We start from the raw sequence: 131,853 nt of genomic DNA, 5'->3' as shown, positions 1-131,853 counted from the left end.
ATTAAATTATCACTCACTAAGCGGGACTTCACTACGTCGGACCGTCTCTTCTTTCAGCAAAGCTAATTGATTGTCCAACTGGTCCTAAATACATCTTTGGATCATGTACTGTTTTTATTAGCGAAAAAGTAACTTTTTTTTATTTTTTTTATTGGTTATTTCAGTATCTATACATACATAGACACTACATCAACAGTTTAAAACTATCAGTGGTACGGGCTGCTCTGTCTAATTATTCCCATTCATCACCTATAATAAACTACTACAGTTTTTTTGCCACCATTATTTATGGCCTGTGTCTGTCTGTATCAGTGGTCCTATTCGCGTCTGCATGGCTATACATTCACATTGTATATATTCGGCACAGCTGTTGACCGGCTGCTGTTTATTGCCACTACTGTTTCTAACTTGTTATTACTGTTGGCTATAGTTCCTTATCGCCTATATACTCATGCAGTCGCTACTAATAGAGAGCTCCCTCAGTGAGGGAAACAGTAGTGGCAATAAACAGCAGCCGGTTAACAGCTGTGCCGAATATATACAATGTGAATGTATAGCCATGCAGACGTGAATAGGACCACTGATACAGACAGACACAGGCCATAAAATAATGGTGGCAAAAAAACAGTAGTAGTTTATTATAGTAGGTGATGAATGTGAATAATTAGACAGAGCAGCCCGTACCACTGATAGTTTTAAACTGTCGATGTAGTGTCTATGTATGTATAGATAGTGAAATAACCAATTTTAAAAAATAATAAATAAAAGTAACGTTTTAGCTAATAAAAACAGTACATGATCCAAAGACGTATTTAGGTCCAGTTGGACCATCAATTAGTTTTGCTAAAATAGTAAACGTTGACATGTACTGTGAGGTCATTTGATATCTAGTCTCTTCTTTCACTCTTAGGAGACTCTAAAGCATGGGTGTCAAACATGCGCCCGCAATGAATATCTTTGCGGCCTGCAGTCTAGTATCTCCGAACATGAGCGCGCTGCTATCGGCGCGCTCATGTTCTCTCAGCAGCACAGGGAGAAGGAAGCTGTCCTCCCTCCCCCTGTGCTGCTGCCGCTGCCACCAATGAGAAGAGAGGGGGGGAGGAGGGGCGGGCGCACTGCGCCACCAATGAGGATAGAGGGGGGGGGAGGGGCGGGCGCACTGCGCCACCAATGATAGGACTATTTCCACACAGAGCAGCGCCCAGCGATGTCCCAGCACTCACCATTAGTCCTGGGCTCCGCTCCGTTCGCCCGCAGTGCCCCATTACTGTCTCCTCTCCTGCTCCACATGCTGCTGATTACTATCGGAGCGATGGGAGGAAACATCAGATTCACTAGTGGGCGTTCCTTCTCCCTGCGCTGCGATTGGACAGCGCTACAGCCAGGAAGAAGGAACGCCCACTAGTGAAGCTGATGTCTCCTCCCATCGCTCCGATAGTAATCAGCAGCATGTGGAGCAGGAGAGGAGACAGTAATGGAGCACTGCGGGCGAACGGAGCGGCGCCCAGGACTAATGGTGAGTGCTGGGACATCGCTGGGCGCCGCTCTGTGTGGCCTGATAGTGAAAGTCAGTCTTTAACACAATACAGGAGGCGGGTGCCGGCAGCAGAATCGCATTGCCGGCACCCTGCCGCTGACAGGGAGCTGCGATCAGAGGCAGTTAACCCCTTAGGTGCCGCACCTGAGGGGTTAACTGCTGATCTGCCAGTACCAGCCTCCTGTATAAAGGGGTAATTTATCATTGGTGGTGCAGTGTGCCCCCCGCCCCCTCAACCCCCCATCCCATTAAAATCATTGGTGACACAGTGCGCCAGCCCCTCTCAACCCCCCCAGTATTAAAATCATTGGTGGCAGTGGCCACAGGGACCTCTCCCCTCCCCCTCATTGGTGGTGCAGTGGCAGCTTCTGATCGGAGCCCCAGCTGTGTAAGCCTGGGGCTCCGATCAGTTACCATGGCAGCCAGGACGCTACAGAAGCCCTGGTTGCCATGGTAACATCCCTGATGCTGTGTGCACAAGGCACAGAGCAGCAGGGACAGTGTGAAGTCCTATTCACCCTGATAGAGCTGAATAGGACAAGGGATGAAAGATCCCAGGTTCTCGCCCCTAAGGCTACTTTCACACTTGCGTTCAGAGACGGATCCGCTCATATAATGCAGACGGTGGATCCGTTCAGAACGGATCCGTCTGCATTATATTGTAAAATTTTTTTATTTTTTTTGATGCGGCCCACATAAACTTACATTTTGTTTTTTTGGCCCATGTTAGCCTTTGAGTTTGACATGCTTGCTCTAAAGCATCGATATATGTGAGAACCGAAGCTATATACAGTTGCAAGAAAAAGTATGTGAACCCTTTGGAATGATATGGATTTCTGCACAAATTGGTCATAAAATGTGATCTGATCTTCATCAAGTCACGACAATAGACAATCACAGTCTGCTTAAACTAATAACACACAAAGAATTAAATGTTACCATGTTGTTTTTTTTAAACATTCACAGTGCAGGTGGAAAAAGTATGTGAACCAACAAAAGATGATGGGTCACTCAAAGTACAAAGACACATGTAAAACCAGAGTAATCACAAGATAGCATAATTTTTTTTGAAAATCACATAAACCCCTAGACTAATGACATCTCCAAAAGCTAATTAGAGTGAGGTGTCAGCCAACTGGAGTCCAATCAATGAGATGAGATTGGAGGTGTTGGTTACAGCTGCCCTGCCCTATAAAAGACACACACCAGTTCTAGGTTTGCTTTTCACAAAAAGCATTGCCTGATTTGAATGATGCCTTGCACAAAAGAGCTCTCAGAAGACCTACGATTAAGAATTGTTGACTTGCATAAAGCTGGAAAGGGTTATAAAAGTATCTCCAAAAGCCTTGCTGTTCATCAGTCCACGGTAAGACAAATTGTCTATAAATGGAGAAAGTTCAGCACTGCTGCTACTCTCCCTAGGAGTGGCCGTCCTGTAAAGATGACTGCAAGAGCACAGCGCAGACTGCTCAATGAGGTGAAGAAGAATCCTTGAGTGTCAGCTAAAGACTTACAAAAGTCTCTGGCATATGCTAACATCCCTGTTAGCGAATCTACGATATGTAAAACACTAAACAAGAATGGATTTCATGGGAGGATACCACAGAGGAAGCCACTGCTGTCCAAAAAAAACATTGCTGCACGTTTACAGTTTGCACAAGAGCACCTGGATGTTCCACAGCAGTACTGGCAAAATATTCTGTGGACAGATGAAACCAAAATTGAGTTGTTTGGAAGAAATACACAACACTGTGTGGAGAAAAAGAGGCACAGCACACCAACATCAAAACCTCATCCCAACTGTGAAGTATGGTGGTGGGGGCATCATGGTTTGGGGCTGCTTTGCTGCGTCAGGGCCTGGATGGATTGCTATCATGGAAGGAAAAATGAATTCCCAAGTTTATCAAGACATTTTGCAGGAGAACTTAAGGCCATCTGTCCACCAGCTAAAGCTCAACAGAAGATGGGTGTTGCAACAGGACAACGACCCAAGGCATCAACAACAGAATGGCTTAAACAGAAGAAAATGCTCCTTCTGGAGTGGCCCAGTCAGAGTCCTAACCTCAACCCGATTGAGATGCTGTGGCATGACCTCAAGAAAGCGATTCACACCAGACATCCCAAGAATATTGCTGAACTGAAACAGTTCTGTAAAGAGGAATGGTCAAGAATTACTCCTGACCGTTGTGCACGTCTGATCTGCAACTACAGGAAACGTTTGGTTGAAGTTATTGCTGCCAAAGGAGGTTCAACCAGTTATTAAATCCAAGGGTTCACATACTTTTTCCACCTGCACTGTGAATGTTTACATGGTGTGTTCAATAAAAACATGGTAACATTTAATTCTTTGTGTGTTATTAGTTTAAGCAGACTGTGATTGTCTATTGTTGTGACTTAGATGAAGATCAGATCACATTTTATGACCAATTTGTGCAGAAATCCATATCATTCCAAAGGGTTCACATACTTTTTCTTGCAACTGTATATGAGGAACTATTTCCGAAAGACACTCCTTGTGTACTGAGAATGTGAACTCCACTAAAATTTAAGCTGCACGTTTTTTATTTATTATTATACCTGTTAGTAAATTTGCCAGGCAACCTATATATAGCCCAAAATCTAAGTTCAGGACCCACACCTGACCATATCATGAGAACCAACAAAAGATGATGGGTCACTCAAAGTACAAAGACACATGTAAAACCAGAGTAATCACAAAATAGCATAATTTTTATTGCAAATCATATAAAGACATGATTGACACAAGCCACAACATATTTAAAATATTAAAAACCAAGAGGACCGATGGTGGGCTGTCGGTGTATATTGAAAAAAAGTGCAAGTTCATTAATCGTGGTTGGTCACTAGTAGAGAAGTTGGTTAAACCAAACTACTATGGTTCAATAGTACATAATAACAAAATCCACCTGCAAATATATAAAACAAACACTTGACCAAGTGGGTGATGGTACACACTACAAAAATTGACTAGAGCAGAGAAGCAACAAGATATAGTAGGCACATATCAAATACTGACCAACCAAGCTTGTACAGCGCACATGACCACCACCAGTCCCCCCCCCCCTCCCCAACGCACGTTTCACGTTAGGTTTTTCAAGGGAGTACTGGCTGGTGTGGTGAGGATGGTCTTTTAAATAGATAGAAGGGCTACACCGCGATAGGTTTAGCCTCATTATCTTAGTGCTGCTATTGGGTGGTCTGTCACCCATCCGCTATGTCACACCTGAGCTGAATAAAAGTGCTGAGTGCTCATTACATGGCGCCCAGCACTCCACCATGAACGCCGAGCCTGCGGACCCGCCCAGCCGGTCCGGAGGATCACGCCAGAGTCGCGTGACCATGGTCAAGTGTTTGTTTTATATATTTGGAGATGGATTTTGTTATTATGTACTATTGAACCATAGTAGTTTGGTTTAACCAACTTCTCTACTAGTGACCAACCACTTGAACTTTTTTTCAATATACACCGACAGCCCACCATCGGTCCTCTTGGTTTTTAATATTTTAAATGTTTTGTGGCTTTTGTTAATTGTTTTTTGTGGCTTGTGTCAATCATGTCTTTATGTGATTTTCAATAAAAATTATGCTATTTTGTGATTACTCTGGTTTTACATGTGTCTGTACTTTGAGCGACTAATCATCTTTTGCTGGTTCTCAGTAAATTTGCCAGGCCTGGAGTCCAGGTTTCAGCACTGCCCCTGACACTCCCCCGCTCTGCCCCATCCTGTCCAACTGTCTAAAATAGTCGCAGGTCCCAGCGTGTGTATCCATTTTCTCTCTGTGTATCTGTTTTTAATGGCCATATTGCATTCATCTTTAATGTCCTTTAAAAAAACTGATGCATTTAATTATTTCAAATAGTTTATTAGAAAGTTAAAATTTTAATATTTTTTTTAGTTAAAACTCCAACCCCTGCAGTGCCTTCAGTATATATATTATGCCCCCATAGTGCTCCAGTATAAATAATGCACCACTTTGTGCTCCAGTAGTTATAATAGCCACTAGTATAGATAATGGTCCTTTTTAATGCTCCCCAATTACAGCCAGGTCCATAAATATTGGGACATCGACACAATTCTAACATTTTTGGCTCTATACACAATGGATTTGAATGAAACAAACAAGATGTGCTTTAACTGCAGACTGTCGGCTTTAATTTGAGGGTATTTACATACAAATCAGGTGAACGGTGTAGGAATTACAACAGTTTGCATATGTGCCTCCCACTTTTTAGGGAACCAAAAGTAACAGGACAGAATAATAATCATAAATCAAATTTTCACTTTTTAATACTTGGTTGCAAATCCTTTGCAGTCAATTACAGCCTGAAGTCTGGAACGCATAGACATCACCAGATTCTGGGTTTCATCCCTGGTGATGCTCTGCCAGGCCTCTTCTGCAAATGTCTTCAGTTCCTGCTTGTTCTTGGGGTATTTTCCCTTTAGTTTTGTCTTCAGCAAGTGAAATGCATGCTCAATTGGATTCAGGTCAGGTGATTGACTTGGCCATTGCATAACATTCCACTTCTTTCCCTTAAAAAACTCTTTGGTTGCTTTTGTAGTATGCTTTGGGTCATTGTCCATCTGCACTGTGAAGCGCCGTCCAATGAGTTCTTAAGCATTTGGCTGAATATGAGCAGATAATATTGCCCGAAACACTTCAGAATTCATCCTGCTGCTTTTGTCAGCAGTCCCATCACCAATAAATACAAGAGAACCAGTTCTATTGGCAGCCATACATGCCCATGCCATGACACTACCACCTCCATGCTTCACTGATGAGGTGGTATTCTTAGGATCATGAGCAGTTCCTTTCCTTCTCCATACTCTTCTCTTCCCATCACTCTGGTACAAGTTGATCTTGGTCTCTTCTGTCAGTAGGATGTTGTTCCAGAACTGTGAAGGCTTTTTTAGATGTCATTTGGCAAACTCTAATCTGGCCTTCCTGTTTTTGAGGCTCACCAATGGCTTACATCTTGTGGTGAACCCTCTGTATTCACTCTGGTGAAGTCTTCTCTCGATTGTTGACTTTGACACACATACACCTACCTTCTGGAGAGTGTTCTTGATCTGGCCAACTGTTGTGAAGGGTGTTTTCTTCACCAGGGAAAGAATTCTTCGGTTATCCACCACAGTTGTTTTCCGTGGTCTTCCGAATCTTTTGGTGTTGCTGAGCTCACTGATGCGTTCCTTCTTTTTAAGAATGTTCCAAACAGTTGTTTTGGCCACGCCTAATGTTTTTGCCAACTCTCTGATGGGTTTGTTTAGTTTTTTCAGCCTAATGATGGCTTGCTTCACTGATAGTGACAGCTCTTTGGATCTCATCTTGAGAGTTGACAGCAACAGATTCCATATGCAAATAGCACACTTGAAATTAACTCTGGACCTTTTATCTGCTCATTGTAATTGAGTTAATGAGGGAATAACACACACCCGGCCATGGAACAGCTGAGAAGCCAATTGTCCCATTACTTTTGGTACCTTAAGAAGTGGGAGGCACATATGCAAACTGTTATAATTCCTACACCGTTCACCTGATTTGGATGTAAATACCCTCAAATTAAAGCTGACAGTCTGCAGTTAAAGCACATCTAGTTTGTTTCATTTCAAGTCCATTGTGTTGGTGTATAGAGCCAAAAATGTTAGAATTCTGTCGGTGTCCCAATATTTATGGACCTGACTGTATACTGGCTCCCAAGTTGTGCCGCAGGATAGATATTAGCCCCCAGTTGTGCCCCTATGTATATGCATATAATGACCCCCAGCCTAAAATAGTAACCAAAAATACTGAAAAACACATTATGAAGTCTCCCGATACTGATGACCTATCCTCAGAATATGCCATTAAAGAGGTTTTCTGCAATCATGCACCACAAGGATCATTTTTCATTGAGCCGGTGTAGTACCAGGCTTTACATCTCTCTGCTAAGGCCAGACTTCCGCCTAGCACTGAGCCTGGTGACGTCACTGGCATAGCTGGGTGTGCTGTAGAGCTGCCAGAGGCTGGTTTTGAGGAGGGCATTATGCAAAGTAGGGTGTGGGGCAAGAAATTACTTTGCAGACTCTCACTGACTTGTGGGAGCCATAAGGCAATGTGACAGAAAATGACAGAGGGAGAGATAACGCAGCCAACAATACCAAGCGCATCGGCAGGACCGGAGGATGGTGAAAATGCTGTGAAATCCATACATCTATGAGGAAAGGTGATTGGGAAATTGAGTTAGAATAAATGCAAATCCGGATCACTCCTTTAATATTCGATTAGTGAGGACCAGACACTTCGCACCCCCATCGATCAGCTGGTCCTTGCACCCTCAGGTGATGGAACTGGAACTTTGTTTGAGGCAATTTTGCAGAACGGATGTGGACCCATTCATTTCAATGGGGCCGCAAAAGATGTGGACAGCGCACACTGTGCTGTCCTCATCCGTAGTGCCGTTTCACGGCCCCGCAAAAAAAAGTTGAGCATGTCCTATTCATGTCCGCAATTGCAGACAAGAATAGGCATTTTTTATATGATAGCGACATGTGTGGTCCGCAAAGTGTGGAATGCACAGGGGCTGGTATCCATGGTTTGCAGATCTGCAAAACACTACGGTCGTGTGAATGTAGCCTAAAACCCAGCCAACAGTACAAGAAAAACAAGGAGTATATCACTCAAGACAGACCGTTATACATGTCGGAAGTCTGGTATAAACATGTTCCAAAGCTGGGTGCCTGCTGTTTTACACAGCAGACACCTGGAGGCAATGACAGTGATTGGCAATACTGCCAATCAGATATTTAATCTAAGATTGAGGGAGCCGCTCAGTTGCTGTGGCAGCCTTGGGCACCCCGAAGAATCCAAGGCCTGCCACAGCAATACTGTGACCGTATTGCGGCCCACAAACAGCAGGTCCCTAATATACTGGGAATGGCTGCGTGTGCACCATATCATAGATGCGGACCCATTCACTTGAAGGCAATGGTGACACCTTTATTGCACCAAAGGTCTAATTTGCATGTTAAGAAAATATATCATAACTCGGGAACGGAGCCTCGGATCAACAGAAAAGCAGCATTTTATTCAGGTGAACCACAGTATGTGTCTATGCAACCCGTTTTATAGAGAGGTCATTGGTGACAGATTCCCTTTAAAACCATGTTGAAAGATTTTCAGAGATTGGAAAAAAAGGTGTGCTTTTCTTCCAGTAGTTGTGCTACTCTTGTACATGGTATTGCAGCCTATTCCCATGTAAGTTAGTAAGCCTAGCACAAAGGTCAGCAACCTTCGGCACTCCAGCTGGTGTGAACAACTCCCAGCATGCACAATTGCTCAGCTTTTATCAGAAATCATATAGAAAATAATGGAGCATGTTGGGAGTTGTAGTTTCACAACAGCTGGAGTGCCGCCTGGTCCAGCAGAATCATCACATCATCATAACTTTCTGAATGGCTACGGCTGTCTGCCATTTTCAGTGCCTGGTTCTCAATTTTATGGGAACCTGTTACCACTACTATGCTACCCTTGCTGAGGGCGGCATAGTATATAGTGACAGACCTGCAGATTTGGAGGCGCTGTCACTTCTGTGGTAGAATTCAGTGCATTTACAGTACTGACAGGGTTAACCTCACAGTGCACACCAGCGCTGCGAGGGAGATGAGTCAGAGTGGAACAATCCAGCATTTCGGTATAGCACTGTAGATTACATCAGGAGAGCTGAGAGCCACATATTTATTTATTCTCCTTCTACCTGTTAACAAAGTACCTTCTCACATGAGCGCTAATTTTAAGATGCCATGCACGGATGATTTAAATAGTAATACATAGAGGCACATCACACCACAGAGATATCATACAATTCTGTTTACCAGCAGCCACCACTAGGGGGCGCACACTCATTATACAGTTATCCCACAAGATGGCTGGAGTATAAAATATTTTCTTCTCTTTTGTTCTTCCTGAAGATGAGCGGCACTGGAGCTTCCCTGCAGCCATTCATCACTCCGAATAACCAGAACATGCACATTTTCCAGGCTGATTGCTTTGCGGTTGATAGCTATCCAGTTATATATGGACGCCTTTAGAAATGTCTGTGTGAATTTCCCGCTGATCATCATTTCCATTGCCGTTTACTCTGCCTACAATGCTTTACAGGAAAGAAAACCAAGAGGAAGAGAGCAATCTATGTGTGTCATCGAGCCATGGGCGCTGTCAAGTGCTGTCAGCTCAGTATATGTTTATGGCTAGAAGACACACATGGACAGAACACCAAAGAAATGAAAGTAGCAAACATTCTTAACCCCCCAATGACCAGTCCACAAGATAGGGAATACTGTAAGTATCTGATCAGTGCTTGGCCATTTCCAGTGGGCCAAGAGAAAGTGGCAATGTGCATGCTTCATACAGGAACACAGGACCCTGTTCTTGTGATCAGCGGGGATCCAGTTGGCTGGATATATACAAAAGGTTTGCATTGTGGGAAAACCTTTTAAATGATCAGCTAAGAATGAGTTTAAATCACCGTTTAGCTTTCCATTCTTCTGATCCGTCAGAATAAGAGGAGAAAAAATAAAAAAAATAAAAACAGGATCCTATAAAAACATGGATCCTGTTGCATCAGTTGTCATCCTTTTGAGCCATTTCCGTCCAAGATCCGTTTTTTTAGACTGGAAAGAAAGTCCTACATGCAGATCTGACACAACAGGATCCTTTTTTTTTCCCCTCTCCGACAGATTAGAACAATGGACAGCTAAACGTTGATGTGAACTCACCTAATTTTTTATTTTTTTTATTTGCCTGTCTGCAGCCATTTCAGCAGCCATAACTTTTTTCACTGACAAGGTTGTATGAGGACTTATATTTTATGTAATTAATATTTTTTTGCATCAATATAGATATTTGCCATATTTTTATACTGTTCGTGTTTCAAATTAAATAACCTGTTATGCTACTTTCACACTTTTGTTGTTAATTCTAGTATTGAGATTCGGCAGAGGATCTCAATACAGGAAGTAAAAGGATCCGTTTTGATTTGTCACATCAGGATGCATCCGTTCCATTAGGATGCGGTTGTGTGAAATCAAAACATCTGTCAACTAAATACAATGAAAGTCAATAGGTGACAGATCAATTTTTTTAGGCTTCTAAAAAAAAAAAAAAAAAAAAAAAAAAAAAAATGATCCGTCACCATTGACTTACATTGTTTTCAGTGACGAATCAGTTTTTATGACCAGACACAAAACTGCAGCTTGCAGTGGTTTTGTGTCCGGTCACAAAACAGAATGCTGACAGAACGGAAGGCATCCTGAAAGAATCTCTTTCCATTCAGAATGCATGAGGACTAAGGCCTCTTTCACACTTGCGTTGTCCGGATCCGGCGTGTACTCCACTTGCCGGAATTACACGCCGGATCCGGAAAAACGCAAGTGTACTGAAAGCATTTGAAGACGGATCCGTCTTCAAAATGCGTTCAGTGTTACTATGGCAGCCAGGACGCTATTAATGTCCTGGTTGCCATAGTAGTAGTGGGAAGCGGGGGAGCGTTATACTTAACAGTCCGTGCGGCTCCCGGGGCGCTCCAGAATGATGTCAGAGCGACCCATGCGCATGGATGACGTGTCATGTGATCACGTCATCCATGCGCGTGGGGCGCCCCGACGTCACTCTGGAGCGCCCCGGGAGCCGCACGGACGGTAAGTATACTGGTCCCCCGCTCCCCACTACACTTTACCATGGCTGCCAGGACTTAAGCGTCCCGGCAGCCATGGTAACCATTCAGAAAAAGCTAAACGTCGGATCCGCCAATGCGCCGAAACGATGTTTAGCTTAAGGCTGGATCCAGATCAATGCCTTTCAATGGGCATTAATTCCGGATCCGGCCTTGCGGCAAGTCTTCAGGATTTTTGGCCGGAGCAAAAAGCGCAGCATGCTGAGGTATTTTCTCCGGCCAAAAAACGTTCCGTTCCGGAACTGAAGACATCCTGATGCATCCTGAACGGATTTCACTCCATTCAGAATGCATTAGGATAAAACTGATCAGGATTCTTCCGGCATAGAGCCCAGACGACGGAACTCTATGCCGGAAGAAAAGAACGCAAGTGTGAAAGAGGCCTAAATGGAAATATTTTTTGCTCTGCTGGATCTCAATACCGGAAAACAACAATGCAAGTGTGAAAGTAGCCTGAAATTGTTGTAGACTCAGGAAAGAAAGGAGGTAATCCCTTAAAAAATATACATTCACTATACTGAAAAACTGCTTTATTACAAAACAGTAAATATGCTACAAGCTACATAAAAGTGTACATGTGCTTCTTTATCTAACACATGGAAATCCTAGGTGTAAACATACTTCTGACATAAAAGGAAGTTCTGCTATTCCTTATGTCAAACAGAACAGTGCGATCAGTGTCCACTCTTAGGACTTTTGCTCTTGCACCATGAGGTACAGTTTCACACAACCTTTTGCTGAAGGACACAACTCTTTCCACATTTCTGAGTTTTCAATGGTCAGTAAATCCTGCACAAAAAAAAGAACCATACAATTAAAAACGAAAAACAGTAAAAAAATATTTGTTTTGGACACATTTATCATGAGAAAATACACTAACTGACAAAAATAAATAAATAACACACCAAGGAGTTGTTGGAATCTAATGAAACGTTCTGTTTTTGAATGTAATGTTAATATATGTAAGTGATTACAATATTAGACAGAGAGGATAAGTTTATTAGGAAAAACTGTAAGGAGGAGGTTCTAGTACCCCGGGCCGCCTCTAGCCTGGATAGAAAATTAGATACGGTTAAAGAGTTTGTCCGGTCCCAAAATAAAAATTATTTTTATGTGCTCCCAACACCCCTTCACCATGCATACATATTCCCCCAATACCTGTTTTTCATGTCTGAGCTTCTATTTCCCCCTGGAAGACATCACATTATGCTGGCAGAGCTGCTTACTTTCTCCCCTTCTTGTTTTGTTGAATACATAAACTTTATTGATACACAAGCCTGGCTGCACTGCACAGAGATGAGTCACAGGCTGGCCACGCCCCCCACACTGCTCTGCCTGCAGCAGCTACTCCATCTATAACTCCTGTGTCTATCTTTCTACACCCAGCTATGAATCTGCTTCTCACCCAGTGTCTAAATCCCATCACTGACTGTCCACAGGCTCTGCCCTCACTATCTCCATAGTGTAATAAACAGCTGGAATCGGCCAACACATCCAAACACATCTGTATCTAATCCTAACATGTATGTGTGATACTTCCAGCTGAAGTGTGTATCTTAATACAGCCTGCCGAGCTGTGTATCTAAATCCTTATGCACACTACCATATCCATTTTGCGGTCTGCGAGACGCAGATCCACTAAATAAGGATACTGTCCGTGTGTGACCCGCACATTTCTTTTTTTTTTTTTTTTTTTTTTTTTTTTTTTGCAGTGTGCTTTCCACATCCATATATCAGTACAGCAAAAGATAGAACATTTCTTATTCTGGTCCTCATAATGCAGATCTAAAACCCATAGAACTCAATGGCTCTGGAAAAAAAAAATGCACATCTCACACAGGCAGTAAACTTATTTAGCAGATCTGCTACTTGGAAAAAGCAGAACGGATATGGTCCTGTTCATGAGGCCTAATCCTATCTTTTTTGGTCCTGACTGCTGAAGGGTTTATCTTGGGCCATCATGTGTGATACACTTGAGACAAGACCATGATCAGCATGGGAAATACGGTCTGCGTGTTGCCACATCTCCCAGGCCAACCGCACTCTCCTGACCGAACTGACGATATGACAGTAATGTATGATACAGCCAGTCTCTTATCTGGTCGGGAAGCCGAGGTTGGCCTGGAAATTGTTGCTGACACATGGACTGAGGCATGGATTTCTGGTCCAATCACAGTAGCCACAACAGTGACATTCACAGTGCCTTATGTGCCATCCACAATGCCCCGAGTGACATCCAGTGACATCCACAGTGCCCCAAGTGCCATCCACTGTTCCCCAGTGACATCCATTGCCCCCATGTGCCTCAATAGTGCTCCCATTGCCATCCACAGTGCCCCATGTGCCATCCACACTGCCCCATGTGCCATCCACACTGCCCCAATGTGTCATCCACAGTGCTCCCATGTGCCATCTACATTGAGGAACTGTGGATGGCACATTGGGGCAGTGACATCCAGTGCCCCCATGTGCCATCAACAGTGCTCCCATTGCCATCCACAGTGCCCCATTTGCCATATTATGCCCCAATTTTAGGTTTAGCCCGGAGAACCCCTTTAAGCATGGATGCATACAGGTTCTCTATGATATCCTGCTGCACATTTTCCCACAGATATTGCAGCTGGGCCTGTAGATCATGCACATTCATAGATTGCTGAAGCTGACATCCCAGCTGGTCCCATAAATGCTCAATTGGTGATAAATCAGGTGAATGGGCAGGCCAAGGAAGTGTTACAATCTGCAGAGACATTCCTGAGAAACCCTTACTATGCGTGGGTGAGCATTATCCTGCTAAAAAATTCTAGTTGGCTGTTAACATGTGGCTGCAGGATGTCCTGCACTTCTGGCTGAGCTGTTAGTGTCCCTTGTAACACTACTAGGGGTGACCGAATGTGATATGCGATGGCTCCTCAGATCACCACACCAATAGTTGGGGCAGTGTGTCGCTCCACAGCAAAGGTAGGGCTGAAGCTCTCACCATAAGGTCTTCATACTGGAACCTGACCATCGTTGGATTTGTCAATAAAGATGATTCCAGTCCATAGCTGTCCAGGTTTCTCGTTAACGCCACCACTGAAAACAAATGCGTTGGTGGCTGGCTGTCAATGGCAATACACGTAATGGGTGCCATGACACCAACATTTTTAATGCTTAGAGAGAGGGGTGTGTAATGAAGGTGCCATCTGTGTCTAGATGGAGAAAAGTAAAACGGTGGAAGCTGCTCATGCTCTACTGGTGGTCTGTCTGGGCCATCTGGAGTCATCTCAGTCCAATGATGTTCCCCTCTCAGTCTGTCAACTGGGCAGAATGTCTTTGAATAGAGGCATGTCTAACGGTCCATGATCTTTACCAAGAGATACACTACCCAAAAGTAGCCTCAGAGCCTGAGGGCAGCGGGGGAAGCACTTTTTTATGCCCTCTTCTAGCAACACCCAGTGTCTAATGAGACAACACCTGCAATCATTTACATATCTGCCTGGTGAGTTTTTCAGCAATCCAACATTTCTATCTGGATGCGTTATTTTTTTTGTCAATGAGTGTAAATAATAAGAACAATGAGCTATAATTGAATAAACAATCAATAACTATACATACTGTATGTACTAAAGGAACATTAGCTAACAGAGCTTGAACTCATTGTCATGTTCCTCATACCACTTGTGAATTTTTGCATGTGGCAAGCCATATTATACTGTTGACAGAAGCCACGCCATTAGGATATATGGTTGCCTTAAAGGGGGTATTTGGTCTACAATAATACTTAGGTAGGTGGCATGTGCAAATGTAGCATCCACATGAATGGCAGGACCCAGGGCATCCTGGTGCTTTCCTCATTCATGACTTATCAGACTAAGCCACTTTTCTCCATTACTCATGGTACAGTTCTGATGCTAACCTGCCCACTAGGGTTTTAGTGGTGGACAAGGTTCAGCATGGGTAGTATGACTATGATGCACTGTGTTCTGACACCTTCCTGTTATAGCCAGCATTATAGGGGGTGGCCACATCATCCTAGCTAAATGAGCTGGAAACAGCACTATGATTAACTTAATAATATACTGTTATAAGCCGATCAGCATTGTTTCTCTTACTCGTGGTGACTGCCCTGGTCTGAACATGGACGCTGATGGAGGGGCACATGACCAGACTGGTCCACGAGCAGACCTGTTGTTTTGGAGACGCTCTGACTAAGTTGTCTAGCCATCACCATTTTCCCTTTGTCAAAGTTGCCCAGATCCTTACATTTGTCCATTTTCCTGCCTCCAACACATCAACTTCAAGACCAACTATTCACTGGCTGCCTAATATATCCCACCCCTTGAGAGTTGTGTGAAATGGTGCAACCACCACATGAATGTCAGAAGGCCAAGTAGTGGCTGAAATTTAGCCAAAAGTCGAAAGTGCATGCAGTTATTTGAAGAAGACTGAAATACATGTTTGATGCTATGTATAGTATAGTAACTTAAATACATTTAACCATGAAACAATCCAACATTTACCTCTTTTTCAAGAAAAATAATTTCTGTCGATTCGTGTGCTTCTGGGCCCCCCTGCAAGTACCTCTCCTTCACATCTTCTGAGGTCAGACTACATCTGAGAACAAGCAGCATCAAATTAATTAATTGCCAATGATAAAAGACTGGATTATCAATATTAACTGCATCCAAACTGCTCACTTGACATAAAATTCAGCACTAGGTCGTCCTGCGCTGGTGTGATTACAAGCAATGCCCAAGAGAAGAGGTTCGCTAAGGGTAGACAGGGGCAAATTAACCTGAAAAAAACCAAAAGCATATACAGTTAGAAAATATTCAAACAATTCCTTAGATTCATAAGCTTCAGTTGCTGCCAACTAGGACCGTGAATGCTACATACTGACACCTTATGGTCACTGCATATACTGCAGATGTGGTCTTTGAACATGGAAACCACAAAATGCTATACATGTAGCACTTCCACCAAATACTCTTAGGTCAAAGTGAAGTGGTTAGGGGTGTATTCACATGGTGCGGTTATGCCGTTCTGCAAAAACTGTACACATTTTTTCATGAGTATCATCTGTGTTTGCCATGTAACTGCAGTGAAAATGCATGAACGATTACAGTATGGTTTTACTATGCGGCAGAACATAAGGCACAACATAATACAGCCAATGGAAAAAATATATATAATTGTAAGGAAGAGATGACAGAACTTAGAATTGCCATGTCCAGAGTTTGCGCCCAGTGACATTAGAATATAATATGCAGGCTTGTACAGCTGGTAGAAGAAGACCCTCACCTCATCCCGTATCTCAGCCAGAATGGATGAAAACAGCTCTCTAATGACTAGTTCTGGTTTTAACACTTCCAAACTCAGCTCTTCCTCTGGAACATTGGGAGCAACCACCTAAAACAGTATAGAAAAACGAAGTTAAAACTTTGTCCCAAAGAAGTGGTCACATATAAAAATGACTACCTATTGTAGACCAGGACCACCACCACTGTCCTAAAAAGCCAGGGCACACTCCCCTCTTACCTCACTTGTTACATTATCATAATTTCCCAATTCATTTTTACATTTACTATACCTTAGGTTCAGGGTGTCCTCCTGGTACATCGAGCAGACCTGGTGCCTCTCCCACTCTATGGCTTCTTCTCAGTATGACAAAGCGTCCATCTTTACATTGCAAAGCAGCTCCTACACCAAGTGGTTGTGCCAGATAGGCCTGAGTGTCCCCAAACTCTTGTCCTCCCCTTTCCTGTAGGGCATGTGCTTCTCCTGACCAGTTGGTTCCCAGGAAGTCTCTGTAACATGTTAGCGCCAGATGTAGGGTAAGCCCCCCACCTTCATCCAGGGTAGTTTCATTTTCTCCTCTCTCCTCTCCACCATCACTCTTGGTGCTTTCTTTATTTCCCTTCTCCTTATTCTGCTCAGCTGCGAGTTTATCTGTTGTTCCAACATCTCCTTCAGGCAAGACTGAATGAAGCCTGAATTTTGCTCCATTAAATACCCATGGTTGTTTTCGCTGACGTTCTTCCCAGTCCAAGAGGATCCGTTCTTCTAATTGGGGTGGAAGACGACATCGCTGATACAGTGGAGAGAGCTGAACGTGAACTTTCCGTTGAGGAATGCCCAGAGGTGTAGGACTGCAGTACAAGATGGAGATCTCAGGATCCATGAAGTTTGCAGAGAGAACATGAAACTGAAGTCACTCCCAAGAAGTCAAAATCTTATCCAAATGTCCCTGTTTCTCACTTTCCCCAAGATTGAAAAAAGCCTAAAAGTACAAAAATACCATAAAACCTACATTAGCATCTATTTATACTGTTTAACTGCAGAAGCTGTGTGATAAAATGATAATCAGTGCCCATGTACATTAACCCCTTAAGGACCAGCACCATACATGTAAGGCAGGGTTGATCAGGCGGGTGCAGGAACTGCGTCGGGCCGATCAGCGGCACGGACCCGGAAGTCACTGACAGCCGAGCCCCTGCTGAAAACACAGATGCTGGCGTATTACCCCTTGTATGCCGCGGTCAAAGCTGTCCACGGGATGCAGAGGGTATGGGCGCTGCAGTGGCGGGGAACGGTGGCAAAGAAGGCAAGCCTGATGCCTTTCATAGGCATCGGGGCTTGCCTTCTACGGAAGCCTGTGAGATCCAGCCCTTAGGCTGGGTCTCACAGGCAGGCTGTCAGCATACAAGCTGAAATGCAATGTATTACTTACCAGGCATAATATAGTGAGGAGATCTCATCTCTCCCCTCTCGCACTTGTCATAGACACCCCAGGAATGTCACCTTTCAGGTGTAGCTGCCTCACCTGGTGACACCTCACAGCATGCTTGGTGGAATCTCTCAGGAGAGGCTGAGTAAACACAGGGGTTTTTTGCACTGACTTCAGTATATGTATTTCATTCCAAATTCCGTAAACCTGAGTTTACATCCTCGTTTACTGAAATCCACTGAATGTGAAAATCACTAGCGACCACGTATGGAGATGGGCGGCTTTACATATGCATTGTAATTGGGGAGTGTGACAAATCCAGGCTGTGTTTCGCCAACGCTGGTAAATGCAGTCTATTGTGGGTGCGAGGGAACGCACTGTGTGTATGTCTCTGTTTATCCTCCCATCCCCACCTATTTGTTAAACTAATCAGCCCATTGCACCGCACAACAATGATTTTACTACTGAGAGAAAAACATGCGATTTATACTAAAATAAGCGTGCGGATTCCAAATATGAATTCGGAATTTGCCTGGCACGTCTAGACTTTAACCCCTTTAAGGAACCTGGGATTTTCTATTTTTGCGTTTTCGTTTTTCACTCCCCGCCTTCCCATAATCCTAACTTTTTTATTTTTCCATTCACATAGCCTGATGAGGGCTTATTTTTTGCGGGACAAGTTGTACTTTCTAATGGCACCATTTACAGTTGCTTACCATGTAGTAGGAAGCGGGAAAAAAATTCCAAATAGGATATAATTGGGAAAAAACACAATTCTGATAAAAGGTTTTTATTTTATTTTTTACGCTGTAAAAATTGACCCGTTATCTTCATTCTCCAGGTCAGTACGGTGACGAAACCACACTTGTATAATTATAAATTTTTCTTGTGTTTTAATACTGAAAAAAAAATTAAAACCTTTGAAGATATTTTTTTTTTAACCATATTCTGACTTTTTTAGTTGTCTACACGGCTGTTTGGGGGCTCATTTTTGCGGGACAATCTGTTATTTTCAGTGATACCAATTTGAAGTGTGTGCGACTTTTTGATCTCTTTTTATTAAAAAAATTATTGGGTAGTTGAAGTGACAAAAAATGGCAATGTCACGGCTGAGGATGGGGGAAACCCTCAGCCGTGCGATGCCAGGTGGTGTAGTGGCTACTCGCCCATGAGAACAGGATAGGGAGCAGGTCACCTCCTACAGCGTCCCTACCCTGACCCTAACTCCTAACCTGCATGGGCCGACCTTTAAGGTAGGAGGACCCATGCGCAGGAACCTCGGAGCCCTATCTTACCCTCCGCAGATCCCTGCGCTAGGAGCTGGGTAAGACGACCTACTCCTCCTTGGCACGGAGGAGCAGGAGTCTCAATGGCCAAGCTGTTGGGAAAAGGGGAACACTAACAGACTAATGGAAATGGCAGGCGAACTAAGTAGTTCCACCAACCTGCCACAGCCTTGCTGACTGGATCCCTCAAGAGACAGGAGACCAGAACCATTAGCTGCACCAAAACATAGAAAGCTCCCAACAGAACAACACACAACCTCACCAACAAAAAGACATCAACAAGAACTATAATTTTCTTTATGACCATAGGGGTGGCTCTCACAGGCAGGTCAAATACACAGGAGGCTGCTCCAGCTAGCAGGGCTGAAGCAACCTACTGAACCATGCAAAACACTCAGGCTTTATAGGCCAAGAAGCCACACCCCCAGTCAGACACACCCAGTGACATCACTCACACACTGGGAAGGGAGTTAACCCTTCCAGCACCACAGAAGGGAAAGTCACAGACAGGGGAAGTGTCCAACAGATCACACTGTGGCTGTTGCCGCTGGCAACGACATGGGTGGCAGGCGTCCAGATAGACAGCCCGAAGGCCAGGACACTGCCACCACATGTACAACATACCAGACGCTGCCACGGACAGCCAAAGTGAAAGGAAGATGTCCGTGCACACCAGACATACAAACAAAGTGCATCCACACACGCACCCAACTCCCCGGGAACCGCACACAAAGCTGTTGTCCGCGGCAACCGCACTGAGGCCAACTACATTATGCCTCAGCTGCGGTTGACACAACAACCACAACCGCGGGCAACTGTATGCGGCTCCCAAGGAGTCACGACCATAACCGTGGCCGTGACAGGCAAATTGTCTGTTTTAAATTTTTTCCCCCCGTTACTCCATTTGCCGTAATCCATTAATATTGTTATATTTGAATAGTATGGTCATTTTTCGCACGCAGTGATGCCCATGATGTTTATTTATTTTTTTATTAAGTATTTTTATTATAAGGAAAGGGGGATGATTTGAAGTTTTATTTTTTATATTTGCAAAAACTATTTTTTTTTAGTCACCTTGGGTGCCAATAACTGGCAATCATTAGATTGACTATTGTGTTCATTGATGTCTATATAGACACCATTGAACACTTCTTTTGCACTCAATACAATACTGCCCCCTAGTGGCCTGTATTGGTATAGTCATCTAATAGGCACCGAAGCCTGCTTGAGGCTTCAGCCTATTAGATCAATGTAACAGGTTCCCCGATCTCAGCCGGGGAATGCTGTTACCGGACCGGAAGTGCGTGACTTCCGCTTCCGGACTGCGCAGATGCCGTGGTCACATTTGACCACGGCATCTGAACGGCAAAATGTATGCATACATGTGCCGTGGGTCTCTGCTATTTAAAACGTGCGAGTAGGCACCATGTTTGGGGACCGGGCTTCTGCCGTACAAGTATGGCGCAGGTCCTTAAAGTGTTAAGTTATACATGCAAAGCCTATTCAGTTATAATAATAATATAATAATTAATATATTGGAGATATTCCTCTGGACGCAGATGCTCTTCCGAAGTCAGCGTTCATCACTCCATTCGGCCTGTACCAGTTTTTGGTCATGCCGTTTAGAATGAAGAATGCTCCAGTGACGTTCCAGAGGATGGTAGATCGGCTCCTCGATGGTCTCCATATCATGATATGTACAGCGGCGCCGAGGGATCTCACTGCACTTACTATTATCCCTGGGCGCCGCTCCGTTCTCCAGTATCTTCGAGGACTTGGTTATACTGGGCGAAGACTTCGGGGACTTGGTAATACTAGGCGGAGACTTCCCTTGTTCTCCTGGGCGTCTCCTTCTCCCAGGCTGTAGCACTGGCCAATCGCAGAGCTCACAGCCTGGGAGAAGGAGACGCCCAGGAGAACAAGGGCAGTCTCTGCCCAGTATAACCAAATCCCAAAGTCTCTGCCCAGTATAACCAAGTCCCCAAAGTCTCTGCCCAGTATAAAATTTTTTGCCAGATGAAAAGTCCCTACAAATCCCGGAGGCGGGTTCTGGCGGGGCGCTGAGATTAGCGGCAGTTAACCTCTCAGGTGCCGCACCCGCCTCCTGTATTAAATGTTAATTATATTATCATTGGTGGCGCAGTGCACCCTCCCCCCCAGAATTAAAAATCATTGGTGGCGCAGTGCGCCCTCTCCCTTCAACCCCCCCCCCCCCCCCCCCGAATATTAAAATCATTGGTGACAGTGGCAGTTCTGATCGGAACCTCAGCAGTGTAATCCTGGGGCTTCGATCGGTAACTATGGCAGCCAGGGCGCTACTGAAGCCCTGGCTGCCATAGTCGGCTCCCTGCTGCTGTGTGTACTATGCACAGGGCAGCAAGGAGAGTATAAGATCCTCTTCGCCCTAATAGAGCTCTATTAGGATGATTAGGACAAGGAATTAAAAGATCCCATGTTCTGGCCCTAAGGGGGAAAATTGTTATTAAATAAAAAGTTTTAAAAAAAAAAATTAAAAAAATTGATAAAATTTTTATATAAAATCACCCCCTTTCCCAATTTTACATATGAAATATATAAACAATAAACATATCACCACGGCTGAAAAGTCCAAACTATTAAAATATATTTTTTAAATGTCCTATGTGGTGAGCGCCGTAACATAAAAATAAAAAAATTATAAAAATGCACGATTCACCGTTTTTTGTAGTCACCTTGTCTCCCCAAAAAATAGGATCAGACTGTTCTATTATGGGCAGGACGTTCCATAAAATGCAGAATGCACGCAGCTTTCTGTGGTGTTTATTTTTTTCACATGGTATCAAGTAAGGTTGTTGCGGGTATCGAAATTTCGATACCCAATCGATACTTTTGTCCCGGTATCGATACGATACCGGGATTTCAATTTTTTTTAATACTGGCCTGCGCTGCTGCGCAGTCTAGTATCTCTGTACATGAGCACGCTCATGTTCCTTCAACAGCACAGGGGAGAAGGAAGCAGTCTCTCCCTCCCCCTGTGCAGCTGCCACCAATGGGGAGAGAGGGGCAAAGGAGGGGAGGGCGCCACCAATGATAGGACAACCTTTTTTATGGGTTCGGACTTAGTTAAATTACCAGGCTACATAGAGCGGCACCCAGGGATCTCCCTGCACTTACTATTATTCCTGAGCGCCGCTCCGTTCGCCTGCTGTGCCCCAGTTACAGTCTCCTGCTCCGTATGCCAATTACTACTTTTTACTGCTGCCAGTACCCGCCTCCTGTATTCGCTGGGGGGAGCAGGAGGAGGAGGCGTTCTCCCGTTTGAAGTCGGCCCTATGTGGGTCCCCAATTCTGGTGACGTCCGTCTTCAAGCAGGAGTTTGTAGTTCAAACAGATGTCTCGGGAGTAGGACTAGGGGCTGTGCTTTCCCAGAAGCTCAATGGGGAAGAGCACCCCGTGGTTTTCCTAAGCCGCAAGCTTACCCCAGCAGAAACCTGGTATAGCATCGTGGAGAGAGAGTGCCTCGCCATCAAGTGGGCACTCAGGTCTCTCAGATATTACCTCTTAGGGAGAAGGTTCCGTCTGGTGACCGATCACTCCCCTCTCCAGTGGATGAGTCGAGCTAAGGAGGGGAGCGCTCAGGTCACCAGGTGGTTCTTGTCCCTCCAGAACTTTAAGTTCACTGTTGAACACAGGGCCGGACGCTTACAGGGGAACACAGATGCCCTGTCCCGGGTACACTGCTGTGCATGTGTTCACCCCCTCAGGCTTGAACAGTATGTTTAAGCCCTCAGGGGTGAACAAAGGAAGGGGGGGGGGGATATGTAGAAGAGTCCCCGGGATAGTAATGGACGGACGATACGTGCCACCAGAGGTCCTGGCCTCGGTGGAGTAAGAACCAGATCATTGCGGTTACAGCGGGTAGCCTAGAAGCCTGCAGGACCAGTGTGGTCTGTCCAGAAACAAGGCGATTCAAACCTGCTGTTTATTTGCTATGGAAGGACTTTTGTTCTATGCACTATGTGGATATGCACCTGTGTGGTCTGCACATTGCTGGTTATGCCTTTAGTGTGAATAAAGTCACAGTGTATCACAAACACTGTCTGTGATTGCCTCAATACTGCTGCCGCTACCGCAGCCTACCACGAGCACATCCCCACACCCCTAATAGAACAGTACTATCCTTGTCCGTAATGTGGACAATAACATTGTTTCATTATTTAGCGGAAACGGAATGTACACGGAGTAACTTCCGGGGTTTCTACAGACACATTAAAATGAATGATTTTGCATGTGGTCCGCAAAAAAAAAAAAAAAAAAAAAAAAAAAAAAAAAACCACACAAAAAGAAAAAAAAAACTGTGTGCATGAGTCCCAAGTTAAGTCATCGATATCTGATCAGTGGGGATCTGATTCCCGCTACCCTTGCCCTTCAGCTGTCTAGGCCATGGCGCTCCAGTGAGCCGAGGCCTCCTCACATCTAACCAAGCACGGTGGCTGTGCGCAGTAATACGGCCCAGGCTCATTCACTTGAGTGAGCTGCGCTTAGGCAATGTGACCGATAAACATGACCGCACTGGCCGAGGGTTAGACGCCACAGATACTGATGACCTATCCTGAGTATTAGCATATTTTACCTGTAACACATAACTATAGGGGTGGCACTGACCTGCAGAATCCAGGTATCATTACTGCCCAGTGCATGCCCTGAAACAATGGAGTAACTCCCAGTAATTTGTACAGAATAATAAATGGCCCCTTAAGAAATACAGATTGTCCTGCAGTAACCAAGCTCTTGTGCGGCTATGCAGGTGAAGGAATACGCCCCTATGGCTTTTGGGCAAAAACTAAAATAAAGAAATGGAAAATGGCCGGGCGAGATGGGGTTAAACTGAAGTTATAGCCCTAACAGGGTCTTAACCACCTCCAGCTTCTCCTACATTGCACTTAAAGGGGAAGTCCACGTGTGAGGACTGCAGCTCTGCACAGGGCCAGCTCTTTATATCAATGTCGCGGGCAGAGAAAGGTGCTGAATATGGCAGCACCGTAATGAAGGCGGTCGCCCGGACCTTCCAGCCGCCAGTGTAAACTCCCATAGGAGCAGCACGGATCACCGCCACGTCTAATATCGCTACGTACGTGCCCCCGTACCTAGAGCGCCCGTTACCTGAGTCCCCGCTCGGTGCCGCCTCCTCCGCTCCCATTTGATAGCGTGACTGGCCACTAAGTAACATGCCAGCCAATCAGAACTCATCTATGGTTAGCGCATGCGCTGCGCGTCGAAGGTGACATATGTGAAGACGGTAAGTAGGATTGGTTTGTGAACCCCCTAAAGTGCAGATGGTTTACCCCATGCTTGTGTAACTGTTAATGAAGGGGCAGTGAAGCCGTACGTCTTTGTAGGGAGAGCTGTGTCTGTAGTGCCGGCTGTCCTCTCCGTCCCCTGGCTTGTTTTACTCTGTGAGTGGACGACAACAAACCTGTTATGACACAGTGCTGGAGACAAACATGGCAAACCTGTGTCAGCAGCGTCCTCCCTCCGTGTGCACACAGCCTTCAGTATGCGAAGTCATCAGCCACTGGGCACATACCAGTAATCCAGGACACTGCACACCTACAGCTTACTCTGTGGCCATTGGCAGAGGCTTGACTCACTACCCGCAGCTAGGAAGCAGGCTCAGAAATGTCCACACCCCGAGGACTGGACGGCCATCCTCAGGATTGATTGGACTCCCCTCCCCCACTACAGCTGTGTGCCTCCACTGTCCATAATGTTTCAGGTCCTGAGAAACTGGCTGTAGACCTGTTTATGGGCTCTGTGAACATAGTACGGCCATGATTGCAATTAGAGATGAGCGAATTTGCGCTTATGAAATTCGTTCACACTTTGGTGGTAAAAGGTGACTTGCATTATGGATTCCGTTACCACGGACCATGACGCAATTCTATGACGGAATGCATATCGGAATGTCTTTAGAGGCATTCCGTTATTCGTTCCGTCATAACAGAAGTCTATGGGCTGCAAAATGGATCCGTCCCGTTTCCGTTATGAAATTTGCTCATCTTTAATTGTAATGGGCCTGGTCTGTAACATGGGAGATAAGCGGCAGAGAGAGATGTCTGGCGGCTCCTCTACCCCCCTCCCCCGATTGGAATAAACATGCCATCTCCCTGTATAGGGGGGAGTAGCTCATGGCCGGCAGCAGTCTAAAAGTGTATGGGCAGCCTCAAAACCATGCACAATAATTGCGTAATTAAAGGTTTAGTTTGCAAGGTTATTCTTTATGTTTTATTTTTAACACAAGACTCAGGATGGTTTAAAAAAAACAAAAAAAAAAGCAATACTCACCTCATCGATCCCCACAGCTCCCCTCCAATTCCCAGGTCTCCACTTACCTCTCTTTCCTGCTCACGGGAAATGAACAATTAGCCAATCACTGACTGCGGCGCGTCTACTCTGCGGTCAATGATTGGCTGAGCAGTCAATTCCTATATGTTCAGAGGAAGGAGAGAGAAACGTCAGAATGGAAGCTCAGGGGCATCGGTGAGGTGAGTATTGCTTCTTTTATTTTATTTAACCCACAGTGAGTCTTTTATTTCAAATAAAAGAAAATTACCTTCCAAACTACACCTTGTTTAACCCATTCTGAGCCTTTTACTAAAATAAAAAAAATGACCTTCTGGGTGACACCGTTAAGACCTTACAAGGCCATATTTCAGAATTTTTTTACAGTCGTTAAGGGGCTTGAATGACAGTTTGTTGGGCCTGTTCTCTACCTCCATGTGCCTCTGTTTTTATCAGTTGGCTTAGGTCCCTTTCACACGAGCGTGATTTCAGCGTGGGTGCCATGCGTGACGTGAACGCATAGCACCCGCACTGAATCCTGACCCATTCATTTCAATGGGTCTGTGTACATGAGCGTTGTTTTTCACGCATCACTTATGCGTTGCGTGAAAATCGCAGCATGCTCTATATTCTGCGTTTTTCACGTAACGCAGGCCCCATAGAAATGAATGGGGTTGCGTGAAAATCGCAAGCAAGTGCGGATGTGGTGCGATTTTCACGCGTGATTTTTCCGCGCGAGGGCAAAACATTGTAATGCGTTTTGCACTCGCGTGAGAAAAATCGCGCATGTTTGGTACCCAAACCCGAACTTCTTCACAGAAGTTCGGGCTTGGGATTGATGTTCTGAAGATTGTATTATTTTCCCTTATAACATGGTTATAAGGGAAAATAATAGCATTCTGACTACAGAATGCATAGTATAATAGTGCTGGAAGGGTTAAAAAAAAAAAAAAAAAAGTTAACTCACCTTATCCTCTTGATCGCGTAGTTCCCGGTTGGTCTCTTCTTTAGCTGTGGGCTAAATGACCTGTGGTGATGTCAGATCACATGCTCCAATCACATGGTCATCACCATGGTGATGGAGCATGTGATCTGACATCATCAAAGGTCCTTTAGCCCACAGCTAAAGAAGAGACCGACCGGGAACTACGCGATCAAGAGGAGAAGGTGAGTTAACTTTTTTATATTTTTTTTAACCCTTCCAGCACTATTATACTATGCATTCTGTAGTCAGAATGCTATTATTTTCCCTTATAACCATGTTATAAGGGAAAATAATACAATCTTCAGAACATCAATCCCAAGCCCGAACTTCTGTGAAGAAGTTCGGGTTTGAGTACCAAACATGCGCGATTTTTCTCACGCGAGTGCAAAACGCATTACAATGTTTTGCCCTCGCGCGGAAAAATCGCGCATTTTCCCGCAACGCACCCGCCTCTTATCCGGGCAAAAAACATGACGCCCGTGTGAAAGAGGCCTTACAGGGAAGAAGATTCATACGCAGATTGTATGCTAGTATAACCTGGCCTTGTTTCCCACAGTATCCAGTCACAGCTCCGTTTTTATTTCTTAAACTTCTCTGGAAAAAATAAAAGCTGAGCTGTGATTAGTTACTATGGAAGGGGGCGCTCCCTGGAGGCCTTCACCACAAACAAAAAAAGGTTAAAACACTTCTGTGTTAGAAGAAAGGCTAAATAATTGGTTGTGCCGTCAGTAGACTTCTTCTTTGTAGCAGAGGCGTCCTTGCAGTTTTCATGTATGTGGTCTACAAGCACATCCCCCTCCCGCGCTGTTTGATCATTTATGTTGTATTTCTAAGCAGAGAACGGGAAAATGGCACAAGCAGGATTCCCCACATAGTGGCGGCATGTTTAATTGCCGACCTTCGCATTTTACCATACATTGAAGTGGCGGCCAAAAAATTCCCTCCCATTTGTAGATAATTACACGGGTATTTGATTTAGAACTATAGAGATGATAGTATTGAGTGATAATTACATCCTGCGTCCCAGTGCTGAAGGCAAACCGTGACCCGATACTGACTAGTACATGAGCTCGTTATTGCTGCATTTATTACAGCACATAGATATTTACCTTACGTAGAGCGGAGGCCACAGCGCCCCGGTGGGCATAGCGGCTGTGCTTGGTATTCCATTCCCTTCAATAGGACTGAGCTGTGCCTTGGCCACGTGACCAATGAACGTGACATCACAGGCCTAGGAAGAGGCAGCAGCATGTCTCTTCAAACAGCTGATCAGTGGGGGTGCTGGGAGTCAGGCCTCCACCGATCAGATATTGATGACATATCTTCAGTGTAAAGAAGAAGGAGTCCTCTGATCTCAACATCATCCAGTCTGGGATTACATGAAGAGACAGAAGGATTTGAGCAAGACTACAACCATAGAAGATCTGTGATTAGTTGTACAAGAAGTTTGGAAGAACCTCCCTGCAAAAGTCCTTCAAAAACTGTGCGCAAGTGTACCGAGAAGGATTGATTGAGAACTGGAGGCAGAGGACGGTCACACCAAATATTGATTTGATTTAGATTTCTCTTTTTACACTTTGCATTTTGTGAATTGATAAAAATAAACCATTAACACTTTTATTTTTGAAAGCATTTTTACTTTGCAGCATTTGTTTCACACCTGCCTTTTTTCCATCACTGTGTATGCCTATAGACTTCAATACTCGAAGCTATACCAATTGAGTGAGCTTTTGGCATAAGCCTGCACAGTATACATTACGGTACCATAGCCTGAACTGCATTGAAAAATACTCGGTATACGTTCTTTGTGTAGTCAGTGACGGACACATGCAATATGTGGCCATACAGCTGCGTATATGAGGGGGCATATATTCAGCAGACCTTTTCACACAGTCAGCACCCAGTTTGCTGTGTGTCCCTCAGGTGGCGCCCTCTGCTGCCCATGTATTGACTTGGGGGTGATATTGTAGTGTCATTTATTACATTGTTGAACATGAGCTCTGATTTAACACTCACCATACTGTCTCTTGACAGGGATTAACATGACTCATGATGTTATGGCGTGGCCTGTGTAAAGAAGGACTCCAACTATGTCTGCAACAGGCTCATCGCTGTGCTGGAACATATTTACGGTGAGGCGGTTTGTCACGCGGCCCACAGTGACGGACGTTGTGTGCAGTAATACCACTCCTCTCTCATAGCTTCTCCTACCTACCTGAACCTTTTACATGTACTACAGTATTTTTAACATCAGTACTTTGTCTTTAGTAATCTCGTGCTGCAAGGCTATGAAATCCTTTTATGTGTCCACATTATAGATGATAGTCATGTGGTTATGACACCTAGAATACAGGCCAATCAACCCATTTTTAGGAATTATGGTATAAGCTTTAATCATTATAAGATTGTATCAGTTGCAGTGGAAAGAAATTGGTCATCTTTACATGTTAGCCCTTCTTCACTGATTCAGCATTTCATGCTCCAATACTCCCCCTTGCCCTGTGCTGCATCGCGCAGGTCAAGGGCTTTGTCTTTACCTCCAGTGATGTACGTGTTCTCAGAATAGCTATGCTAGGTGGAGGCTTCCGCCTAGCAGTAAGCCCGGTGATGTCACTGGCACTAATGGGCAGTCTTTAGCGCTGCCCTAGCCTGTAAAACAGCCTAGGGTAGTGCTACAGACCATCCATTAGTGCCAGTGACGTCACCGGGAACACTGCTAGGTGGGAGCCTCAGCCTAGCAGTGTGAGAATGTTAACAAAACAGCTCTTGCCATGCGCTACAGAGGATCAGAGAACGGATCAGACAGAGTATCGTTACAAATGGAAGCCATAACTTCAAATGTGAACATATTGGCTGGCCTACACAATAGGAAGAGTACACTTTGCCAGCACCACCTGTGTACAATAGGATCCAGGTGTTGGGACTGAGCTACTGACATTGGACATGGTAGATAAATGTTAGGGTGCTGCCACACATTCAGGATTTTTGGTGCAGTTTTTAAAGGGGTTGTCTCATCACACACAATGGGGGTGTATCGCTCTGTTCCTAATATAAGACAATGGGGGCATATCCTAGCGATATATCCCCATTGTCTGAGATTAGACAACCCCTTTAAGCCATAATCAGGGGTGGATCATAAAAGGAGAGGTAGTATTAAAGTGGTTCTGCACTTTGTTTAAACTGATGATCTATCCTCTGGATAGATCATCAGCTTCTGATCGGCGGGGGTCCGACACCCGGGACCCCCGCCGATCAGCTGTCTGAGAAGGCAGCGGCGCTCCAGCAGCGCCGCGGCCTTCTCACTGTTTACCGCTGGACCAGTGACGTCACGACTAGTATCACTGGCCTTGCCATTCAAGTGAACGGAGCTTAGCCGCTCCCAGGCCACTGATACTAGTCCTGACGTCATTGGGCCAGCGGTAAACAGTGAGAAGGCCGCGGCACTCCTGCAGCACCGCTGCCTTCCTAAACAGCTAATCGGCGGGGGTCCTGGGTGTCAGACCCCCGCCGATCAGAAGCTGATGAACTATCCAGAGGATAGATCATCAGTTTAAACAAAGTGCAGAACCCCTTTTAGGACAGATACTACTGCTTTCAGTATTTTTTGTATTCACTCCTGATTTGGGCTTTAAGAACTGCATCAAAGACCAGCAGGGGGCACCATAACAAGTAGGTAGCAAATATCAGGACAAAGGAGCATTTATTTAAATTACTTAAATTGAAAAGGGATGTTTCGTGTGATGTAAACAACATATTGAATATATAATCGCAGGACAAAACCTTCTAACTGATTAAAATTTTGTGTCCTTATATATTCTGTATACTAATCACTACTCGGGAATAAAAAAAACCCTCATTAAACGTGATTCTGGACATTAGGCCTCAACAACTATATCTGCACGTATATAAGTGAATGTGAAACGACCTGTCATTCATTCATTTGCCTCCTATATAAAGAAACGTATTGCTTTACTTCAGTCCCTGCCTGCAGAAATGTGCTATTACATTTCCTTGCCACACACATTGAGAGGGGCATTAAGGTTAATTACTCTGCCAAGAAGCGGCCCTATTGCCATGTTATTGAACTCTGGGAGGAAACAGAGATGCCAAAGGCAGTAAACACTGCGGATTTAAAGTCTTCCAGATGTTGGCCATTTTGATATTGAACCCATGACCCCAGTGTTACACAGTCTCATTGCTACACATTGCACTATTGTGCTGCCTTCCAAATAATTGTTCAGATCCCATCTAATCCTTAAATTGCTTGGTCACCAGATTTCTTGAGTGATGTAAGTGGTAACTTTTCTCTACCGAGCACCCTGAGGCCTTACTACTTCCTCAGCCAGGTTGTCATCTCGCTGTTGTCTCTAATACTTTGCTGCATATTGGCTTGGTACATATGAATTAGGGTTGTCATGATACCAACATTTTGATTAGATTGCAATACCATAAAAAATTATTGCGATATTTGATACCATTCGATACCACACGAAAGAAAAATAAAACGCAAAAAAAAAAACGTGTGCAATCCACATTTTTCAGAGCTTTCGGCACATAATAGAACAGTCCTATCTTATTTTTGGGGGGACAAGGTGACAAAAAAATGGGGAATTGTGTGTTGTTCAGTTTTCTTCCTGTTACAGCATTCACTGCATAGGAGATATTGTTTAATATTTTAATAGTTCTGACTTTGTTTGGACGCAGCAATACCTAATATGTTTATTTTTTTATTATTCATATATTTTTCTATGTAAAATTTGGGAAGGGGGTGATTTAAACTTTTAATATTTTGGTGGCTTTATTTTTACTTTTTATTTAATAACTATTAGCCCCCTTTGTGCACACAGCAGCAGAGAGCTGACTATGGATGTCTTCAGTATCGTCCAGGCTGTTATGATACCCGATGAAATTACCCGAGCCGGCTCCATGCGAGGTGGGTGCCGGCTGTATCATACAGCTGGAACCAGTACACAATGACTGGGAATGGCGATAACGCTGAACCCAGTCATTTAAGCCCTTAGGTGCCGAAATCTTAGGGGTTAGATCAGGGCTTGACAAATTTCCTTGGAATCTAGGAGCCAGCTAAAAAAGTTAGGAGCCAGGCGGAACCGCGTCATTAAGCCCCCAGTAGATGCCCCCATAGTGCTCCTTCCCCTCTTCTCCATAGTGTCCCCATAATGTACCAGTATATAGGGCCCCCATAGTGCCCCATAGTGCTTCCCCTCTTCTCCATAGTGCCCCCCCATATTGTGCCAGTATATAGGGCCCCCATAGTGCTTTCCCCTCTTCTCCATAGTGCCCCCCCATATTGTGCCAGTATATAGGGACCCTACCCCCCTTCTTGCCACAGTACACTATAAATAATAAAAACAATAAACTCATATACTTACCTTATGCTGCTGTCAGTGATGCGATGCAGGACTCTTCCGGCCTGTGTCCCTCACTGTACGGCTCAGGCCTCTGATAGGCTACTCTCCCCTGCTCCTCCGCACCATTCATCTGTATCGCTGCCATGAGGACGGCGATACAGATGAATATGGAGATGAGTGCTTCCACAATGGAGGCGCTCATCTCCACTCCTGCTGCCTCCGGACAAAACGGGGCCCCCTCCAGCGCTCCGCACCCATCGCCCGGGCACCTTTGAAAATAGGCTGACAAATACCCAAGTGCCAGGACCGAATTCCTGATCGCCATGGCGACCTGGCGCCTGGGATTTGTCGAGCCCTGGGTTAGATGATGGGGTTTGACGGGATTGCTGTTCCCCATCATTGCGGCTGTATGATACATCCAACACCCGCTGCGTGTGGAGCGGGCTCATCGTAGCAGCCCACTCCATACATTTGCATTTAGGGGTTTATTATTTTTATTGGTGGCGCAGTGGCAGCTTCAGAGCACCCTCCCCTTAATGTTTTAATTGGTGGCAGTGGCGGCCGTGTCACAATGGGGAGGGAGGGATTCCCTCCTTCTCCATGGTGCTGCTGATGAGAATGTGGTATATGGCGCGCACCACATTCTCTATGGAGAAGAGATACCAAGCAGTGTAGCCGAGTATTGAGAAAAAGCTAATCCCAGTATCGTATCGATGCGGGTGAAAAAGTATCGTTTGGGTATCGAAAGTTTGATACTCGGAGCAACCCTAGTATAAATATCTCAAAGATGATCAAGAGAAATGAGAGGCCAATAGAGCTAAATTTCAAGTGACATAGCAAAGGGTCTGAATACTTGTGTCCATGAAAATGTACTTATTCCTTTTTAATAAATAAGGGCTCTTTCACACCTGCGTTTTTGTCTTCCGGCATAGAGTTCCGTCGTCGGGGCTCTATGCCGGAAGAATCCTGATCAGTTTTATCCTAATGCATTCTGAATGGAGTGAAATCCGTTCAGGATGCATCAGGATGTCTTCAGTTCCGGAACGGAAAGTTTTTTGGCCGGAGAAAATACCGCAGCATGCTGCGCTTTTAGCTCCGGCCAAAAATCCTGAAGGCCGGATCCGGAATGAATGCCCATTGAAAGGCATTGATCCGGATCCGGCCTTAAGCTAAACGTCGTTTCGGCGCATTGCCGGATCCGACGTTTAGCTATATTTAGAGTGGTTACCATGGCTGCCGGGACGCTAAAGTCCTGGCAGCCATGATAAAGTGTAGCGGGGAGCAGTATACTTACCATCCGTGCGGCTCCCGGGGCGCTCCAGAGTGACGTCAGGGCCCCCTACGCACATGGATTACGTGATCGCATGGCACGTCATCCATGGGCATGGGGCGCTCTGACGTCACTCTGGAGCGCCCCGGGAGCCGCGCGGACTGTAAGTATACTGCTCCCCCGCTCCCCGCTCCTACTATGGCAACCAGGACTTTAATAGCGTCCTGGGTGCCATAGTAACACTGAAAGCATTTTGAAGACGGATCCGTCTTCAAATGCTTTCAGTACACTTGCGTTTTTCCGGATCCGGCGTGTAATTCCGGCAAGTGGAGTACACGCCGGATCCGGACAACGCAAGTGTGAAAGAGGCCTTAGCAAAAATTTGTAAAATGCTGTTTTCACTTTCTCATCATGGGGTATTTAGTGCAGATTTTAGCACAAGACCACAACATAACAAAATGTCAAAAAAGTGAAAGGGTCTGAAGATTTTCCGAATGCACTGTAAGTAGCATCAACAATAGATAAAGTAATGAAGGAGGATGCTGCTCTTTGTAAAGTGTGTGGGAGAATCAGCACTTAATACATTCTGGGAATTCCTTTCAGGGTTTTCCTCCCCCAGGTTTTCTGAGTGATATCTGTAAGGTAAAATATGTAAGATGTAAACCAATAGATACTCCATATTTTACCCAGCATAATCTAGAACAGACATGTCAGAAAAGTGTAAATGCCCAGCTGTTACATATGGACAGGTGGCTAATAGTGTTGATCGAGCACCAAAGTGCTCGGGTCGAACTGCTAGGGTGCTCTACCGAGCACAATGGAAGTCAATGGGAGAACCCGAGCATTAAACCAGGCCCCCCCTGTTCTGAAGAGGGGAGGGTGTCTGGTTCATAAGAAAAGGTCAGAAATTTATGGAAATACCACCAAAATGGTTCGGGAACAGCATGGGGAGGATGTCTGGATGCATCTTAGACTCCCAGGTCGCTGCTGGGAACGATGTTGTCTGAGTAGTACGCCACTTTTACAGACTGACAATAATATGCACAAAACCGAAGATAAAATAGATTTTAGAGAAAAAATTGTTAGGAAACATTCTTTCCTGTATATTTACTTGTATATAAAGTGCAAGTGGCATTCCGATACAACCTGTATATCGCATAATGGAGGGCCTCAATCACATTGTGGTACAATTGTTCAGGTAGTGGGACTCCTACACTCATAAAGCCTATGCACTAAGTGAAAGGGCTTCCACTTTCATGAAGTGAAAGGGCTTCCAAAAATTACAAGGAACCGACACTCCAATACACCCTTTATTACACATAAAGGAAGGCATCATACACCCTTGAAAAATTATGATTGATGGCCTGCTGCTGACCCTCTAAAACAATAGGCACGAGGGCCTACTGCTGATCTGACCATCTAAAACATTAGGGGTGAGGGTCTGCTGCTGAGCGGACCCTCTAAAAGATTGTAGGTGAGGGCCTGCTGGTGAGCTGACCCTCTAAAAGATTGTAGGTACGGGCCTGCTGGTGAGCTGACCCTGTAAAACATTATGGTTGAGGGCCTGCTGGTGATCTGACCCTCAAAAACATTATAGGAGAGGGCTTGCAGGTGAGCTGGCCCTCTAAAAGATTGTAGGAGAGGGCCTGCTGGTGAGATCACACCCTAAAACACTATATGTGAGGGCCTGCAGGTGAGCCGACCCTCTACAACATTAGGATCAAGGGCAGACTAATAAGCATGTTGATATGATGAAAGAGGAGGAGGACGAGAAAAGGAAGATAGAACCATATACCCTTTTTTGTGGTGGAAGGAGTGCATGGGAATACAGTGTATTCAGTACATTATAAAAACACATTTAAAGTGCCTTTATGTTCAGCCGCTTTCCTCTGGTGGAGCAGAGAAGTCAGGGGCAATCCAGGCCTTGTTCATTTTAATAAATAAACATAACAGTATGCTTTATAACTACCTGCCTTTTAAAATATGCTAATGAGCCTCTAGGTGCTACTGGGGCGTTGCTTCAGCACCTAGAGGCTCGGTCTACTCACCCTTTGGCACGCCCAGGTCCCGTTGATTGACTGTCGAGTTCTTCTCATCGTCGTGTAAATCCCGCACCTGCGCCGCACTGTTTGGTATTCGGCGCAGGTGCAGTGCGCGAAGGACGCGCTCCTGATGCCGGCTTCCTTCGGCGCATGCGCAGTAAGTAAACCGGCAGCAGGAGCGCATCCTTCACTCACTGCGCCTGTGCCAAATACTAAACGGGATGGCGCAGGCACAGGATTTGCTTGACGATGTGAAGAATTCGACAGTCAATCAATGGGACCTGGGCGTGCCAAAGGGTGAGTAGACCGAGCCTCTAGGTGTTGAAGCAACGCCCCAGTAGCACCTAGAGGCTCATTAGCATATTTTAAAAGTCTTTATTTTAAAGAACGGCGGCAGGCAGGGAGTTATAAAGCATACTGTTATGTACTACTGACATTAGCACATCGCTAATGTCAGTCAGCTACATAACGTTGATGACAGAAACCCTTTAAGCACGGCCTGTTGACGCTTCCCCACTGCAGTGTTACACTGCTTCCAGCTACCGACTGATGGCTGAGTGATGCTGCAAGAAGATAATTCTGAGGTGGAAGTGGAGGAGGAGGTGGAGGAGGAGAAGTGGGGGTTGGAGCCACTAACATAGGTGGTGGCTGAAATCCTGATCGAATTAGGGCCCGCAATCCTTGGTGTCAGTAGCACCTGTGCCATCCCAGGGTATGACTCGCTCCCAGCCTCCACAACGTTCACCCAGTGTGCTGTGAGGGAAATGTAGCGTCCCTGGCCAAAAGCATTTGTCCATGTGGCCGTAGTTAAGTGGACCTTCCCAGTAACTGCGTTGGTCAGGGCACGGATGATGTTACGGGACACATGTGAGGTGTAAGGCGGGCACGGCACACAGTGAAAAATATTGGCGGCTGGGGACTGCGTAATGAGGGACGGCCGCTGACATCAGGCTGCGGAAGGCCTCAGTGTCCACTAGCCTAAATGGCAACATTTCCAGGGCCAGTAATTTGGAAAGTTGCGCATTTAGTGCTATGGCCTGTGGGTAGGTGGCTGGGTATTTGCGCTTCCATTCAAATGCCTGGGGTAAGGATTTTTGTACGCTGCACTGGGACACGGAAGTGGATGTGGTCGCTGATGGTGCTTGCGAAGGTCCAGGTGCAGGGCGGGAGGCATCCAGGCCTGCGCCTTCGACAGGGGATTGGCCAGCACGTAACACAGGGGAAGAGGGGGCAGTGGTGTGACCCGCAGACACAGATTGTGGACCCAGGCGTTCGGCCCACCTTTTACGGTGCTTTGATGCCATGTGGCGGATCATGCTGGTGGTGGTGAGGTTGCTAGTGTTCACGCCCCTGCTCATTTTTGTATGGCACAGGTTGCATATTACAATTCTTTTGTCATCTGCACTTTCCTCAAAAAAGCGCCAGACTGTGGAACACCTACCCCTTGGCAAGGGAGATTTCTGAAAGGGTGTGCTCCGAGGAACAGTTTTGAGCCTTTTGCCACCCCACTGCCTCTTCCAGCTTGTTGCGGTGCTGCGGATCCCTCCCCCTCTGTACTCCTGTCCTCGCTTGGCTTGCCACCTTCCTAGGTTGGGTCAGTGACTTCATCGTCCACCACCTCCACTTCCACTTCCTCACTCTGCTCATCCTCCTGACTTGTTGACCTAACAACAACCTCAGTTATTCACAACTGTCTCTCATCCTCATCATTAACCTCTTGAGACACTAATTGCCGTTAACTTTTTGGCAACTGTGTCTCATCATCATCATCATCATCATCCACCTCGTGAAACACTAATTGCCATTCCCCACCGTCATCTTCTTGTGACTGTGGATGCTCAAGAGTTTGGGAATCAGGGCACAAGATCTCATGTCCCTCTTCAAGCGGGCTTGTTGAGAGGCCCAAATGAAGGAATGGTGCTGAAAAGAGCTCCTTGGAATGTCCGAGTGTGGGATCACTAGTTTGGCAAGACTCTCCGTGGTGGGAGGAAGGAGGATCAGGGTGAGGATTGTGTTGACCAGACTCTTGGCTACTGAGACTGGACTTGGTGGAAGACAGGGTGGTTCTTAACCAACTGGACGCATTATCTGCTGCAATCCAACTGACCATCTGGTTGCACTGGTCTGACTTTGAGAGCGTTGTCCTGCGCCGCCCTGCAAACTGGGACATGAAGCTAGGTATCGTGAATGATTGTTTTTCTCGTGCTCTGGCAGCAGGCACAGTTTTAACACTGCCAGGGCCGCGGCCTCTGCATGCACCATCAGCATCACGGCCACTTTCCTGTTCCTTACTGCTCGCCTTCTTCATGTTAAAAGTTATACTGTATATGCTTGAAAATGACAGGGAAGTCACAGGTATTTTGGATGTGGAAACATTACACAGGAGATGTACCCCAGGTAATGTCACTGTCTGCAGCGGACATCGTCTATGTAAAAAGTACACTGGATGTCACTGATATTTTTTTGGATGTGCACACGTTACACACGACCTAACTATTGCACTCTATTTAGCGCAGGATGTGCTAAAAATACATATTGCTGCGGCACACAACAGTCCTTAAAAGGACTTTTTGGTCTGTAAAGTTTTAGCAATTTAGTGCAGGTTGCGCTAAAAATATATATTGCTGCTGCCACACACAACAATAGTCCTTAAAAGGACTTTTGGTTCTCTGACAAGTTTTTCTATAGAAAAAAAGAAAATTTCACTCCCTACACTATCTTTCCCTTCTTCAGCACAGCTCTCCCTGACTAACACTGAGCCGAACACGTGTCATTAGGTGCTATATAGCACCCGATGACGCATTCCGGCTAGCCAATCACTGTAATGCCAGTAACCAACATTGCTACTGCATTACAGTGAAGTAGCAGTTAACAAACGTGTGGGGAGGAGACTCGAGCATGAATACCGCCATGTGCCCAGCATCGAGATGCTCGAGCCGAATTGGTGTTCGGCCGAGCATGCTCGATCAACATTAGTGGCTAACTTTTTGGCACGTAAACCACCATTCTGTATCCTAGCATATACATATCTTTGAATCAAGCATGTCATATTACAACTGGCCTATTTGAGCTGTTCTCCCAAGGTAATGACCAAACTCAACCAGTCTGTGCGGCGCTTCGAACAGATTAATGCAACTTCAGTGAATCCTGCATGTGATGCTCTTTACAGGGGTCGTCTGACTGATTTCAGTAGCCTCTAAATGTACTAAAATAATAAAAGAACATATACTTACCACCTAGTCCCCTGCAGTTTACAGCACCGCCACTCTGGTCTTCGCAGCTTGGACTTGTTTACTTGACTGCAACAATGAAGTACCGCATGTCACCACTGCAGCCATCTACTGACCTCAGTATATGCTACGAGGCCAGTGATTGTCTGCAGCGGTCATGTGCAGTATACAGCTACATCACCACTGCAACTGTGAAAACACAGACGGCAGCTGCAGCGCTGGAGATGGTGGGGAATTAAGTGGGGAGTATATGTTATTTTATTATTTATAACATTTCAAGGGGTTGGCCACTTTCTGGTTACTGTTGACCAATGCTGTTGTGAGATGACTATATGGCACTTACTAATATAGCCTTTGTTGAAAATCTGCATCATTTTCTATATTTAATAAGGTATACCGCCTTTTTTTACAGAGTCTTTTGTTCTGTCCACACAAAGGTCCTGTCCATAAGATGGCTGCTGATGGAAGGTCATGTGACCAGGCAAATCATTTCCATGCAATGCCTCCTCCTTTCAAATACACTGCACCTGCAACGCCCAACAGAACAAGTGTTGATGGCAGGTGCAGTGTGTTTGAATGGAGGAGACATCTCATGGAGATGATTTGCCTGGTCATGTGACCCTCCATCAGCAGCCATCTTATGGACATGACCTCTGTGTGGACAGCACAAAAGACTTTGTAAACCAGGAGGCATACTTTTTATAAAATACTGAAAATAGTGCCGAATTTCAACAAAGGCTATATTAGTAAGTGCCACATAGTCATCTCACAATAGCCAGAAAGTGGCCAACCCCTTTAAGGAATTTGGGCACTTTTGAAATGGTTCTGACAACCTCTTTCTATGTTTTTGTTTTTTACTCCCTGCCTTCTGGAAGCTATAACTTTTTTATTTTTTTATTTTTTCATTCATGTAGCCAAATCAGGGCTTGTTTTTTGTGGGACAAGTTGAACTCTCTAATGGCATCACCTAATATTCCATATCATATAGTGGGAAAGTGGAAAAAAATAAAAGTTAGTTTTTATGGTGTTTCCTATTGACATGTTAATTTCATTCTGCAAGTTATGAAGATTACAGCAATCACACATTTAAAAAAAACAAAAACTTAGAATATGGCAATGCAAAGACATTTTTTCCAAACATCTGTAACATTAAGTCTACGCATCTGTGTAAGGGCTCATATTATGAGGGGAGAGCTTTAGTAGCATTTTGGAGTATGTGTGAATTTTTTATAACTTTTTATTTTTTATTTTTTGGAAGGTGAAGCACTCAAAATATATGATCCTGCAGTCTCATTGTGGGTGAACCTTTCGGTCACGGACAGTATCCCACTCCTGGTAAATAACCTCTCAGATGCCAATGTCAAAGTTGACCACAGCATCTGTGGGGTTGAAAGTCCGTAATTGGATTTTGCCACTGGGTGTCTGCTGTGTAACACACTCAACTTCTGAGCAGTTGCCATCTTTAATGACTCAACATCTGCTCCATAGAAACAGAGCAGGACTCCATAGGAACATGGTGAATCTCCCATAGACTGCAATGGTAATTCATTGCAGTCTATGGGATCTAACAACCGCAAGTAAAATCTTTTTTTTCCCAAAGCTTTTTTTTTTCAGTATTAATCCACAAGAAAACCTATATAAATGTGGCTCTTACCCAGAGAATAAAGGGACCTGGTATGCTTTACTGCATAGGGAACACTATAAAAACAAAACCCATAAAACAGTGAAAAAATTGCATTTTACATCCAATTCCCCCGATTTGGATTTTTTTTCAGCTTCCCACTACATAGTATGCAGTATTAAATGGGGGTGTTAGAAAGTGCAATTTTTCCAGAAAAAAGCAAGCCTTCATACAGCTATGTCAATTGTAAAATAAAAAAGTTATGGTTCCGAGAAGGCAGGGAGTGAAAAACGTAAGAATGGAAAATAGCCTGGTTGAGAAAGGGTTAAACAATGTGAAAATATGTAATTTTCTCATAATACATTTCCTTATCTTCTCTATAATGGTAATTTTGCTTACATGTGATCACGTTTCAGTGTATGTTTTCTATTACAAAGACCTAAAAAAAAAACATATCAGTGTTGTAGTTTTGAATTGAAAAATCTTGCCGCAGCTTTCCTTTTTTTTATGACTTTATATGTATGTGTGTGTGATATATATATGGTTTTTTTACTCCACTTCCTTTCCTAAGTGATTCTGTGAGTTTTAAAAAAAATGGTAGTTGATAAATTTGGAGTGAAATTTATTAACTTAGCTAACAAAGCCCATTTCTCACTCTCCTTTGAAAACTGGGGTCAGTGGTGAGAAATATGCAAAAAAGTCACAATTTTTTTGCACAAGTGAGGGCTCTTTCACACGAGCGTGTGCAGACCGGAAATCATGCTCCGTGTGAAGCCGTGATCCTCCGTTCTTGACACTGCTGGTCTTGCAGGAGCGCACAGCATTATACTGATTTATAATGTTATGTGTCTCTACATGATCGTAATGACAGCTTTATGTCAATATGGCCCTGTAGAAGTAAGGTCATGCAGAGGCACATAACATTATAAATCAGTATAATGCTGTGCGCTCCTGCAAGACCAGAATGGAGGATCACGTGATTTCCGGACTGCACACGCTCCTGTGAAAGAGACTTAAGCCCAAAAAGTAAGAATTGTGCAGTGCAAGGCTTGATAAATTTCTGTATAAATTTTTAATTTTTTTTATATTAATTATGGTTTAGGCCAAGTTTGAAGGACCATTACCAAGTCCTAGGTGTTGGGAAAAAGGCCACAGGAGAGGAAATTAAGAATGCCTTTTTCACCTTGTCAAAGAAGGTATGTTTTATGCGCTGTCATGCTGTTCCTGGCATGCTAAACCTTTCCCCCTTTTTGAGGTGATCCAAATATTGAGGATGCATTCAGATTGGGACTCCAATTCCTGGCACCTCTAATCAGCTGACAAGTGGGACATTGGCACTCTATCAAGCTCTGTGTGTCTTTCATAGATTACTAGGCACAGAACCATACATTTGGGTAGTAATTGTGAATTAGGGTCCTTTCACACGTCCTGTTTTTTTTCATCCTGAAAAAACGGTCCGTTTTTTGCGGATCCGTTGTTCCTGAAAATGTTTCCGTATGTCATCCGTTTTTTGCGGATCCGCAAAAAACGGAAACATGTATACATTTCAATAATCAAATAAAGTTGTTTGGATTTCTTTGAAAAAAAATTGAAAAAAAAAAAAAAAAAAAGAATTTGTTATGTGTTTCCAGGAACGGAATCCGCAAAAAACGGATGACATACGGAATGACATCCGAATGTCATCCGTTTTTTGCGGATCCATTGACTTTGTATTGTACCAGGATCCGATTTTTCAGGACAAGAATAGGACATGTTTTATATTTAAACGGACATGCGGAACGGAACAACGGAAACGGACAGCACACATTGTGCTGTCCGATTTTTTCCAGGACCCATTGAAAATGAATGGGTCCAGATCTGGTCCTGATCTGTTCCTGAAAAAACGGAACAGATCAGGAAAGAAAAAACGGACGTGTGAATGGACCCTAATGCTGAGTTCCTGAACCAGGCACAGCTACTACCAAACGTACCGTTCTGTGCCTGATAACCATTGAAGAGAACACTGCCCCTCCAGTCAGCTGATCAGCGGAGGTGTCAAGAGTGGGACCACCACCCATCTGATGTTGGATCAGCTTTTATTGCTGTCAATATTCACTTAACAATGACTTGAGTGTTAATGAAGTGAGAGCTGATGTACTTTTTGACTACTAACCCCCTCTCACACCATGCTGTAAATGTACAGCACAGGAAACATTGCATCAACGCACCATGCCATACGTTTACATCATGGAGATGACAGTGGCTCAGGAACTAAGCTGACACCCTACAATAACAGCTGAGATCAGCTGACACCCTGCTTCAACAGCCAGAATTGGTGCTGTTCAGCAATCAGTAGTGTCTGCAATATCTACGTAGTTCACAGAGAGAGGATTTTACCTCTTTGCCCCAACAGTCTCCCCGCAACGCAATCACTGGGTCTCGATAGTTGCCATGGCAGTCAGGGGCCTTCCAAAAGCCTCCATACCAGACATGTACAGAAGCCTGCCAAGCTCAAGAGATCCGATTGTTTTATGTTTAAGTTCCCCAAGTGGAAGTGAAAAGTGAAGTAAAAATAATAAATATATATATATATACAGTACAGACCAAAAGTTTGGACACACCTTCTCATTCAAAGAGTTTTGACTATGAAAATTGTAGATTCACACTGAAGGCATCAACACTATGAATTAACACATGTGGAATTATATACATAACAAAAAAAGTGTGAAACAACTGAAAATATGTCATATTCTAGGTTCTTCAAAGTAGCCACCTTTTGCTTTGATTACTGCTTTGCACACCCTTGGCATTCTCTTGATGAGCTTCAAGAGGTAGTCACCTGAAATGGTTTTCACTTCACAGGTGTGCCCTGTCATTTTTAATAAGTGGGATTTCTTGCCTTATAAATGGGGTTGGGACCATCAGTTGCGTTGTGGAGAAGTCAGGTGGATACACAGCTGATAGTCCTACTGAATAGACTGTTAGAATTTGTATTATGGCAAGAAAAAAGCAGCTAAGTATAGAAAAACGAGTGGCCTTCATTACTTTAAGAAATGAAGGTCAGTCAGTCCAAAAAATTGGGAAAACTTTGAAAGTGTCCCCAAGTGCAGTCACAAAAACCATCAAGCGCTACAAAGAAACTGACTCGCATGCGGACCGCCCCAGGAAAGAAAGACCAAGAGTCACCTCTGCTGCGGAGGATAAGTTCATCCGAGTCACCAGCCTCAGAAATCGCAGGTTAACAGCAGCTCAGATTAGAGACCAGGTCAATGCCACACAGAGTTCTAGCAGCAGACACATCTCTAGAACAACTGTTAAGAGGAGACTGTGTGAATCAGGCCTTCAAGGTAGAATATCTGCTAGGAAACCACTGCTAAGGACAGGCAACAAGCAGAAGAGACTTGTTTGGGCTAAAGAACACAAGGAATGGACATTAGACCAGTGGAAATCTGTGCTTTGGTCTGATGAGTCCAAATTTTAGATCTTTGGTTCCAACCACTGTGTCTTTGTGCGACGCTGAAAAGGTGAACAGATGGACTCTACATGCCTGGTTCCCACCGTGAAGCATGGAGGAGGAGGTGTGATGGTGTGGAGGTGCTTTGTTGGTGACACTGTTGGGGATTTATTCAAAATTGAAGGCATACTGAACCAGCATGGCTACCACAGCATCTTGCAGCGGCATGCTATTCCATCCGGTTTGCGTTTTGTTGGACCAACATTTTATTTTTCAACAGGACAATGAACCCAAACACACCTCCAGGCTGTGTAAGGGCTATTTGACCATGAAGGAGAGTGATGGGGTGCTGCACCAGATGACCTGGCCTCCACAGTCACCGGACCTGAACCCAATCGAGATGGTTTGGGGTGAGCTGGACTGCAGAGTGAAGGCAAAAGGGCCAACAAGTGCTAAGCATCTCTGGGAACTCCTTCAAGACTGTTGGAAGACCATTTCAGGTGACTGCCTCTTGAAGCTCATCAAGAGAATGCCAAGAGTGTGCAAAGCAGTAATCAAAGCAAAAGGTGGCTACTTTGAAGAACCTAGAATATGACATATTTTCAGTTGTTTCACACTTTTTTGTTATGTATATAATTCCACATGTGTTAATTTATAGTTTTGAGGCCTTCAGTGTGAATCTACAATTTTCATAGTCATGAAAATAAAGAAAACTCTTTGAATGAGAAGGTGTGTCCAAACTTTTGGTCTGTACTGTGTATATATATATATATATGATTTTATGATGAAATAGTAGTAAAGCATGATTTACCGTATTTTTCATCTGATAAGACGCACCCTGCCCCCCCCTAAAATGGGGGGAAAACGCAAGTGCGTCTTAAGGTACTTTCACACTTGCGGTAGTGGAATCTGGCAGGCAGTTCCGTCGCCGGAACTGCCTGCCGGATCCGTCAAAACGTATGCCAACTGATGGCATTTGTAGGCTGATCAGGATCCTAATCCATCTTACATCCGTCTTTCCGGTGTCATCCGGAAGGAGAGACCCGGCATTGCGGCATTTTGAATGCCGGATCCGGCACTAATACATTCCTTTGGCAAGTGTTCCGAATTTTTGGCCAGAGATAAAACCGTAGCATGCTGCGGTATTATCTCCGACTTGAACAGTTAAAAAGACTGAACTGAAGACACCCTGATGTATCCTGAACAGATTGCCCTCCATTCAGAATGCATGTGGATAAAACTGGTCAGTTATTTTCCGGTATAGAGCCCCTAAGACGGAACTCTATGCCGGAAAAGAAAAACTAGTGTGAAAGTACCCTTATGGGGTGAATACAGGGCAAAGAAATATAAAATGCGCAGCGCATTGATTATGCTCGGTACATCGCAGGCTGCGCTGAATAGGAACAGCAGCGATGTATCAGACATAGCTGAAGAGAGAGAGCCCGGCGGGCGCAGCATGTGCTTGCTGATGGGGACCGCCCGCGGTGTGCACAGGGTGGTAGGGAAAGGTCTGCTGCGGTGGGCACTGGGTGGTAGAGACCGGCCGGCCCTGTCTGGTTCTGGTTGATAGGGACCGTCCGGCAGATTTCCAGTGAGAACGTTGGTAGGAACGCGGGTGCAGGCAGATGAGGGGCGGAGCAGTCTTTCCTGCTACACATGCCTGCTCTGCCTCAAAGTATTCACACTGCCTGCTCCTGTGTGAATACTGATGAGAGGCTAGGGGGCTGATGATAAGAGGCACGGGGACAGATGTAAGGTCTGAATGGGGGTCTCATTTTCTGAGGTCTGATTGGGGGTCGTTCACTTTGGGGTCTGAGCTGAGATCTGATTGGGGGTCTGATCTAAGGTCTTATTGGGGTCTTATTAGTATTGGGGGGTCTGATTGGGGCTGTCAGCTGAGGTCTTATTAATATTGGGGGTCTTATTGCTGGTCTGACCTTAGGTCTAATGAAAAATAATTTTTCTTATTGTCCTCCTCTAAAACTTATATGCCGGTGTGTCTTATAGGGTGAAAAATATGGTAAGTAAAATAATGGTGAAGCACATATTTTAAAAATATACAATTTAATTCATTGAAAATAAATCAGATAAAAATAATAAAAAATAACATGATAACCTTAAAATTTTTAGCACAATAAAAAATCAATTTGAATATCAGCTTCAGGGCCTGTAGCATACTTCTGGACTGGAACTGACTTATTGTGATAAGCGCATTTTTTTTAATTGTAATTACGTTTTTATGGTATTAATGTTATTTCATGTTGTTTTTATCTGATTTTTCCAATTAATTAAATTGTATATTTTTTAAATATATGCTGGGAGCACTTCATCATCATTTTACATCTAAACTCTTTTTCCATCTGTAAGCACCAGATAGGTGCCCTAGCTCAGCATATTATTTCTTACGTATATCAATTTTTGATCAGGTGAGCTGTTCATTGTATTTGTTAAAGCTTGATATAAAGATATATACATTTAGTATTGCCATATTTGTATTGACAAGCAGACTAAATTTATCATATTGTATATACCACACAGTGAGCCCTATAAAAAATAAAAAACACTAACAGAATTACTATTTTTGCCCACCCCACCTCCCCAAAAAATGAAAAAAAAAAAAAGTGATTAAAAAGTCTTATGTACCCCCAAATGGTACCAATACAAACAACAGCCTGCCCCGTAAAAAAACAAGCCCTCACACAGCTACGTTGATGGAAAAAAAAAAAATGTAATGGAGATGCAGAATGCAACAGATTTTTTATAAAAAAGTTATTTTTATGATGCAAAAGTAGTAAAACATGAAAAAATATATAAATTTGGTATCACTATGATATTATCAACCCGCTGAATAAAGTTCTCATATATACTGCACGGGGAACATCATTAAAAAAATGTTTTAAAGCGCTTGGAATTGGAATTTTTACTCACTTCACCTTACTAAAAAGCAATCAAAAAGCCAAATGTACCCAAAAAGTGTACCAATAAGGCTACTTTCACACTTGCATTTTTTGCGGATCCGTTATGGATCAGCAAAAATGCTTCTGTTACAATAATACAACCACATGCATCCGTCATGAACGGATCCGGTTGTATTATGTCTTCTATAGCCATGACGCCTTGAACACTATTAAAAGTCAATGGGGGACGGATCTGTTTTCTATTGTGCCAGATTGTGTCATAGAAAAGGATTTGTCCCTATTGACTTACATTATGTGCCAGGACCGATCCGTTTGGCTCTGCTTCGTCAGGCGGGCTGCAAAACACAGCAGGCAGCAGAGAATGGGGTCCTGTGAGGATCGGAGATTACGTGTGGGGATGTATCTGGAAAGCAGGTCAGAGATGTAAGGAGGAGACGGGTTGTGGGCGGCCTTATGTGGTATTTTAAACTGAATTCACTGGGTAATGGGGAGCCATTGAAGGGATTGGCAGAAGGGAAACGAGGGGGAAGGTGGATTAACCGGACAGCGGATTTGAGGATAGATTCGAGGGGGGGTGAGAGTGCTAGATGGGTGGCCACAGAAAGGGTTAACAAACTTCCTAAATGCCGTTTTGAATACTTTGAGGGGTACATTATTTAAAGTGGATGATTTATAGAGGTTTCTAATATATAGGCCTCTCAAAGCCACTTGAGAACTGAATTGGTCCCTACAAAAATAGGATTTGGAAATTTTCTTGAAGATTTATAAAATTACTTCTAAATTTATAAGCCAGCATAAAACTTTTTATATTGTATGACTTAAAAGCATACATTTTCAAATCATGAAAGTTGCTAATTTGTTCCGATTTTTCTTTAAATTTCTGATTTTCTTTTAGACAAAAACTCAAAACATGGCAATCCAAATGTACCGCTGACATAAAGTACAATATGTCACGAAAAAACATTGTCAGAATCACTTGGATATGTAGAAGCCTTCCAAAGTTCTTACCACATAAAGTGTCGTATGTCATGTTTGAAAAATGGGCTTCATCCTTAAAGGGGTGTTCCGAGATTTTAATACTTATGACCTATCCTTGCAGCTTCTATATTATGTACAGCGCTGTGCTTGGTAAGCTGAGAGAAGGCCACGGCAGTCTGACACCCACAATCAGATACAATCAGATACTGATCAGTATTAAAATCTCAGAAAACCCTTTTAAGGCCAAAATAGTCTTCGTCCTTGGGGTTAATAGGATAGGTTGCTTATGGGTAGCAGAATGCTAGGACTCCACCTATCTCATCAGTGAGTCCATTTATAGTCCTGTTCGCTAGAGTCGGTGGCACATGCCTAGGCTTTGTGTAATTTAATATCAGTTACAGAGAATATTGTAGTGAGTAAGTTGTGTTTATTTTTTTTTACTATTTCCTTATTAAGATTTTTGACATAAACTACAAGAAGGGTACAACAGTTCCCATGACTAGAAATAACAGGAGTCCATCTTCATTGGTACGAGCAGACATATCAGGTCAACACAAATAAAGATAACCTAATCGGAGGTTACAACAAACCGACAATTAGCTTAGTCACTCAGTCATTACACCGTGCAGTCTACATCTGCTTCTAGCTGTAATACAAACCAGCACCTCGGTTGTAGTTGTGGAAGCGAGACGATGAAGTTGTTAGCATTGAAAGAGTTAATAAAATGGCAGTGGCTACTGTGACCTTATCATGTAACATGATCTGTAGTGATAAGTGAATTAGGAAGACCTTTTCTTCCATTAGTTTATATACATCCCCCATCATTCCTTTAGAAAGAATTCTGTTTTTCTACAAGCTTCCCTTGTCAGAAGCTCTGATCAGTTTTCATCCAAACCTCCTAGAAATGCACAGTCTGTTCAGCTCCGCTTGATGCTGCAGATCAGGACTTAATATTACACATCATAGACATTTTACAGGGGTCCATTAACCCATGTTATTAACTCAACATGCACTAATAGGACCTTACCTTAAAGAGGACCTGTCACCACTCCTGCAATGCTTCTTGCATTCCCTATGTAATAACAACTCTGGAACATCTTTTCATATACCGCTGCGTTATGCTGTTCCTCTGTTATTCCTGCTAGAAGGTTATGAATATAATTCCAACAGTCTGCAATAAAGGTCCATCTGGGTGTCCCCAGTTGGGTGTGTATCTCTGCACAGTCTGACACTATCCAGTCGGTGCTGCCAGTGGCAGACTGTGTAAGGACATGCCCCCAATCGGTACCATATCTGCATATTCATTCAAAAACTTCTGGTAGTAGAAGAACAGCACAACTTAAGAGTTATAAGAAAAAATGCCCCAAAATTGTTATTAAATGGGGAATGCAAGTAGTTAAAGGAGAAGTGACCAGGGGTGTAGCTATAGGGTTCGCAGCAGTCGCAATTGCACCTGGGCCCTCAAGCCAGGGGGCCCACAGGGCTTCCTAGCCAGTGGCGCGCCACCAACTCTGTATCGCCATCCTCAGATCAGCAATATAATTAGATGCTGCAGCAAGGCATGTATAGGAGGAGGAGGTAGCGTAATCTAAGACTTAACGTTTAATAGATATACAGTTTAAAAAAGACAGACATAACACAAAATATCAAAAAAGTGTGCATACCACAAACGTGTCACAAACACCAATGTACATAATCACAATAGGAGGCCACATTAATATGGTAAAACCCATGTGAAAAAGGTAACACTATACTCCAAATCAGGTATGCGTTCCACAGAAAAATAAATATATAAACGGGAACAGTCTTGCCAGTGGGTGACGGTCATCTGGGTATGATGGCGAAGTCCCAGAAGACAGTGTTACCTATGGAACAGGGTCCCAGGAACTAAATAGGAGTGTAGTTTCCAGTAGCATGGGGACTGTTTGTTCATGACACTAGTCAATAAGGACATACTCCTTCCCATGCTAGCCCCTGATCCCCTGATGAGTCTGGGGCTTTAACCTTTAGACGAAACGCGTAGGGTTCTTACGCACCGCAGTGAATTTGTCACTGTGTACCTGCAGTTAGGGTTGTCCAGGGAATTCCACACTCCTATTCAGTTCCCTGACATGCGGCCCCTGACCAGGGTTCTTTAGGGACAGTTCGCCTTATCTGGGACCCTGTTCCATAGGTAACACTGTCTTCTGGGACTTCGCCATTATACCCAGATGACCGTCACCCACTGGTAAGACTGTTCCCGTTTATATATTTATTTTTCTGTGGAACGCATACCTGATTTGGAGTATAGTGTTACCTTTTTCACATGGGTTTTACCATATTAATGTGGCCTCCTATTGTGAGGTAGATTACACTACCTCCTCCTCCTATATATTTCAGTACCGTGGTAGCTGGCGAGCGTTATTCATTTACTCTCGCCGGTTGGGCAACTTTACTTATTTGCAGCAAGGCATGGGAACAATGTCTCTCTGCCCCACCGTTACCTCTGATAGGCTTCAGGCCTGGCGTCTGTAGCCTATCAGAGGCCGGCACAAGCTGCATGATGACATCATCATCGCGCCACATAAGCCAGAAGAGACCTGCCCCGTATCGCTGGCAGCTGCATGGATGTAAGTATTTCAGTTTATTGTTTTTTTTTTTTTTGGCATCATGCTTCTAGGACACCCTGGGGGGAGCACTATGGGGCATCTACTGGGGGCATTAAATATGGGCATGTTATAGTAGCACACATAAGAGGGCATGTTCTTGTACTGGCTCACTTTATGTGGGGGCACTATGGGGATGCTGTCTCTACTCGAAGCATTAAGAGGGGGCTTTTTTTGCACTGGCATGCATTATAAGAGGGCATTCGTAAGGAGAATTATTACTACATGATTACTAGTGTGGGCAAAATTGGGGCATTATTACTATTGGGACACAGTTAACACTAAGGGCACTCTGGAAGATTATTATTTGGTAGGGCTTTGGGGAGCACTATTACTGTGGAGGCTCCCTGGCACAGTATCAGCTTAGCACAATTATTTTTGGGGACATTACATTTGCAACACAATTAGTGTCAGGGACACTTTTTGCTGGGCGCAGTTATTTTTTAGGGCGCTGTCTGCCAATAATTATTGAAGGGGGCGCTATCTGCATGCTACTAGTATTTTCAGGAGTATTGTCTTTTTCTGCAGTATAGTATTGTGGGTGTCAGGATGGGGTGTTCAGAAGTGGGAGAATGATGGAAAAGTTCGAAACTAAGATGTCTATTTGTCAAACTCTTCAGAAACAAAAAATTGCAGAAAGAAATCATCATAACTGTCTGGTCTGAAAGGATTTTCTAACTGATGACCTATCCTCTGGATAGATCATCAGTATCTGATGACACCCGCTGTTCAGCTGTTTGAGAAGGCAGTGGCGCTCTCTTTGCTTTTACTAGGCCGAGTGTCCCATGGCCTAGGAGCAGCTCAGCCCCATAGAAGTGAGTGGGGCTGAGCTGTGATACCAAGCCCAGCCGCTATACAATGTACGGAGCTGTGCTTGGTGATTTGAGAGAAAGCCTTCTCAAAACAGCTGATCTGCAGGGGTTTCAGGTGTCGGACCTCCACCAATTAGTATGAAAATCTCAGAAAACCCTTTTAACCTGTTTATGACCACTGTACGGCTATATACATAGGTGGTCAGGACTTTAAATATGGTGCCTGCCCACAAGCCAGATGTCTGCTGTTTTAAACTGACGGAACTGTTCATAACCTAACCAACCATGGTCCAGGTTCTTACTTTCATAAAACATGAGTGGTTAATGTAATGTACTTGAGAAAATGTCTTTGTATTGAAATAGGACAGTAAGTCATACATTTCCTTGTTCCCTAAAGCTTTCTCCCTTCTTATCTCAGTGCCATCCCGACAGTGACCCCTCAAACCCTCTTCTGCACTCCCAGTTTGTGCGTCTGAATGATGCTTACAGAGTATTAAGCAAGCATTCTTCCCGCGCAGAATATGACCAGGTATTGGAAGCAATACAGAGAGAAAAGTGGAGTTCAGCAGGCCGCAGCCCTTATACATCTTATAGCAAAAGCTACAAGTGGAACCATTCTTATCAGACAGAGCAGGGACCATATACCAGGTAACAACCTTAAGTGTGTGCTCGTTTCTTGTGGGAGACCTTCAGATGTCTTCAGGTTTCTCCTATGTGGCTGTTTAATTGTAAGGGGGCCAAATGCTACTGCTTTACTTGTCGCCCTGTTTCTACAGCGAGTGCAGAATTATTAGGCAAGTTGTATTTTTGAGGATTAATTTTATTATTGAACAACAACCATGTTCTCAATGAACCCCAAAAACTCATTAATATCAAAGCTGAATATTTTTGGAAGTAGTTTTTAGTTTGTTTTTAGTTTTAGCTATTTTAGGGGGATATCTGTGTGTGCAGGTGACTATTACTGTGCATAATTATTAGGCAACTTAACAAAAAACAAATATATACCCATTTCAATTATTTATTTTTACCAGTGAAACCAATATAACATCTCAACATTCACAAATATACATTTCTGACATTCAAAAACAAAACAAAAACAAATCAGTGACCAATATAGCCACCTTTCTTTGCAAGGACACTCAAAAGCATGCCATCCATGGATTCTGTCAGTGTTTTGATCTGTTCACCATCAACATTGCGTGCAGCAGCAACCACAGCCTCCCAGACACTGTTCAGAGAGGTGTACTGTTTTCCCTTCTTGTAAATCTCACATTTGATGATGGACCACAGGTTCTCAATGGGGTTCAGATCAGGTGAACAAGGAGGCCATGTCATTAGATTTTCTTCTTTTTTTATACCCTTTCTTGCCAGCCACGCTGTGGAGTACTTGGACGCGTGTGATGGAGCATTGTCCTGCATGAAAATCATGTTTTTCTTGAAGGATGCAGACTTCTTCCTGTACCACTGCTTGAAGAAGGTGTCTTCCAGAAACTGGCAGTAGGATTGGGAGTTGAGCTTGACTCCATCTCAACCCGAAAAGGCCCCACAAGCTCATCTTTGATGATACCAGCCCAAACCAGTACTCCACCTCCACCTTGCTGGCGTCTGAGTCGGACTGGAGCTCTCTGCCCTTTACCAATCCAGCCACGGGCCCATCCATCTGGGCCATCAAGACTCACTCTCATTTCATCAGTCCATAAAACCTTAGAAAAATCAGTCTTGAGATATTTCTTGGCCCAGTCTTGACGTTTCAGCTTGTGTGTCTTGTTCAGTGGTGGTCGTCTTTCAGCCTTTCTTACCTTGGCCATGTCTCTGAGTATTGCACACCTTGTGCTTTTGGGCACTCCAGTGATGTTGCAGCTCTGAAATATGGCCAAACTGGTGGCAAGTGGCATCTTGGCAGCTGCACGCTTGACTTTTCTCAGTTCATGGGCAGTTATTTTGCGCCTTGGTTTTTCCACACGCTTCTTGCGACCCTGTTGACTATTTTGAATGAAACGCTTGATTGTTCGATGATCACGCTTCAGAAGCTTGGCAATTTTAAGAGTGCTGCATCCCTGCAGGATATCTCACTATTTTTGACTTTTCTGAGCCTGTCAAGTCCTTCTTTTGACCCATTTTGCCAAAGGAAAGGAAGTTGCCTAATAATTATGCACACCTGATATAGGGTGTTGATGTCATTAGACCACACCCCTTCTCATTACAGAGATGCACATCACCTAATATGCTTAATTGGTAGTAGGCTTTCGAGCCTATACAGCTTGGAGTAAGACAACATGCAGAAAGAGGATGATGTGGTCAAAATACTAATTTGCCTAATAATTCTGCACTCCCTGTATACTTCTATACTTTCTCTTTCTTCTTACATTGTGCTTTACTTCACTTCCCATTCTACCTCTCTTATCTCCAAAATGCCTTGATATCAGGAAATTCCTTCCTTTGGTAATATTGATGCATAGGGGCAGAGGGAGGAATGCAGTGTATTGAGGTTACAAAGAAGTCATTAACATTTGTGTCAAACCCTTCCCCAGGCTAGGTTCATCTCGATTAGTGGCCTCTGTCTCAGGTATTTTGTCCAATAAAATGGCTGCCTCCCTGATAGAAACCCCACGTACCCCTATAGTCAGGTGTGAACGTAGCCTTCCCCTTTTTGTACTTGTTTTATTTACTCCATGGTGCTTATGATTGTCTTTGTATCCCAATCAGGTCTACATCGGAAGATCATGAACGCTACTGGTCAGAATTTCCTCCAAAAAGTGACTGGGAAGAGTCTGCAAAACAGCGTGCGCAGAGAAATACTATAATAGTTATATATTGCTTCTTAGTCGCAGGACTAAGTATATTTGTACATTGGGAGCTTTTTAGGTAATTGCACTTAATCACTTTTAGTTTCATTTCAGATTTGTAATTGTCTTTTCATTTTATGACATCCTATTCACAAGTTAATGGAATTGCAATATTTGGATAGTAATGTCAATCCCTCTTTTGTAAGCCCTAAAACATAAGGGATGCAGGGAGTTTGGAAACTAATTTGATAAAGTACGATATAGCAAGTATACCCGGTCTGTGTTCAAGGTGCTCTGTTTTTAGATGATTCGCCCTATCATCAAAAAAATTGTATTGAAATGTATAAAGTAAAAGCAGGCACTCACCATCTGGTCTAAATAATAAAATGTCGTATTTAATAGGTAGTAGTATTTGATAAGTAATATAATAAAATATTATAATAAAATAAAATTACATTTATTGATTGTTGCTGCTATATATAACGTGTATTGGAGGATATAAGTATATAGTAGGGTGACGGGTATACCTATTCCCTAGCATTGCTAGAGCTGCTGGATGTACTTAATAACATGATTTAGTGGAAAACAAAAGTTATTGCGTGATTCTTATAGAATTATGAACAAATATATAGATATATAAAAACATTAGTACAACATATGCAAAATTGTGCTAAAAAAATATAGTCCCAAAAAAGCTGTGTAGGAAATATCAAAAAGTTGGCAGTACCGCTTGTTATATTTGCAATTAAAAATGTGATTTGCCAAGTAGGTTATTATGTCATATAACTGGAGTCTCCCTGCAGACTGGGTGATATTAGTGGGGCTGGCGTCTGGGGCATCCCCCCTCTTACCTCACCGTCCATTCGGTGGTCAGCAGACCTGGCTCCTCTGTCTGTGCACCTATATAAATAGGTAAGCCGTGTCGCAACCTCCAAGATGCCCGGTACGTTGCAGACTCCGGACTATGTGATGCATGGACCTCAGCGTCCCACGTGATCCTACGATGCAGTCTCCAGACTATGCCATGCGCAGACCTCGAGGTCCCACGTGATCCGGCAAATAAGCGCTGTCATGTGATATTGCTCGTGATACAGAGAAAGTCAGGTGATGACGTTTCAGTGATTCTGCAGGATCTTTCAAGGGCTCAGTCCTTTTAATAAAAATCCAAAATACAATAGATAATGTCGTTGGATATCTTGTATAAAGTTTTAGGTGGGTAGTTCTCTATTCCGAAACAGCCAGACGCTATTCGAGGTAACAACCTCTTCCTCAGTGACCGAAGCCACTGAGGAAGAGGTTGTTACCTCGAAACGTGTCTGGCTGTTTTGGAATAGAGAACTACCCACCTAAAACTTTATATAAGATATCCAACAACATTATCTATTGTACGGACGGTGAGGTAAAAGGCTGTGCATTAGGGGGACGCCCCAGACGCCAGCCCCACTAATATCACCCCGTCTCCAGGGAGATTCCAGTTATATGACATAATAACCAACTTATGTCTGGCAAATCACATTTTTGATTGCAAATATAACAAGCGGTACTGACAACTTTTTGATATTTCCTACACAGCTTTTTTCGGACTATATTTTTTTAGCACAATTTTGCATATGTTGTGCTAATATTTTTATATTTTTATTTTTATATCTATATATTTGTTCATAATTCTATAAGAATCACGCAATAACTTTTGTTTTCCACTAAATCACGTTATTAAGTGCATCCAGCAGCTGTAGCAACGCTAGGGAATAGGTATACCCATCACCCTACTATATACTTATATCCTCCAATACACGTTATATATAGCAGCAACAATCAATAAATGTAATTAGCTAGGGGTTCATATTTTATTTTATTATATTACTACCCATTAAATACGACATTTTATTATTTAGACCACATGGTGAGTGCCTTTTTTTACTTTATACATTTTAATTTGATAAAGTAATTCCCTCGATATGAAAACATGTTGGATACCAGACAATGTTCGCCTCTCCTCAGGCATAACCCAGTTTGAAGTGCAGACTTGGCATTTTTAGAGAGAGTTATTAGTGGCAGCCACCTTTGACATCCAGTTTGGCTGTTATGGACAACTGTTCCACTTCTGTTTATAATGGAGCCATGACAGCTATAGTTTTCAAACAGATACTGAAGGAACCATTTGACTTACATAATAAGGTCTGTTAGGTCTGATATTTTGGCCAGCAAGAATATTGCTGCAGGCTGCAAAAAATTATTACTGCAAACCCTGACGACTGGCAAAAATACTAGTATGTAGAGAACTTAAAGGGGTTGACCACTTTGTTATTTATAGATCACTTACAGGTTTTCTGTGCTGACCTGTTATCTTGAGTAAGGTTCCACCATATTGTTTCTGCCCTGCTGCTGTTGGATGGGGCTGCCGCTCCTGTATGCAGTGCTTGTGCACTGTTTGGCAGCGCTGGCCCCTCCAAATGACATCATTCATAATGGATCCAGTCCTAACCCCTGTCCTGCCGGCTGTGTTCTCCAGTATGTAGGGAGGATGGGACACTAGAGACATGAAAATGTTCCACTGCGCAGATGTGAAACTTGGAGTCTGCAATGGTATAACATTTTCATGCCTCTAGTGTCCCATCCTCCCTACATACTGGAGCTTAGACACTGCCACTCGAGCAGAGAATGCCAGAGGGCAAGCTCCAGTCTGTAGGCAGCAGAGAGGACGGGGCACTAGGGGCATGAAAATGTTCTACTATGCAGACACGAGACTCAGGACATGGGGTCTGCACCATAAAACAGATAAGGGGAATGTGCACAGCCAGCAGGACCTGGGTTGGGACTGGAACCATTTTGAATTACGTCATTTAGAGGGGCCAGCGCTGCCAAGGCAAGGCAATGTATACAGGAAAAAAAGATGAAAATACAATTTTCAGTCTTTATTTGGCTTCATGTAAAAATGAATCTCTATAAGGAAAGCGATAAATGCATTTCAATCTAACAGATGTTAATCATTGTATAAGTTAGATACAGGCATACTGGATTTATATATCAAAATAAGGCACGGCTCACTCAATCAGGTTGGAGCTCCAATATGACTGGTGTGGGTCGTGCCTTATTTTGATATATAAAGCCAGTATACCTGTATCTAACTTATACCATAATTAAGATCTGTTAGATCAAAACGCGTTGGTTGCGTTACCATGCATTTTTACATGAAGCCAAATAAAGATTGAAGATTTTATTTTCTTCTCAGTGCTGGACAGCTATCTTTTTTTCCTGGATTACTTGCGGACTGGACTGGGTCCCTGCACAAGAGATCACATGGGCAGTGCTGGCTTGACTGGCTTCTGCCTTGACAGCAGGGCAGAAACACTATGGTGGAAATTTACTCAAGATAACAGAAGCTGACACAGAAAACCTGTAAGTAATCTGTAACTCTGACAAATATGCCAACCCCTTGTGGTGGCATTCCATTTTTTAAAGGGGTTTGTTTTTCCATAACAGCATACTGATAGGATATGCAAGAGAAAGAAGATCAGGAGTTACACTGGAGTAGGGAGCTGTCAGGGGCACTGCAGACTCTGTATCAAGTACTCCAAACAGAGAAAGTGATCACAGGAGCTTTCAGTAGCCTATTGGTTTGATTCAAGTGGCTTTATACCCCAATCTAAGATTAATATGTCAGCTTTGTGACTATATTTGTTATAAGTGAGAAAATGCACATTGTTTAATGTTTTTATGCCTTTTTATAGCACATTTAGAGAGATTCGCCGTAAGGAAATGGACGAAGAACAGATGAGGATTTTGAAATTTTACAATGAAAGGAAAGAGGCTGCCAGGTGAGTTCCCACATCGCACACCAGGGCACACCTGGAAAGTGTGACTACAATTATTAAGAAAATACAATTTCCAAGAAATGCTCATAGACATGTTTTAGATATGTTCTAAAACATAAAAATGTGGATGAATCTTCCTAAAAAAAGTTTATTTGTCAAATAATTAATATTATTTTTCAGTGTCTTGTTTTGGAGTGCACTGGAGAAAAAGCTGGACAGGGTACAGGTCCTATTAGATGGAACATTTATCATATGAATTTTCGTATAATTGTTAGAATTTGAGAAATTATCACAACATGTAATAGTGCAGTGATAAACAAAAAGCTAAATCCATGGATTCTCTGGATCAGACACATCTGCCTGACTGAAACCTTATTGCTGCTAGTCGCCGCCATGTCCCCTTGTCTAATAAAAAATCTGCCAGTTGTTAGCAGTGTAAATGCTCTAGGGGCGAACAAGCAACAATAACAAGCATACGGCAAAAATATTTATCACTTTGTGTAACTGAATGTCTTTTGAACACAAACAACTTGCGAAATCGCTGCCTGCTGCTCTTTAAAGGGGTTATCCAAACTCTATAATGCCCCCTCTAATGCCCGGGGCTCCTCACACAAGGGTGGGCTTAGTCAATAGCAGGCCGCGACGAGGACGAGCCTTCCTGCCTGGATGCAGTGTGTTACACATGGTGCCATATGAGCAATAAAACAACCTAACATATAAAGAAATAATGACAATCACTGAAAATGGCCACGGTCCTTTATTAAGGGTTACATAAAATATTAATCATAAAATCGCCAATAAATACTCATTTAATAAATTAATTAATAACCAATAAACCATCAGTAAGTCCACAATTGTCCCCTCAGCAAAGCTGGGTGACTAACCCCCCTCTAATTCTGGACCGTGACTTGTAAAAAGGGGTAGGACAGGCGGGGCGATGTCATCTTTCTTCCAGGTTTAGCGACAGACAAGGCTCCAGACCTGCCAATCACCTTCTTAACCACTTCAGCCCCGCTAGCTGAAACCCCCTTCATGACCAGGCCACTTTTTACACTTCGGCACTACACTACTTTCACCGTTTATCGCTCGGTCATGCAACTTACCACCCAAATGAATTTTACCTCCTTTTCTTCTCACTAATAGAGCTTTCATTTGGTGGTATTTCATTGCTGCTGACATTTTTACTTTTTTTGTTATTTATCAAAATGTAACGATTTTTTTGCAAAAAAATGACATTTTTCACTTTCAGCTGTAAAATTTTGCAAAAAAAAAGACATCCATATATAAATTTTTCACCAAATTTATTGTTCTACATGTCTTTGATAAAAAAAAATGTTTGGGCAAAAAAACAATGGTTTGGGTAAAAGTTATAGCGTTTACAAACTATGGTACAAAAATGTGAATTTCCGCTTTTTGAAACAGCTCTGACTTTCTGAGCACCTGTCATGTTTCCTGAGGTTCTACCATGCCCAAACAGTAGAAAAACCCCACAAGTGACCCCATTTCGGAAAGAAGACACCCTAAGGTATTCGCTGATGGGCATAGTGAGTTCATAGAACTTTTTATTTTTTGTCACAAGTTAGCGGAAAATGATGATTTTTTTTTTTTTTTCCTTACAAAGTCTCATATTCCACTAACTTGCGACAAAAAATTTAAAATTCTAGGAACTCGCAATGCCCCTCACGGAATACCTTGGGGTGTCTTCTTTCCAAAATGGGGTCACTTGTGGCGTAGTTATACTGCCCTGGCAATTTAGGGGCCAATATGTGTGAGAAGTACTTTGCAATCAAAATCTGTAAAAAATGACCGGTGAAATCCGAAAGGTGCACTTTGGAATATGTGCCCCTTTGCCCACCTTGGCTGCAAAAAAGTGTCACACATCTGGTATCGCCGGACTCAGGAGAAGTTGGGCAATGTGTTTTGGGGTGTCATTTTACATATACCCATGATGGGTGAGAGAAATATCTTGGTCAAATGCCAACTTTGTATAAAAAAATGGGAAAAGTTGTCTTTTGACAAGATATTTCTCTCACCCAGCATGGGTATATGTAAAATGACACCCCAAAACACATTGCCCAACTTCTCCTGAGTACGGCGATACCAGATGTGTGACACTTTTTTGCAGCCTAGGTGGGCAAAGGGACCCACATTCCAAAGTGCACCTTTCGGATTTCACCGGTCATTTTTTACAGATTTTGATTGCAAAGTACTTCTCACACATTTGGGCCCCTAAAAAGCCAGGGCAGTATAACTACCCCACAAGTGACCCCATTTTGGAAAGAAGACACCCCAAGGTATTCCGTGAGGGGCATGGCGAGTTCCTAGAATTTTTTATTTTTTGTCACAAGTTAGCGGAAAATGATGATTTTTTTTTTTTTTTTTTTCATACAAAGTCTCATATTCCACTAACTTGCGACAAAAAATAAAAAATTCTAGGAACTCGCCATGCCCCTCACGGAATACCTTGGGGTGTCTTCTTTCCAAAATGGGGTCACTTGTCGGGTAGTTATACTGCCCTGGCAATTTAGGGGCCCAAATGTGTGAGAAGAACTTTGCAATCAAAATCTGTATAAAATGACCGGTGAAATCCGAAAGGTGCACTTTGAAATATGTGCCCCTTTGCCCACCTTGGCTGCAAAAAAGTGTCACACATCTGGTATCGCCGGACTCAGGAGAAGTTGGGCAATGTGTTTTGGGGTGTCATTTTACATATACCCATGCTGGGTGAGAGAAATATCTTGTCAAAAGACAACTTTTCCCATTTTTTTATACAAAGTTGGCATTTGACCAAGATATTTCTCTCACCCAGCATGGGTATATGTAAAATGACACCCCAAAACACATTGCCCAACTTCTCCTGAGTACGGCGATACCAGATGTGTCACACTTTTTTGCAGCCAAGGTGGGCAAAGGGGCCCAAATTCCAAAGTGCACCTTTCGGATTTTGCAGGGCATTTTTTACACATTTTGATTGCAAGGTACTTCTCACACATTTGGGCCCCTAAATTGGCAGGGCAGTATAACTACGCCACAAGTGACCCCATTTTGGAAAGAAGACACCCCAAGGTATCCCGTGAGTGGCATGGCGAGTTCCTAGAATTTTTTATTTTTTGTCACAAGTTAGCGGAAAATGATGATTTTTTTTTTTTCTCTTTTTTCCTTACAAAGTCTCATATTCCACTAACTTACGACAAGAAATAAAAAATTCTAGGAACTCGCCATGCCCCTCACGGAATACCTTGGGGTGTCTTCTTTCCAAAATGGGGTCACTTGTGGGGTAGTTATACTGCCCTGGCAATTTAGGGGCCCATATGTGTGAGAAGTACTTTGCAATCAAAATCTGTAAAAAATGGCCTGCGAAATCCGAAAGGTGCACTTTGGAATATGCGCCCCTTTGCCCACCTAGGCTGCAAAAAAGTGTCACACATCTGGTATCGCCGTACTCAGGAGAAGTTGGGGAATGTGTTTTGGGTTGTCATTTTACATATAACCATGCTGGGTGAGAGAAATATCTTGGCAAAAGACAACTTTTCCCATTTTTTTATACAAAGTTGGCATTTGACCAAGATATTTCTCTCACCCAGCATGGGTATATGTAAAATGACACCCCAAAACACATTCCCCAGCTTCTCCTGAGTACGGCGATACCAGATGTGTGACACTTTTGCGCATCTAGGCTGCAAAAGTGCCCAAATTCCTTTTAGGAGGGCATTTTTAGACATTTGGATCCCAGACTTCTTCTCACGCTTTAGGGCCCCTAAAAAGCCAGGGCAGTATAAATACCCCACATGTGACCCCACTTTGGAAAGAAGACACCCCAAGGTATTCAATGAGGGGCATAGTGAGTTCATAGAAATGTATTTTTTTGGCATAAGTTAGCGGAAATTGATTTTTTTTTAGTTTTTTCTCACAAAGTCTCACTTTCTGCTAACTTAGGACAAAAATTAAAATCTTTCATGGACTCAATATGCCCCTCAGCAAATACCTTGGGGTGTCTTCTTTGCAAAATGGGGTCAGTTGTGGGGTGTTTGTACTGCCCTGGCATTTGAGGGTCTCCGCAATCATTACATGTATGGCCAGCATTAGGAGTTTCTGCTATTCTCCTTATATTGAGCATACAGGTAATGAGATTTTTTTTTCCGTTCAGCCTCTGGGCTGAAAGAAAAAAATGAACGGCACAGATTTCTTCATTCGCATCGATCAATGTGGATGAAAAAATCTCTGCCAAAAAAAAAGGAGGGGAATGGGGTCTGCCAGGACATAGGAGCTCCGCCCAACATCCATACCCACTTAGCTCGTATGCCCTGGCAAACCAGATTTCTCCATTCACATCAATCGATGTGGATGAATAAATCATTGCCGGGATTTTTTTTTTTATATATATATATACAAAGTGCTTGCCAAAGCATAGGAACGCCGCCTCCTCCTCAGCTCGTATGCCTCGGCAAACATATCTGTCACTGCAGAGGAGAAAATCCCGTCTTGCAGCGCCGCATACACCGACTTGCGTGTAATCTGACAGCAGCGCAATGCTTCTGTCAGAATGCACATCGGTGCTGCAGCTAGTTCATCGGTTGGTCCACCTGGAAGGTAAAAAAAGAAAAAAAAAAAAAAAAGAAAAAACCAGGCCGCAACGCAATAATTTTATTAACTTTGGAACAGAATGCATAAACTTTAACTTTTTGAACTAAACATTAACATTTTGCTTACTGGTGTTTTTTTTTTTTTGTTTTTTTACCTTTATAGAACAAACCTCTCCTCCCCCATGGGTCAATGTGCAAAGCGCAAATCGCCCAAAGATGTGGCGAAGTGCGTTATGCACTTTGTCCCATGTGAAAGGAGACGTTTGCAGCAGCTGTGTGAGTGAATGGGCCCTAATAGCCCTGTGTGCCTATCCTGGTGAGATGTGATCCCTATGCTAGGTGTACCTGTGTGTGGTACTTTCGGAAACAATCCCCTAAGCATAGGGCAGGGTGGTCAGGACAGTCAGGACAGAAATACCGGGTGTCACGCCTTATTCCACTCCTGCTACAGACACGACATCTTTTTCGGGGTGACGGTTGGGTTGAGGTACCAGCAACGACATTGGGGAAATGTCGCTCGTGTAGACGGCTAACTACACTGGTGGATGGGGCCACGGAACCTTCTGGATACAGGAGGTTCTCAATGATCTCTTCCTGAAATTTGAGGAAGGATCCAGTTCTCCCAGCCTTACTGTAGAGAACAAAACTATTATACAGCGCCAATTGAATCAAATATACAGACACCTTCTTATACCAGCGTCTGGTTCTGCGGGAAACTAAATACGGAGACAACATCTGGTCATTGAAGTCCACCCCTCCCATGTGGAGGTTATAGTCGTGGACTGAGAGGGGCTTTTCAATGACACGGGTTGCTCGCTCAATTTGTATTGTCGTGTCTGCGTGAATGGAGGAGAGCATGTAAACGTCACGCTTGTCTCTCCATTTCACCGCGAGCAGTTCTTCGTTACACAGTGCGGCCCTCTGCCCCCTTGCAAGACGGGTGCTAACGAGCCGTTGGGGGAAGCCCGCGCGACTAGTTCGCGCGGTACCACAGGCGCCAATCCGTTCTAGAAACAAATGCCTAAAGAGGGCCACACTTGTGTAAAAATTGTCCACATAAAGATGGTACCCCTTGCCGAATAAGGGTGACACCAAGTCCCAAACTATCTTCCCACTGCTCCCCAGGTAGTCAGGGCAACCGACCGGCTCCAGGGTCTGATCTTTTCCCTCATAGACACGAAATTTGTGGGTATAGCCTGTGGCCCTTTCACAGAGCTTATACAATTTGACCCCATACCGGGCGCGCTTGCTTGGGATGTATTGTTTGAAGCCAAGGCGCCCGGTAAAATGTATTAGGGACTCGTCTACGCAGATGTTTTGCTCAGGGGTATACAAATCTGCAAATTTCTGGTTGAAATGGTCTATGAGGGGCCGAATTTTGTGGAGCCGGTCAAAAGCAGGGTGGCCTCTGGGACGGGAGGCGGTGTTGTCACTAAAGTGCAAGAAACGCAGGATGGTCTCAAATCGTGTCCTGGACATTGCACCAGAGAACATGGGCATGTGATGAATTGGGTTCGTGGACCAATATGACCGCAATTCATGCTTTTTTGTCAGGCCCATGTTGAGGAGGAGGCCCAGAAAAGTTTTAAATTCGGAAACTTGGACTGGTTTCCACCGGAAAGGCTGGGCATAAAAGCTTCCCGGGTTAGCGGTTATAAATTGTGTGGCATACCGGTTTGTCTCTGCCACGACTATGTCTAAGAGCTCCGCAGTCAAGAACAGCTCAAAAAATCCCAGGGCCGAACCGATCTGAGCTGTCTCAACCCGAACTCCAGACAGGGCGGTGAAAGGGGGAACTACAGGTGCGGCTGAAGTTGGGGGCTGCCAATCAGGGTTTGCCAGCACCTCTGGGATTCTAGGGGCTCTACGGGCACGTCTTTGCGGTGGCTGCGACGGGGTCACTACTGCTCGTGCCACCGTACCAGCTTCAACTGCCCTTCTGGTGCTCGCTACTTCACCAGGTTGTACGGCAGTGCTGGTACTAGGTCCAGGAAGGGCTGGGCTGCTGGTGTATGCCTCACCACGTAATCCGACAGCACCAGCCCCACTCTGATGCTCTTGAAGCGGATCCTGCGCAACCTGCGGTCTAGCAACACGGGGCCGGGTACGCCTGGTTCTATCAGGGACCTCAGCCTCCTCGTCCGAACTTTGGGTCAGAGAGCCGCTGCTTTCTACAGGTTCGTATTCTGACCCGCTGGATTCATCAGATGAGGGTTCCCACTCCTCATCCGACTGGGTCAGAAGCCTGTAGGCCTCTTCAGAGGAATACCCCCTGTTTGACATGTGGGCAACTAAATTTAGGGGTATTCCCTGAGACTACCCAGGTAAAAAAAGCAAGCCTGTCTTACAAAGGGGAGGCTAGCGAAGTACCGGAGGCCGCTGCGGTTGATAAAAAATATCAAAAGTGATTTTTTTATCGCCGCAGTGCGTGTAAAGTGGATGTGCAGCGATCAAAAAAAAAATTTTTTTTGTCACTGCGGTGGGGCGGGTGTGGGCGAACGCACGTGTGGGCGACCGATCAGGCCTGATCGGGCAAACACTGCGTTTTGGGTGGAGGGCGAACCTAAAGTGACACTAATACAGTTATAGATCTGACCGTGATCAGTTTTGATCACTTCCAGATACTATAAAAGTACAAATGCTGATTAGCGATACGCTAATCAGCGAATAACGGACTGCGGTGCGGTGGGCTGGGCGCTAACTGATCCCTAACTACCTAACCAAGGGACCTAAACTATACCTAAAACCTAACGGTCAATACCAGTGAAAAAAAAAAGTGACAGTTTGCACTGATCACTTTTTTTCCTTTCACTAGTGATTGACAGGGGCTAGAAGGGGTGATCAAAGGGTTAATAGGGGTTCAGGGGGGTGATCTGGGGCTAAGTATGTACTGTTGGTGTACTCACTGTGAAGCCTGCTCCTCTGCTGGATCCAACCGACGAAAAGAACCAGCAGAGGAGCAGGCAGCCATATATCAGATCATATTTACAAATATGATCTGCTATCTGGCACTGCGATTGGTTTTTTTGAAAATCAGCAACCTGCCAGCCAATGATCGCTGGCTGGCAGGTCCTGACGAAATACTCCTCTATGAAATGCCGGCCCGCGATGCGCATGTGCGGGCCGGCTGCGGCGAAATCTCGCGTCTCGCGAGATGACGCGCCGATGCGTCCAGGAGGAGAAAAGCAACCACCTTCCGGACGCATCGGCGCGTTAGGCGGTCCGGAGGTGGTTAAATAGTTAAATTTTCCACCTCAGGTGTTAGAGCAGCCAATCAGAAAGAGGCAGAAAACAGGTACCCCAGTTACAGGCAGGCAACGATCAACCAATCACAGCTCTTCCTCAAATCACCTCAGATGAGCAGAAAAGTAAATGGCAGAAAACAAGCACAAAAAGGGGGGAAAAATGAAGGGGAAAAGTGACAGAACTACTACTCCCAATATGCTCAATGACAACATGGTCGGACTCCGGCATACGCCTTTGTGCCCACGGTCATTATAATTATTTGTGATAGGTCCTTTCGACCCCACTTTAGATAGTATTTGAGGAAAAAAAGTTAGAAATAAATTAGAGTTAAAAATAAAATTGAACTTTACAGGATGCTTTTTCCCCAGTTTTTCACAGCTATTTTTTCTTAGCTACAGCATTTGAGGTCTGTATGTGCAATCCCCTATCTGTTATCCTGGAAGATCTGCAAAAGAAAGTAAAATATCGCTGCTCTGTCTTCAATTAGTTATATACACAAACCTCATCATCTTCCAAAGTCTCTTGTTCTTCTTCTTATGGTTATATTATGGCCAAGCATGTAGGGTTGGGCGATATACCGGTATCACGATATACCGCGGTATTAAAAAAACGGCGATATGGCGATATCGCCGTTTCCTAAATACCGCGGTATTTTCTGACATCATCAAAGCGGTCAGACCTCTTCTAAACGTGCGTCCGCCCGCCCCTGCACCTTGCATAGCGCTGGGTAATTACTTCCTCTCGCTCCTGGCCTGCCTCCTTCTTGCTCCGCCTCCCTTAGTCAAGTCTCCACCCACCATCTGACGTCGTCATCCACCAGTGCCGGCTCTGTGTGTGGCGAACTGGCGATCCCCTGTGTGAGTACTGGTGTCTCTGGAGAGACTTTTTCTGCGGCTGTCTCACTAGTGTGTGCTCTGTCTGATGACGAAATTATAAACCTACTACTTCCTGCAGCGGCCGCCCTGACTCTCCCTCCTCCTCGCTCCCATAAGACCTTATTATAACGCTCCTTGTGGCCCCCCATACAGTGTAACGCCTCCTTGTGGCCCCCCATACAGTGTAACGCCTCCTTGTGGCCCCCCATACAGTGTAACGCCTCCTTGTGGCCCCCCATACAGTGTAACGCCTCCTTGTGGCCCCCCATACAGTGTAACGCCTCCTTGTGGCCCCCCATACAGTGTAACGCCTCCTTGTGGCCCCCCATACAGTGTAACGCCTCCTTGTGGCCCCCCATACAGTGTAACGCCTCCTTGTGGCCCCCCATACAGTGTAACGCCTCCTTGTGGCCCCCCATACAGTGTAACGCCTCCTTGTGGCCCCCCATACAGTGTAACGACATCTCCCTGTGGCTGCCCCCATACAGTGTAACGACGTCTCCCTGTGGCTGCCCCCATACAGTGTAACAACGTCTCCCTGTGGCTGCCCCCATACAGTGTAACAACGTCTCCCTGTGGCTGCCCCCATACAGTGTAACGTCTCCCTGTGGCTGCCCCCATACAGTATAACGTCTCCCTGTGGCTGCCCCATACAGTGTAACGTCTCCCTGTGGCTGCCCCCATACAGTGTAACGTCTCCCTGTGGCTGCCCCCATACAGTATAACGTCTCCCTGTGGCTGCCCCATACAGTGTAACGTCTCCCTGTGGCTGCCCCCATACAGTGTAACGTCTCCCTGTGGCTGCCCCCATACAGTGTAACGTCTCCCTGTGGCTGCCCCCATACAGTATAACGTCTCCCTGTGGCTGCCCCATACAGTGTAACGTCTCCCTGTGGCTGCCCCCATACAGTGTAACGTCTCCCTGTGGCTGCCCCCATACAGTGTAACGTCTCCCTGTGGCTGCCCCCATACAGTGTAACGTCTCCCTGTGGCTGCCCCCATACAGTGTAACGTCTCCTTGTGGCTGCCCCCATACAGTGTAACGTCTCCTTGTGGCTGCCCCATACAGTATAACGTCTCCTTGTGGCTGCCCCCATACAGTGTAACGTCTCCTTGTGGCTGCCCCCATACAGTGTAACGTCTCCTTGTGGCTGCCCCCATACAGTGTAACGTCTCCTTGTGGCTGCCCCCATACAGTGTAACGTCTCCTTGTGGCTGCCCCCATACAGTGTAACGTCTCCCTGTGGCTGTCCCCATACAGTATAACGCCTTGTGTTTTTTTTTCTTTTAAATGGGCATTTATCGCGATATATATCGTTATCGCGATAACTTTTTTAATATCGTTATCGTCTGAATATTTTTGATATCGTCCAACCCTACAAGCATGTTACTAGTCCTCCATCCCAGAACAATATTACAATTGGCAAAGATTGCTTTTTACTGATATTACGGATATATTATCATAAATCCAAAGAACTGGGTATTTACCAGGGCCATGTAAAAGAGAAACGCATTAGTTGTTAAGGGGATATTTCCACCCTAGACAACTATGGCATATCCACAGTATATATCAGTGGTCAGCAACCTTCGGCACTGCAGCTTCTGTGAAACTACAACTCCCAGCATGCACTCTTACTTATCTGTTTTTGTAATTCCCATAGAAGTGAAAGGAGGATTCTAAGAGTTGTAGTTTCAGAACAGCTGGAGCGACGAAGGTTGCTGATCCCTGGTATATACCATAAATGTCTAATGGATCCATGTCCCAAAGGTGAAACCTGCATCTGTTTCCAAAACAGGCCCTCTGCTGCCCACCAAATTCTTGCAGAGAATGAATGGAAAGGTGGCAGTGCATGCGCCCACAATTAAGCATGCTTAGCTGTTTCCATGACCCCACAGAAGTGAAGGGAGAGAGATATGTAGAGATCCATGGCCACCTCTTCATTCATTTTCCGTCTGGCAGCCACTTCACCAGGCAGTGAGTGACAGCTATCTGTATACACAGTCATAGAGGGACGGCTGTCAGTCACTGATAGGACCGAGTCCTGTTCTACTAAATCTTCTCCCATAAAACTATACATCAATCTGCTAAGCTCCTCCTGCTCTAGAACATGCAGCTCGGACACCATGTTCAACATGTCAGGTTCCCAAGGGCTGTACATCAATATACACGTCCACAGGATGTGCCCGTTATTGTAGTTTAGTTCCATTTTGTTTGCTTCCAATGCTAGACAGCCCCTTTAATCCATAGTTATGTTTTCCCTCACTCAGACAGACACTTCAGTTCACTGCCCGAGCCATGTAGCGAAATATGCTGGTGAAGGCAGAGTGGCTTGGTGGTGTCTGACTCAGTCCCCCCATCGCCCCTTGAGTTACATCCCTCCATAAGTACAGGTTACAGGCTGTGCACACGTCATGGCTAAGGCCAGATTAGATGCAGCGGACTTATGACCACGGACAGAGCATCATCACTTCCAGTCACTAACAGCAGATATGGGAGCCACAGCGCTGGAACAGCGGTACTTTCGAAAGCTAAGGGTGGGTTCACATCTGCGTTCTGGATTCCGTTATGGCTTTACGTTATAACGGAAAATAACGGACTCCATAAGATGGAAGTCAAAACGGAAGCCTTTAGAGGCATTCCGTTTTGATCCGTCTTAATAGAAGTCTATGGGGAATTATAATGGATCTGTCTGGGTCCCATTATGCAAGATGGAAAACAAAGTCCTGATTTTTTTCTGCGTTCTGCATAACGGGACCCAGACGGATCCTTTATGCTTCCCCATAGACTTCTATTAAGACGGAAAGCAAAACGGAATGCCTTTTAAAGGCTTCCATTTTGCATTCTGTCATAATACAAGTCCATGGGCAACATAACGTCCTTCCGTCTTATGGATTCCGTTATTTTCTGTTATAACCATTTTATAACGGAAAGCCATAACGGAATCCAGAACGCAGATGTGAACCCACTCTAAGTGGTTTTGTTTCCTTTTTTACACGGGTTCCTGCCTTTCATTCATTATTTCATTAAAGGGAATCTGTCTCCACAATCTTGGACGTTATCTGCTGTAATACATGCATAGTACTGATAATAAAGAGTCCAGATCACTATTTTTCCAATTTTTTCCCCCATTTTCCCACTGTCAGCATTTAAAGCTGTGCCGAAATACATTGTCAGGTCTGCTGTGCATGCGCACATGAGTCCTCTCTGTTGTGTTAGCATGGCTGTCCGGGCTGTGTATTTCTGTGTAGCTTTGAGCGTTGACAGCGGGAGAATGGGGGGGCAGTAGGAAATAATAGATGGCGTTCTGGACTCCTTATGTGCAGCACTTCTCATGTATTACTGCAGATAATAGTCCAGAATCATGGTGACAGGTTCCCTTTAAAGGGGTTCTCTCACTTCAGCAAATAGCATTTATTAGGTAGAAAAAGTTAATACACGGCACTTACTAATGAGCCGTTACTAATCAGCCTCTCTAGTGGCTGGGACCATGGCAGCTCACATAGGCTGGTGTTTTTTCCTATAGTGTGCAAGCACGACCACCACTGATGCATTGCAGGGTGGTCTGTAACCATGGAAACAAGCAGCGTATAATGTGATGGAAAAATGTATCCAACCAGCAAAGGAAGCAATATGGACAATCACAATACATTAGTAGGTGGCTTGTATTAACTTTCTGCAGATGATAAATGCCACTTGCTGAAGTGAGACAACCCCTTTAAGACTGGACAGCCCCTTCAATTTCCTATGAAATTGACCTTGTGGATGAAAGACATGAACTGATATAAGTGTTAATGATCTCTGTATAACACTGTAGATCGAGATGGAGACAAGTTCATGCAATACAGGTGCATGAACTTTCTGTGTTAACTTTGTACGCCAGTGATGTCATAAATATGAAGGAAAAATTGTGGCATGTATGGGGGTCTTCATCTTTAGAAGTAATGAATGTCTCTGTATACATTGGATCCGACAGTCTTTAAAGCGGTGCTTAGAGGCTGTAATGAGCTCTAATAATCTTGTTAATGAAACCTAATGTATTTCCTATTTGTCTTAATAGTCATTGTTTTAAATGTTATGTGTGTTGTGGACTTTATCTTCATGACAGCCTCGTAGTAATAGTACTTGTGTTTCTTTATGTAGATTGAATGGATTGAGCATGCAGCAGGATATTCTAGTGCAAAGACATGAAGAAAGACTCAGGCAATTATATGGTCAAAAACTTCAAGATCAGACCAAAAAATAAGAGAAAAATGCTGCTCAGAGTTGGTGAACAAAATGAAATCTTTTTCTCATAACGTATCTAACCTTTTTTGTGACAAATATATATTATGATTAAAACACTATAAACATCCAGAACAATAGCTTTCACTTGTAATTGTCTTTGCTGAGTGACTGACCTACTGTATAACACAATCTTCTAGTGTATTTCCCAAAAAGTATGTAATCTTAATGGACTAAAGATAAACTCATGATAAATGTTACCAGGAAACACAATAGTGTAACTTTACCGCTCACCTATATATCGGGTGCTACATCAAATCCAAGAAGAAAACGTAGCACTGAAAAATTACAGGTTTGTATTTGTTCAAAAAGACAACAGCATGTATAATTATATGTGTACTTCATCCATAACTCATAAATTCAGGTGTATGTTAATCTAGAATTATGCACAAATACTATGAAAACAAAAAGCATGTACAAAATATAACATATGCTCCTCTGGATTTCCCTCCCAGAATTCCAGAGGAGCATGTATGGCCTATAAGTCTCCTCACACTGATTAAGGTGCTCTCTCCCTAAGGAGAGTTAGTTCCCCCCTTGCTCGGACACAGGCCTCCTACCCAGTTAAGCCAGTACTCTCTGCTCTGCACTGATGAGGGGCAATCACCCCCAAACAGCTGTCTGCAGATGAGGTGCTGGCTTATTTAATATCTAAGTCATGTCTCAAGGCTTATTTTAAGAGCTGAACATTGACTTATAGGATAGCTGACTTACATCTGGTGGCATTAGAGGCAGAGCTTGTTAAGAGCTCATTTGCATCCCTTCCCTCCTAAATATAACACAAAGCGCATATTACAGAAATACCTATAGGATACTTGGATGTATGCATTCTGTATATCCATCTCCTAGATCGGTGACGGTGAACCTTTTAGAGACCGAGTGCCCAAACTGCAACCAAATACCCACTTATTTATCGCAAAAGTGCCAACACGGCAATGTAACCTGAATACCAATATAGTATATCTTCCATGTACTTTATCATTTAGCTATAATAGCTTAATAGCCTACATTCAGTGTGCTGCCTGTGCTGTTCATAGTGCGTCCTGTGCTGATGAATGGTAGGAAAAGTAAAGGATATTGGTACACCATAGACTTTTTCCAAAGCGCGGGTGCCCACAGAGAGGGCTCTGAGTGCCGCCTCTGGCACCCGTGCCATAGGTTCGCCATCACTGTCCTAGATGGTCTCAATATACTGAAAATATTACTAGAGACAAGATGATGTAAAACAGGAAAATCCTATGTAAGTATCCTGATAGATCTAAGTTTTGTAGATTTCCACGGTCTACCCTGAGTATTCCAGTAAGTCAATAACATAGGGTGCATAGGTACTATAGATGGTTTATAGGTAGTGACTGTGGGATCATCCTGTAAAAGTACTTGCCACATAGCAAACTGCACGTGTAGAGATATAGCGATTACACTGGAAAAAAGAAATCTGCAGACTGGTTTTCAGCTAATTGGGAAAAACAACTTTAAAAGCAGACTGTAATAGCGAGTGAACAAGTTTGCAAGTATGTTTTGATCTCAAGTGTGTTTTCTCTTAGGATAGTCTCACATCTGCGGCACAGCTCTCCGGCTGGCAGTTCCGGCAGAGAATTCGGGAATCTGCGTTTTTTGTCCAGCTAAATCCCGGCATATTTGCTGGGGTGGTGCTGGATCCCATCATAGTCATTGGGTCCTAGTGGGCAGGCAGTACTATCCAGCAATGTGGATCCGGAAAACTCCAGCAGATGTTTTCTGTCAGAAGAGCCTACCATAGAGCTGTGCCGCAGATGTGAAACTAGCCTTAAGATTAAGTGACCTTATATTCAGGGACTATGCAGTCTAAGTCAAAATGGATCCGTCCTGACTTACATTGAAAGTCAATGGGGGACGGATCCGTTTTCATATGCACCATATTGTGTCATTGAAAACTGATCCATACCCATTGACTTACATTGTAAGTCAGGACGGATCCGTTTGGCTCCGCATCGCCAGGCAGACACCAAAACGATGCAAGCAGCCTTTTGGTGTCCGCCTCCAGAGCGGAATAGAGGCAGAACGGAGCCAAACTGATGCATTCTGAATGGATCCTTATCCATTCAGAATGCATTGGGGCTGAACTGATCCGTTTTGGGCGGCTTGTGAGAACTCTGAAGCGGATCGCACAAGCGGACCCAGAAACGCCAGTGTGAAAGTAGCCTTACATTGAAAGTCAATAGGGGACGGATCCGTTTTCAATTGCACCATACTGTGTCAGTGAAAACCGAACCGTCCCCATTGACTTACATTGTAAGTCAGGATGGATCCGTTTGGCTCTGCATCGTCAAGCAGCATTTTGGTGTCCGCCTCAAAAGCAGAACGGAGACCAAACGGAGTCAAACTGATGCATTCTGAACGGATCCTTATCCATTCAGAATGCATTAGGGCTGAACTGATCCGTTTTGGGCCGCTTGTGAGAGCCCTGAAACGGATCTCACAAACGCCCGTGTGAAAGTAGCCTAACAGTTATGTGCTTCATGATTTGAAATGCAGTCCAGTACACATCTTGTACAGTGTATGCAGCCCTAAAACAACCATTGGAGGGTGCATATTAGGCTGCTTTCACACTAGCGTTCGTCGGTCCGCTCGTGAGCTCCGTTTGAAGGAGCTCACGAGCGGACCCGAACGCAGCCGTCCAGCCCTGATGCAGTCTGAATGGAGCGGATCCGCTCAGACTGCATCAGTCTGGCGGCGTTCAGCCTCCGCTCCGCTCGCCTCCGCACGGACAGGCGGACAGCTGAACGCTGCTTGCAGCGTTCGGGTGTCCGCCTGGCCGTGCGGAGGCGTGCGGATCCGTTCAGACTTACAATGTAAGTCAATGGGAACGGATCCGCTTGAAGATGTCACCATATGGCTCAATCTTCAAGCGGATCCGTCCCCCATTGACTTTACATTGAAAGTCTGAACGGATCCGCGCAGGCTACTTGCGAATTTTTTTAAAGTTATTAATGCAGACGGATCCGTACTGAACGGAGCCTCCGTCTGCATTAATATGAGCGGATCCGTTCAGAACGGATCCGCCCGAACGCTAGTGTGAAAGTAGCCTTACTGTGCAAAATGTGAGCAAATTGCACATTTAGAAGCCTGTACCATGCATCTAAATGAGTGAATTGCAACACTGAGATGCTGTGACAATATGGAAAGGAGTTTGCTGCTCACTGTGCAGACACTCACTTGGGTAGATGAGCAGGAAAGTGAGATAGCTAGCTGGGTAACAGAAGGCAGGGTAGAGGGAAGAGTGCCAGGGAGACTAGCCCTGATCTGACACACCACAACAAGCTTGCAAGAATGGCAAATTAGGGGGATGTCAGTTCAGGGACGGCACTGCTGCAGCTGAACACTTCCTCTGCCAGTCAGGGGACTGTCTGCGCCAGCAAAGAGGGGACTAGGAGAGCAGGGCAGGGCAGACAGGTGCTGGTAGTGGGAGATTCAGTCATTAGGGGTATAGATAGGGCAATCTGTCACAAAGACAGAGATTGTTGAACAGTGCGTTGTCTTCCTGCTGTTTTAAGTTTGACATATCACAGATTGGGTAGATCGATTACCAGGAGGGGCTGATGAAAACCCAGCGGTCATGGTGCACATTGGCACCAATGACAAAATTAGAGGTAAGTTCAGGGTCTTTAAAACTGATGACTAGGTGGGTGGGTAATTACATTATAGAAGTGGAAGATAGTGCAGATGGGGACTTGGGGCGAGTTAAAGGGGTTGTACACTTTTTCCAGTGACCTATCTTCAAGGGTCTGATTCCCAGCACCCCCTCCGATCGGCTGTTTAAAGAGAAGGAAGTGCTGTCTTCTCTGGTCGCCGCAGCAATTGCAGTGGTGAGACGGTGTAATTACAACTATGGTTTCCCCGTTCACTTCTATTGGACGGCTCTGTAGTATTGAACAGATGGAGCTGTTGCATATTAGTAAATGGGGGCCATACTTGTAATTAAACCTTCTCACCACTGCAATTACTGTGGCGAACATGTAAACAGAGCAAAGAAGGCAGTGCTGCCTTCTCTTCAAAGAGCTGATCGGCGGGGGTACAGGGAGTTGAACCCCCACCGATCTGATATTGAGGATAGGTCATCAGTAGTAAGAAAAGCAGACAACCCCTTTAGTGGAACTAGGGGTGTAATGGAAGGAGGGACTAAAACAGTTCATGAGGAAAGGTGTAAAATATCGAAAATACTCTTAATTGTGTGTATACTAATGCCAGAACCCTGAATAAGAAAATTGGTGAACTGGAATTAGTGATGTCTATGGAGGACTGTGATATAGTGGAGATAACTGAGACATGGCTGGATGATAGCTATGACTGGGCGGTTAACATACAGGGTGTAAGGGATTGTTTACTTTTAGGGGGTCGCCATCACAGATGACTTCACCAGACAAGGGTAGAATGTCCAAACTCATGTTTTATTCCGGACATTTCAGCAAAACAGATTATGAAGTCGCAGCTTTAACTCATCGCATGTGACAGCCACACAAAATAATAAACGCTTGCCCGTCTAGGCTCTAACTAAACATATGACGTATCTATCTTACTCACCTATTCATCACAGTTCACACACTGTCTCAGGTGCGGCTTTCTCAGCCCAATAGTCCAGCAGCCTCCAGGCTGTAGCAAATACAAGTCTCTTTGGGGGATTGTGGTCCAGCAGTCCTCCCGACTCTGTACTTGTGACCCTTGTGCCGCAGGTGTCACTGCGTCCCCCAAATTACAGGCTGTCACTTAGCCTCGTGGTCCCTCAGCCTAGCCCGGCTGAGACCACACATGCAGAGACTAATAACAGGCCTCTGTTTCCGGATAACACATTCCCCAGAGTGAGACACCCAAGATCCAGTAGCAGGATTAAATGAGCATGCCTTAAGTCCCGGACTGGAACCTGGGGAACAGGCACCCACCCAACACATTGCCTGTTCCCAGTAAAAGCCCGCCCTGAACTAGATGAACCTGCTACACTATCTAAATGGTGTCCCCCAACTATTTTAGTGGACACCTGAACTAAGGCTTTTGGTGACACGCTCCCGGTGCACACAACACCCCTTTTATCTTGCTTCCCCGTGACTTTACTGCACACCTCAATGTTCACATTGCCACAAGGGTTACAGTCTGTTTAGAAAGGATTGTAAAAAACGGAGAGGGGTTTGCCTTTATGTAAAGTCCTATCTAAAACCCACACTCTGGGAAGATATAAGTGGAAGTAATGAACATGTAGAGTCACAATCTGTGGGTTAGACATGGTGTGAACCCACTGTGCCACATGTCCTACCTCCTAAGGGTGTTGTCTAAGTGAACCCATCGTTCTTCACAGTACCCCAAAGGTGGGGATAGACTTTCCAGAGGGGAACATCAGGTCGCTACCTCTTGGGGAGGATTGGCACACAAGGCAGCTGGTTCTGGCAGACCAGGAGGTACCTGAGCAAGGTACCAGAGGTACAGACGTAGTCAGCATGCCAAGTCGTAAACCAGGAGCAACAGTGCAGGACCGAAAGATGAGGCAGAGGCGAAGTCAAACAAGCAGTAGGTCAGGGCAGGCGGCACAGGTACAGGTCAGGCAATCCGGGTTGGCAATAGGAGAGTCAAGGCAAGCAGGCAGGGATCAAACAAGTAGCAGAGCCCAGAAACACAAGCATGAGATAGGAATACAAGCATAGATACCAGCAACATTAGCAGGACACAAGGACCTTGACACTTAAGGAAGTGCTGCAGGGAACAAGCAGCAAGCATGCGGTGGCCAGGGCTGAAAGGAAACTGTGAAGCGGATCCCAGAACAAACAGTACCTACAAGTACAGAGCCCAGGACTGCAGTGGTGAATGGGGAAGCACTGGCAGCAGATCACTGCTGAACACGGTGCCCGGGACTGCAGCGGTAAGCAGGGGAAAGGCGGCGCACAGCAGCTTCTATTACACATGGAAGCAAAAACAATAATAAACTATTTATAGGAGTTTGTTATAGGCCACCTAATTTACCAGAGTCCACAGAAAAACTAAGAGAACTAGATGAGGCGTTAAATCATAACGGGGTCATTATTTTGGGGGATTTGAACTTCCCAGATATAGACTGGGAAACTGAAACCTGAGGCTCTCATAAAGGAAACAGGTTCTTGACAATAACCAAAGATAATTACCGTTCCCAACTGGTTTAGGGACCGACTAGAGCAGGCATGGCCAACCTGTGGCTCTCCAGCTGTTGTAAAACTACAACTCCCACCTTGCCCTGCTGTAGGCTGCTAGCTGTAGGCAGTCTGGGCATGCTGGGAGTTTTAGTTTTGCAACAGCTGGAGAGCCTCAGGTTGGCCATCCCTGGACTAGAGGGACAGCCATACTAGACTTGGTATTAACCAACAGACCTGACAGAACAGATGTGCAGGTTGGGGGACACCTGGGAAATAGTGACCATAAAAAAACCTTCCAATTGTCATTCAAAAGAGTGTTTCTTCAGGTAGGCACAAAAATACTGAACTTCGAACAAGCAAAATTTCATCAGCTTAGAGAACCTATTATCCTCACTAACTGGGACAATGTCCTCAAAAATAGAAATACAGACACAAAATAGGATAATTTTAAAAGCATCCTAAACTTTCATTGTGATAGGTACATGCTGTATGGGAATAAAAGAGTCAGGAATTGGAAAAGAACAATGTAGATAAATAGGAATGTAAAGGGTGCAATAAATAACAAAAAGAAAGCATTTACTAAAACAGGAAGGTAGCGAAGAAGCACTAAAAACACAAAAAACAATATGTGAAAAACAGATAAATGCAGACAATCTGTAGACATAGAGGCTCATAAAAAAAAAGAGAGAGAGAATAATCCTAAAATGTTCTTCGTTAATATAAATGGTAAAACGTGAAAGTGTAGGCCCTTTAAGGAGTTATGAGGGAAGAGTTGTAGAGAGCGATGAGGAGAAAGCTAAGCTATAAAAAAAAAAATCTCCACTGTATTCACTAAGGAAAAGGAAATGTCAGATGAAAATAATAGTAACATTGTAACATAGTTTATAAAGCCAAAAAATACATCTGTCCATCCAGTTCGGCCCTGTGAGATAGAAGCCAATTTTCCCCACTTAAGGGGAAAAAAAAAATCCTTCCCGACTCTAATCAGGCAATCAGAATAATTACTCCCTGGATCAATGCCCCCTCTCTAGTAGCTATAGCCTGTAATATCATTACACTCCAGAAATACATCCAGGCCCCTCTTGAACTCTTTTAGTGAACTCACCATCACCACCTTCTCCGGCAGAGAGTTCCATAGTCTCACTGCTCTTACTGTAAAGAATCCTCTTCTATGTTTGTGTACAAACCTTCTTTTCTCCCGACGCAGAGGATGTCCCCTTGTAACAGTCACAGTCCTGGGGATAAATAGATGATGGTAGAGACTTGAGTGCCCACTTGATAGCCAGGCACTCTCTTTCCACTATACTGTACCTGGTTTCGGCTGGGGTGAGTTTGCGGCTTAGGAAGACAACAGGATGCTCCTCCCCATTGACTTCCTGAGACAGTACAGCACCGAGGCCTACTTCGGAGGCATTCATTTGTACCACGAACTCCCTCTTGAATTCAGGACTTCAAAGCAGCAAAAGCCTCTTCCGTCCGATCATCCCAGCGAACCATCGCGGATTTTCGTCCCTCCAAGGGCGCTGCTACAGTTGCAAAGCGGGGAACAAACCTCATGTAATAGCCCACCATTCCCAGGAATGACTTTATTTGCCTAGTGGTGACAGGTCGGGGTCAATTCCGGATCGCCTCTATTTTGTTCACTTGGGGTTTGATGACTCCGCGCACAGTGACATACCCTGGGTACTTAGTCTCTTCTAACCCTATCGCACACTTTTTGGGGTTAACGGTTAGGCCAGCTTTCCGAAGGGAGTCCACTACAGCCTGCACTTTGGGTATGTGACTTTCCCAGTCGATACTGTGGATGACAATATCGTCCAGGTAAGCCGAAGCGTACCGACGATGTGGACAAAGCTCAATGTCTATTAGTCGCTGGAAAGTGGCGGGGGTGCGTCATGCAGACCAAAGGGTAAGAACATATATTGATACAGCCCCTCAGGCGTGATGAAGGCAGTTTTCTCTTTGGCAGCCTCCGTTAAGGGCACCTGCCAGTACCCTTTTGTGAGGTCCAAAACAGAAAAATACTGGGCTTGTCCTAAACTCTCAATGAGCTCATCCACCCGGGGCATGGGATACGCATCGAATTTGGAAACCTCGTTAAGTTATCGAAAGTCATTGCAAAACCGCGACATCTCGTCCAGCTTTAGTATCAATACTATAGGACTGGCCCACTAACTTTTTGACTCCTCAATGACATCTAGCTGCAACATTAGCTGCACCTCCTCCGATATGGCTTGTCGCCGAGCCTTGGGTACCCGGTAGGGTTTTAATCAGACTTTTCCCTGAGGCTCAGTGACAATGTCATGCTGGATTATGGAAGTGCGTCCAAGGAGGTCCAAAAACACATCCGTGTTCCAACTAACGAACTCCCTGGCCTCCTGAGTCTGTTTAGAGGAGAGGCTGTCAGCCTTTTTTACTGTGGCGCCGGTACCTCTTCTCCTAGAAAACCCGGCCGCGGGCTGTCTTCTGTACAGGTTTCCCTGTCTTTCCACGGTTTGAGTAAATTCACATGGTAAACTTGCTCTGGCTTTCGCTGCCCTGGCTTGTGTACCTTGTAGTTTACATCTCCAATTTTCTCGATTACCTCGTAGGCCCCTGCCGCCTAGCCAGGAACTTACTGTCCACGGTCGGCACCAGAACCAAAACCCGATCACCCGGGTTAAAGATCTGGACCAGAGCCTGCAAATTATAGACCCGACTCTGGGCTTGCTGAGGGGCCTCCATATGCTACCTAACAACACAGAGGCAACACTGTCTCTGTCTGATCTTGCATCTGGGTAACGTACTCAATGAAATTTTTATGTGGAGTGGGTTGTTGTTCCCACACCTCTTTGGCCACGTCCAAGAGACCCCGAGCAGTTCGAAGGGCGGAACCCCATAGAGGCCTGGGATACCTCTTGCACTGCGAACATGAGATAGGGCAGAAGGAGGTCCCAGTCTTTCCTATCTTTAGACACTACCTTTTTCAACATATTTTTTTATGTTTGGTTAAATTGTTCTAGAAACCAGACTCCCTGAGTCCAGCAGAGCCTCCGCTGGAGTGTCTTCTACCTCTACCTGCCACAGGTGGTTTAGAATTTTTGGGGCACCTGCTGCACACAGCTTCCTGGCATATAGCGGTTAGAATCCATGGTTTCCACCTGATGGGGACAGTCTGCTCTTACATGGCCCGGCTCCTGACACTGTCAGCAGACTATCGGAGCCAGGTCCGTAGAGGGTACACCCCGGGTGGGTTTGGTTGGCACAAGTCGCCGGGTCTGGGATGGAGATTTACAGGGTTTGCCCCCCTCCCAGAAGAACCCCCTGTAACAGTCTTAGTAGCCTCATAGCGCTCCACCATGTCCACCATTTCTAGGGCATTGCCAGGAGACACCTGGCCGATCCAGTGCCGGAGGGGGCGTGGCAGAGCCCTTCAGAACATATCAGTCAATAGTCTATCCAGCATAGCCGTGGGACTCAGCACATCAGGCTGTAGCCACTTTTGCAAGAGGTGGAGTAAGTTATAATATTGGGTCCTCACAGGCTCAGCCGGCTTAAACCCCAACACATTCACCCCCAGTCTTTCCAAAATCTCACCCTTTATTTTTTGGTAGTCAGCCGCTTGATTGTACAGCAAGTTGAAATACACCCGCTGGGAATCGGATGCCAGGAATGGAGCGATGACCTCATTTCACTGGTCACGGGGTAGCTTTTCCCTGATGGCCACTTTCTTGTTCATCGCCAGGTAGGTTTCGATGTCATCTGCGGGGGTCATCTTAGGAATCGCTAGATAAATCCCAGCAGACGTACTTGTTTCAAGGTGTGCTTTATTCCATAATATCATAGATATAACAGGACGTGTTTCGGCACGTCCAGCCTTCTTCAACTGCACATTAGTAACTGACAGCATGTTGCATTTATAGGTATAGTCACATGACATCACCAATCAATTCAAACAGGAAATTACATAATTGTAACAACAAAAGATAAGCAGTATAATACCCTTGCGAATACTACAACAGTAATGGATCTTCTACTCATGATCGTATTGCCGTAGTCTGCAAGAAAACATACATAATCAAAATTTAAAAACACATCACTTCATAATCCATATTAAGACCCTTAAGGTGTAAGGTATCAAGGGTGTGTATCCAGAGACATTGCAGAAGGTGAAGGATCGAATTAGTAAACACATATTGACTGCAATACAATCGTGAGTTTCTACAGCTTAGTTTGCTGTTCACTAAAATTCCTAGGTCCTTTTCCATGTCAGTGTTACCCAGTGTTTTACCATTTAGTATGTACTGTGTATAACCTTACATTTGTCAGTGTTAAAACTTATCTGCGACTTCTCTGCCCAAGCCTCCAATCTATCCAGATCCATTTGTAGCAGTGTACTGTACTCTTCTGTGTCAATTTACTTTACACAGTTTAGTGTTATCTGCAAAAATTATCTACATTAATTGCATATTGATACCCAGTACTGTGACAGTGATGAGGGCTCATCCTGTACATCTAGAGAAAAGAAGGTTTCTCCATCAACATACAAGGTGATTCTTTACTTTTTCAAGAGTAGTGAAACTATAGAACTCTTTGCCAGAGGAGGTTGTGATGGCAAATTCGCTAAAAGAGTTCAAGAGGGGCCCGGATGTGTTTCTGGAGTGTAATAGTATTACAGGTTATAATTACTAGAAGATTCTAGATCCAGGGAAATTTTCTGATTGCCTGATTGGAGTCGGAAAGGAATGTATTATATTTTGATGCTTTCCTCTGAATTAACTTTGCAGGATAACAGGCTAAACTGGATGGACATACACTACTCACAAAAAGTAAGGGATATTTTGCTTTCTGGTAAAATGTTTGGAAAATTTAAAAAGTTCACGCTACAGAGATATTATATAATGAAACTAGGGCATTTAAGAACAAGCATGCTATGGTGATTTCCTCATCTAAAACAATTTATGGAAACAAAAGCTAACTACAGTGGTACGTACTGTATGTGTCACCGAGATTCCTGGCCTCAGTGAGGTAAGAGCCGGTAATTTTAAATGTCAGCGGCAGTTAGTGCTGACACTATTTGTTAGTTAGTATGGCTGTAGAGCCGGCTCTTACTGGGAGCAGCCAAAGTGCAGAGTGGGTGGCTTCTCCCCACGCTCCACGCCGGGTTTTGGCTGGGATATAAAAACCCAGCCAGCAGTCTCAGCTGGGTGGATTATCCTCCACTTCACAGTGAAGCTGTGGAGACGCTGTGGTTTTGGGAGCTCTCTGCGCTGAGGTCTGAAGGCCGTGTGTCAGAAGAGCAGGCCACCTTACAGCTTGCAAGTGGACTTTCTGAGGCTGAGCATTCAGCCGGGTGTGAACTGACACCCAGGATACCAGGTGAATGTTATTTCGTTTTTCTGTGTGTGAACAAGCACCAAGCCTGAAAACGGACTGTTATGCGTGTGAATAAACACTGAAGATTGATTTAAAACCTGGTCCATTGCCTCTATATTGTGTCCGCTAATCTGCCTACCAGAGCGAATCCCTACAATTGGTGGCTTGGAGCGGGCAAACGCAGTGAGGCTGGCCTGAAGGCCGAATTTTTTTTTCTTCCCCCCGGGCACGGTGTATGTTTTTTATCAAGCCGGCAAGGCTACGACCCGTATCCCCTGACAAAATGGAGGTGGCCATGAAAGCCCTCGTGGAGGCTAACTTGCAGCAGCAGGAGGCAAACAAGCAGCAGCAGGAAACCAACCAGCTGCTATTACAGCATGTGATGGCATTACAAGCGGCAGGAGCGTCGCAGAACATCCACGATGCTCGGAAAGCTGTTAGTGCGGCGATCCCTAAGATGACCCAATCGGACAGCGTCGAGACGTATCTGGCGGTGTTCGAAAAGGTGGCTGTGCGGGAGAAGTTACCTCGAGACCAATGGGCTGAGGTCATCACTTCGTTCCTGGCGTTGTGACCCGAGCAGATGTTTTTCGAACTACCAGCTGACCAAGTGTACTGAGTCCCACTACCATACTGGACCGCCTGTTGGCGGATGTGTTCTGGAGGGTTTTGCCGTAACCTCTCCAGCACTGGATCGGCCAGGTGTCTCCTGGTAATGCCCTAGAGATGGTCGACCTGGTGGAGCTCTACGAGGACATCAGAAATCTGCAGAGGGGTTCTTTTGGGAGTGGGCCACTTAAACCCCGTACATCTCCACCCAAGGCCCGGCGGCGGGTGCCAGCCAACTCCGCCCGGGACGTACCCCCTGCAGACCCAGCCCTGATGGTCTGCTGGCGATGTCACAAGCCTGGACACATAAGGGCCGACTGTCCCTATTGGGGTAAACCCCTGGACACTAACTTTGGCTACTGACCCTCAATTTATGCCAGGAGGCTGTGTGCATCCAGTAACCCTGGCTGATTTCCGTGACATGGTTGCCATGCTGTTGCCGGTGGTAACGTGTGGTTTGGAATGCTTGTGTGTGCACTTCCCACCTAAGTGGCTTCCTTCCTTTGTCTGGTGTTATGCAAAGAGAAAAAAGTTTTGGAGATGGAATATTCTGCACAAATGTACAGAAAGGGGGGGGGGGGGTGGAATGAATAAGGCACCAAGGGATAACCACAAATTGGTGTGAAAAGAGGACAGGAGTGGGAGGAATGTATATAGGGTGGAGAAAAATAGGCAGCTCCCCCAAAGACCCCCTAGAAAGGAGAGGGATATTCAGTACCAACTAGTGGACTGAGGTTAGAATAAAATTGCTGGTAAGGCGGGTATCTCAGGAGTCCTGATGAAACCCAGGGGGCGCCACATAAACTCCAGTACTAATAATAAAATTGTGCAGTTATAGTGGAATACACTATTGTTATCTTGGTAAAAGGTTGCACTTACTTCACCGGGGAGGAGGGCATAGGATAAAGCTCAAGACACCTATACCTTAACCTCCCCTGCCGAGGTCGCTTCAAATTATGTAGTAGTAACTTCCTGGTCCCCAAAAGGATGACACCGGGGTTCCAATGTATACAGGAAGTCTTTTATTGATCCAACTCGACGCGTTTCGGGAGTAAATCCCTTTTTCAAGAGCATATACATATAACAGAAAAACACAAACTTATATAGGGGGATACAAACACATGATATGGGGTCATCCTCCTTAGGGGAGGGGAACAAAGGCCAAAAAATGGGGTCATTTTCTGTCCATTGTTTTATTCACTAATTATAATTAAAAAAACAATCTGTTCAGAAGATTCTTATTAGCTCTTTATACAGAATGTCTAATTTATTCCTAAATAGACAGTATTTATGCAGTTATCCCCAGAAACCAAAGAAAGGAAGAGGGACCGGAAGTGAACATGCCTTGCGTTCCACCGTGGAACGCAGAGGTTTCCCTGGTCTGTGTAACATTGTAGAGCGCAATGTTGCGCTTAAGACGAATGGAGATGTGCTTCTAAATGTTCATGTGCCGGTGCGCTTCAATTTGTGAGCGCATCGGCTGAGGCTACTATTGGTGCGGGACTTAGCCAGGGAAAGAACGCTCCGATGCGTTCCACTGTGGAACGCATCGGACAGGAAACAACCTGCATCAGCTCCGATGCGCTCCACTGTGGAGCGCATCGGGCAGGGAGCATGGGGGCGGGATCTAGGTGAAAAAGTAAATGGAAAGAATAAGTGTTATACCGGTGCGTTCCACTCTGGAGCGCATCGGTGGATTAAAAGTAGTATTGCTATATGAGTTTATGGACATTATCTATAAAATATACAGATAAATAGTAAATATATTAATTAAATGTAATAAATAAAAACTATAAATAAATAAATAAATCACTTAAAGAATAGATAATGAATAGTTTAGGGATCATAAAAGGGGAGGGGGGGCAAACATCCCAATTGATGTACGCATATGAAATGCACACAAAATACATATAAGAATAAGATATAGAATACCCCAATGTATACATAAATAGATAAACAAACTTTAAGCAGTATAAATTGTTAAAACCACAGACTAATTGATAAAAAGTGAAATATATTAAAATCCATTACAAACGTAATATATGGGGGGGGGGGGATTATATATAAAAACATAGAAAAAGAATTGTTATTAATTAAGTAGACCATCCGTATTACACAGATTATTGTTGATAATTAATAATTACTGTATTCGAGGGATTCATTTAGGCCAAAGGGAGTTAGGGTGTTAAAACGGAAAATCCAATACATCTCCTTCCTGCAAAGTTGTTGGAAGGATTTAGAGACCCATTCAATAGGGATCAGACATAGGAGCAATGCGTCGCCATCGTGTTTTTGTGCAAAATGTCTTGAAACGCTATGTTTATCGTACTTTTTCCGAATATTGGAGCGGTGGGAGTTGAGTCTTTCTCGGATGCTTTGGGTCGTCCGACCTATGTATTGTAGCCCACAGGGACATTCTAGCATGTAGATTACATTTGTGGTGCCACAGTCCATATAACTTGAAATGGGAATTTTTTCTTTCAAGGAGTTGATGGTAACCTCATTTACGCTATCATTCATGGAACGCATCGGAGCTGATGTGATTTACTTCCTGTCCGATGCGTTCCACAGTGGAACGCATCGGAGCGTTCTTTCCCTGGCTAAGTCCCGCACCAATAGTAGCCTCAGCCGATGCGCTCACAAATTGAAGCGCACCGGCACATGAACATTTAGAAGCACATCTCCATTCGTCTTAAGCGCAACATTGCGCTCTACAATGTTACACAGACCAGGGAAACCTCTGTGTTCCACGGTGGAACGCAAGGCATGTTCACTTCCGGTCCCTCTTCCTTTCTTTGGTTTCTGGGGATAACTGCATAAATACTGTCTATTTAGGAATAAATTAGACATTCTGTATAAAGAGCGAATAAGAATCTTCTGAACAGATTGTTTTTTTTATTATAATTAGTGAATGAAACAATGGACAGGAAATGACCCCATTTTTTGGCCTTGTTCCCCTCCCCTAAGGAGGATGACCCCATATCATGTGTTTGTATTCCCCTATATAAGTTTGTGTTTTTCTGTTATATGTATATGCTCTTGAAAAAGGGATTTACTCCCGAAACGCGTCGAGCTGGATCAATAAAAGACTTCCTGTATACATTGGAACCCCCGGTGTCATCCTTTTGGGGACCAGGAAGTTACTACTACATCATTTGAAGCGACCTCGGCAGGGGAGGTTAAGGTATAGGTGTCTTGAGCTTTATCCTATGCCCTCCTCCCCGGTGAAGTAAGTGCGACCTTTTACCAAGATAACAATAGTGTATTCCACTATAACTGCACAATTTTATTAATAGTACTGGAGTTTATGTGTTGCGCCCCCTGGGTTTCATCAGGACTCCTGAGATACCCGGCTCACCAGCAATTTTTGTCTGGTGTTGGAAGGGTCAACTCCCTTCCTAGTGTTTTGTGAACACTGGGTTTATGTGTGTGTGGGTGTGGCTGCTTGGGCTATTTAGCCTCTGCTGGATGCCTGAAGCTCAGTGTTCCTCCAGCCTTGGTGTATGCTTGTTGTTCACTGTTCCTGGCTTTTACAATCTGTCCAGTGAGGGTCATCAATGTCATCCCAGTGTCTCCTTCCCTTCCTTATCATAATGTGTTTCATAAATCTTTGTTGAGATTTGTTGAACCTTGCCACTCACTCCTGTCATGGTGAACGGTAGTTTAGAATTTCAGATTGCCAAGATAATTGACTCTTGAGTACTCCATAGATCTCTTCAGTATCTTGTTCACTGGAAGGGTTATGGACCAGAGGAGAGGATATGGGTGCCGGCATCTGACGTGAATGCCAGTCGTTTGGTGAAAGCTTTTCACAGGTCTCACACAGATAAGGTCGGTCCTGGGTGCCCGGAGGGGGGAGCGGGGGGGGGGGGGGGTACTGTCACGAACGTACCGAGACATACGGACGTCCTGGCAACAGTGAGTGGCAGAAACAAATTTGGTGTGCTCCAAGATATGCTGTTATTCTACTCTATCTCCATACTAAGCTGCTGTACTAATGCATGATACAGTGGTGGGCAGAGCGCTAAATGCTCTGTGGTCGGGACATTGTGTGTTAGCGAGGAAAACTACCCTGAATAGGTGGCACTAGATGGACCTTTTTACCTTTTTTACCAAAGAGCATTGCATGGCATATAATGCCCCCTATGCTAACCTGGCGTCTACACAAGCAGGTCAAAGGCCTTTCATCTAACCAACCAGTGCCCTGTTCTGCACTGACGAGGGGCAGAAATCCAGAAACAGTTGCCTGTGAGTGCGTTTCTCTTTCGTATGGAAAAAATTGAAAAAGTTCTGGTTTGGCTTGTATCACACTTTTTTTTTTTTTGGCCTATAAGACTACACCAACTTGGCAGTCTCCATAAAGAGAACAAATATTTTATCCCAGATCATTTTGGTTCTGCACACATCTCTGCTGCCTCTGCAGGGGAAATGTAGCATTACATGCTGTCCATGTAGCACATGCACAGGCCAGGTCTTCCAGAAAAAGTGATGCTCTCTACTGAGTGTTGGACTCCCCTCCAGGATGCTCATTTGTCCTAACAGTATATATGGAAGGGGTTATCTTCTCTAAGTGAGACAATACTATGTTTATAGTATAACCCTCAATTTGTGGTCTCCTTGTTTATTCATTGTTTTGCACCAGTGTCCTTTTAGTATACCAGTTCTTTTTGTGGTGCTAAGTTGCTGAGAACCTACTATTTACGGTACAAATAAATATGTGAATTATATTTAGCTGATGACCCTTGTTCACATTTCTAAAAACACATAGGAAGCATGCAGAATTTACATATTAAATCCAAGCTGCAGTGTTGTCACGCTTATTGCTGAGTCATCACAGTTTCTGGACTGACTACCAAATTTAATGATAATGAGGCTTTAGGTCTGCTTCACTGAACCTGTGTCAATTTTAATTGTCACAGTCATCGTGCTGAACATAATTATTACACATGACTTGCGTCTGCATGCTCTGCAATGGCAGATCAGCTTCTTTGAGACCCATCTAAATTTTCACCAAAGGAAACTAATCAAGAAATGGTTTAGTAAACAGAAACTTTGAAAAAAATAAATACTCAAGTTAACTGCCTTTTATATGGATACTCTGTAAATAAAGATTCATTATTTTGAAAAACTTCATCAAAACGGTAGCAGTAAATTGGCTTGTCAAAATTTTCATCTGCTTTCAAAGTGCTGTTTTATGACTACGTGTATGGAGTTTTACATTTTTCATAAACATATTGAATTGGATTCAGTTATTGTCCATTTACTTAATTTTCATGGTTTCAGAATTCAGGACCTTTGAAAAACATGTTCAACAGATCTGTCTAAAGCTGACCATACACAGACAAAAAATATGGAAAAAAGAAGTGTCAATTGGGGTGAGAATAAAAGAGTTTGGGACAGGTAAGAAATGCTGGCAGATGGAAAAAGAGACAAAGGGGGAGAAGAGAGTAGAGAGTAGTGGAAAGGGGGTAGAGAAAAACGGGGGGGGGGGAGGAAAAGGGGAGGGAAACGGGGGGTGAAGGTAATAGGGTGACAGAGTTGAAGGAGGAAGTGGGGGGATTTGAGGCGCCAGGGGATACCAAAGAGGAAACCAAGAAAAAAGCCAATAACGAGAGGCTGCTCACACTACAGGACTCTGACTAGCAGGCCGTAACAAGAGAATAGGGTAAATGAAAAGATCAGTGGAGCGCCAGATAGCAAATGGTAATGCGGACGTTCAATCTATGAATTACTAATACCCGAATTGATATTATGATAATAGGGTTAAAATGAGGTGCTACGCGCAGTGTTCTATGCACATACTGAATAAAAACAATATGTAAAAACAATACAATATTATTACTAACACAATATTGCACTCCAATTAATAGAGTGCAACCATATGAGTTTTTACTCACTTCACCAGGGGGGTGGCGCAAGATAAAGCTCAAGACACTTGATGCCATAACCCCCCCCCCCCCCTTGCCGAGATCGCCTGTAGAATGTTAGATATCCTCGCGGTCCTTCGAATAGATGACCCGGTGGACTACAACTATTAAGCAAGGTATCCCTTAATAAATAGGTCAGCTCAACGCGTTTCGTGGTTATTGTAGACCCCTTCCTCAGGAGGTTTGCAAGGGGGGGTGTATGGCATCAAGTGTCTTGAGTTTTATCTTGCGCCATCCCCCCTGGTGAAGTGAGTAAAGACTCATATGGTTGCACGCTTTTAATTGGAGCGCAATATTGTGTTAGTAATAATATATGTATTGTTTTTACATATTGTTTTTATTCAGTATGTGCATAGAACACTGCGCGTAGCACCTAATTTTAACCCTATTATCATAATATCAATTCGGGTATTAGTAATTCATAGATTGAACGTCCGCATTACCATTTGCTATCTGGCGCTCCACTAATCTTTTCATTTACCCTTTATTCAGTATACACATAGGTCAGATGGGGTAGCTGAAGGTCAGTAACCAGGATATGGGCAGAAGTCTGTACATAGGCAGTCAAACAAATACAGGGAGATAGCAAGCTAGACAACCTATTGCTCAGGCACACTTCTACTAGGGAAGGTGCCTTAAGCACCCATAGTTGACCAGCCAGTGACTGATGTTATCTATGATGTGCACTAACCCTTTAAGAACCGGGAGAGTGCATGTGCCCTATGGGCTAAGAGAGGCAAAGCAGGCAACCAATCTGCACCCTGCGTGGAGAGACAGAGCTACCCTGGCAGAGGGGCCCACCAGGAAAAAAGGGACAGTAGGAGACAGGTCTGTGCCACCAGATGTCAGGGGAACGGAACAGGTTTACAGGGTAGTGGTGGCCGCTAGCTGCCGCTGTGACACAGGCACATTGAATGTTGTTCTTGGGAAGATAAGACGCCTGTTAGAAGAGTCTGGCAGTGGCTTACTGCTCTATCCCCTTTCAGGACACATGTATGCTCCTCCAAACCAAGCATACATGTTTAAGGGGCATTAGGATAGATAGATTCAGCCAAAAAAGTGTTCAGCTGAGAGTTACACAAAATCGTTTTTCACTGTTTGTGTACTGTCCCACTAGGTAGGAGTGGGCACTACACAAGGGTCAATTTGGTCACGTGTTACTCCTGCTCACAAGGGACAGTGATGTTATATTTAACTATGCATTTAATGTGTTTTCTGTGTGTTTTTACATTTGTATGGTTCCTCTGTTAGATATTCAGCAGGCCTATTTGGGTGTAGTTAGACATCCCAGACACTAGAGGGAGATAGGGAGCCCCTAGTATAAATGTCCAGGCCCAGACAGGGAGGAGTTAGTCTGTAGTCAGGAGTCTGTGGAGACAGAAGTGAGAAGGCACCAGCCAGCGATATGCTGAGGGCCTCCTCCTGACATGCAGCTAGACAGTCCTGGTTTCTAGTTGCACCAGGAGGCTAGAGAAGGAGTACAGCCTGCCTGGAGACCAGTAATCCAGCTAACATAGATGAAGTCACCCCAGAAGAAGATTCTACCTCCTGGGAGAAACCTGCCGCAACCCAGCAGAGACAGGACACCCAGCTCAGAGAAGTAAGCTGAGAGGCAGAGGTACTTTAATATAAAGCAAGGGTCAATACTGGAGGAAGATTTATATACCAAGGTATCAAGCCAGCAATTAGGCATCTGGGCCTTAGGATCCAGCCAGCTAGAATAGCTGAGGGGATAGTGCAGCATAGTACTGCAAAGCATTAACTGTTTACCCTCCAAGTATCTTGCAAGATTTATACCTGCCATATTGTGAAGTGAACCTGCGGTGCATTTGTGCTATATGGGACTGCATCATTATCAACTGTATCTGCCTGTACAAAGTTGGACTGTTCTTCCAAAGTAAAGTAACGTTTGGTTTGCCATCTGTGTACTCTATTACTACTCCTACAAATCGGTGTGCCACCGTTACAGGCACTGGCATCACGATTCTTAAAGAGACCTTGCCTCAGGCACTCAAAATACCTGTAACATCCAGGGCACCTCATCCACCATCAGGCCTGGTCCCTATTTACAGAGTGTGCCCCAGAGGAACTTGTGTCTACCTCTCCTTCACTGCCGCATGCCTGACCAGGGTTCTCCTCAGAAAAGTGAGTAACCCTCGATTGCCCATAACCGTGACCTCACTATCGCAATACCCTGCAGGTCTGGCGTGCTGCATTTGTTTGTTATTGTGACCGTTGCTGGTTCAACCCTAGAGCATTTATGCTGATAATGAATGGCACATTTCTGATTAGGTGAGAGGATGTGGCGATGACTAATTGCAGTACGCCGCGCTGCAGGGTGAGGCGAATAGTGAGGTCACAGGGTTAGTTACTAACCGAGGGTGGTTGTAGTATTCAGAGTCTTTTGTATACCCTGGGCAGACGTACAGCAGTGATGGAGAGGCTGGCACAGGGGACCTCTGGGTCACTCTCTGTGTATAGGGACCAGGCCTGATGGTAGATGAGGTGCCCTGGATGTTGCAGATGTTTTTAATGTGCCGGTGACAAGATCCCTTTAAATTCGTGACGCCAGTGCTGGTAACGGTGGCACACCGATTTATGATAGGAATAATTGAGGAACACGATGTTGTGGTGAACCAAACTTCCTTTTACTGTAAACAGTTAACTATTTACAGTCTTTTGGTAAAGTTCCATATGTGAGCAGCAGTCACTAGCAAGCTTATACAAATGGCAGGTACAATGTTCTTATACACAACCAAAGATGTTAGGCTAGCGTGTAAGAAAATATGTGTGTACATAAATAGAAATCCTAGAAAGTCACACACATATATAGTTGATAAATCTTTATTAAATAGAAAGATACAATGATAAATACTACATATACAGCGGTTTAATCAATGGTAAAAGGATGCAGGAGGAAAAAGTGACAAGTGCACGGAGCCACCAAACAATCCCAAAACTGGTATGTCAGATAAGTAAGATGGTACATAGGGTAAATTGGGACAAAGTGTTGTCTAAACTGATGTAATAAATGGTTGTAATGCCAATAAGTAATTACACAGAAAGCACAGCGTCCCTATTACGCGACCACACATCACAAAAATAAGAACATAAAGTCGCAATAATGTTGCAGGGAGGTCAGCCTAGTGACAGGTCATACTGCACTGCACTGACTCTTTCCTGTCTGAGCCTGACTATAAATACTAGGGGTTCCCTAGCTCCCTCTACTGTCTAGGAGGAGGAACTACACCCTAATAGGCCTGATACACAGATAACAGGAGAAACACATACAAGCATCATATAAAATACAATGACCAATCACGTGGCCACATTGACCCTTGTGTAGTGCCCACATTTACCTAGTGGGACACTACATAATTGTAATCTTTCAGTCAAGCATATTTGTCTGATCCACAGAATACGAATGATTTATTGCTTGTCGTTTGATCACTTTACGCTATTATATGTGATGATAATTGCTCAGTTCCAAACTATCGGTATATGAAAATTGTAATGATAATCGCTCTAATAGGCCATTGATTCAAGAAAGTGATCCAAAAAGTTTGGAGACCAATACCTTGCACAAACAAGGAAAAGGATACAAAACGATAGCAAAGGCACTGAATGTTCCTAGAGATTTATTTGGAAGTATAGTTTAGTTAAAGGAACACTGGCCGCACAATGTGGCAGGTGGTGAAAAATCCTTGAATGGCTGCAGCAAGATCTGGTGGCAGCATGCACTGAGGTATTAATTTGTGCAGTAAGACCCATGCTAAACACTGAAGGTATCCATGTTTGAACTTCAAGACGTGCACTACTACTGACCCAAAAGGATAAGAATAGTTGACTGCAGTATACCTAAAACCATACAAATACAAACCGGATTCCAAAAAAGTTGGGACACTAAACAAATTGTGAATAAAAACTGAATGCAATGATGTGGCGATGTCAAATGTCAATATTTTATTTGTAATAGAACGTAGATGACAGATCAAACGTCAACAAATCCCCAAAAAGTTGGGACAAGTAGCAATAAGAGGCTGGAAAAAGTAAATTTGCGCAGAAAGATAGTGGAGCAATATCAGAAAGGTGTTACCCAGCGAAAAATTGCAAAGACTTTGCATCTATCATCATCAACTGTGCATAACATCATCTGAAGATTCAGAGAATCTGGAACAATCTCTGTGCGTAAGGGTCAAGGCCGTAAAACCATACTGGATGCCCGTGATCTCCGGGCCCTTAAACGACACTGCACCACAAACATGAATGCTACTGTAAAGGAAATCACAGAATGGGCTCAGGAATACTTCCAGAAACCATTGTCAGTGAACACAATCCACCGTGCCATCCGCCGTTGCCTGCTGAAACTCTACAGTGCAAAGAAGAAGCCATTTCTAAGCAAGACCCACAAGCTCAGGAGCCAGGGATCATTTAAAATAGAGTGTGGCAAAATGGAAGACTGTTCTGTGGTCAGACGAGTCATGATTCGAAGTTCTTTTTGGAAATCTGGGACGCCATGTCATCCGGACCAAAGAGGACAAGGACAACCCAAGTTGTTATCAACGCTCAGTTCAGAAGCCTGCATCTCTGATGGTATGGGGTTGCATGAGTGCGTGTGGCATGGGCAGCTTGCATGTCTGGAAAGGCACCATCAATGCAGAAAAATATATTCAGGTTGTAGAACAACATATGCTCCCATCCAGACGTCATCTCTTTCAGGGAAGACCCTGCATTTTTCAACAAGATAATGCCAGACCACATTCTGCATCAACCACAACATCATGGTTGCGTAGGAGAAGGATCCGGGTACTGAAATGGCCAGTCTGCAGTCCAGATCTTTCACCTATAGAGAACATTTGGCGCATCATAAAGAGGAAGGGGCAACAAAGAAGGCCCAAGACGATTGAACAGTTAGAGCCCTGTATTAGACAAGAATGGGAGAGCATTCCTATTTCTAAACTTGAGAAACTGGTCTCTTCGGTCCCCAGACATCTGTTGAGTGTTGTAAGAAGAAGGGGAGATGCCACACAGTGGTGAAATTGGCCTTGTCCCAACTTTTTGGGGATTTGTTGACACCATGAAATTCTGATTCAACATGTTTTTCCCTTAAAATGGTACATTTTCTCAGTTTAAACTTTTGTTCCGTGATTTATGTTCTATTCAATAACATATTAGAAGTTGGCACCTCCACATCATTGCATTCAGTTTTTATTCACGATTTGTATAGTGTCCCAACTTTTTGGGAATCCGGTTTGTAAGTTATAGAAGTTTTGGGTGTCATTGTCTTCAACAGAACAAAGATCCAAAGCATACCTCAAAGACTACCAAGGCTTGGTTTCAGAAGAAGTCCTGGAAGATTCCAGGGTGGCTGTCACAGTCTTGATTAGAAGCCCATAGAAAATTTTCAGCAGGATTTGACAAAGGTGGTTACAGCATGTAAACCCAGGAATATTTGTGAACTGGTGGCCTTTGCCCATAAGGAATAGGGCAAGATTCCTCAGGAACGCTGCCAGAAGTTGGCATCTGGCTATACATCACATTTTAAGCAGGTTATAACAGTACAAGGGTGCTCTACTAAGTACTAAAAACATTTGTCTTAAAGGGGTGGAATCATTCTGGCACTTCATTTTGTGTTGAATTAAAAAAAAAGCATTAGTTCTACTGAATTAGTCGTGTTAAGCAACTTAAATTGTTCTTGTTTACTTAATAAACCTAATATGCAATGGGATTTGAATAATTTTGATTGCAACTGTATTTCATGTATGGCCAACTATAACAATGAGAAATGTGACAACTATTCTGGCCACATTCATTCTCAGATCCATGGTTTTCCCTTTTTTTAGCCATTTGAGTCTTAGGTAATTTTTATGTTATTTTAAAATATGAATTCGGTGAAACTCGACAGTGCAATTTACATTTTGGGAATTTTGTTCCAATTTAACCAGGGAAGTATTAGGCTCAATATCATAGTATTATTGATTGATGAGTCTATAAATAAATAAATGGTCTGCACTAGGAATACTATTTTGTTTTAGGTATGGTCACTCTTATGGTACCAGTAGATAAACCCATCTCAATGTAAGGTGAATAGTCAAGTACAGAATTTTAGTTTCTGTGAAATAAACTCTTTACATGCAGCAATCATCCCCTCTGCATGGGTGATCGCCCATCCCATACAGGTTCATTGTTCGGGGATAGAAAATTCCTGTTTACACAGGGCGATGCGCTGCCCACAAACAATGAGTTTGGGTCCCGGCCAAAAGATACAGTCATTTGCTTATTTGTCATGTGTTCAGCAGCACCTTCACACAGGAAAATTCTTGGGAGTGAGGCTTCTACGAGTATTCATCCCCAATAATTATCCCAATGATTTTCCATACAAAAGAACCTTTAGTCAGTAGTAAACTCTGATCTTTGGTCCCCTTTATGGCTTCTAAGTAATTAGTTTAGTGAAATACAGAAAATAGTCCTGCTGTCTGGCATTGATGACCCACCCACCATTCACTCTGGTCATGTACATTTATGGCTAATGTGATATTTATGGACTTCAGTGCTGCAGGTGCTGGAGGAAACACCTGTGGGTATGGGTCATAGACCAGAAGTTTTTTTGCAAAAGAAATTGGACACTACTCCTCTTGTCAACTATACAGACACAGAGTACAAGATCTAAGCAGTATTGTACAGTACTACAGGAAGGCAAAGTAGGCAGCACTAAGAAGCTTAGAGACAGCTCGTAGCCACACGTAGCCACTGAACTGGAGAATGCATGCCAGTCAGATATTATACAGCAAATTTTAAAAGTATATCTCACGTTTATTACTTTCTTAATTTATATTCTTAATCTAATGGAAACCAAGCCTTATCTTGTATTTTCTCTCAGTCCAACACTTCTCATAATCATTCTAATGTAATACTTTAAAGAGGACCTTATCCCACTCCTGACATGCCTGTTTTAATAGCTACATGCATCACCCGTGTAATACAAATTCTGGAACATCTATTCTCATGGCTCTAGGTTGTGCCATTCCTTTATTATTTCAAGTAGTTATGAATGAATTGCTAGCAGTCTGCAGTAAGGGTACAGAGGGGTGGTAACCAATGGGGGGGGGGGGGGGTGTACCTGCACAGTCTGACAATGGCAGCACTGATTGGATAGAGTCAGTCTGTGCAGGTACACCCCCCTCAAGTGGTCACCACCCCTCTGCAGACTGCAGACTGCAGACTGCTAGCAATTCATTCATAACTTATAGCAGGAATAATAAAAGAAAGGCACAACATACAGACATAAAAATAGATGTTCCAGAATTGTTATTACATGGGGGATACATGTAGACAAATTGATTGTAGGATAATCACATAATAATTAAGGGGATTTTTTTTTTTTGTTAAAGGAATTCTGTCACCTGGATTTTAGTGACAGAGCTTTTATCATCATCACATCAGTCTGCTTGTTTTGTATTAAAATATACTAGTATTACTACCCTAAGTGTTGTCCTTTGTCTAGAAAATCGCTTGTATTAATATGGTAATTAGCTCGGTAATGAGCGCAAGGGGCTGTCCCTCCGGCCGTTGGAGCCTAGACACGCCCTTCTCCTGGAGCCCAGCACCGTCCACTGCTAATTTATTCACTCCTCATTGCCGGCTGGTGCATATGCAGTGCGTCCTGTGAGGCCGATTCCAGGCGCCGACATGTGTATCCACGGAATGTGTTTGCTGAGCCATAAGCTTGCGCATGGCCCGTGGATACACATGTCAGCGCTTGGATGTTATTATTTACCCTTATAACATGGTTATAAGGGAAAATAATAGAATTCTTAATACAGAATGCTTAGTAAAATGTTGCTTGAGAGGTTAAAATAAACAAAAATAACTCACCTCATCCACTTGATCGCGCAGCCGGCATCGTCTTCTTTCTTCTTCTTTCAGGACCTGCAAAAGGACCTTTGGTGACATAATCGCTCTGACCACTTGGTGATCAGCACAGGTCAGCACAAGATCTATTTTCATTCAGAAGGACCTGCGCTGACGTCACCACGCTCACCACGTGGTGAGCGCGATTACGTCATCAAAAGGTCCTTTTACAGGTCCTCAAAGAAGAAGAAAGAAGATAATGCGGCTGCGCGATCAAGTGGATGAGGCGAGTTAATTTATTTATTTTTTTAACCCCTCAAGCAACATTTTACTAAGCATTCTGTATTAAGAATGCTATTATTTTCCTTTATAACCATGTTATAAGGGAAAATAATGCAGTAAATTGACTTTAATCAATTTTCTAACATCATCTCCTAGCAACCATGCGTGAAAATCGCATTGCATCTGCACTTGCGGAATTCTCGCCCGTGTGAAAGGGGCCTTAAGGTCTATTAATCCTATCATCCATCTTTTATCAACAGAGGTTAGGTACAAGGGAGGGGGTTTCTTGGAGGATGTTCCACTTGTTCCCTGTGCTCAGATCTCATACTAAACTGTACAGGAAGATCCCATGATGTGTATGCCTTAGAAGTCTAATTCTTTTTATACTGATAGTATATAAGGTTGTAAAAAATCATTTTGAGGGTTGCATCAGTATATTTATGGTGTCTTTTTGCTGCCCATCCATATTTTCAGAGGAGATGAAAGGAGCTGGATAAAGCTAAGGCACTCCCAGTGTGGACAGAAGTCTTGGACTGAGTTGTAGATACCTAAACCCCAATGATAGTGTATCACAAACATAATGCATGGCTTAACGCCTATTATTTGCTGGTGATGATGATAGCATACCAGTATTCATATGTCAACAGAGGTAATTTGCTAGCACTTGCAAAGGAATATGATAGTAACATCTGTATTGTGCTGAGGTGATACAGTTACAGAATTATAAAAAGACCTGAGTACATGTGGCAGAATTTCAAGTGTGAAAGAACATAACCTGACTAGAACGTGGGAAGACATGACCAGGATCAACTTTAAGAAAGAGACTTGGCAACAAAGTCCTCTCCCGAGCAGTATGAGGCATCATGTTTATTGTTGAGCGGTATTAATGTTTCACTACTCTGTTATTCCCTGGCTGTTTGAATAGCTGGAGAAGGCCTCCTCCCCCAACGTGGTAGTGACGCACCTGCGTTGAGCAATGTATGTAAACCTGGATTTCACATGAACAAGTTGTGTGGCAAAATAATGAGAAAACACAATTTGTCATCTTCCTTTCATTGTATCAGCTTCCTCCATATCCTCTATGTGGCAATGTCACAGGACGCCCAGCATTGCCCTACTGCACAGCTGTTTACTGGGAAATCTGGCATAGCATCTTTTAACAAACAATACTAAGGAAACTGACCTCAAGATCTACAAAAAAAGTTATTACTTTTAGTAAGGCTACTTTCACACTGGGGTTTCTGGTTCCACTTGTGAGATCCGTTTCAGGGCTCTCACAAGTGGCCCAAAACGGATCAGTTCAGCCCCAATGCATTCTGAATGGATAAGCATCTGTTCAGAATGCATCAGTTTGCTTCCGTTCAGCCTCCATTCCGCTCTGGAGACGGACACCAAAACGCTGCTTGTTCATGATAATGCAAACTGATCCGTTTTGACTTACACTGAAAGTCAATGGAGGCGGATCCGTTTTCAATTGCACCATATTGTGTCAGTGAAAACGGATCCGTCCCCATTGACTTACATTGTAAGTCAGGACGGATCTGTTTGACTCCGCATCATCAGGCTGACATCAAAACACTGCAAGCAGCGTTTTGGTGTCCGCCTCCAGAGCGGAGTGGAGGCTGAACGGAGCCAAACTGATGCATTCTGAACGGATCCTTATCATTATGCATTGGGGCTAAACTGATCCGTTTGGGCCGCTTGTGAGAGCCCTGAAACGGATCTCACAAGCGGACCCAGAAACGCTAGTGTGAAAGTAGCCTAAATCAATGGAGATGGATCCGTTTTCACTGACACAAAATGGTGCAATTGAAAACGGATCCACCTCCCATTGACTTTCAGTTTTACCCCAAACGGATCTGTTTGCATTATCATGAACAAGCAGCGTTTTGGTGTCCACCTTGGCTTGTTTCCTGACTACAGTTTTGCTCGATCCTTTGGTGCTCCGCCCTAGTGTCATTTGTCCCTGTGTGTCAGTAGTCACTGAAAAGAGACTACTCCAAGATTTAGCAGCTCAATAGTTTACCTGCAGCAGAGTCCTGATCCTGGTATAGGAGTTAAAGGGTACCAAGGCGGCCACTTAGATAATGCCCTTAGGAGGAGTCTTAAGTTACATCTGTTCGGTGGTACAGCAGAACCACATGTGCTTCATGCAGACTCCCTCATATTCCTTCTGTACAGAAATATTGTGCCCCTAGAAGCAAAGCTTTTGAGTTTTAATGGAGAACGCCATGATTTTGTCACCTTCATATACCATATACCAAAGGTGCGATAGGGGGATCACACACCTCTGTAGTGACCTTATTATAGTTCCATAGAAAATAGAGCCGCAATGTGGCTGAGTACATGACACCTAAAACTGTACATAGGTGGGAAGATTTGCCTAATATGACCCATGTTCTGATTTAGAGTTTTTGTTCACTATTGGGGTGCTACATCCTGTTCTTATGGGAGGTTTCCAACTTTCAAGTAGGTGCAATCAGGGCCGTCTTTAACGCGGGGCAAAATGGGATGCTGCCACGGACCCAGTTGCTCCTGAGGGACCCAAAGCAGCTGCCTCTTAAACCCCGCTGGGTACTGCCCACAAATTATTTTTCGTCCCATAAAATGCATTTTTTCCCCCAAAAGTGGGGGAAAAATGCCCCTGCGTCAAATGGGGTGAATACTAATCAACGCTTCCATTATGGAAGTGCTAATTAGTAACGGAGGACCAGGAAGTGGTAAAATCTCTGTACTCACCGCTTCCTGGTTCTTGGCTGTCGGCTGTGCAGTGGCTGCGCACAGAGTGCTGGTGGTGAGGAGCTGCGGTGTCCAGGAGCAGGAGAGGTAAGTTGTTTATTTTATTTGCGCTGATGGCTGGGGGCTGATACATGAGGCTGGAGGGATGATACATGAGGTTGGGGGCTGATACATGAAGCTGGGGGGCTGATACATGAGGCTGGGGGCTGATACATGAGGCTGGGGGGATGATACATGAGGCTGGGGGGGCTGATACATGAGGCTGGGGGCTGATACATGAGGTTGGGGGGCTGATATATGGCATTGGGGGTTGATATATGAGTCTGGGGGACTGATATATGGCATTGGGGGGCTGATATGAGGTCTGATTGAGGGTCTTATTAACATTGGGGGTCTGATTGGGGCTGTCAGCTGAGGTCTGATTAACATTAGGCGTCTGATTGGTGGTCTGACCTGAGGTGTAGTGATGATCGAGCACCAAAGTATTTGAGTGTTCGGCCCTAACACATTGTTATATTCGTGTGCTGGACCGAGCACCTTAGTATAATGGAAGTCAATGGGAGACAACCAGGCACCCCCTGCTTTGATGAGGAGAGGGTGGGTGGTCCATTGGAAAAGGTCAGAAAGTGACAGAAACACCACCGAAATGGATCGGGAACACCATGGGGACAATGTCTGGATGCATCTTGGACTCCTAGGTCGCTGCTGGGAACCATGTTGTCCGAGTTGTACGCCACTTTTACAGACTGAAAAAATACGCACAAAATCCCAAAAAAAGAAAATCTATTTTACAGGAAAAATTGTTAGGAAACATTTTTTCCTGTATATTCAATTGTATATTAAGTGCAAATGCTGCAATAAAATTACAAGCATGAGGCACTCCGAAACAGTCTGTATATCATATAAAGGAGGGCCTCATTCACATTGTGGGCTGCCAAAAATTACAAGGAACCGGCACCCCAAAACACCCTTTGTTAGACATAAAGGAGGGAATCATACACTCCCTTGAAAAATTATGATTGATGGCCTGCTGATCACCCTCAAAAACATTTGGAGAAAGGGCCTGCTGATCTGACCATCTAAAACTTTAGGGGGCGAAGGCCTGCTGCCGCATTGGTGACTCTAGATAACCTCTGGGCGATTGCACGTCCCCGTGATGGCGACGATACATTCGGATGTCTGCCCTATCAACTTTCGATGTTCTTTTCTGCGCCTACCATGGTGATCACGGGTAATGGGGAATCAGGGTTTGATGCTGGAGAGGGAGCTTGAGAAAGGGATACCACATCCAAGGGAGGTCAATGTCTGAAATCTGATTGGGTGGAGAGGGTGGGTCAAGTTATTAAAGCAGAAACAATCAAGGAAGGCAGCAGGCACGCGGCAATTACCCACTCCCGACTCGGAGAGGTAGTGACGATAAATAACAATACAGGACTCTTAATATGCCCTGTTATTGGAATGAGTAATAAAAAATTACAGGTAATGTCACTGCGGTATTTTGGATGAGGAAATGTTATACAGGAGAGGACCCTGCTGCCGCTTTGTTGACTCTAGATAACTTCTGCCTGATCACACGACCCCGTGACGTCCATGATCCATTTGGATATCTTCCCTATCAACTTTCGATGTTCTTTTCTGCGCCTACCATGGTGATCACGGGTAATGGGGAATCAGGGTTTGATGGTGGAAAAGGAGCTTGAGAAAGGGATACCACATCCAAGGGAGGTCAATGGCTGAAATCTGATTGGGTGGAGGGGGTGGGTCAAGTTATTAAAGCAGAAACAATCAAGGAAGGCAGCAGGCACGCGGCAATTACCCACTCCCGACTCGGAGAGGTAGTGACAATAAATAACAATACAGGACTCTTAAGATGCCCTGTTATTGGAATGAGTAATAAAAATTACAGGGAATGTCACTGCGGTAGTTTGGATGAGGAAATGTTAAACAGAAGAGGCCCTGCTGCCGCTTTGTTGACTCTAGATAACTTCTGCCTGATCACATGACCCTGTGACGTCCACGTTCCATTTGGATATCTTCCCTATCAACTTTCCAGGTTCCTTTATGCGCCTACCATGGTGATCCCGGGTAACGGGGAATCAGGGTTCCATGACGGAGAGGGAGCCTGATAAACGGCTATGGCTACTACTTCATAGCAAGGCAGAATGAATTGCGGGCCTGCAGGTGAGCTGACCCTGTAAAAAATTTGAGTTGCGTGCCTGAAGGTGAGCTGACCTTGTAAGAGATTTTAGGTCCGGGCCTGCTGGTGAGCTGACCCTGTTAAACATTATATGCTAGTGCCTGTGGGTGAGCTGACCCTGTAAAACATTTTATACGATGACCTGAAGCTGAGCTGACCCTCTAAAATGTTCTATGCGAGGGCCTGCATGTGAGCTGACCCTATAAAAGATTTAAGTCGCGGGCCTGCATGTGAGCTGACCCAGTAAAAGATTTGAGTGGCGCGCCAGCAAGTGAGCTTAACCAGTAAAAGGTTTTAGGTGCGAGCCTACTGGTGAGTTGAGGTGGAACCGACAAGCCCAACTTGAATTTGATGGCTGCATTAATCTGCAGGTGACTGTGATACAGCTCCACAGATTGTTTCCATCTGCATCTTTCTAAACAATCTGTGGCCTTAGTCTTTTATCCAGACTCAGTCATTGTGCCACTATGTGGCCTCCTCAGGCTGCCATCTCCACACCATGTCACCTCTCCACTTATTTTTATCACCATGCTGATGCTGCTTAAAAGGCCTTAAAATGATCACCAGGCCCACAATCTAAATACGGTTATACGCACAAAACCAAAGTAAAAAATTGATTTTATAGGAAAAATTGATTGAAAACATTCTTTCCTGTATATTTACTTGTATATAAAGTGATCTGACCCTGTAAAAGATTTTAGGTTTGAGCCTGCAGGTAAGCTGACCCTGTAAAAGATTTGAGTTGCGGGCCTGCAGGTGAGCTGACCCTGTAAAACATTATATGCGAGGGCCTGCTGCTGAGCTGTCCTCTGGTGGAGTTGAGAAGTTGCCCTCAAACTGAGGGGTGCAATATACCTGCTTTTACAATATACTGACTAAGGGGTTTGATATAACTGCTTACACAAAATACTGATTGAGGGGTGCGATATACGTGCTTCCACCAAATATTGATTGAGGCCTGCGATACACAAAATACTGATTGAGGAGTGCGATATACTAGTGTTGAGCGCGAATATTCGAATTGCGATTTTTTTTCTCGAATATCGTAACTTCGAGATTTCACGAATATTTAGAATATAGTTTGATATATTCGCAAAATCGAATACTCAGGTTTTTTTTGTTTGTTTTTTTTCCCACTTTCCTAAAGTTGTTCTTACCTGTCCTTAGGATTCCTGGCTTCCTTGCTGCTCCAGTCAATGCCCGTTGCCGCTTCTGCCGACTTCCGTGCTCATGGAGCGTCCCCATCACCATGGGAACGTCTCCATATACTAGAATGTACTGTCGGATTTGAGAATTACGTTGAAATCGCAATTCGATTAATTCAAGTTATAATAATCGAATTGCGATTTCAACTTAGCACTGCTATATTCCATATTAGGCTAGAATTAACGAATATGGAATATAGCAGTACTAAGTTGAAATCGCCACGCGATTACTTCGAGTTATATTAATCGCATTGCGATTTCAACTTGATGCTGCTGCTGGGTCTCTCTAATGGAATGGGTCTAGAATTAACGAACTTAACTGATATTGAATCTAGCAGTGCTAATTTTTAATCACAACTAAACCAGGTCCAAGTTGAAATCGCAATTCGATTATTATAACTTGAATTAATCGAATTGCGATTTCAACTTAGCACTGCTATATTCCATATTAGGCTAGAATTAATGAATATGGAATATAGCACTATATGTGTATTTTACTTAATATTCTAAAAGACGAAGTTAGAGCAATATTACGAATATTCTAAAAGACGAAGTTAGAGCAATATTAAGAATATTCGTACAATACACATATAGATTGTAATTTAGCTAATATACTGCTATAGTAATTTTTTTTAATAGTGTACATATTTTCCAAAACTGAAGTTCAGAAGAGGCAAAAAAAATTAGAGAGAAAAAAAAAAGGATTATAGCACTATATTAGCTAAATTACAATCTATATGTGTATTTTATGAAAATTCGTAATATTGCTCTAACTTCATCTTTTAGAATATTACGAATATTCTAAAAGACGAAGTTGGAGCAATATTACGAATATTCGTAAAATACACATATTAGCCTAGCCATAGTCAATTAGGCATAGGAACGTAGCCTTATACTATCAAAAGAAAAATCGCAATACGCGATTAATTAAATCGCATATTATTCGTGATAAATGGAATAATTGCGAATATTCGATTTCAACGAATATAACACAAATATTTAATCGAATATTCGCGAAATCGCGGCACCTCCCGCTCATCACTACGATATACCTGTTTCCACCAAATATTGATTTAAGGGTTTTATATACCTGCTTCCACAAAATACAGATTGAGGGGTGCGATATACCTGCTTCCACAAAATACTGATTAAGGGTTTTTATATACCTGTTTCCACAAGATACTGATTAAGGGGATTGATATACCTGCTTTCACCAAATATTGATTGAGGCCTTTGATACACCTGCTTTCACAAAATAGTGATTAAGGGGCTTGATATACCTGCTTCCACAAAATACAGATTGAGGGGTGCGATATACCTGCTTCCACCAAATATTGATTAAGGGATTCTATATACCTGCGTCAACAAAATACTGATTGAGGGGTGCGATATACCTTCTTCCACCAAATACTGATTAAGGCCTGTGATATACCTGCTTTCACAAATGCTGGTCTTCTCCAGGGCTTTTGGCACAGGGTCATTTTAAAAATGACAGGCGGAGGAAGATATAAAGGAAGAGAGAGAGTTTGAGGGTCAGACAGATCTGATGGAAAGGATTCCACTGGAACTGAAAAACTTGAGGCGCCAAGGGTTTGCAGGAGTGGAGTGGAGAAAACGGAGTGGTAAAGGCTGATCAGGGTTTACCAGGCAGACTAGAGTGTCTGCCTGTGTGGAATATGAGAGTATTCCGAACTAGGGGGACTGATGGGTGTTGATAACACCTCAATCTCGCCTGTTACTGAAAACCCTTATTAAGCGCCAATAGTGGTAGGTCAGTGGGGAGATATTTTCGAGTAGTGTGGGTTTCAAATACAATACAAGTTATAAAAAGTGTAATAATATATATATAGATGTATAAAAAAATAATGGTATAAAAAAAATAATATATATATATATATATATATAAAGAGAATGATAGGAACAATTTAGAAATGGATGAGCATAAGCACACTACACTGGGTCTCAAGTGCCTAAGAGACCGTTGTCTGTAGTGTCATACACGTCAAAGTGTAGTGTAATGAGGCGAATGAGTTGTAACATAGTAACATAGTAACATAGTACATAAGGCCGAAAAAAGGGAATGACGGCAGCAGTCGCTTCTTATTGAGATCTGGATTTTTTTTGTGACTGCAGTGGTAATTAGTAGTGGGCGTGTTCTAGTGTTTCATTTAGCCCAAACGGGGTGAGGGTGTTGAGCTTGAAAATCCAGAACATTTCCTTCCTACAGAGTTGTTGGAAGGAAGGGGATTGTTCCAATGGGATCACTTTAAGAACTAGGGGATTGCCCTCATGTAGCAATGAGAAGTGCCGCGATACACTGTGTGTTAGATTTTTTCTTTTTATATTTGATCTGTGTTTGTTCATCCGCTCTCTCAGGGTTTGGGTGGTGCAGCCTACATAGTAGATGTTACAGGGGCATTGGAGTAGATAAATAATATTCCCTTACGTCCTACCAGCAGCACAGATGGGGTTAACTGCCCCCCGTGGACTGGTAGGACCGGCGGAATTTTTAATGAGCCCAAAGAATAACCAATGAACCAACTCCAGCTCCTAAAGGGAGGGGTTCGCCCCCCAGCCCACCGTGTTTTTTTCTGTCCTTTGGACAGGTGGACTGGCAAGTTTTCCTCTCCCTTTTTGGGAGTTTTGGAGATGTTTGTAACTCTATCTGAGTTCGTCTTTTTTCTCCTTTTTTAGCAAAGGGCGCTTATAAGTTGCGCTTTATTTTATTGTATTGAGCTTGCTTGTACTAGCGGTACCTGGGGGTAATGCTTTGCCCGCATCTGATGCTGCGCTCCCTCCTGCGATGCGAGTCTGCGGGCCTCCGTTGCCGGCGTGGCATGGGCGCCACCATGACCGGAAGTAATGCGCAGCCTCCTGCGGCGTCACTTCCAGTCTCTTGTCCTGCCGACAGCGTCTTCTCTCAGACAAACTGAGGGTGCCGACCGGGGTTTTTTCCCAGCAGGCTGAGGGGGGGTGAGGTATTCCAATCTCTCACCTCAGTATATGTTTTTAAAACAAAATATCTGTGGCAGTGTCGTTCTGGGGGAGGGGTTGTTACAGGGAATCCCTCCCCTGAGTGGAGCTTCCCTATTTAAGCTCCCTAGTTCCTTCAGTCTGTCTCTGGTTGCGCTGCTTTAATAAGCTAGCTCCAGAGTCTCCTAGTGCTTGGCTGAGAAATTTCTGCTATCTACTGAATTTCTTCAGATTCTAATATTTTCAAAGTGCCTGTCTTTACTCCTCTGGTTCGTGCCAATAAAACGTACAGTACAGACCAAAAGTTTGGACACACCTTCTCATTCAAAGAGTTTTCTTTATTTTCATGACTATGAAAATTGTAGATTCACCCTGAAGGCATCAAAACTATGAATTAACATATATACATAATAAAAAAGTGTGAAACAACTATAAATATGTCATATTCTAGGTTCTTCAAAGTAGCCACCTTTTGCTTTGATTACTGCTTTGCACACTCTTGGCATTCTCTTGATGAGCTTCAAGAGGTAGTCACCTGAAATGGTTTTCACTTCACAATAGTTTTCACTTCACAGGTGTGCCCTGTCAGGTTTAATAAGTGGGATTTCTTGCCTTATAAATGGGGTTGTGAGAAGTCAGGTGGATACACAGCTGATAGTCCTACTGAATAGACTGTTAGAATTTGCATTATGGCAAGAAAAAAGCAGATAAGTAAAGAAAAACGAGTGGCCATCATTACTTTAAGAAATGAAGGTCAGTCAGTTCGAAAAATTGGGAAAACTTTGAAAGTGTCCCCAAGTGCAGTCACAAAAACCATCAAGCGCTACAAAGAAACTGGCTCACATGCGGACCGCCCCAGGAAAGGAAGACCAAGAGTCACCTCTGCTGCGGAGGATAAGTTCATCCGAGTCACCAGCCTCAGAAATCGCAGGTTAACAGCAGCTCAGATTAGAGACCAGGTCAATGCCACACAGAGTTCTAGCAGCAGACACATCTCTAGAACAACTGTTAAGAGGAGACTGTGTGAATCAGGCCTTCATGGTAGAATATCTGCTAGGAAACCACTGCTAAGGACAGGCAACAAGCAGAAGAGACTTGTTTGAGCTAAAGAACACAAGGAATGGACATTAGACCAGTGGAAATCTGTACTTTGGTCTGATGAGTCCAAATTTGAGATCTTTGGTTCCAGCCACCGTGTCTTTGTGCGACGCAGAAAAGGTGAACGGATGGACTCTACATGCCTGGTTCCCACCGTGAAGCATGGAGGAGGCGTGAAGGTGTGGGGGTGCTTTGCTGGTGACACTGTTGGGGATTTATTCAAAATTGAAGGCATACTGAACCAGCATGGCTACCACAGCATCTTGCAGCGGCATGCTATTCCATCCGGTTTGCGTTTAGTTGGACCATCATTTATTTTTCAAGAGGGCAATGACCCCAAACACACCTCCAGGCTGTGTAAGGGCTATTTGACCATGAAGGAGAGTGATGAGGTGCTGCGCCAGATGACCTGGCCTCCACAGTCACCGGACCTGAACCCAATCAAGATGGTTTGGGGTGAGCTGGACCCCAGAGTGAAGGCAAAAGGGCCAACAAGTGCTAAGCATCTCTGGGAACTCCTTCAAGACTGTTGGAAGACCATTTCAGGTGACTACCTCTTGAAGCTCATCAAGAGAATGCCAAGAGTGTGCAAAGCAGTAATCAAAGCAAAAGGTGGCAACTTTGAAGAACCTACAATATGACATATTTTCAGTTGTTTCACACTTTTTTGTTATGTATATAATTCCACATGTGTTAATTCATAGTTTTGATGCCTTCAGTGTGAATCTACAATTTTCATAGTCATGAAAATATAGAAAACTCTTTGAATGAGAAGGTGTGTCCAAACTTTTGGTCTCTACTGTATGTGTTAAACTCCCTTGGGTTTTTAGGGATATTTTAATTTTCTCTTTCGTTTCAGCTATGGCTTCTCCTAGAGAATCAGACCAACAGCGGAAGTCTGCGGCCAAGAGCAAACATCTGGCCTGTTATGATTGCAACACGCCATTAGACGATAGTTGTCCCTATTCCAGGTGCGACAGTTGCCGTTCCGGCACCGTTACGGAACCTACGATGCAAGACATGTACCAGTGGGTGAAGACGTATGTGGATGCATCCTGCATCAATGTTTTCCTTTATATGGTCACTAAAGACCTAGAGGAGCTCAGGGTTTCCTCACATCATTCCAATTGCACTGAGTTGGTGACCACTGCCATTTCTACACTAGCTGCTGACCCTTATGTTATCATTAAACCGGCTGATAAGGGGGTCAATATTGTGCTCATGAACAGTGCACTGTAGGAATGTGTGCAAAAATCTGTTGTCTGACAAGGAGACATATGAGACCCTCGAGAGAGAACCCACAGACATGTATAAGTGTGAATTGAGAGTTCTACTTGATGAAGCCAAGGCCTTTCAAGTTATCACATCTGAGGAGTATGCTTTACTATACCCTGCACATCCCCGTAGATCAGGGGCGGGCTGGGGGGCAGGCAGGTAATTGCCCCCCAGGCCGCCCTAAAACAACAGCCGCTGGGCTGCCCATCTTTAACAAAAATTATTTTTATTTTTTATTCTTCAGGGCCGCACCGCCGATCACCACAGGCAGCGCGGCCCTGGATATAATTGCGGCGGCGGTGGTGCTGTGGGGCAGGGGAGGGAGAGGCGTGTCCCTCCTCTGTTCTTCTGATAGGCCGCAGGCACTAATACCTGCAGCCTATCAGAGGCCGGCTCAGGCAGCGCGATGTCATTATCATCGCGCCGCCTGAGTCGGGCAGCACACAGCAGGGACACAGGCCGGAAGAGGCCTGCATCGCTGCTGATGGAGGTAAGTATTAGTGTTTTTTTTTTTTTCTTTGCGGGGGGAGCTGGCACTATGTGGGGGTGGGCTAGCACTATGGCTATGAGGCAGCTGGCACTATGGGGGGGATCTGGCACTATTGGGGGGATCTGGCACTATGGGGGGCTTGCACTATAGGGGGAGATGGCACTATAGGGGGGGCTGGCACTATAGGAGGGCTGGCACTATGGGGGAGCTAGCACTATGGGGGGCTGGCACTATGGGGGGGAGCTGGCACTATGGGGGGAGCTGGCACTATGGGGGGGCCTTATACTATGAGGGGAGCTGGCAGTATGGGGGCATTTCTTACTGGCACATTATGGGGGCGCACCATGGGGGAGAGGCGCACTATGGGGGTATCTTGGGGCTCTAAAGTGGCTTTTTTTAATTATTGGCACATTCTGGGGGGGCACTATATGGGAGAACAGCACTATGGGGCATCTAGTGTTACTATAGGGGCATTATTTGGGGGCACTATGGGGAAGTGGGGGCTCTAAAGGGGCCTTTTGTATTGGAACATTATGGGGGGCACTATGGCATTTGGTGGCACTAAGGGGGCATTTTTTACTGGCACATTATGGGAGGCACTATAGGGGAGAGTGGCACTATGGGGCATTATTTGGGGGCACTATGGGGGAGTGGAGCACTATTGGGGCATATGGTGACACTAAGAAGGGGCATTTTTTTACTGGCACGTTGTGGGGGAGAGGAGCACTATAGGGGCATCTGCTGGGGCACTAAGAAGGGGCATTTTATTACTGGCATATTATGGGGGACACTATGGGGAAGGGGGAGAGGAGCACTATGAGGGCATTTACTGGGGCACTATATAGAGGTATTTTATACTGGCATACATTATGGAGACATTAGCTCAACTGCGGGCACTAAGCGGGGGTACTGTCATATTATAGGGAGAATTAGTACTACTAGGGTGTATTATGGGGAGCTTTACTACTACTGGGGGGCTATGAGGAACATGATTACTAGGGCACTAAAGAGGCAATATTACTACTAAGTGTGCTCTGGCAGAGAATTATTTCTATTGGTGGGATTTTGGGGAGCACTGTTACTTTGGGGGCACCCTGGCATAGTATCAGCTTAGCACAATTATTTTTGGGGGACATTATCTTTATACTATTAGTGTCTGGGCGCAGTTATTTTGTAGAGCGCTGTGTGCCAATAATTGTTTATGGCGGCACTATCTGTGTGGTAGTAGTATTCCCAGGGGTATTGTTTCTGCAGTATAGTATTGGGGGCACAGCGGGCACAGTATTGGGGGCACTATCTGTGTGGTAGTAGTATTTCCAGGGGGACTGTTTCTGCAGTATAGTATTGGGGGTGGCAGGAAAGGGTGTTCAGAAGATATGAAGATGATGGAAATGTGGGAAACTAATGTCTGTTTCTCAATCTCTGCAGAGACGGGAGATGGCAGAAAAATCATCATGGCGGGCTGGTCTGAATGGAGAAGATAAAGAAAGAGAACGTCTACAACAAAGGTGACATCACTGAATGTAAGAGGTATGAGGTGATATGTAGGAGAGGAGATGCTCCGGCTCCTCCCCCTGCCATTTGCAGAAGGAGGATTCAGAGCTGGGTGAGGATGACGAAAGGGGGCAGCAGGCCACGGGCGGGTGACAGATGGTGGGGGGAACCACAAGCCTTGAGCAGGATCTGGGGAGGGAGGAGCTTCCTGGCTGTAGCCTGCTGTTTATTGTATAATGTGAAGCAGGCAGTGCAGGACAGGTCTCCCCTCTCCGTATGATGTGTAGAGACAGGCCGCAACTATAGAATTTCAGCGGTACAGTGTTTGTTGGGAGTGGCCTATTATATGTAGGAGGGGCTTTAATAATGGGCGGGGCTAAAAGGGGCCACTTGACTGGATTTGCCCCCCAGAACTAAGGCTGCCAGCCCACCCCTGCCGTAGATCAACCTTCTACTGTCTCCCCAAAATCCACAAGGGGGTTTCCCCCCTAAAGGGGAGACCTATTGTTTGGGTGTAGGCAACCCCAATCAAAATTTGGGGATATATATTGACCGCATTTTGGCACCCTTTGTAACCGCACTGCCATCCCACACAAAGGACACCACAGACCTTCTCAAAGGTTTGGAGGGTCTGGTACTGGATGAAACTTACCTCCTATCAAGCATCGATGTGGAGGCTTTGTATTCCTCCATACCTCATAAGCTGGGTCTGACAGCTGTTGAACATTTCCTCAGGTCCTGTGGTTGTCAGTATCGCACCCACAGCCAATTTATCCTCCGTATCCTCGAATTTACCCTGACCAGAAATTTCTTCTCCTTTGACAACAAAATTTACCACCAGCTCAGGGGTACTGCGATGGGGAGCCCCTGTGCGTCATCGTATGCAATTCTATTCATGGGCTGGTGGGAGGAGACTATGGTATTTAGGGATGAGGAGTCGGAGAATATATCCAAAATTGGTCTGTGGGCGTGATATATCGATGATATCTTAATTTTATGGAATGGTGACAGAGCAGGGTTTGAGTCCTTTGTGTCGCACCTCAATTGGAATGACATTGGGATGTGTTTCACTTGTGAGTCGCACCCTGTCAGTTTGCCATTTCTGGATATCAGGATCACCAAAAACACTAGGGGTGAATTAGACACTTCCATCCATAGGAAACCAAACTCGACAAATTCCCTCCTGAGATGGGAGAGCAGTCATCCTCTCCCACTCAGGAGGGGGATCTCAAGGGGGACAATATCTTCGGTTGAGGTGGAATTGTTCAAATAAACAGGAATTTGTCACCCAGGCAGCTGACCTGAGGACGCGGTTTCAACAAAGGGGATACCCTGACCATGTCCTCAGGTCCGCGTACAAGGCAGCCTCGTCTCGACCAAGACCTTCCCTTCTTAACCCCAATATACTTGTAACCCAGATGCCAAGGTGTTACGTATCATCACAAATTTTGATAGGGCTTCCAAACAGGTGAAAAAAATTGTCCAACGTCACTAGGAGGTCCTGAAAATGGACCCTGACCTTGATGACGTACTAGGTGAACACCTCCAGATCACCTATAGATGGGGATGCGTGACAAGCTTGTGCACAGTCACTTCTCCTCCAACGCGATGCATTCCAACTGGTTGCGGTCTAACATTGTGGGGTACCACAGATGCGGCAATTGTGTGGCATGCAAACACATACAGTCAACTTAATCCTTTATTAGCTCAGTCACAGGCAGACAGTACTCCATCTCACAGTTCATCAATTGCAGGTCAAGGGGAGTGATTTACCGCATTCGATGTGAATGTGGGATGGAGTACATTGGCAAGACTATACGTGAGTTCAGAAGGAGGGTAGGTGAACACCTGGGAGATATCTCACATAAAAGAGATACCCCGGTGTCAAAACATATACATACAGAACATGGCAGAGCCCAACTGGTGTTTTTGGGCATCAATCTAGTTAAACCTCCATTTAGGTGAGGGGATTGGGACAGGAGCCTTCTCCAGCGCGAATCACGTTGGATATTCTGTCTCAAGACATCTGTCCCCTTGGGTCTGAACGAGAGACTCGATTATGGCTGTTTCATCTGAATATATCCCAACATTTTATCAATGGGAGATTATAACAGTGGTCATCTAAGTCTTCTGCACCTAATCCATATGGTGTGCTATATAATGGTTCCAGATCTCTCCTTTAGGAGCCCTGTTCCCATCGGTCCTGCAAGAAATGCCACGATAGATATGCTGCGATTGTGTTTGCAGTGTGACCATTGACGCGCTAGATCTATGCGCGTCCCACGTGGTTTCCTATTTACCGGTCTCTAGGCAACCATATGTGCCGCCTTCCCATATCGGATGATTGGCCACCCGCACCACGTGATGCAGCGCCTGGGTCTGACGTTGCGCGCGGCACTCGCGTGTGACATCAAACGCCAGAGCCGAAGTTGGAGAAGCGGTTCCTCCAGGAAAGGCGCGCACAGGTACTATTTAAACCCCACAGATAAGTGTATTATCGCGGCTGATAGAGTGTCATGTTATTTCCCCCAACCATAGGGGCTCTACAAATAGAGGACCATGATATCCTCATGCACCGACCAGCATTGGATTATCATCTCCTCTGCAGAATTGCATCCCAACACCAGGGGTAACAAATACAAGACTTTTTACTTGTACCATTATTGCTGCAGGATTCATAACTGCGGTCCCCTTTTGTTGTCCTTCTTTTCCTTTTTGCACCGTCTTTTCCCCTGAAGAGTCGACACGGACAGAAACGTGCCACGTCGGGAGGTCATAAGGAACTTAAACTGGCAATTTTTATTATTTTCTAGCACTAGGGATCCCTTCCCCCTTTAACAGGATTAGATAGGGTACAGCTCTGCATCCCCATGTACAGACGCCATCCCCACCTTATGACCTCAAATCCGGCCTACACCTGACTCATTTGGACTGACCCACCAGGATATCCGTGCTGATCCCAGTAGCTTTCTTGGTCTGGTAAGACTGCTCGCACCTTCACAGGTGGAGCAGGTTTTTTTCAATTCTCTACCAGCACTGCGGTACCAGGCTTGGACCCCTCCTATATGTTTGTTATGATGATGCATCTTAGGGGTATGTTTTAGCTGCACATTGAATTAAAATTAAAAGTTATATTTTAATAATTGTATTCTCCCCCAAAAGGCCCTTTGGTGTTTGCCATGGTTAAGCATCTTTCTTAATGCATCTTGCTCTGTGGTCACCACTAAAACTGTACCCTCGTTCATTTCCCAATTTTCTGATGTGTTTTCTGAGAGTGGTAACCAGGTGTTACCCCCGCATCAGGAGTATGATTGTCCCTTCAGTCTTATTCCTGGAGCTAAACTGACCAAATCTCGGTTGTATAGTCTTTCGGAGCCCAAAAGAAAGGCTATTCGAGAGTATATCACCGAGAGCTTGGCGAAGGGTCATATCAGACCATCCAAATCCCCAGTGGCGGCTGGGTTTTTCTTTGTAAAAAAAAAGATGGTACCATCTTTCCATTTGTGATCCGTACCCCTTTCCTTTGATTCCGGAATTGTTTGATCAAATTGGCGGTGCCAAGGTGTTCTCTAAATTAGATCTGAGGGGGGCATATAATTTGGTAAGGATCAAAGAGGGGGATGAATGGAAAATGGCCTTTAATACCCCCGAGGGTCATTTTGAGAATCTGGTCATGCCTTTTGGGTTAACCAATGTTCCAGCGGTTTTTCAACACTATCAATGACATCTTTTATCATCTGGTGGGGAGATTTGTTGTTGTATATCTGGATCACATGCTCCCATCCTTAGGTTTTTCGTATAGATCCCGAGAATCTGAAAGTACTTATGTGGTTTTTGGGATTCACCAACTACTACCATAAAATTCATCTTGAACTATTCAACTGTGGCTAAACCTTTTACAGACATGACTAGGAAGGGGGTCGATTTCTCTGTTTGGTCTGAGGCGGCATTACAAGCCTTTTCTGCTGTGAAGGAATGTTTTGCTTCAGCCCCTATTCTGGTGCAACCGGACATGTCTCAGCCATTCATTGTAGAGGTAGATGCATCCGAGGTAGGGGTTGGAGCAGTTTTGTCGCAAGGTCCTTCACCTAGTAAATGGCGCCCATGTGCTTTTTCTCTAAAAAAAACTCTTGACTGCTGAAAAAAATTATGATGTGGGTAATAGGGAATTGCTGGCCATTAAGTTGGCTTTTGAAGAATATAGTAAAGGAAACCACGGCACTCGTTTTTCGTATTTTTGAAGATTTATATTTTCATTTCATAATATTTTATATCATATTTGAATTTCATCATTTGTAATTTCATTTTTTTGTTAGCATCCAGGAATATGAAATTTGCACAGACTTGGCCAGCGTTTCGGTCCTAGTATGGGACCTTGATCACGGCCTGGAGTAAAATACAATGCAATGTATCAGGATACATTATACATGATGAAGAAAATTCAAATTTTAGTTCATAGTATACATAGCATATATAACAAAATGTCCAGTGTCTACTAAATGGAGACACAGAGGATAGTAAAGAAGCGTACTTTCATTTCATATGGACATCCTCAACTGTGGAGTTACATATATACAATTAGATACATCATTGATTGGCAGTAAAAGGAACAGTAGAGAAGTCAGCAGCAGATACAATATTGATATGTTTGGCGAAGTTCATAATTAGCAAAGTTCATAATTAGCAGGCACAGGCAAAGTAATGCAGGACAGCGGAGCTTCTCAGGGGTGGCAAGGCCTGTAAAGTGTTGTAAAGGTTATATTGTTTACCCATAGCTTAATGGCAGGTTAAGCTATGGGTAAATGATATAACCTTTGCAACATTTTACAGGCCTCGCCACCCCTGAGAAGCTCCGCTGTCCTGCATTACTCTGCCTGTGCCTGCTAATTATGAACTTTGCTAATTATGAACTTCGCCAAACATATCAATATTGTATCTGCTGCTGACTTCTCTACTGTTCCTTTTACTGCCAATCAATGATGTATCTAATTGTATATATGTAACTCCACAGTTGAGGATGTCTATATGAAATGAAAGTACGCTTCTTTACTATCCTCTGTGTCTCCATTTACTAGACACTGGACATTTTGTTATATATGTTATATATACTATGAACTAAAATTTGAATTTTCTTCATCATGTATAATGTATCCTGATACATTGCATTGTATTTTACTCCAGGCCGTGATCAAGGTCCCATACTAGGACTGAAACGTTGGCCAAGTCTGTGCAAATTTCATATTCCTGGATGCTAACAAAAAAATGAAATTACAACTGATGAAATGAAATGAATATTATGAAATGAAAATATAAATTTTCAAAAATACGAAAAACGAGTGCCGTGGTTTCCTTTACTATGTATTACCTCAAATTACCATTGAGCACCGTACCAAAACGACACAAGAGGAGTGCCGTCCAACCCAAGCACTTCAAGGCTTTTGAAGAATGGCGCCATTGGTTGGAAGGAGCAATTCATCCTATTGCGGTAATTACTAATCACAAATTTCTGGCTTACCTTGAATCGGCTAAACAACTGAATACAAGGCAGGCCAGAAGGTCGCTGTTTTTCACCAGATTTAATTTAATTGTTTCCTACCTCCCCGGGGCTAAGAACGTCAAGGCGGATGCTTTGTTGCACAGCTTTCCTGGGGGGTGGGGGCGATTCAAAAAATCCTAGTCCTATTTAGTCTGAAGGGGTAGTCATATCTGCCCTATATCTTAATCTTGAGGCTAAGGTGTTGGAGGACCAAGAAGATGCACTGGACTCCACTGTTGAGTAGATCCACTGTTGATCTCATCTCGCGCAGATTTTGGTGACCAGGGCTGCGTAAGTGTTTTGAGGACTATGTGTCAGCCTGTTGTACCTGGGCTCGTGCTAAGGTGACACATACTCGGCCTTCTGGATCTCTTCTTCCGTTACCCATCCCATCCAGACCTTGGATGCATTTGTCCATTAACTTTTTCACGGATTTACTGAATTCTTCGGGAAAAAACGTGATCCTGGTGGTAGTTGATCGGTTTAGCAATTGGCGTATTTTATAGCATTGCCTGCTCTACCTAATGCCAAAACTTTTACACAGGTGTTTGTCGATAACATTGTGAAACTACATGGCATTCCCTCTCATGTGGGGGACTCAGTTTGTTTCCAGATTGTGGAAAGTGTTCTGTACTCGACTGGGGGTACAATTGTCCTTTTCTTTAGCTTTTCATACTCCGTCGAATTGACAGAAGTTGGGCCCAAGATTTATTGGTCCATATAAGATCACTGCCATTGTTAACCCTGTAGCCTTCCTGTCTTGAGCTTTCTCAGGCTTTGAAAATTCATAACGTATTTCATGAGTCGCGTTGAAGAAATGTGTTGAACCTGTTGAGCCGTCCTCCTTGCCTCCCACTCCTGTCATAGTGGACGGTAATTTAGAATTTAAAATCAGCAGGATTGTGGACTCCCGAGTTCTCCATTGATCCCTTCAGTATCTCGTCCACTGGAAGGGTTACGGACCAGAGGAGAGGTTGTGGGTTCCAGCGGCCGATGTTAATGTGAATCGTCTGGTGAAGGCCTTTCACATAGCCTCTGACAAGGTCGGTCCTGGGTGCCCGGAGGTCACCCGTAGAAGGGGGATACTGTCACGAACCCTCAGGTGACTGGTATGAGGAGATCAGAGAGACTGGCTGAGCGTGGAGGAATCTAACTGCGTCCTTGATTTCTGTTTATTCAGTGTTGATAAGGTTAATGACCACTTGCATTTTATCAGCTGTTGCTCAGTGGTCATTACTTCTACCCTTTATAGTCTGACCCCACACTTCTGACTATGTGGTAGATGGCTTCATTTGGGTTTGGCTGAGTTGGTGTTTAGGTTGTCTATGGTTTTCCTGTTCTTCCATCTCTACAGAGGTTAAGTGTCGAGTTTGTTTGTATTTGTTATATTCTCAGCTGTTGTATCTGGACCTGAGACAGAGACTACGATTCGTCCATCTGGGGAGGAATGGGTTGTCTCTGGTCCTAAACTTATTTTAGGGACTTATAGAGAAATCAGGGCCTAGGTATCCTGCATATGAATATTCCTACCTTCAAGGTATATTCATTTTGATAGGTAGTCAGGGCCCGGATTATGGTTGTCTAGGAGGTGACCTGTTTCTTCCCCAGTTTCCAGGCCCAGTTACTGTTCCCCTTCCCTCCTGTGTTCAGTGTGGAGTTTCCCCCCCCACACTGATCGCGACAGCTATGTCTTTTGCTGTTACTTTGGCTGCCTTATAAAGCAGTTTGGTCCCATCCTCCAACTCCGACACCCTGCGCTCCACCTCAGTAGTGCATTCTGCCACTTTATGCAGATCGTGGCGTATTATAAAAAGGTCCTCTTTAAGGCTCCAAAATTGAATATTCAGACTTTTGAGTGTGGAATTGCAGCTTGCTATTGCAGCAATTACATCTTTCAAGGTAGGCTCTGCATTTCATCCCTTTGACTGCTCTTTCTGATCTTTACCATTACACTGACTGTGTGCTAACTGTGGCCCCTGATCTTGCTGCTCCTTATCTGAGGAATTTCCATTTTCATCTGAGGCAGAATGGGCTCCTTCTGAGTCTGTTGGTAGCTGGGACAGGCTGATAAACAGGATCGCGGCAGAAGATTCTGGGACGCCTGGACGTCTCACTTCATGTGTCGTTAGGCTCCACCCCCCTGTATCCTCATTTATAGCTTGTTTCAACATTCTGCTTCTTTTTCTTGTAAACAGACAGCAGTTTAGTCTACTTTCACATTTGGCCTAAATCTGCTATCTAAAAGGTCAATAATTGAATAGATCTTCGATATTGATCATTCATAATAACGCTCGTTAATGATGATCTGGCGGTGCAAATGCACCGCAGATCGTTCGTGCAGCACAAAAATATCTTGTTTCCCGGTGGCAGATCGTGCTGTGTGGGGAAGAACAATGGCATTAGATCCCATAACCTGGAGGAGCTGGAGGAGATTGCTACATGTAAATGCAGCGGTCTCCTCCACTGGCAATCAGCGGACAATCTGCTTGTACATTGTCCCGTGTAAAGGGAGAGGTGGAGTAAGAACTGTATTACACCAACAGATTATCTGACAGATTTTCTGACCAATCATTGCCGTTTACACACACATATCTTTTGTTATACACACCTGGTCTGATTGGACAGAAATTGGTCAGATAAATTGTTGGTGTAGTACAGCCCTAAGCTGCTGTGGGACTGCTCTGATAGTGGCGTATCTCCAGTGAGAACAAACGTATTTGACACGTGAAATAAAAATACAATATGTCTTCTGTTGGGGGAATTTTTGGACACCCCATATATATTACTCACATAATTGTGAATAATACAGTTGCAGAAAGAGAGAGCAGAGCCTCTAGGTGTAATGGTAATGCCCCCGTTGCTCCTAGAGGCTCATTTGCGGGCACATATGAACATGATGCCCTCAGCTGCCAAGTACACATGTAACAGGTCAGCCAGTGTCATAGATACAGATCTGCTGACAGATGCCCTTTGAATAGCTGTGCCCATAAGTATGAGTCCTCACAATTGATATTACTTTCAAGTGTATAGTAAATATAAATGGTGAAGTAATATAAAATAGGATTGGGTAAATACTTTTTGGTTCTTATAACATTCTCATCATACCCCAGGATGGAGCACATATTTCAAATTCCTATTAATTTGCTTGTTCCTGTGCTCATAATTGCTCTGTGCACCTAGTACTGTACTTTGTATGCGCTACCAATAAGGGTGCCTCCGCACAATGCAGGTTATGTAGATTTTTCCTTGTGGATTTTTAGTGGGGAAAAACCTCAGCATAATACAGTACTAGCAAAGCGTATGAAATTACACATGTACACTTTGCTATTTGACCTGCCATGTGGATTTTGAAATTTGCTGCATTTCATTTGTTGTATTTTTTGTGAGGATTTTAATCTTTTCAATGGAAAGATGAGATCTGCAAAAACATCTACACCAAATCTGTACCAATAACTGCATAAAAAGGATCAATGGTGGGCTAAGGCAGTGAAGGAGTTAACATCAGTATGCCTGGTGATCTAGGTCGGTGATAGGGTTGATGTTAGTATATCTGATTAAGAATCCATTATTGTTTACAGCATTGTCAGAATTCCTGGTGGTCTAGGACTATGAAGTGGTTAATATAAGGATGGCGATCTCGGGCAGTAAATAAGTTATTGTCTCTACAGGGAGTGCAGAATTATTAGGCAAGTTGTATTTTTGAGGATTAATTTTATTATTGAACAACAACCATGTTCTCAATGAACCCAAAAAACTCATTAATATCAAAGCTGAATATTTTTGGAAGTAATTTTTAGTTTGTTTTTAGTTTTAGCTATTTTAGGGGGATATCTGTGTGTGCAGGTGACTATTACTGTGCATAATTATTAGGCAACTTAACAAAAAACAAATATATACCCATTTCAATTATTTATTTTTACCAGTGAAACCAATATAACATCTCAACATTCACAAATATACATTTCTGACATTTAAAAATAAAACAAAAACAAATCAGTGACCAATATAGCCACCTTTCTTTGCAAGGACACTCAAAAGCCTGCCATCAATGGATTCTGTCAGTGTTTTGATCTGTTCACCATCAACATTGCGTGCAGCAGCAACCACAGCCTCCCAGACACTGTTCAGATAGGTGTACTGTTTTCCCTCCTTGTAAATCTCACATTTGATGATGGACCACAGGTTCTCAATGGGGTTCAGATCAGGTGAACAAGGAGGCCATGTCATTAGATTTTCTTCTTTTATACCCTTTCTTGCCAGCCACGCTGTGGAGTACTTGGACGCGTGTGATGGAGCATTGTCCTGCATGAAAATCATGTTTTTCTTGAAGGATGCAGACTTCTTCCTGTACCACTGCTTGAAGAAGGTGTCTTCCAGAAACTGGCAGTAGGACTCGGAGTTGAGCTTGACTCCATCCTCAACCCGAAAAGGCCCCACAAGCTCATCTTTGATGATACCAGCCCAAACCAGTACTCCACCTCCACCTTGCTGGCGTCTGAGTCGGACTGGAGCTCTCTGCCCTTTACCAATCCAGCCACGGGCCCATCCATCTGGCCCATCAAGACTCACTCTCATTTCATCAGTCCATAAAACCTTAGAAAAATCAGTCTTGAGATATTTCTTGGCCCAGTCTTGACGTTTCAGCTTGTGTGTCTTGTTCAGTGGTGGTCGTCTTTTAGCCTTTCTTACCTTGGCCATGTCTCTGAGTATTGCACACCTTGTGCTTTTGGGCACTCCAGTGATGTTGCAGCTCTGAAATATGGCCAAACTGGTGGCAAGTGGCATCTTGGCAGCTGCACGCTTGACTTTTCTCAGTCCATGGGCAGTTATTTTGCGCCTTGGTTTTTCCACACGCTTCTTGCGACCCTGTTGACTATTTTGAATGAAACGCTTGATTGTTCGATGATCATGCTTCAGAAGCTTTGAAATTTTAAGAGTGCTGCATCCCTCTGCAAGATATCTCACTATTTTTGACTTTTCTGAGCCTGTCAAGTCCTTCTTTTGACCCATTTTGCCAAAGGAAAGGAAGTTGCCTAATAATTATGCACACCTGATATAGGGTGTTGATGTCATTAGACCACACCCCTTCTCATTACAGAGATGCACATCACCTAATATGCTTAATTGGTAGTAGGCTTTCGAGCCTATACAGCTTGGAGTAAGACAACATGCATAAAGAGGATGATGTGGTCAAAATACTCATTTGCCTAATAATTCTGCACTCCCTGTATTCCTGGTGATCTAGGACAATAATGGGGTTAATGTAAGAATTCCTAGTGGCTTTGGGCACTGAAGAGGTTAATGTAAGGATCTTAGGTGTTCTAAGGCATTGAAGGGATTAATGTTGTCATATCTGATGGAAGGCAGCGAAACAAATAATATCAGTGGTTAATCCCTGGTGGTCTATGGCAATGAAGGGGTAAATGTCAGAATCTTTAGTGGTCCAGGACAGTGGTGTTAATATAAGGATCCCAAGATTAGAAATACTTTTATTTTTTTCCAAAAGCGGTACCACACCTGTCCTTACCTTACTTGTATCAGGTATTGCAGCACAGCTCTAATGAAGTCAATGGGGCAGAGCAGCAATACCAGGTAGGATGTTGTTTTTCGAAGAATGCAACCATGCTTGTCATATCCTGTATGACCCTTGTGAGGGAAGAGACTTTGTGCGCCTTAGTCGACTGGTCGCAACTACTATCACTGAAACCACTATAGGTACACCGCTAGTTTTGACTTATTTAGTGCTTGTACCAATAGATACCTTAATGAAATACATTAAGAAATAGCTGACAAAGTGCATCTTATAAGATTTTCTGGGAGGGAAGTATATACTTTGAGGTAAATATACTGGTGCATAAATGTAGGTGGTGTTGAGGGGTTTCTCTTTAAACTTTCATCTGCCAATCTTGATCTAGTTCTGCGCTGGAATGAGGATACTTCTTATTTATTAAAAGGGGAAGTCTTTTTTTTATAAATTAGAGGCATCCTTAACTCTCTCTGTGTGGCAGGATGTCAAATTTATGTCACTTATGAGCTGGCGTAGATTTGAGCTCTAATTTACACCAGTTTTTGGTGTAAACTATAGTAAATGTGTTGGGATGAAAAAACCGCATCTCTACTGTTAAACACCACCCACTTTTTGAAGGAGTGGCGAGTACAGCATACACATGCTAAAAGTCCCAAATTTAAGCAAAATTGCTGTGTGCCAAAACTTTTAACTTTTTGACACCATAAAAGTAGTGAAAATTACCTCTAACTACTATTGCAGAAAATATGCACACTGGCATTCACTGATGAAACGTATATATATTACCAAAATAAATGCAACCGTGTTTTGTTAATTCAGTGGATCTACTGCAAAGATGAAAAAATTGATGTGTACGAATCCTCATTCATCAGAGTTCTTGCGTAACAAGGGTCTGTCCCTGCTATTCAAGAGGATCCCCTCTATTGCTTGATTGACAGATTCAGACAACTGGCCCGTCCCTGACTATCTTGCGCCTGCACCCCTGCTCCGAGTAGCAGCGCAGGCATAAGATTATCAGGGCCAGGTATAATGTATGTTCATCTTGAGCAGCTGGTACAGACCCTCGCTGCTCTAGAACTCTGATGAACAACTTGATTCGCTCATGTCTGATCTACTCTAAGCAAGACTTAAAAGGGCTGTCCAGCGATATATATTGATGATCTATCCTCAGGATAGGTAATCAATTTCTGATCGGCATGGGTCAGACACCCATCAGCTGTTTGAAAAAGAGGTGGCAATCTATGCAAGCACCGTTTCCTGTTCATTACACTGCACTTTGTCTTGGAAGTGCAATGTAATACAAGTACTCACTCCATTCACTTGAATGGAGCAAGTCCTTATAATTACACCACGTCGCTGCTGCAAGGGAGACGATGAGCAGTGTAATAAAGACGAAGCAGCGCTCACATGGTGGGCTGCCTCCTTTTCAAACAGATGGTTAAGCCCCTGAGGAAGCAGATGCGCCGTTGAAACATGTAGAGAGGTCTAGCACAGTCCGGGCCTAGGACTGCAAGCCTGGGGGTAGGCATGGAATGACAGAGGCTTGAAGGAAGTTGAGCTTTTTTGGGACTTAAGGACTTAATTGGTAGGGCCGGTGGGGGCATTGCACTAGGGGAGGGGTACAAGGTGCAAGTGCAGGAAAAGTGGCCATTTTGTAGGGACAGCAGATCTGCAGCAGCCCTTGTCAGTGATCCTGCGTACCCTTGAGTGTCTGTTTTTTGACCTACTAGGATGCTTCAGTGGCAGGCCTGCTGCCGGGGGAATCGGCCTCTACGGCATCCCCCATTTGCCGGCTGCGGAGGACTAGGCCTCCGGCATGCCTTAGTCCTGAGGAGACTCCAAGGGTCTGGCGCCCGGTTAGGAGCCCCCACGCACCTCAGGTAGGAACACTGGTAACAAGCGGTCATGTGCCGGTAGGAATCCTGTTAGTAGGCGGGACCCTGGGTGTTGGAGACGTGATGTTCCCTCATCAGAAGCAGTCTGTGGGGATGCAGGAACAGGTTCCGCAGGTGGATCAGGACGGACTCACCTTGCCCGGGACCTTGGGAGAGAAGTCCAGGCTCTTCCTGCAAGTCGGCGGGGTCAGGATGGCGGCCTGGGTTCTGTGATCGTGCAGTGTGTGGTTGGCCCAGAGTCAGCTCCAGCCGTGATAAGGGCGGCCCCTAGTGGAGGAGCTGCAGAAGTGCAGGCCCTAACAGCAGCAGCAGCAAGTAGTGGCACAGGCAGTGCTGAAGACCTTATAACAGTCAGAGGAGGGATCAGAGCCAGGTGATGGAATCACAGCGTCCACGCAGCCAGGTGAGACACGCGGGGAGTCCTCATTAGTGGTTGCGGGCATAGTGGGGCCCCGGTGGTTGGGGGTGGCCCGGGGGGGGGTCCATAGTGGGTGGGCTTGGAGAGTTGTTATTGTGGGAGTTAGTGAAAAGGCTGGTGAGTACGGGGTCAGAGACGGGATCACCGTTGGCGGCTAGGGGTTTACAAGGGTCGGAAGTACCGGGTAGCAGTGAGGCAATGGTGGCAGAATGGATGGGGGATAGTTGGGCTGGGTGTACGGGGGGCCAGGGGATCATCAGGGGCATCGCCACAAGTGTCGGCGGACAAGGATTTGGATGACACGGCTAGAGGAGAGGTATACGTTTTCTTTGAGGGGCCTCTGGGGTCTCACTTGCAGCTGGGGGTGAAAGAAAAAATATGAAAAGGGGAGTACGTAGACATTTTTTCATTACTTGCGCTTGAACGGTTTAATTTAGATAAAGAAATGAGGGACGATAGAAAAATGGAAGATGAGGAGAAGCGGCGGTACTGTTTGATTCCACTGACTTTTTCCAACTGGATGCAGGCATTTGTGATCTTGGCCAGTGTCATTGGTGAGAAGGCGCCGGAGAATTGTTCCATGCTTTTCAGTTACTTGGATGCGATAGGTGAAGCGTTTTGGGTATATGAGGGGCAAGGGTGGTGGAGGTATGACGAGCAATTTCGGCAACAAAAAGCAGCTCGATCCAGCATTCGGTGGGATCATAAGGATATTGGCCTGTGGATGAGGGTGATGGCTCCATGGCTCCAGTCAGGGCGGAGCAGTCCTTTCCAGGGGGCGCCGGGGTTCTGGGCAATTGGAACGCTTGGACGGCCTCGCAAAAGGGGTTATATTTCCTGTTTAAAGAGGGTGGATGCAAATATGGGGATAAGTGCAAATTTAAGCACAATTGTTAATCATGTGGTGGGACTCATGGAGCGCAGAGGTGCTGTAGAGGTCGAAAAGGAAAAGGTTGGGGTGATGGGGCTGGAAAAGGGGCTAACGCCAATCTGGGTAACCGAGATGGTTCCCTTTCTAAATAGGTACCTGGATGCGGAGGCGGCGGATTTTTTGTTGGGGGGTTTTAGGGAGGAATTTTGTATCCCATTCGTTGATGGTGAGTTTTGGCAAGAGAAGAAGAATTTGAGGTCAGCAAATGAGCTTCCTGGGATGGTTACTGACAAATTGCGGAAAAAAGTGGAGTTAGGTCGCAAGGCAGGCCCCTTTCGGGACTTGCCGATGCAGGATCTGCGGGTGTCACCATTAAGGGTCGTGCCGAAGAAGGAACTAATACATTTCGCCTTATCCATCACCTTTCATTTCCGAAAAGGGGGTTCGGTTAATGATGGGATTGCGCGGGAATTGTGTTCGGTGATGTATACATCATTCGATGAGGTGGTTCGTTGGGTCCGGACTTATGGGCGGGGAGCGTTGTTGGCTAAGGTGGATACCGTCTTTTGCCGGTAAACCCGGTTTGTCAGCACTTCATGAGTTATTTTGGGACAGGGCTTTTTTTGTTGATCGGTGTTTGCCCATGGGTTGTTCGGTTTCGTGCACCTACTTTGAGATGTTTAGTACATTTTTGGAGTGGGTGGCGCGAGAATGGTCGGGTTGGGATTTGATTATCCATTATTTGGATGATTTTTTGTTTATTGGGCCACCAAGTTTAAATGGATACTCCATGATGTTGCATTCTTTCGAAGCTTTTTCCCTTGGCGTCGGAAAAAACAGAAGGCCCTATGCTGGTATTGAGTTTTTTGGGTATTGTCATAGATACTGTGGCTATGGAGTGCAGGTTGCCTGAGGACATGGTTGATGATCTATGGCGGGAGGTGTCGGCGGCGTGTGGGCGACAAAAAATGCGGCTTCGCGAGTTGCAGTCTTTATTGGGTAAACCTAATTTTGCATGCCGTATTATGCCTATGGGCCGAATTTTTTGTAGGAAATTGGCCCGGGCGACAGTAGGGGTTCAGGCTCCTTATCATTTTGTGCGGCTTAATCGGGAACTGCGAGATGATTTGAGGGTGTGGGCTTTCTTTTTAGATAAGTATAATGGTCGGTCTTTATGGATGGCGGATGTGGTGTTGGCAGCAGAGTTGGACTTGTTTACCGATGCAGCGGGTGGGTATGGGTTTGGGGCATATTTACAAGGTCGTTTGTGTGTGGGGGAGTGGCCGACGCGATGGCAGGAAGAAGGTTGGGTGAAGAATTTAGTGTTGCTGGAGCTCTTTCCCACTATAGCAGTAGATCCCACTATATAATAATAATAGTCTGTCATCTAGGATTGCATAAAAAATCTATACTTTAATAATATCCCCAAAATTTCAAAAACATACAATTATAAAAAGCATAAAATACTAAAAACTTAGCAATGGAAGAAAAATTCATAGTCCCTTAGAACATATAAAATATAAAATAAAAATAAGTAGACGGTCAATAATACATTTTATATACCGTATTTTTCGCCCTATAAGACGCACCGGCCCATAAGATGCACCTAGGTTTTTGGGGAGGAAAATAAGAAAAAAAATATTTTTAACCTTAAGGGGTGCTTTTGGTGGGTTTGGAACTAATGGTGGTCTGTGGATAGCACTATTACTGGGGATCTGTGAAGGACACTGTTATGGGGGGATCTGTGGATGACGGACACTGTTATGTGGGGAACTGTGGATGACAGACACTGTTATGGGGGGATCTGTGGATGACGGACACTGTTATGGGGGGATCTGTGGATGACGGACACTGTTATGGGGGGATCTTTGGATGACGGACACTGTTATGGGGGGATCTGTGGATGACGGACACTGTTATGGGGGGATCTGTGGATGACGGACACTGTTATGGGGGGATCTGTGGATGACGGACACTGTTATGGGGGGGATCTGTGGATGATGGACACTGTTTTGGGGGGATCTGTGGATGACGGACACTGTTATGGGGGGGATCTGTGGATGATGGACACTGTTTTGGGGGGATCTGTGGATGATGGACACTGTTATGGGGGGATCTGTGGATGACGGACACTGTTATGGGGGGATCTGTGGATGATGGACACTGTTACAGGGGGATCTGTGGCTGACGGACACTGTTACAGGGGGATCTGTGGATGACAGACACTGTAACAGGGGGAATCTGTGGCTGGCACTGTTACAGGGGGATCTGTGGCTGGCACTGTTACAGGGGGGGATCTGTGGCTGGCACTGTTACAGGGGGGATCTGTGGATGACGGACAATATTACAGGGGGGATCTGTGGCTGGGACTGTTACAGGGGGATCTGTGGCTGGCACTGTTACAGGGGAGATCTGTGGCTGGCACTGTTACAGGGGAGATCTATGGCTGGCACTGTTATAGGGGGGATCTGTGGCTGGCACTGTTACAGGGGGGATCTGTGGCTGGCACTGTTACAGGGGGGATCTGTGGATGGCACTGTTATATATGTGACATCCACAGACCCCCCCACCCCATAACAGTGCCATCCACAGACCCCCCAGCCCATAACAGTGCCATCCACAGACCCCCCCACCCCTTAACTGTGCCATCCACGGATCAGCCCCCCGCCGCCGCCCCCCCAGTATACAAATATAAAATGTCTTATTCAATTAAAATTTATTACATATGCCCCCTCACTCCTAAATTCCTAATAGTACCTTACATCAATTCCTAATAGGTTCTGTACAATGCCGGCAGGCCGGGCGGCCGGTGCGTCACTTACTGATGTCACTTGCCTGCGCCGCCTGCTTCATTCATAAAGTAGGCGGCGCAGGCACGTGACATCAGGAAGTTACGCTGCCACCCGGCCTGCCGGCATTGTACAGAACCTATTAGGAATAGGATGTAAGGTACTATTAGGAATTTAGGAGTGAGGGGGCATATGTAATACATTTTAATTGAATAAGACATTTTATATTACTATACCGGAGCGGAGGGGTGGGGCTATAGTACACTGACTGCACCGCCCCGCTGCTATTCCCGGCCCCCAGCTCCTCCTCCCAGTCCCTACCCCGGCCCCCGCTCGCTCATACATCACATCCAGCAATGTTAAACTGTCAGCATTCGCCCCATAAGACGCAGGGGCATTCCCCCCCATTTTTTAGGGGGAAAAAGTGTGTCTTATGGGGCAAAAAATACGGTAGGACATATACAGTGGATATAAAATGTCTACGCACCCCTGTTAAAATGTCAGGTTTCTGTGATGTAAAAAAAAGAGACAAAGATAAATCATTTCAGAAATTTTTCCACCTTTAATGTGACCTATAAACTGTACCACTTAATTGAAAAACAAACTTAAATCTTTTAGGTGGAAGGTAGAATTTTTTTAAAAATAAAATAATGTGGTTGCATAAGTGTGCACACCTTCTTATAACTGGGGATGTAACTGTGTTCAGAATTAAGAAATCATATTCAAAATCATGTTAAATAGTCAGCATACATCTGCCATCATTTAAAGTGCCTCTGATTAACCCCAAATAAAGTTCAGCTGCTCTAGTTGGTCTTTCCTAAAATTTTCAACAGTCTTGAAGGAGTTCCAGAGATGCTTAGCACTTGTTGGCCCTTTTGCCTTCACTCTGCGGTCCAGCTCACCCCAAACCATCTCGATTGGGTTCAGGTCCGGTGACTGTGGAGGCCAGGTCATCTGGCGCAGCACCCCATCACTCTCCTTCATGGTCAAATAGCCCTTACTTTCAAAGTTTTCCCAATTTTTCAGCTGACTGACTGACCTTCATTTCTTAAAGTAATGATGGCCACTCGTTTTTCTTTACTTAGCTGCTTTCTATTCAGTAGGACTATCAGCTGTGTATCCACCTGACTTCTCCTCAACGCAACTGATGGTCCCAACCCCATTTATAAGGCAAGAAATCCCACTTATTAAACCTGACAGGGCACACCTGTGAAGTGAAAACCATCTCAGGTGACTACCTCTTGAAGCTCATCAAGAGAATGCCAAGAGTGTGCAAAGCAGTAATCAAAGCAAAAGGTGGCTACTTTGAAGAACCTAGAATATGACATATTTTCAGTTGTTTCACACTTTTTTGTTATGTATATAATTCCACATGTGTTAATTCATAGTTTTGATGCCTTTAGTGTGAATCTACAATTTTCATAGTCATGAAAATAAAGAAAACTCTTTGAATGAGAAGGTGTGTCCAAACTTTTGGTCTGTACTGTATATATATATATATATATATATACATATATATATATATATATATATACACACACGATGTCCACAGTATCCTCAGAGTAATACAGTCTATGACCAGGCCCACTTTCATGTCCGTTGGTATGGTGGGCAGTTTGTAGCTTACAGCGTTTCTACCACACACAGATGAGGCTAAAGCCATATTAGCGGCGATTACCTTCCTTGCCAGTCTGCAATCCCTTTCTGTCAGTTAAAACAAAACTTCTATAGATCTTTTCCCTTCTGATGACTGGCACATAAGTTGATTGTGGGCTGTAGGGGAATGGAAACTTCCTGCAGGAGATGCTCCATGCAGATCTGAGGTGTTCACTCCTCAGCAGCCATTAAAGGGGTTGTCCGGGTTCAGAGCTGAACCCGGACATACCCTTTTTTTCACCCAGGCAGCCCCCCTGAGGCTAGTATCGGAACATCTTATGCTCCGATGCGCCCCCTTGCCCTGTGCTAAATCGCGCAGGGCAAGGTCTCTTGTCTTCAATGACACACTGCCGGGCGGAAACTTCAGCCCAGCAGTGTGTTTGGTGACGTCACCGGCTCTGATGGGCAGGCTTTAGCGCTACACTAGCCGTTTTACTTGCTAGGGTAGTGCTAAATCCTGCCCATCAGTGACGGTGACGTCACCGAGCTTCCTGGCAGTCCCATGGAGAGCCCCAGTACGTCATCGGATCTAAAAAAAAATGCCTTTGCCCTGCGCGATTTAGCGCAGGGCAAAGGAGAGCATCAGAGCATGAACTGCTCCGATGCTCAAGTCAGGGGGGCTGCCAGGGTTAAAATGGAGGTATGTCCGTGTTCAGCTCTGAACCCGGACAACCCCTTTAACTCCAGAATCTTCCTCCTAGAGAGGAAGGGTGGAGCCAGCACTGACTAGCCTCATGGGACCTCGCACTACCTATAATACTATATGGGATTTATAGTATATGCACATAATACATGCAATATGGTGATAATAACACTTTGTTGCTTGCAGTGTATTTCAGGACACAATAATATCAGTAATATAACATTTGTTGCACTTATTTCCTTATTTATCAGCAACATCCTTTCTTTACACCTCTTCTCTACTTGCTGAAAAATGTCCTCAAGCCGATCGTATTTACAGTATCAAGGTATACAAAGCAGCAGCTCCTAGAATCTTGCTATATAACATATTCCATTTTAAGAGTGTGGCTACTGATCTTAGATATTCCTATCACTAAAGTTGGCAGTAAATACTGTATGCCTTAGGATGTTTTGTTGTTTCCCTTCTAAGAACTTCCTTCTCTCATATATCATGGTTTGTAAAGAACATAAGACACATGCTTCTTTAGATCTTCTTAAGATCTCCTCTGTGTTCCTCAAAATTGATGCATAAGAGGATGTCTCCTCTTGCATCATGAAAGGTCAGAACAGCTTTGCAGGAGTGTTGAATGCTTTAATCTTAAATCACAAAGGATCATACTCTAACAATGAATGTAGAAGCAGATGTTAGGCACATGCTATTGCTTGTATATGTGCTGACATGACCCCATCCACAAACATCCGGCTTACACTATCAACTGGTAACAGCCTTGTTTTTTTTTGTAGAATTTGTTACCTAAAATATGAGATGTCTAATAGAAGGGTGACTCATGCAGATACACATCTAGTAGGATGTTAGTATTGCGCAGTCATATCAGCCTTATGCCTCTTGCACATGTACGTATTTTCTTTCCATGTCCGTTCTGGTTTTTTTTAGGACCGTATGCGGAACCATTCACTTCAATGGGTCCGCAAAAAAATGGAAGTTACTCCGTGTGCATTCCATTTCCGTATGCCCGTATTTCCGTTCCGCAAAAAAGTAAAACATGTCCTATTATTTTCCGCATTATGGACAAGGATAGTACTGTTCTTTTAGGGGCCAGCTGTTCCGTTCCACAAAATACGGAATGCACACGGATGTCCTCCGTATTTTTTGTGTATCCGTTTTTTTGCGGACCGCAAAATACATACGGTCGTGTGCAAGAGGCCTTAAGCCTCATTCTCATATCAGTGTTTTGGTCAGTAATTTCCATCAGTGATTGTGAGCCAAAACCAGTATTGGAGCCTCCACAGACATAAGATATTAGGGAAAGATCTGCACCTGTTCTGTGTTTAGAGCCGCACCTGGTTTTGGCTCACAATCTCTGATGGAAATCACAGACCAAAACACTGATGTGTGAATCAGGCTTAGGGTTCATGCACACGACCGTTGTTGTTTAGCGTTCCATTTTTCACAGATCCGTCGTTCCGCATCTGAGTTTTTTTTCCTCTGATTTAAGTGCTCTTCCGTTCCGTTATTGCACAAAACATATCTGTATGGTTTCCGTATTTGATCCGTTTTTTTGTAGATTGGAAACAGAAACAGTAACATTAATCACCAAATACATGAGCAATATGGGCTGGGCATAGCATTTCTACAGTATGGATCCGCAAAATATGGATGAAATACAGATGACATACGGATGTGATCCGTGTGTGTTCCGTATTTTTTGCGGACCCATTGACTTGAATGGGGCCTCGGACTGTAATTTGTGGACAATGAAAGTGCATGCACTACTTTTTTGCGGAACGGAAATACGGAAATATGGAAACGGAATGCACACAGAGTACCTTCTGTTGTTTTTGTGGAACCAGTGAATGGTTCCGCATACGGTCCACAAAAAGAACGGAAGCGGAAAGAAAATATGTTTGCGTGCATGAGCCCTTAATAGCATGCCTATATCTGGGGCACTAGTTGCACTGGGGTCTCTGATGCCTGTGGAGACCCACAGCTTTTACTGCCCCATATGAAGATATTATGTACATGGTGTGTTTCAAGTAGTATTGAGCGAAGTGAAGCATTCAAAGCGGAATTCAGTCCGAAGTTTAGGAAAACTTTGATTTGCAACAAATCTGAATTTCCTCGTGCTTCATAGTAATGAATCAGTTTTTCCTAAAATGGTGGCTGCACATGTTACAAAGTAAGAGTAAGAAGCCCGGGAACAAGAGCTCATCCACAATGCCGGGCAGCTAGCCAATCCGCAGATAGCCATCCCCATATCACAGCCCTATAAAACTCTCACCCTGACGTGGCAAGCGCTCATGTGCTAGGTACAACCAATTAATAGAGGAATATTGGAGAGTGCAGGGAGACTTATTCCTCGTCAGTATTTTTCCTACATTTACTTATTCCTACATTAGCTGTGAATGTAATTCATTACCAATAA

General features: G+C 44.4%; 2 protein-coding genes across 6 annotated transcripts; one reads left to right on the top strand and one right to left on the bottom strand.

Annotated features, from left to right (window-relative positions):
- Positions 1–11,626: 11,626 nt before the first annotated feature.
- On the bottom strand, positions 11,627–24,952 carry NUDT22 (nudix hydrolase 22). Of its 4 annotated transcripts, none has more exons than XM_044270739.1 (6): positions 24,752–24,952; positions 16,837–17,526; positions 16,548–16,655; positions 15,944–16,041; positions 15,767–15,860; positions 11,627–12,056 (listed from the first exon to the last, which is right to left on the bottom strand). In XM_044270739.1, exons 2-6 carry the CDS (start codon positions 17,425–17,427, stop codon positions 11,955–11,957), a joined length of 993 nt encoding a protein of 330 aa, XP_044126674.1. In that variant the 5' UTR covers positions 17,428–17,526; positions 24,752–24,952; the 3' UTR covers positions 11,627–11,954. The 4 variants fall into 4 exon arrangements, with proteins under 4 accessions (XP_044126674.1, XP_044126672.1, XP_044126673.1 ...); XM_044270737.1 differs by lacking the exon at positions 24,752–24,952 and adding an exon at positions 24,402–24,462; XM_044270738.1 differs by lacking the exon at positions 24,752–24,952 and adding an exon at positions 24,386–24,427.
- On the top strand, positions 24,482–70,550 carry DNAJC4 (DnaJ heat shock protein family (Hsp40) member C4). 2 transcript variants are annotated; one of them, XM_044270741.1, is made up of 7 exons: positions 24,482–24,537; positions 28,600–28,697; positions 41,200–41,293; positions 51,281–51,531; positions 53,590–53,748; positions 57,401–57,487; positions 70,330–70,550. In XM_044270741.1, exons 2-7 carry the CDS (start codon positions 28,615–28,617, stop codon positions 70,430–70,432), a joined length of 777 nt encoding a protein of 258 aa, XP_044126676.1. In that variant the 5' UTR covers positions 24,482–24,537; positions 28,600–28,614; the 3' UTR covers positions 70,433–70,550. The 2 variants fall into 2 exon arrangements, with proteins under 2 accessions (XP_044126676.1, XP_044126677.1); XM_044270742.1 differs by having other exon boundaries at positions 24,483–24,537; positions 51,302–51,531.
- Positions 70,551–131,853: the final 61,303 nt, after the last annotated feature.

This window comes from Bufo gargarizans, chromosome 10 (assembly GCF_014858855.1).
Source record: "Bufo gargarizans isolate SCDJY-AF-19 chromosome 10, ASM1485885v1, whole genome shotgun sequence".
Taxonomy (NCBI): Eukaryota; Metazoa; Chordata; class Amphibia; order Anura; family Bufonidae; genus Bufo; species Bufo gargarizans.
The sequence above is the reverse complement of the archived record's forward strand: the minus strand, read 5'-3'. Positions and strand labels throughout refer to the sequence as shown.

Bases quoted from the DNA above. Each gene is read 5' to 3' on its own strand.
- NUDT22 (XM_044270739.1), bottom strand. From the start codon at position 17,427: ATGGATCCTGAGATCTCCATCTTGTACTGCAGTCCTACACCTCTGGGC. The intron at 16,042-16,547 runs GTGAGGGTCTTC...GGTTTTTTTCAG, and splicing joins TGGCTGAGATACGGGATGAG to GTTAATTTGCCCCTGTCTAC. The intron at 12,057-15,766 runs GTAAATGTTGGA...TTTTTTGTGCAG, and splicing joins TTATTTTTCTTGAAAAAGAG to GATTTACTGACCATTGAAAA.
- DNAJC4 (XM_044270741.1), top strand. From the start codon at position 28,615: ATGATGTTATGGCGTGGCCTGTGTAAAGAAGGACTCCAACTATGTCTG. The intron at 41,294-51,280 runs GTATGTTTTATG...TGTTCCCTAAAG, and splicing joins TTTTCACCTTGTCAAAGAAG to CTTTCTCCCTTCTTATCTCA. The intron at 57,488-70,329 runs GTGAGTTCCCAC...TTCTTTATGTAG, and splicing joins GAAAGGAAAGAGGCTGCCAG to ATTGAATGGATTGAGCATGC.